Source organism: Monodelphis domestica, chromosome 2 (genome assembly GCF_027887165.1).
Source record: "Monodelphis domestica isolate mMonDom1 chromosome 2, mMonDom1.pri, whole genome shotgun sequence".
NCBI lineage: Eukaryota > Metazoa > Chordata > Mammalia > Didelphimorphia > Didelphidae > Monodelphis > Monodelphis domestica.
The window spans coordinates 346,759,859-346,904,037 of NC_077228.1; the positions used below are offsets into that span (position 1 = coordinate 346,759,859).

Here is a 144,179-nt window from a genome sequence, read left to right on the forward strand (position 1 = left end):
GCATGACTATAAATATAAATATTTTTGAACAAGTCTTTTTAGCTGGATCAAAGGGCAGGCAGTCTTTTAAAGCTTTTTGGGTACAGTTCCAAATTGCCATCCAGAATGGTTGGACCAATTCACAACTCTACCAGCAATGCATTAGTGCCCCAATTTTGCCACATCCCCTCCAACAGTTATCACTATCTTTTCCTGTCATAGTGGCCAATCTTCTAGGTGTGAGGTGGTACCTCAGAGTTGTTTTGATTCGCATTTCTCTAATTATGAGAGATTAAGAACACTTTTTCATGCATTTATTGATAGTTCTGATTTATCTGTAAACTGCCTATTCATGTCTCTTGCCCATTTATCAATTGGGGAATGGCTTGATTTTTTGTGCAATTAATTTAGCTCCTTATAGATTTGAGAAATTAGACCTTTGTCAGAAGTTTTTGTTATAAAGATTTTTTCCTAATTTGTTGCTTCCCTTCTAATTTTGATTACATTAGTTTTATTTGCATAAAATCTTTTTAATTTAATGTAATAAAAATTATGCATTTTATATTTTGTAATATTTTCTATCTATTGCTTAGTGTTAAATTCTTTCCTTTCTCATGTCCAACTCTTTAAGATCCTATTTGGGGTTTTCTAATTAGCTCTTGGAGTTATTGAGTCGGGGGGGGGGGGATGACATTGTGTTTTAGGAAAATCATTTTGTCAGTTGAATGGAAGATGGGCTTGAGTGGGGAGAGACTTGTGGCAGGCAGATCAATGAGTAGGCTATCATAATAGTCCATGCATGAGTAAATGAGGGTCTCCACTTAGGGTTGTGGCAGCATCTAAGCAGAGGTTTATGTGAGTGATGCTACAAAGATAGGATTGACTGGATTTGTTGATAAATTGGATTTGGGGTGGGGTGGAGTGAGAGTGAGGTGTTGAGGATGCCCCCTAAGTTGTGAGCCTGAGGAACTTGAAAGGGAGGAAGATTTGGAGAGAAAGAGAATACATTTATTTTTATACATGTTGAATTTAAGATGTCTATTGGAATTCAGCTAGACATATCTATCTAATAGGCAGTTGAAGATGTGAGATTGGTCAGCAGAGAGTTTCAGACTAGATAGGTAGATTTGAGAATTAACAGCATAGTTTGAATCCATGAGAGCTGATGAGGACCCTTAGTCATCACACACACACATATGTAAAAAGGAAAAGTGCCTAGGACAGAGCCCTGTGGAACATGGTTAGCTGGCAAGATGTGGATGAAGATCTAGAAAAGGAAACTGAGAAGGAGCTGTGAGAAAGGTAGGAGGAGAAGCAGGAGAGAGAACAGTGTCCTAAAAACCTAGAGAGAAGAGAGTCCCTCAGAATTGTCCTGGGTCATTGCATTGTTGCTAGTAGAGAAGTCCTTTACATTCGATTGTGCCATGGTGTATAATCTTTGTATAATGTTCTCCTGGTTCTGCTCCTTTCACTCTGCGTTAATTCCTGGAGGTCATTCTAGTTAGCATGGAATTCCTCCATAACCGATACTCCTGAAGGACTTATGGGAAAGAATCCTAACCCCATTTAAAAAAAACATGTTTTTTTTATTAATTAATTTAGAATATTTTTCCGTGGTTACATGATTCATGATCTTTTCCTCTCCTCTTCTTTCCCTCCTCCCTGAGCTGACAAGCAATTCCACTGGACTATACATGTAACATTGTTTGAAACCAATTTCCATATTATTAATATTTGCAATAAAGTGATCATTTAAAGTCAATATACCCAATCATATACCCATTGAACCATGTGATCAATTATGTTTTGCTTCTGTGTTTCTACTCCCACAGTTCTTCAGAATCACATTGAGAGAAAGAACTGTGGGAGTAGAAACACAAAAGCAAAACATATGATATTAGTTATCATGTGTATATATGGGTATGTGATTTGGGGTTTGGCTTTAAAAATTGCTCTATAGCAAATATGAATAATATGGAAATAGATATCAAATGATAACATTTGTACAACCCAGTAGAATTGCTTGTTGGTTCTGGGAGGGGGTAGGGAAAATGGGAGGGAAAGAAAATAAATTATGTAAACATGGAAAATATTTTTAAATAAAAATTTTAAAAAAATGATAAGCAAGATGATTTTAGAAAAAGGTGGAAATTTCAACAAGGACTGATGCAGAGTGAAATAAGCAGAACTGGGAGAAAACTGTACACAGTAACAGCAATATTGAACAATGATTATCTTTGAAACTATGCCTACTCTTAGCAATGCAATGATGTGGGACAATCCTGAAGGACTTATGATGGAGAATGCTGTAAACCTTAAATTCCTTAGACTTATAAATGTTGGAAATTTCACCATTGGGATATTCCTTGGGCACCCCCCTGAAGGGCACCTCTCTGAGGGTCATCAGTACCTCGAGTATTTTTTGGACGAGCTCCATTTCTCATATATTGTTGTTGTTCACTATCATTATAATTTTCTTTAATTGGAACATTGTCATTAAATTCCCAATTCCTATTTCTATAATTCTGGTTTCTAAAGTTCTTATTTCTATATTCATTATAGTTATTTCCATAGTCATTATTATAATTTCTAGAATTCTGGTTTTGATTCAAAGAAATTCCTGTTCTATGCTTAAGCATAGGTCAAAGTCCTTTCCATTGTTCAGCAAAAGGTTTCTGTCCTAAAGTAATCTTAAGAAGGGAAGAGAAGGAACCTCCCAAGCCAATGGGGTTCCCATTCCAATAGACTATCAGTAAGAAATTTTCCAAGTATGAAATATCCCAATGGTGAAATTTCCAACATTTATAAGTCTAAGGAATTTAAGGTTTACAATGCTATCCACCTCCAAAGAAAGAACTGTTGGGGACATCTTTCACATCAGTGTATTTTTGGTTTTATTTTGGAGTTTTGGTTATGTATGAGTTTGCTTTTACAACAATGGTCAATATGGAAGTGTGTTTTGCATGGCAATTAAAAAATGGAGGAAAGGGCAGCTGAGTAGCTCAGTGGATTGAGAGCCAGGCCTAGAGACAGGAGGTCCTAGGTTCAAATCTGGCCTCAGACACTTCCCAGCTGTGTGACTCTGGGCAAGTCACTCCAACCCTCCCATCCCCCATTGCCTAGCCCTTACCACTCTTCTACCTTGTAACCAATACACAGTATAGGGTTTTAAATTTAAAAAAATTAAAAATTAAAAAAAATTAAAAATGGAGGAAAAAAGACAAAAAAGATAACTGGTAACTTTGGAGAGAACAATTTGGTTTGAATGATGATGTGGGAAGCTAGATTACAGAGAAAAAGTAGATTGCTTTCCAAAGGTTTGTCACAAAAGGCAGGAGGTATATGGGACAATAGTTATTGGGAATGAATGGATCAAGTTTTTTTTGTGGGTGGGAGAGAAGTGGGCATATTTGTAGGCAGTAAATAAGCTTGTTGATTATGAATTGAAGGGTTCCAATATTTGTTTAGTCACAAAATTGAATTGAGAACAACACAAACCTGGGGCTCTGCCACCCTACATGATTGGAGATGTTCCTTACATTTGTTCATATGCAATCTCTTTGGGAAGCCACGTTTCCCACTTATGCTAATCACATTTGTTGGAGATTATACTTTAGGTTAATAAGGGGATACTATATTGCTCTAGTTCATACTATGCTATTTCAGGAAATGCCTTTTTCTTGGACTAATAGTACCATCTGGATGACTAATGTAAAGGTAAATTGATGGAAACTCATGACATAATTTTTGAAATACTGAACATGTGTGTGGTTGTGTGCGTGTGTAAGAGGGAGACAGAGAGAGACAGACAGAGAGAGAGAGAGAGACACACACACACACACACACACACACACACACACACACACACACAGAATATCTGAAAATCCCTGAGGACCCTCTGGTTCCCTTCTTATAATACTAACTAGCTGTCTATAGCCACTCTATTACCATATTCTCTTATAATAAAGTTTGTTCCTTCACAACTGATGGTCTGAGCTGTCAATCAATTCTTTGGGCAAGATCTTAATCAGCCTTGCCCACATCGGAAATAACACACCTCCATTTGAATTTTTTTTGGGGGGGGGTGCTCAGAAAGGTACTAGTAATAGGTTCCTTTTTTTTTTGTTGTTTTCAGTTCCCATCTTCTTTCAAAGGAGCTGAGTCAGCACATGTAAATTATACTGGGTGAATTTTTTTTTTAATTTTATAGTATTTTATTTGATCATTTCCATGCATTTTTCATTAAAGACAAAGATCATTTTCTTTTCCTCCCTCCCACCCCCTGTGGCCGACGCATGATTCCACTGGGTATCACATGTGTTCTTGTTTCGAACCCATGGCCATGTTGTTAGTATTTGCATTAGAGTGTTCGTTTAGAGTCTCTCCTCTGTCATGTCCCCTCAGCCATTGTAGTCAGGCAGTTGCTTTTCCTCGGTGTTTCTACTCCCTCCGTTTATCCTCTGCTTATGGATAGTGTTTTTTCTCCTTGATCCCTGCAGATTGTGCAGGGACATTACACCGCCACTAATGGAGAAGTCCATTACGTTCGATTATACCACAGTGTGTTTGTCTCTGTGTACAATGTTCTCCTGGTTCTGCTCCTCTTGCTCTGCATCACTTCCTGGAGGTCGTTCCAGTCTCCATGGAACTCCTCCACTTTATTATTCCTTTTTGCACAATATGAGTGAATTTTTTTAAAGCTTCTCTGGAGATCTTCTCTTGTGCTTCCAGAATACTGTGTCTGTGACTCAGAAGGGATGTGATACTACTATAACAAGCTGCTTTCTTTCAATTTAGGGATTCTGTGATTTTGTAACAGAAATAATTGATAGAATTAGCTCAGTTGGCAAGTGGGATAATGCTTTTGAGTGGAAGAAGGGCAGTCACCCTATAGAGGTAGTTTCCTATTGGTGATTAAATAAATCACATGTAATATTTTTCTTTTTCTTTTCTTTTCTTTCTTTTTTTTTGTCAAGGGCCTTACCATCTTTCCTATGGCTCAGGTTCACAATTTTATAATCATCCTCATTTCTTCACTTTCTCGGCTCATATTTTCAACTTGCTCAACATTCTCCTTTTCGTTTCTCAAACAGCTTCTCCTTTGTTCAGGCTTTCATTACCTTGGGCCTTACCTTACAGATAGCCTTTCACTTGGTTTTCCTGCCTCTCCTTTTCCCCAATTAATCCCCACATAGTTGCCAAAAATGTTTTTTCCCAAGCACCAGTTTAGCCATATCATTCCCCTGCTCACAGTAAACTCTAATAATTCCCTATTGCCTCTGGAAAAAAAAATGTTGGTTTTTGTCCTTTAAAGTCTTTGACCTGGCTCTATCTAACCTACCTTTCTGGCTCTATTATATATGTCTCCTTTTCAAAGCCAAACTGGCCTTTTTTTTGCTCCTCTATCTCTGTGCCTTTGTTTGGGGCTACTCCCCTCCCACCCGACTCCACCCTTGAATTCATTTCTTTCTTACCTTTGCTCTTAGAATACTGTTTTCTTTAAAATTCATTTCAAATGCTACCCTCAATATAAAAAACTTTTCCTCATTTCCCCAATTATTAATGCATCCCCTCACTTCTGCAAGATTATCCTGTATTTATTTACTATATATTTAACAAAAAAATGATATTGAGTATAAACATTAGATAAATATAACATAATCTAATTCCTTTGCCTTCCTCCCCCAGAAAAACTAGCAGGGAAAGGAGTATTTTATTTTCGTATTTGTATTCTTAGCACCCAGTTTAGCGCCTGGCAGATAGAAAACGCCGGTGGATTGATTGAGTAGCGTGAAGGTGTGAGAAATCTCCTGACTCAGACTTAGCCCCATGGAAAGATTGGATTTACTCAAGGGGGCCCCTCTAAAATTTCTTTCGTGGGCTCCAGATCCAGAAGAGCCACTGACCAGCTAGGGTGCAGGAGAACTCGTTCCCTTAGTTACTTTCACTTTCTGCTTTTCCCCGGGGAGATGCTTTCAAGCCCCGCCCCCTTTCTTTACAATATTGACATTTGCAGGCTCTCAGGTGATACTCAGCCCCGGAGTTTCGCGCCAACTGTGTTTTTTTCTCTTCCAGAGGCGGGAACTAGGTACGTGCCCCACGGACGTACCTTGCGTCTTCTACGATTGGCCCTGGGATCCGAATCCCGCCTCCATACCCTGTCTAGGTGCTAGGATTGGTGGAGAGACCAGCAAGACGGCGGCGTCGGGAGAAGCGCCTGGGCTGCTGACCGGGTACGGAGGATTGGGTGAGTCTCTTTGGCGCCCGGTGCTGCCCACCAGCCTGTTCGCCTAAGTAAGGGGGAAGGACTGCGAAGTGGAGAGGACAGTTGACGCGCCGGAGGCCCGAGGGAGTGTGGGAAGCGGCGGGATAAGGGGGCACTTGGGGCCTGCGGAGGGTTCGGCCACAATAGTCCAGACCTGGCTAGGGAGATGGGGGAGGGGCCGCTCCTGTCTGACTGACCCCCCGCCCCGAACCTGCAGGTAACCGCCCCCCCCCTTCTGCCTCCCAGCGTGGGATTTCTCAGCCCCCCAGGGCACGAGCTTTTGGCCCCATGGTTTAGCGGGCTGAGCGGCCGATTAACCCCCTGCTGGGGGCCCCTTCCGGGCGCCCTCTCTAACCACTACCCTATTTAGTGTTCTCCTGAGTTGTTCTGGTTCAAGGTGGAGCCTGGGACTGGGGGGGAAATCTGGAATTTTGGCTGCTTGCGGGGTTGGGAATGAGAAAGGGAAGCAAAAATAATTATAATTGCACGTGCCCTTCGTCTGGTACTTCAGTTTCCCCGAGGGAATTCCATTGTAGGAGCTAGTCTGGGGAAAAGGGTAAAGGATCCTTAGAATTTTTAAATCGAAAGGGACCCTGGAGAGGTAATCTATTGTAATCTCATTTTTCCATTAAGTTTGGTTAAATGCATTTATTCTGTTGAGCTTCCTATGGGCAATAGCACTGTACTGACCACTAGGTTTAAGAAAGTGTAGATTAATAGTTCTTGCCTTAATGGAGTTTTTAATAAAGTAGAGCGATCACGCCATACATGCAAATATAATAATAGCCTGATAAGGTTGTTGGTGTACTAGGCTCCAGGTTTGAGAAAGTGTAGCTAATGCAATCCTTGTTTTAATGGAATTTATATTATAGTAAGGCGATCATAATACATCCACATGCATATATATGCATGGTATATATAAACACATCTAAAATTATGTAGTAACACAACTAGGCAATAGCTGGAGCAAGATTTGACTTTATGAACTGACCCATGATTTCATTGGTGCAACTCTACTTTTGCACTTAATCACCTAGCCTTGCGGTTTGTAGCTTTACAGAGTTGCTGGGAGGCACTGGGAGATTAAGTAACTGGCCCTAGGTTCATACTACTTTCTGGGCAGAATTTGAACTCAATTGTCTCTATCCCTCCCATCATACTACTTCTCTAGATACAAATCCATACTGAGTAAATTAGGAGGAAAGGCCTTGGGGGTCTGAGAGGTAGGAGAGGTGGGACCTGGAGAGTGGGATAAATAGGGTTTAGAGAGAAAGATGGTATTTGATTTAGACATTAAAATGTATAGAGGAATACATTAGGGAAGAAAGACATTCTCTAAACCAAAGGGTGCTTCAGAATGCAGAGTTTTGACTGAAGCCTAATGAAGTGATAGTCTGAGATTATGTGAGATAAAGTTGAGGAAAGTAGGGAAGTGCTAGATTTTTGGATCAGATCATTATAACTAGCTACCAATGGCTACCACACCCCTCCCTCCTCAAATTAAGGTTTGTTAAATACATTTGTTTCCAGGGACAGTTTTTTTTTAAACTTTAATGATTTTATGATGTGGTTGCAAAATGGATGTTTTAGTAGTTTTGGAGTAGTTTCTGTGTTCCCATTGAAGATTATTTTCTATAAGAAATTACATGGTGGGGGCAGCTGGGTGACTCAGGGGATTGAGAGTCAGACCTAGAGACTGGAGGTCCTAGGTTCAAATTTGGTCTCAAATACTTCCCAGCTGTGTGACCCTGGGCAAGTCACTCCCCCCCCCCCCCCCATTGCCCAACCCTTACCATTCTTCTGCTTTGGAGCCAATACACAGTATTGATTCTAAGACAGATGGTAAGGGTTTAAAAAAAAGGGAAATTACATGCAAGTAGATTTAATATTAAAACTGCAGTTTTTGCCTTATAGTTTGTGTATTCAGTATAGTTATTTAGTTCCTGACTGTCTTTGTGGAAATTGATGAAACTTAGCTGTAAACTTAAGTACAATATTGTGGCTTTTTTTTTTTGTAAATTTTTTCTGCTATGCTTTTCCTTTATATTAACAACAATCATAGATAATTATATAGGGCTTTAAGGTTTGCAGGACTCTTTACATATTATCTCACTTGATCCTCATAGCATCCTTGTCAGGTAGGTACTATTATTAAAAAATTTGTTTTTATAGATGAGGACATTAAAGTTGATATTGGTTGTGACTTGTCCAGGGTCTCACAGATTTGACTGAGGCAAGTTTTGCATAGCACTTTTGATTTCAAGTCCAATCTCTATCCATTTTGTACCTGGCTGCTTTAAGGTAGGGCCTGTGGAAGCAGAAGAAAATAAATCTGGATGGCCTACATCTTACAACAGGCTCAGGGCTATGAGGGAATTTGAGAACTCAGTTTTGACGGTGATTTTTTTTGAAGGATGCTTTTCTGTCTATTTGGTATATAGTGAAAAGTATCTAAGTTATCCATAATGCAAGGAATTTTGGTAAATTGCCTGCTAGTAGGGGGAGAATAAGAAATGAATGCTGGGCCACTTGACTATGAAAGTAAACAGGCACAGTTGAGTTTTAAACTTTTTCAAGTCTGCAGTCCCTAAAAGCCAGAAAGTTTTACAAATACACATCTGTCCCATCTTTATGCTTCTTGGCAGGACTATAGTTAAGTCATCTAAAACAAATGTGTTGTCATTTTCTTGAAATTACTGAAAAAGGTAGGCTATATAACCTGCTTAATAAGATGAATGACAATTTATAATAATAATAAACTTTATGACAATTGCAGAAACTTTCTGTCTGAAATGTTTCCTCTTTTAAGCATGACTAGGAGCTATTGCTCATAGGGTATCATTGGCAAATCTGACTTTTTCTTCACAAAGTTTCTGGCAGTAGTAATAAAGTTGACATCGACTTAATGTTATATTACAAAAAACTAATTTCCATTTGATTCTATTCCTGCAAGGTAGATAGTATTATCTATAATTTGCAGATACAGAATCAAGATATATTTACTTGTTATTGATTGATATGTATACTCCTTATAGCAATTCAGGTAATGATGTCTTTGTGTATTAGTAAATAGTTTCATGAGTGAGATAGAATTTGAACCCAGAATTTCCTAACTTTAAGTCTAGCACACTCTTCATTATGCTATAACATCTACCTGCCTGCCAGTATGACTGGACCAATTCACAGCTCTACTAATACTATATTTGTGTCTATTTGTTTAGTTCCTCAACTACTATTAGTTTCCTTTTATTTCCTGTCTTTGCCAAACTGATAGCTATGAGGTGGTAATCCAGTTGTGTTAATGTGCCTTCAATTATTGTGATTTGGAGCACATTTTAATATGTGGCTATTGATATCTTGTAGATCTTTCTTTGAGAATGCCTTTCATATTCTTTGACCATTCATCATTATAAATCTAAACCAACAATTTGTCTTGGATATTAGATCATTATCAAATAAAATTTCTATAAAATTTACTGTTTACTTTCTAATTTTAGTTGCATTAGTTTTGTTTAAACAAATAATTTTATGTAATCAAAATTGTCCATCTTATTTTCTGTGCTTTAAAAAAAAAACAAATCTCTTAACCTTCCTTCTTAGAATTGATAACTAAGTATCTGTTCCAAGGCAGAAAAGTTGTAAGGGCTAGGCAGTAGGGTTAAGTTACTTGCCCAGGAGTCACATAGCCACATTTGAACCCAAGACTTTCTGTCTCTAGGCCTGGCTCTATCCACAGAGTTACTTAGTTGCCCCCATGCTCTTCTTTGTACTTGTTTTGTCACAAATTCTTCCCCATGTTTTAGGTACAAAAGGTATTTCCTTTGCTCCTAATTTAATATATTTGTGATATGACACTTTATAGCATAAATTCACTTGGAGCTTATCTTGGCATGGGGTTTCAATTATTATGGCAAAACTACTGTCAGACTTGTTTTCTCCATAGTCTTTATTAATGGTATTTCATCAATTATGTGTGACCTTTGATTGGCTTTGATTCAGTGTGCTAGGCATTGTGGGGAGCTCCAAAGATGAATAATATGTGATTCCTGCTGTAGATGTGCTTATATAGGAGTAGAGGAGATGGCATGTCATTCTAAATTATGTTACAGGATTTTTTGCATAAGTATCAGAAACATAAACAATGTTTCAGTTCTTCAGTGACAGGAGGCCAGGAACAATTTCATGAAAATGATCCTGTTTGAGCTGGGTTTTTCAGAATGATTTGACAGGCAGAGAGGTGGAGAGAGAAGAGCTACAGCTACAGTTAAATGCCCTACTAGTCTTTCTTCCCTCCCGACTTAGGGAATATTGTGAGCAATGACTGACAGGTATGCAGGGCATATTCAGTTAAATTGAAGTGTGTGGATGGGAAGGTAGTTAAAACCACATGGAGAATTGGATGTAAAACTAAGAAATTAAAACTTTATTTGCTTGGCAATGAGCCATTGAAGACTTTAAAAATTTTTATCATTGAACTTGCTTTATTTTTCCTCAATGGTGATAAATATTTAAGCACAGACAAGAAATATCATTAATGTTGAAGCCAGTATTATAAATATTATATATTTAAATAATTTTCCGGTTTAAAAAATAAGTGTAGTAGAAGGTAGCTTGTCAGCTTTCTGCCTTTAGCAGAGCTTTTTTCTACAGTTCACTTTTCTCCATTTTTCTGAGTCTTCAATGCCTCCCTCTTATTCCTCCCACTTGCTCCTTGAGAAATTAAAGAGCATAGGCTCTTCCTCCACCAATGATTCCTTGTTCCATTCCTAGGACTCTCTAGAAGCCATCTCTGACTCTCCCATGCCCACCTCTGAATATCTTGCCAAGATCACTGGGGGCCAAGATGCTATATCATTAAAGGCTTTTGAAAAGAGGAGTCGATCTCCAAAAAACATTTATTATAAACATTCTATGTGTGAGATACTGTGTTAAATGTTGGGAACACAAGACAAAAATGAAGTTGTCTCGATTTTTAAGGAGTTTACATTTTATAGAGGGATACATTTATACATAGAAGCATATATGAGATAATTTGGGGAGGAGGCACTAGCACCTGGAGGTATTGGAAAAGACTTCTGGTAGGGGATAACATTTGAGCTAAACTTTAAAGGAAACCAAGCATTAAAAAAAAACCAAAACTTTTTTGCCCTAGTAAATACTTTTAAGACAGAAGGGTAAGGGCTCCGCAAACGGGGTTAAGTGACTTGCCCAGGGTCACACAGTAAGTGTCTGAGACCAGATTTGACCTCAGGTCTTTCTGACTCAAGGCTTAGTGCTGTATTTAGTGTATTTAGCTGTCCCCAAGCTAGGTATTTTTAGTGGTAAGGGCTAGGCAATGGGAGGTCAAGTGACTTGCCCACAGGGTCACAGCTGGGAAGTGTCTGAGGTCAGATTTGAATCCAGGACCTCCCATCTCTAGACCTGGCTCTCAATCCACTGAGCTACTTAGCTGTTCCCCCCCCCCCCCCCCCCAAGCTAGGTATTTTAAGAGGCAGAAATGAGGAGAATGTTCCATGATTGGAGTTTATGAGAATCTATTAGAACTATACAGTTTTTTTCTCAGACTTTTTACTTGATATGGCTCAGGATATAGGGGCATTGTAGCTCCATTCCTACACATGTACTCCATAAAAGATCAAATAAAGGAGTGCTGGACTGAATCAAAACCAAGAAATAGGTTTTGTCCAGTCTATGTAGGCAAAGAGGGAGACCTAGAGATCTTCTGGTAACTAAGAAGGGGTTCTAACCAAGAAGCCCCAGGACATTCCGATATGACCTAGCCTGCAAAGAAACTAAAGTGTCATAGTCAAGAAGCAATAAATTGATCAAGCAAGACCAACTACCCACAAGGATTGGAAGATCAAAGTGTTCTAGCCAGATAAGCCCAGACAGTCAAGCATGACCAAATTCCCCAGAAGACTAGAATGCTTCATCTAGAAGGCTCTAATACCTTTATTTTATTTTATTTTATTTTTTTTTATAAAACCCTTACCTTCTGTCTTGGAATCAATACTGTGTATTGGTTCTAAGGCAGAAGAGCAGTAAGGGCTAGGCAGTGGGGGTTAAGTGACTTGCCCAGGGTCACACAGTTGGGAAGTGTCTGAAGCCAAATTTGAACCTAGGACCTCCCGTCTCTAGGCCTGACTCAATCCACTGAGCCACCCAGATGCCCCCTGCTACTACCTTTATTAAGAGAGCATTGATCAGTCTTTACCTTAGAGGCTCTAAAAGTTTGTAAAACTGACATCAGCCAATGCAGCTAAGCTTGTGATCTGTCAGAATTCTGCAGACATCAGCAAAAAGAGAAGTCCAATAGCAGGATGTCTGACAGTATGGACCAGAACAGGGATGCACTATCCTTTTGAAGTGAAAAGAACCAGTTGGAACCTCTAGCAATGACAAAAAACACCAATTGTAGAATTGTAGAAGTGAACTGGGAAATGTAAAATAAATTTAAGAATATACCAATGATAAATAAATTTTATGGATTCAGGGATGTCTAACAGTAATTCCAGACCTACACTAAGAGGAGTCTGAGATAAAGCTATGACTTATTTCCATAGTCTATTAAAATTCCTAATAGAGACAAAATGAAACATAAAAGGGTATTATAAATGAAATGTGAGCTATTGAGAAGATAATTGGAAGGAGAATGAACAGTTTAGTGCAGGATATTAAAATATTAACTCATGTAACAAACCTCCCCCCAAATTAGAATGGACTAAATATATCAATGTTATGAGATGAAAAGAAGTGAGAGAACAGAATCAAAAGTTTAAAAAAAAATAGAAAAAAATGTGAGGTGTCTTCTACCAAATAAAATTGAACTGTGACACAAATCATAGATAATCTGAGACTTATCAGTGTGCCTGAAAACCACCTTTTATCCCTAAAGAAGGCCTCTATACTGTTTTTTTTAAGGAAGTCTTGAATAAAAACTATCCAGTTCTTTTAGAGCCAGAGGACAGAATGAAGATAGGAATTACTGGTCATCTCCTGAAAGAAGACTCCAAATGAAAATTCCCAGGAGTATCATAGCCAGTATTGAGAATAGCCAGAGAGATTCAAAGAACCAAAGCACCATAGTTAGAATTACACAAGACTTTATAGTTATTACATTTAAGGACAGGAGAACTTGGAATATGATATTCCCAAGGCAAAAAATAAAGACTTAGAGACAAGAATAATTTATTTGGCAAAACAGTGTAATCCTAAAAATAATGAAATAGAGAATTTCCAAGAATTTCTGATGAAAAGATTTGAGGTGAATAGTATCTTTGATATGAAATGTAGGAATGAATCAAGAGAAACCTAGACAGGTAAATACATTAAAGTAGGTGGAACTTATTTTACATAATAGGGAGCATAAGTTGGGGAGAGAGAACATTATACAAACTTGGAAGAAGGGGTAGAGGAAGTAGACATCGCATGAAACTCATTTTTATTTGAACTGGTTAAAGAAAGATTAAACAAATGAGTTTGTTCTAGAAAAATATTAAATTCAACAGAGACTAGGGTAAACTGGGGAGGATTAAGAGGGAATGTAAAATAATGGAGGAATCAAGTAATATTCTGAATCAAAGGGAATGTACAATTTAGTAACATTTTAGCATAGTTCTAAGTTGCTTTTCAAAATGGTTATGTCAGTTTACAGCTTCACCAACTATATATCAATATTCCTGTTTTCCCACAGCCCCTCCTTTTTTTTCATTTTTCTTTTGTCATCTTTATCAATCTGTTGAGTATAAGATGGAACTTCAGAGCTGCTTTTATTTATATCTTTAATGATTAGTGATGTGGAACATTTTTTCATATGAAAAGTACCAATTCTTATTCTTTGCCTATTTATCAAAGGCTTTATTGAACAACATGCAAACAACTATGTACATACAAGATGAGATAATCTCAGAGGGAAGGTGATTAAGAGGCATTTGAGCTGAACATATTAATAATAATGGCTATAGAAATAAAAATCCTGTTTAACAGGATATTGAAATGGCTTTTGTTAAAACAGCACCCATTTCTCTTGAAAACACTTTAAAAAAGCAGACAAATAAGTGAATATTTCCCCCATGTGGTAAATATTATCTGCTTAAAATCAAGGACCAAACAATACGTATAATGGAGAGATGTCAGCATTATTTTCAAAGAACAGCGAAAAGCAAGAATGTTCATTATTATCACTATTATTTGATATAGTATAGAAATGCTAGCTTACAGCAATGAGACAAGAAAAAAATTGAAGAAATAAGCACAGAGGAGCTAAGTAAACAAAGTATCACTTTTTGTAGATGATAACGATAACTTTATTGCAAGAGCCTAAGAATTTAGAAAAATTAAACTTAATAACCTCAGGATTGTTGCAGAATACAAAATAAATGCACACAAATCATCAGTTTTTCTCTCTACACTACCATATTCAAAATAATTACAACATATATAAAAAATTTAGGCATGTACTTAAAAAGATACACAGAAACTTTCTGAATATAATTACAAATCACATTTTTCAGAAATAAAGACCCAATTAGAGAATAATATTCACTCAAAGTTTGATCTATATATTATAGTAAAAAAATGATAGTCTTAATTTCATTTAATTATTCCATGCTTAACTATTTAGCCTTTTAAAGGATTACTTTATGTATGGAGTCAGGGGGAAAAATAAAATATGTGTAGAGCAGAGATGTCAGACTGATGGAGTATAGTTGGAATTAAATTGTAATTGAGATTAAAATGTAATTGAGAAGGAGCAGCTAGTTGGCTCATTGGATGTAGTGCCAGGACTACCTGGGTTCAAATCTAGCATCAGACACTTCCTAGCTGTGGGATCCTTAATCTCAGTTGCCTAGCCGGACTGCTTTTCTAGAGCCTTTGAACTGATCGCAGTATTGATTACAAGACAGAAAGTAAGAGTTTTTAGAAAAGAATGTAATTGAGAAATATTTAACAAAATAAATAAAAATGCAATGTAGATAATGTTAATTTGTGGTTTTCGAAGTCATTGTGCAGGCGTGATACCATTAATACAGAAGAACAGAAAGGTCAGGAGTCTCAAGGGAAATGAATGAAATGGAAATGGTAGGAAGGGTGCCTAGAAGCACCATGTTTCAAATTATGCTGCAGAGTAATAATCATCAACAGTTTAAAAAGTCAAGTAGATTAGGTATGCAACAGCAAGCAAAGCATGGTAGCACAGTGTTAGATGAACACAAAGATCATAACTCTTTTGTCAGGATTTAATACCCCACAAAAAAACTTCTGGGGAAACTATGTACCACCTACAGATGTATATAGTACTTTGTAGTAAAGATGTATATAAATGTATACTATTATTACTTTTTTTCTAAATCTTAAGAATATCGACAAATTTAATGAGCCCATCTCCTAATTTTTGTTCCTTGTCTATAAAAAATGAGATGCTACTATAAAAGTATAATTTTATCTAAATAATATAATTGGTGATTTGGTGCAGGTTGGGTGGTAGTGTCAGATGGTCTAAGTGCCTCCTTAAACTAAATTTTTGAAGTTGCCTATTAACTGAATTGTGAAAAATTAATTTCATCAATTAAAATATGTTCTTAAATAATCGTAGATGGGGAACATCAAAGGTGATTAGGATCATGGCAGCGGATGATGAAAATGGTGATAGAACGGATTTATTTGATGTCCTTTTGGGTAAGAAAATTCAATAGTTAAGCTATTTTTCTGAAACTTTGTTTTCTTATTACAAAATTACTTAATGTTTTAATTTGAAAACTCATTTTTATTTTTTTGATGCATGCTTTCAAATGACCAATTTTTACTAAATAATGACTAATTTTATTTGTTAAAACCAAATATATGCATGTATATTTATTACTTTGAAAACTTAACATTTGTAGTGAAGAGCTCAGTGTGTAAAATTTTTTGTGACTAGCCATAATGAAAATTAATAATAATAATAATGTCTAATAGAGAAAAGTAACTTTATTACTAGCAGCATGAGCATAATTTTCAAATACTATCTATATAAACTTTCATGTTTTTGTTACATTGAAATTGTAATCAGAATTTGAAAACATTAAAACCCACTGTAAGTAAAATACTATTATAGCAAATATAAGGGAAAAAAAATTCTGTATGGGAATGTTACTTCAGTACTATAAAGAATAATTCTGTAAAATACCAATGTACTTTTTGGGCCAAAGTGCCATGTAAATAATGGGCACTTAGACTCTAAAACTATAGAGGTTTCTTTTTAGTAAATGATATAGCAGAACTTTTTGCAACTCTACTCTTTTGCCACCATGTAACATTAATTATATACCATTTCCCCTCTGACACCTCATGCCAAGGATTGGGCTTCCTGAACTTTACTGAGGAAGAAGATCATAAAGCTAAGCTTCTGGAAAGGATCTTCTACACTTGCCTTTTACTTTGTATTCCTAGTGACTAATATAGTGTCTAATATATAGTAAGCACTAAATAACACAGTTGAATATTGATCCTTATCTGAAAAATCTCTATATTCATCTAGCATCTTGAGAAGTAAGAATTATGGAAAGCATGTACAATATTTATACTTCATTTGCTAAGACTTTTTGCTTAATAATTTGCTACATAGATGGTAGGCATCAATTTTCATTCATTTGATGGATCCAATGATAGAGTGATTTTTATCACCATTTTGTTTACTTCATTAATGCTGATCGCAGTGTCTCTATACCTTCTCATATCTGTTCCTTTTCATCCACCCAGTGGATCTACTCAACTAGCTAGAAACCATCTTTTTGTTGTCATTTTTTTCTTTAAATTAAAGAAAAATTAATGTTTATTTTTATACCACCATCATTTCTCAACATCTCCATCTCTCTGATCCCCACTAAGCTATGCCTTATAACAGCAGATAAAAAAAAGAAAAAATAGCTCAGCAAATTGAGTTAACAGATCCACCATGTCTAGCAGCATATAGCATATACAAAAAAAGTATATAAAATATACTTATAACCATAGTCCCCCACCTTTGAAAAGAAGGGAGGAAAGTTCATTTTTCATAACTCTTTTCCAGGGCTAAGCTGGAGAATCATAGTTATAAACCATTCAGTTTCTGTTTTTGTTTACATTGTTGTGGTAATTCTTTATATTTTTTCCCTGGTTCTGCTTACTTTGCATATATGTCTTCCCACATTTCTCTAAATTCTTTTTTTTTAAGCTCTTAATTTCCCCCCCAATTACATGTAAAAATAGTTTCCAAAATTTTTCAAAGAATATGAAATCTCAAATTCTCTCTTCTCCCTCCCCCCAACTTCCCACCTCCCCTTGAGAACCATAAGCAATCTCATAGATTTTTACACATCAATCAAGTAAAACATTTTTCCACATTAATGCTTTTGTGGGATGAAAGCCAAATAGAAATGGAAGAAAGTGAAAAAAAGTTTATTTTGGTTTGGATTCAGACTCAGTTCCTTTTCTCTGGAAGTAGATGGCATTTTTTTATCATGAGTCCTTCAGGGTAGTTTTGGCTCATTGTAATGCTGAGAATAGCTGTTATTCATGGTTGTTCATTATGAAGTATTCCTATTAATGTGCAATCTTTTGCTAGTTCTACTTATTTCATTCTGCTTCAGTTCATGTAAGTCCAGGTTTTTCTGAGATCCTCGTGCTTGCCATTTATTACAGCACAATACTATTCTATTATACATATTATTTACTGAGCCATTCTCCCATTGATGGGAATCCTACCACTTTCCAATTCTTTGCCCCCTAAAAAGAGCTGCATTAAATATTTTGGTACATTTTGTAAGTCTTTCCCTTTTTTGTTAATCTCTTTGAGATACAAGCCTAGTAAATGGTATTGCTGGGTCAAAGAATATATACTGTTTTATAGCCCTTTGGTCATAGGTCCAAATTGTTCTCCTGAATGATTGAATCATTTCACAACTCCCTGAACAGTACATTCCTTGACCTGGGAGTTTTGGGATTTGAGTGTAATATTCCTGTTAGTTATGTTTTGGGGGTCCCTTTCAAAAAGTGATTGGTGGATTCTTTCCATTTCTGTTTTGTCCTCTGGTTCTAGAATATTAAGGCAGTTTTCCTTGATGATTTCTTAAGAGGTATAAACTTTTTTTTGCTTTCAGGTAGCCTAGTAATTCATAAACTATTAGCTTCCACTTGCCTAATTCTGATTTTTATGGCATGATTTTCTGGAGTGAATTTTTGTACTTTTTTTTTTTCATCAGGCCAGTTTTACTTTGGAAAATGTTCTTTTCCTTAGTGAATTTTTGTACCTCTTTTCTCAAAGGGCCACTTCTGTCTTTCAGGAATTTTTTCTCTTTAGGGCATTTTCATATATTTTTTCTGTTTGATCAATTCTGCTTTTCAAGGAATTTTCTTCTTTGGATTTTTGTACCTCCCTTCCCCCCCCCCAACCCCCTAACCCTTACCTTCTGTCTTAGAATCAGTATTATGTATTGACAGTAGAGTGGTAAGGGCTAGGCAATGGGGGTTAAGTGACTTGTCTAGGAAGTGTCTGAGGTCAAATTTAAATCCAGGACCTCCCATCTCTAGGCCTGACTCTCAATCCACTGAGTCACCTAGCTGTTCCCTTTTTGTGCCTCTTATCAGTTTGGCCTATTTTGTTTTTTTGTGCCTTCTTTACCAAGCTATTGACTTTTTAAAAAATGATTTTCCTGTATCACTTTCATTTTCCCCCCAGTTTTTTTCTACCTCTCATTTGATTTTTAAAATCCTTTTCTTGGAGGCTTTGGATGGAGTAGTATTGACTTTGTTGTCTTTTTTCTGAGTTTGTGTCTCCCTTGATACTAAATTGCTTTTTTTGTTGAGTTTCTTTTTTTGTTATTTTCTCATTTTTCAGCCTTTTCTTTTTTTCTTTTTAATCTGTAACTGTGGTGTAGGGAGCACTGTTCCAAGTTTCATATTCTTACCTTCAGAGCTGGCACTGGGGATCTATCTACTTTCAGTTCTTCCATGGTGTTATAATAGGAATTTGGTGGGTAATGAACAATGATTTATTGATTGGGAAGGGGAGGAAGGTAAAGGGGTTAGGAGAATTATTACAAGTTATCTTAAGCTCTAATTTCTATAAATCTATCTAAACCTATCTTATTCTAAGCTAAACAGTAAGTTTCCCCAATAACCAAATCTCACAAGTGGAGTCCAATCAAATGGGCTAGCATCTTCAGGTGATAACTGTCCAAACAGGTCCAGTGGAGAAGTGTGTTCTCAATCTTCTGTTCAAGCTGCCAGCAGTCAGTTCAAAAGATTCCTCTCTTCAGCTGGTATCAGGAGAAGCCAGAAACCTGTTTTTCAAACCTCTAACCTCAGGTCCTTCCAGGAGAGAAGTGCCCAGACAGTTGGAACTTTAGAAACTTTCACCAGATCTTGACCCTTTGGCTCCCATGTGACTCTCAGTCACATGCTCCTGTCAATCACTCTGATGTATACATTGCAGTTTGTTGCAAAATGTCCTTCCCCTATCACGTTTCCCCCTTTTGCACGAAACAAAAATCCTGTTGGAAACACTTTTTATATTTGTGCACAATCTAAACTAAGAAATCTACCAATATAACAAAAGACTTACACTGAACTCTTACTCTAATACTAACCTATTCTAGGGAATTTTAAGAGAGAAAGAGGGAAAGGAAAATAATGAACAAGTACATATGTCAAACAGAAGCAAAATCAGCACAGCAAATAACATCAAACAAAAGATGAGCATAACTTCCATGCAAACATCAAACTCAAATCTTTTCAGCCAATACAGAAAATTGTACTATTATTGCAATACCATAACATTATACTTAGAGAAAAATTTTTGAAAATTATAATAAATACATTGCCTAAGTTTTACACTGAAAGTCAAACCAAATATTAAATTCACTTATGCAAATACATGTAACAATAAATATAAGTGAGCTTTGTACATAATTTACACATATATATAGTATATACAATATATACATGTATGCTATACACATGCACATATATACACTTATGCACACTTCATATTTACACATATTTTACATATACACACTCGAATACAATTAATTTACAATCCTATTATATACCCTATTTACAGATATTTACATAGTTATCTACAATTTTGTTTGATATGTGATGTCATATGTTGTTTGTGTTGTGTAATGTATGATGCTGTGCAAGTCAGTATCTAATTTTCTTATCTGACGTAATCCTGCCTAACTAATCCCTATCTTCAAAATTCTTCTAACTAGATTTCTATACCTAAACTAAATCTAAGTATGTAACTACATTTTGTTAGTAAATAGCACATCTATAGCTAATCATAACACTGTTTTTACCCTAATTATACATTGTTTCACTCATTTAAGTGGTGATTCAATGTAACCTAACCATGTTTATGTTTTATGTGTATGTTTTGTTATGTTGTTACTTTTGATATGTCATGTTGTTTTGCTATTTTAATGTGGGTGTTACACTTATGTTGGCTTTATATTACTGTTGTATGAAACATACTTATCCCTACTTCAGATCTTTCTTGCTTTTCTCACCTCCTCTTGAATATTCTTCTGCAATTCCATAATAGTAAATATATTTGTTTGTATGTGAATAAATATTCTGTTATTTTGTACTACAATACATTACCCCCAAAGTATCAATTCATTAGTCCATTTATCCTGTAATCCTCTTCATTGCAAATTTCCCAAAGTCTTTTAAATTTATAAATTTTCAGTCTTTTATTAATGTCCGTTAATTCCTGAATTCTCTTCTTCATCTGCATTGTCCTCTTCTATCCTCTTCTGCAGGAATGATCCTCTCTTACTGGTCGTTTTGACTGCAGACTCAATTTGACTGATGATTCTAACTCTTTGTAATCTCTTCATTTTCTTCTTTGATGATTTGTACATTTTCATTATTTATACCATGTGCTAATTTTACATGTGAACAATGATACCATGATTCTCTACCCAAAACTTTTTACTGAAGATGGAGAAACTAACACAGTAGTGTAAGGAACTAACCAACTTTCTTGTGTTGTTGATGTTTTAGCAAAATTTTTTTACATATACCATATCTCCTGGTTTGTAATTATAAAGAGAATAATCCAAAGGACTAGTTTGAATTAATACTCCCATATCATGTAATTCTTTTAGTCTTTGTTGTAAAGCACTTAAGTTAGAAGCAAGTTGACAGTCTCCTCCTAAGAGAGACTGTCTTACAAGTTTTTGCTTGTAGTGGAGCATATCCAAAGAGCATTTCATAGGACGATATATGTAAATTTGTTCTTGGTCTCATACGTAGGTAAAACAAAGCTATGGGAAGAATCTTTGGCCATTTGAGATGAGTTTCAGCACAGAGCTTCCCCACCATAGTCTTTAGGTCCTTATTTATGTGCTCCACTTTCCCTGAATTCAGGGATAAGGAACATGACATTTTTGATAAGGAACATGATATTTTGGTTTTATTCCTAGATTTTTATAGACTCTTTTCAGGATGTCATGAGTAAAATGCGATCTTTTATCAGTCTATTGTTAGTGGTGTTCCAAATCTAGGTATAATTTCCTTAATCAACACTTTTATCACAAAGCTAACTGTATTTGTATTTGATGGAACAGCTTCAGGCCATTTGGTTAATCTATCAACAATTGCCAAGCAAAACTTGTATCTTCCAGCTTTTGGCATGCTGATATAATCAGTCTGCAGACTCTCAAATGGACAATATGCTAAAGTTCTACCACCTAAAGTTTTCTGTCTGAACATGCCTTGATTGAATTTTTGGCAAACAGAACAACTTGAGCAGATCTTATTTGCTATAGTACTTATTCTAGGAGCTACTCATTGTCTCTTTATGGAGTCAATTACAGCTTGAGTACCAAAAGGACCTTTTGTGTGAATGGCTTGACACAAATAGGTATATAGGTCTTTTGGTAGCAGTGACTTTCCAGTATCTGTTAACCATATACCATGTTGCTTTCTTGCTCCTAAGTTCTCCTTCCATTTTTGTATTTCTGAGTCTACATAAGCTTTTTCTAGATCATCAGATTCTATAGTTGATAAGTTCATGAAATACACTTTAGAATTTCTGGCAGCAAATTTGGCAGTTATATCAGCGCTGTGATTTCCTTTAGCAACTGAATCTCTTCTATTAGTATGACTTCTACAGTGGATTACCGCTAGCTGTTTAGGCTTCTGGATAGCATCCAACAATTCAGATATTATTTCTGCATGATCAATTGGTTTTCCTGATGCAGTAATAAAACCTCATTGTTTCCAGATCTTTCCTGTAGCATGACACACTGAAAAGCATAATTTGCACTTTTACCATCAGCCAGAAGACATGCTTGCTTTAGTGCGACCAACTCTGCCCCTGGAGCACTAAGGTTACTAGTGTTACAGACAAAAGAGTGGTTAAACTGTGACCGCGAAAATATGGTTTCAAGACTTTGAATTGCTAAAACTGTAAAGATAATTTTTTGTGTCTTGATTTTATATTAAAAGTAAAATGGTCATCATGGGAAAATTTCCTAAATATGCAATACTCAAGTCAGCTGGGTTTTTATGGAGATTTTAATTAATGCAAATAAGGAATTAAGGAAAGGGAGAGAAGAGAGTAAGAGGAAATAATGGGAAAAGGGGGTCTAGGCCTGAGCTTTCAAAGAGACCAGTCAGTCTTTAATCCACTCACCACAAGATTTTGTTCCAAGCAAGCTCTATTGTTCAGAGAGACCCTCCAGTTCAGCTCCTGAGCTCCACTTCAATTTCCAAGGCTGCATCTCCCTTCAGAGGCCTTCTGGCCTCCTTTTAAAGAGAATTTTCTCCTATGTCACCTCCCCTAAGTTTTCACATTTGCCAATCACAGTAGACATTTTCACAGGACTGACCATTCTTAATTCACACCTGAGTAGACTAAAACTTTTGAGTAATTCACACCTGAGTAGACTAAAACCTCACACCTCTTGCTAAGTTTGCTTGAACTTTTAGTGATTAATTTGACCTTCATAGGTACTTAGCACCTTTTTGTATTAGATCTAAAAATAGAACCAGCTTAAGGGTTTTAGCTTTACTTTAAGTATGGGTTAAGTAATTTTCATTGTTCAGTAAGGAGTTTTACAACTTTATCTTACCCTAAAATATGCCTAAGTATGGGTGGAGTAATGTTAGAGTTCCCACCTACATTCCTGACTAAAGTTCCTTCATTGAAAAATAAGAGGATAGCAGCCTGAACCAAAAATGTTGTAGAGTCTGAGAATTTTTAAGATTCACAAATCTGAGAAATTTAAAGATTCACACTAGGTAATGATCCATACCACAGTATCTCAAATTCTGTGACAACTGCAGCACTTGTACATCTAATTCCATTACACAAATATGAAGAACCATCTATGAATAAAACCAAATCTGGATTTTCGATTGGAGTGTCTTTTAAATCCATTCTTGACATATCCACTAGATCTACTACTTCTACACATTCATGTAATGGTTCATCATTCTTTGGCAAATAAGGAAGAAGTGTAGCTGGATTTAATACACGACACATTTTCAACTTGATGTTTTTACTACCTAGAAGTATAATATAATACTTAGATATTCGTTGGTCTGAATATGCTTGAGTACAAAATTTCCTCATTAGTGCTTCTATTTTATGTGAACAAAATGCCCTCAATAGACATTCCAAAACTAAGTCTGATGACTTCTGAACTAACACAGCTGCAACAGCTACACCCCTTAGACAAGGAACTGTACCTGTAGCAATTGGATCTAGCTGACAACTATAGTATCCAATTGGATGATAACTTTGTCCTAAAGTCTGTGTCACTACACCAAATGCAGTTCCTTTCATCTCAATCACAAATAATTGGAAAGGTTTAGTATAGTCTGGGATTCCAAGAGCTGGTGCACATAAAATCTCTTCCTTAAGCTTACTTAAGGCTTGCATATGTTCAGGTTGGAGTTTCAGAGGTGCTGGTTCTGTATTCCTGGTTACATCTGTTAAACATTTAGTAATTCCACTATACCTGGGTATCCATTGTCTACAGAAACCACTTGTTTCAAGAATAGCTCTGAGTTGCTTCTTCGCCTTAGGTGCACTCAGTTTCTGGATATCAGCTATTCTTTTCTTTTTTCTCCTTTATTTATTCATTTATTTGTTTATTTATTTATTTATTTCCATGTGAATAAGTTTATTTAGTCAATTTAGAACATTCCTTGGTTACAATAATCACATTATTTCCCTCCTTCCCTCCCCTCCACCCACTCTTTCTGCAGTCAACTTGCAATTTCATTGGATATTACTTGTGTCCTTGATCAGAACCTATTTCCATGTTGTTTACTCTAGGATGTTCATTTAGAGTCTATATCCCCAACCATATCCCTTTGACGCATGTATTCAAGCAGTTGTTTTCTTCGGTGTTTTTACTCTCACCGTGTTTCCTCTGGATGTGGTTAGTGGTTTTTCACGTAGGTTCCTCCAAGTTGTTCAAGGTCATTGCATTGCCACTAATGGAGAAGTCCATTACATTTGATTGTACTACAGTGTATCAGTCTCTGTGTTCAATGTTTTCCTGGTTCTGCTCCTCTCACTCTGCATCACTTGCTGGAGGCTGTTCCAGTCTCCATGGAATTCCTCCACTTTATTATTCCTTTGAACACAATAGTATTCCATCACCAACATATACCACAATTTGTTCAGCCATTCCCCAATTGAAGGGTATCCCCTCATTTTCCAATTTTTTGCCACCACAAAGAGCACGGCTATGAATATTCTTGTACAAGTCTTTTTTCTTGTTATCTCTTTGGGGTACAAACCCAGCAGTGCTATGGCCAGATGAAAGGGCAGACAGTCTTTTATCACCCTTTGGGCATAGTTCCAAATTGCCCTCCAGAATGATTGGATCAATTCACTATTCCACCAGCAATGAATTAATGTCCCTACTTTGCCACATCCCCTCCAGCATTCATTACTTTCCTTTGCTGTCATGTTAGCCAATCTGCTAGGTGTGAGGTGATACCTCAGTTGTTTTGATTTGCATTTCTCTGATTACAAGAGATTTAGAACACTTTTTCATGCGCTTATTAATAGTTTTGATTTCTTTAGCTGAAAATTGACTATTCATGCCCCATGCCCTTTTATCAATTGTGTGAATCTTGAAATTTCTCAGACTTGTGAATGTTAAAAAATTCCCCATTGGGACTTCCCTATTTTAAATAGTGATTTATGATATAAATATGATATAAATAATGATCTACTTAGATCTAAAATGTGAGAACTCTACTTAGATCAGAAATGTGAGACCTCTACTCCACCCATACTTAAGCCTGCTTTAGGGGAGAAAACTCCTTGCTGAACAATGAAAAGTACTTAAACCCATGTTTAAGCCATGCCTATTTTTATAAAGGGGTGCTAAGTACCTATAAAGGTCAGGCAACTTGTGAACTTACAAGGAGCAAAAAGGTGAAAACTTACTCAGAGATTCTAGTCTACTCTGGTGTAAATTACTCAAAAATCCACACCCTTTTAGGTGTGGACTAAGAATGATCTGTCCTTTGAAAAACATCTACTGTGATTGGTAGATGTAAGAATTTAGGGGAGGCAACAAAGGAAAATTTCCCTTTATAAGGAAAGGAAAAGCTGAAAAACAGGATCTCTCGGGAGTCTCTTGAGAGACAGTCTCTAAGGAGGTTGTTGAGAGAAGGACAATCTCTAAGGAGGTCTCTCAAGGGAGGCTGACTCTGGCTGGAACTCCCTCTGGGGAGACTCTGTCCCCCTCAATCCTTGCTTGAACAGATCTTATGGTGAGTGATAACTGACGACTGATCTTTTCTTTTAGGGTTTAGGCCTGGGTTGGCCAGGGCTGCCTGGGCCAGCCTATTCTTTTCTTATTTATTTCCTTTTTCTCTCTCTCTCTTTCTTTGATTCCTCATTGTATTATTAATTAAATTCTCTATAAAACCCAGTTGACTTGGGTATATTCATAATTGGGAATATTTCCCTGGCGACCACCTTATATTTGATTTAAAACAAAACACTATAGTGAAAACATATTTCCTGTGGTCACAAATTTACTCACCCACTCTTAAATCTACAACAATTTATATCTTCCACTATTTAATCACTACAGTTTATGACCTCAACCATTTTAATTATTACAGTTTATGGCTCCCACTCTTTTAAATGTCACAATTTGGAGGATGACTTGATTTTTTTGTACAACTGGTTTAGCTCTTTATAGATTTGAGTAATTAGACCTTTGTCAGAGGATTTTGTAATGAAGATTGTTTCCCAATTTGTTGCTTCTCTTCTAATTTTGGAAGCATTAGTTTTGTTTGTACAAAACCTCTTTGATGTAATCAAAATTATAGATTTTACATTTTGTGATTTTTTTTTTCCTAGCTCTTGCTTGGTTTTACAGTCTTTCCTTTCCCAAAGATCTGAAAAGTTTACTATTCTGTGGTCGCCTAATTTGCTTATAGTTTCCTTCTTTATATTCAGGTTATTCACCTATTCTGAGTTTATCTTGGTGTAGGGTGTGAGATGTTGATCCAAATCTAATCTCTCCCAGACTGTCTTCCAATTTTCCCAGCAGTTTTTATCAAATAGTGGGTTTTGCTCCCCAAAACTGGGATCTTTGGGTTTATCATAGACTGTCTTGCTGAGGTCATTTACCCCAAGTCTATTCCACTGATTCTCCTTTCTGTCCCTTAGCCAGTACCAAATTGTTTTGGTAACCACTGCTTTATAGTATAGTTTGAGATCTGGGACTGCAAGTCCTCCTTCCTTTGCATTTTTTTTTCATGATTTCCCTGCATATCCTTGATCTTTTGTTCCTCCAAATGAACTTTGTTATGTTTTTTTTCTAACTCAGTAATGTTTTTTGGTAGTTCAATGAGTATGGCACTAAATAAGTAAATTAATTTGGGTAGGATTGTCATTTTTATTATGTTAGCTCACCCCACCCATGAGCAATCAATGTTTTTCCAATTGTTTAGATCTAGTTTTAGTATGGAGAGTGTTTTGTAGTTGTGTTCATATAGTTCCTGTTTTTGTCTCGGCAGATAGATTCCTAAGTATTTTATATTGTCTAGGGTGATTTTAAATGGAATTTTCTCTTTCTAATTCTTGATGCTGAAATGGGTTGAAGATATATAGAAATGCTGATGACTTATGTGGGTTTATTTTGTATCCTGCAACTTTGCTAAAATTGTTGATTATTTCGACTAGTTTTTTGATTAATTCTCTAGGATTCTTTAAGTAAACCATCATATCATCCACTTGGTCTCCTCATTGCCAATTTTAATACCTTCAATTTCTTTTTCTTTAATTGCTACTGCTAGTGTTTCTAGTACAATGTTAAATAATAGAGGTGATAATGGGCATCCTTGTTTCACTCCTGAACTTATTGGGAAGGCTTCTAGTTTATCCCCATTGCAGATGATGTTTGCTGATGGTTTTAGATATATACTGTTTTATTATTTTTAGGAAAGGCCCTTCTATTCCTATACTTTCTAATGTTTTCAATAGAAATGGGTGTTGTATTTTATCAAAGGCTTTTTCTGCATCTATTTAGATAATGTGATTTTTGTCGGTTTGCTTGTTAATATGGTCAATTATGTGGATGGTTTTCCTAATATTGAAACATCCTTGCATTCCTGGTATGAATCCTACTTGGTCATAGTGAATAACCCTTGTGATGACTTGATGGAGTCTTCTTGCTAGTATCCTATTTAAGATTTTTGCATCTATATTTATTAAGGAGATTAGTCTATAGTTTTCTTTCTCTTTTTCAGCTATTCTTTTCTGAGTGATACTTCTGGAACCCTCTGACAACACAAATCCAAGATATTACACTCGTGGGAAAATCCACTGAAGTTTTGTCTTAGAGATTTTATGTCCATGTTTATATAATTTAATCAAAAGAATCTTGCTATCTTTTAAACACACTTTAGCAGATGGAGATGCTAGGAGGATATCATCTACAGAATGTACTATTTTGCTTTCCTTGAATGTTATTGTTTTATGGTCTTCAAAATTTGTGAGAATTGACTCAGACTATCACAGAATCCCTGTAGAAGACAAGTCCATGTCCTCTGGATACTCTCCTATGTGAACGCAACGATCTTTTGAGAATCCTTGTGAATTGTTATATAGAAAAACGCTGAACATAAATCTACCACAGTGAAATATCTTGCTTGACTTGGGATGGATGAGATTATAGCAGCCGGGCTTGGTACTATAGGATGTGTCTTTATTACTGATCATTTGCAGCTCTCAAATCCTGTATGATTTATGGACAATTCTGCCCTCTTGATCCAGCTTTTGCTTTTTTATTGGAAGTATGGGCATATTGTATTCTGAGAAGCACGGTATTATGATCCCTTGTTGAATTAGGGACTCAATAATAGGTCTTATACCATCTATAGCTTCTTTACTCGAAACGTATTGAACACAAGGAACTGGTCCTTCCTTGGTTCTCACTGTTACTGGAGTAGCTAATTTCAATAGATCTGCATCTGTGGAAGACTTTGAACATAAGTCTTCTGGTATATCCTCAGGAATAGGATAGATGGAATCCAACCCATTCTCTGCACTGACTGAATCTAAGAACAACAAAGGAAAGGCTTTCCGAGATTCTTCTGGGAGTTGTAATGATACATCCCCAGTGTCATTACATTGAATCGTTGCTCATAATTTACAAAACAAGTCCCTCCCAAGAAAGTTTATTGATCATTCAGGCATACAAAGAGATGCATGTTTCACAGATAGTGGACTTAGAGTAATCGTTTTAAGTTGTAACTTTGCTACTCTCTCTGGTTTTCCAGTAGCTCCAGTGACTTCCATAGTACCAACAGCTTTATAGTCTTTAGGAAGACTTCGCAAAACTGATTTACTGGCTCCAGTATCCACCAAAAGATCTGTAACCCTATAGTTACAGAAACATAGGATTCAGTGCTATTTGGATGTTGGAAGGTTTCAAGAATTGATGTGAGCAAAGTAACATCGGTACAAAGCTCAGTCATTTCCTGTCCATCCAAGTCTACATCTGCTTGAATTAAATGAGTTTCCCAGGATTTTGTGTCATCAGCTTATATATTATTCTCATTGGTCCTTAAATTGTCCATCTTAGTATCATTGTTCTAATTACAATTTCATTATTGTTATTTAGTTTACATTCGTCATTAATTTCTCTTATTCTATTTTCTATTAAATTTATATTACAAATTTCTCTGTACAATTATTTATACTAATTATATCCTCTTTTGATTCAATTAATTCATTTGTATCACCATCTACCTTACTTTCATTACTCTCAATTTCATTTATTCTCAATTCATTTTCATTTAAAACACACTCATTTCTTGATTCATTTTCATATGTCCCTAGGGGAAACCTTCATAAAGCACTTGTACCCTTACTCTAGTTACTTTTTAGTACTTAGCTGTATTTTGGTCTAGCTCCAGAATTTACCCATGACTGAATAGAATTGAAATCTGGGGGTTGTTGTCCCTTGCAACAGGCATTTTGGCATTGATTTGCATATCTATTTTGAGTATTATTATTAAATATTTTCCATCTGTTATTATAATTACAATTTTTTTTTTTGAGAGGAGGGTAAATTTTATTCAAGATGCCATTGGAAGGCACAAAAGTATCTTTCATGGGAGTGATATGGTCAAACCTGTATCAGAGAAAATGTAATTATTTAAGAATGTCTCTTCAGCAGATATGGAGGATGGATGGGAGAGAGGGACTGGGAGTGGAGAGAGGCGGGACCCGATTTGGACGCTATTGCACTAGTCCAGTTGAAAGAAGTGATGAGGATGTGAAGTAGGACTTACTGAATACTGAGCCATTCCAAGCTCACTAGATGACACAGTAGCCAATGGGACTCAAGTTCAAATCCAGTCTTAGACATTTACTAGCTGTGTGACAGGGCAAGGCACCTCACCTCTGACTGCCTCAGTTTCCTCATCTATAAAATGTGAATAATAATAGCACCTACCTCCCAGGGTTGTTGTGAGGATCAAATGAGATAATAATTATAAAGCCCTTCTCATAGTGCCTGGCACTTAGTAGGTGTTATAGAAATGTTCATTATGATTATTGTTGCTGTCATTCTCTTTGATGGTTGTTCTTTACATTTATATTGCTGTAGTCATTTTGTCTGTTGTTTTCTTGGTTCTTTATTTCACATTCTGTCACTTGATATGAGACTTTCCATGTTTCACTGAAGGCATCATGGTCGTCGTTTCTTACAGCACAGTAATCTTCCCTGTTTATTATTACAATATCCTGGTCCAGTGAATGGCAAAGGAGCTCAGTCAAGTCCTGACTCAGGCATTTACTGTGTGACCTTGAACAGGATAACTATTGGCTTTAATTTTTGGCTTGCCCATAAAATGAGGATCTCTAAGGGTCCCTTCCAGCTCTCAGTCTTTTATTCTACTGCTCTTATGCTGGAAGGAGAAAAGGAGACAAAATGGGAAATTCAAGTCAACTCACTGCAGGTGTGGATTCTTCAGTAAATCTTTTCTCTTTCTCCCAGCCCAGGCCAATGGGTTGTTTTGGCCATCTTCCTGCTTCATCCTTCTTTAGGGTCCTGCATTTTCTTCCTCTGGCCTTCTCTCTCGGCTGTCCCCTATGCCCCAGTGCTCTCCATCCTCCACTCTCCACTCTCCAGAGCTCCTTTAAATCTCAGCTCTATAATTATAATTATTACTCCAGTTTTGTCTATTAAAGCCATTATTCCTTTTTTGTTGTCTTCTGACTTGATTTCTGAATCTGTAGTCTCGGTACAGATGACTGACCTGATCACAAAGGAAACAGCACCTAGGACCTGATCTCCTCTCACTGGGCTTATAGTTATTATTATACTTTTACTGCATATTTCTCAAAGCAGCCACAGCCTTTATTTCCTTAATTTCACTTTCTTTAGCTTTCATTTTAGCTTCCTTTAATTTTCAAATCCTCAACAATGGAATCCCTATCATCAGCTTTTTCATCTCGATCGTTTGTCAAATAAGTAGTCTTTTTCCTTAATTCGTCTAGATTGAGTTCTTCCCAATCTGGGTAATTTGACTTAAAAAATTGGCTGACCCTTGGGATTGCATTCTTCACAAAGACCTGTTTGATGTGGGCAATGGTGCTTTCTTCAAGTACATCCATCCCTAATAGTTTCACCTGTCTCGGTTATCCTTTCCAGGAAAACCTCAGGAGCTTCAGAAACCTTTTGCTTTATGGCCTCAAACTTTGACCAAGCATTGGGCCTTTTAGTATATCTCCCCATAACATCTAGGATTGCATCTCTTGCTTCAATTAATATATCATAAACCCTATCATCTGCAGAATCCAGCTTTAAGTCCTGACCAAGATTGTAACAGAGGATCTGTTCTTGTCTCCTCTATAACTTATTCCTCTCTCTCTTAGTTAGAACCTCTTTCATTAATAGGGCAAAATCATTAAAATCATGATCATATAATTGCCCTACATATTTCCTTAATCACTTAATTTGGCTCATCACTAAAATTTGGGGTTCTCCTTTTGATGGATTCAAAGTCCTCCAGGGAAAATCTTTTGTGTGTTCTAAATTATGCACCTCATTCTGTGTAACCACTGGCATATCTTGTAGGGGACATAAATTTACTATTCCTGCTACTTCTTCCTGCTCCAGCCTATTTAGTCTTTTCCCATTATTGTTTATAATGTTATCATTTACGCATCCCAGATTCATATTAATGTTATTTATAAATTGCTCCAGTGTCATTTGTTGTTTCATAGGCACAACCATAATTTTAAAGTCAGAATCTGTTCTAAACCAAGCTACTAGGTCTTTTAGGCGATTTACACAAAGGCACACAGAGGCACGAGGCTTATACACAATACACCCACAGATAACAGCAAGGGGTACATAGGCCATTACATCACACAACTTCAAATCCATTACAGGTTTCATACAGTCCATTTTGAATATATAGTGACAATAATTAGGGAAAGATAAAAACAGAATAAGGAACACACATTACATATTCACACAGTAGCATTAGCATGGTACTAAACATGCCTGATGACATGTTAGCTTCCATAGTTAAAGTGGAATTCAAAATTTTATTGTCACAATGTACTTTGTACATACAACAAATAAGATGTTATAATTTTTTCAAATTAAAAAAAAACACCATTTTCCCAAGATGGCCGCTCCCCAATGGCTGCTGGGGGTCTGTGATGCAGTGAAAATAACCCCCCTGGTAAGGCAGGCCCTCAGAATTCTATTTGACTTTTCCCCTCAGCTTCTAGCAGCTAGAAGCTAGAAATGGATTAGAATGTTGGCTACTTAACTATACTTCAGAAATACTATACATACAATAAACATATAATAAATATAGCTGGCTCTGCCATAAACTGTTACAATAGGAATTTGGTGGGGAATGAACAAGAGGGAAACATCTAAAAAAAATCCAGATTTATTGGTTGGGAAGGGGAGGAAGGAAAAGCGATTAGGAGAATTTTTACAAGTTATCTTAAACTCTTAATTTCTATAAATCTATCTAAACCTATCTTCTAAGCTAAACAATAAGTTTCCCCAGTAACCAAATCTCACAAGTGGAGTCCAATCAAATGGGCCAGGATCTTCAGGTGATGACTGTCCAAACAGGTCCAGTGGAGAAGTGCATCCTCAGCTGCCAGCAACCAGTTCAAAAGATTCCTCTCTTCAGTTGGTATCAGGAGAAGCCAGAAACCTGTTTTTCAAACCTCTAACCTCAGGTCCTTCCAGGAGAGAAGTGTCCAGACAGTTGGGACTTTAGAATCTTTCCCCAGATCTTCACCCTTATCTTTTCCCTATCACAAAGGTAACATGATGTAAGGAGAGCTGTGTTTAATACTCTCTGGTTCTATGCTCTGGTCTGTGAGTAACCACAGCACTCATTTACCCCCTTGGAACTGTGACTAGGGCCCTCTGTGCAAGTGCTGATGTGTGTTGGTGCTCTTCCTTACCTTGGAACTGGGCCTCAGCACTGTGACCTGGTCTGTGTATGGTGTAAAAATGGAGGTTTGAACCCCAGACTTCAATTCCCAGGGGTCCTTGGTAGCTCCCAGAGTTCCCCATAATCTCAGGTGAGGTCATCACCTGGGCCGTGAGGAGAGAGGGGTTTTTAAAACGGATTCCACTTTCTTCTGGCTTTCTCTTCCTGCTTGCGTTTCCAAGCACATGTCTCTCTCTGGGCTTTCGCATCTGGACACATGCGGCTCTACCAGGCAGGATGTAGAGTGATTGTGAATGGGCTCTCTGGGTCTAGACACATGCTTTCTTATTTTTGTATTTTCTTTAATTCTTAATCTTTAATAAACCTCTAAAATTATAATACTTCTAGCAGAGAAACTAAATTTTAATGCTACAATGGGCAATGCGGTAAGAGGCTTATGCCCAGAGCCACCCCACCATCCCCTCCCACCCCCCAGTGCCATGGCAGCTGTTTTAGTTGCAGCCAAAGCCTATTGCCTTGGTGTGGTCTGCCCTGGCATACTGTGCTCTGCCTCCACCCTGGTGCATTAGATCCTTCATGCAGGCTTCTAAGTTGTTTTGGGATGAAAAATTACTTCACTTGTCTTTTGTAGGCTATGCTACTCCAGAATTTGTTTCAAGGCATTATATCACTGCTTTTTGGCAGGGTAGAAATCATATGGGCTCCTGTACCTTCAACCTCCTCTAAATTCTTTACTCTCTTCTTCTTTTGGTACAATAATATTCCATTACATTCATTTTATAAATAAGTTTTTTAGCCATTCCTCAGTTGATGGACATGTACATTGTTTCCAGTTCTTGGCTACCACAAAAGGTGCTAACAATGAATATTTTTGTTTCTGTCTTTGAGTTCTTCTAATCCTTTAAGATGATTTCTAGCACTTTTTATCTAATATTTTTCACTATATTATAAATATATATCTTGTAAAATGCCAGATTTTCTACTTATAAAGAATGTTTTTCCCTTTTCTCTTTTTAGGTCTAAGGAGGGAAACTTTTTTCAAATGTTAATGTGAAAATGAACAAATAACAAGAATTTAGGCCAGATTCCAGACATAACTTCATAATATTCATGATATTTTCAAAGATCAATAAATATTTTTCTTTTTGTCTATATATTATCTCTGCTTGTAAAGAAACCTAGTAATTTGGAGTCACCTATGTAGTTTAGTGAATTGAGAGCCAGTCCTAGAGGTGGGAAGTCCTGGGTTCAAATTTAGCCTCAGATACTTCAAGCTGTATGACCAAGTCACTCCCCCTGCTCATCCCTTATCACTTTTCTGCTGGAATCAATACATAGTATTAATTCTGAGATGAAAAGTAAGGGTTTTTATTTTTGTAAAAAGAACCCTATTAAATTGTTAGTAATACTATTAAAAGGTAATTTAATTATAAAACATGTCTTAAGGCAAAAGTAATTAAAATAATAAGGAAAAACCATTTAGATACTACATGTCATTTTGATTTCTGCTTTTTCTCAAAGTTGTCCTCAATTTATAAAGTATCTTGTCCTCATAGAATATTATATAAATATATATTCTATCAATATATAGCAAAACTAAGATGCCTTTATAGTCTGGATTCATTTGAAATGTAGCAAACTCTACTAAATCTAAAGAATATATGATATTCTTAATTATACTTTCTTCATTCCTTCCTCAAGTTATGTAGGTTCATATGGAAAGCCTTTTTTTGTTCCTATAATGGGGTTGAAGTTGTCTTCTCTTTTGACTGACAGATTTTTTTCCCCCTATATAACCTTTCTCGTAGTAGACAATTAGACTATCTTTGTGCTAAAGGATTATTGAAAAGTAAGGTTTTAGGGCAGATAGATGGAACAATGGATAAGAGCTTCAGGCCTAAGGGGCAGCTTGGTAGCTCAGTGGATTGAGAACCAGGCCTAGAGATGGTAGGTCCTAGGTTCAAATCTGGCCTCAGACACTTCCCAGCTGTGTGACCCTGGGCCAGTCACTTAACCCCCATTGCCTCACCCTTACCACTCTTCTGCCTTGGACCCAATATACAATATTGATTCCAAGATGGAAGGTAAGGGTTTAAAAAGGAAAAAAGAGCTTCAGGCCTAGAGTCAGGAGGACCTGGGTTTAAAGTGACTGGGCAAGTCGCTTATCTCCAACTACCTAGCCCTTGCAGCTCTTGATACTAAGACAGAAGGTAAAAAGATTTAAAAAAGTAAAATAAAATTTTGATTATAGGGGCAGCTGGGTGGGTCAGTGGATTGTGAGTCAGGCCTAGAGATGGGAGGTCCTAGGTTCAAATATGACCTCAGACACTTCCCAGCTTTGTGACCCTGGGCAAGTCACTTAACCCCCATTGCCTAGACCTTACCACTCTTCTGCCTTGGAACCAATACACAATATTGATTCCATGACGGAAGTTAAGGGTTTAAAAAAAATTTTTTTTTGATTATACATTGCTTTTCTTTCCTTTCAGCTTCTCCTCTTAAGAATAATGATGAAAGTTCATTGGACATTTATGCTGGGCTGGATAGTACTCTAACTGGTGAGTTTGAAGTATAAATTAAATTTTTGAATCATATTTTATATTAATCTGTAAGATTAATTAATGTGATTTCTAACTTTTTGAATGTCTTGCATTATGAATTGCTCTTCGATTATTTGTATTTTTTTAACAAATATGACAAATTATTATTATTCCATGAATTATGGTCTTGTAGAGAATAAATGGGGGGAAAGCAGCCAAATTAGACCAAATATATATAAAGGTTTTCTATGCTGGAGGAGAAATATTTGTGACGGAGCTGAAGAATGATATGCAAAGTATCTGAAGGAGAGGAAGTCATTAAATTGTGGAAATTATCTCGCATCTTACTAATATTTCCTAAAAGTCATGTAAGGAACACTTCAGATCTATTAACTATGGCTTACTATCTTACCTATGTAATACTTTAAAAAAATCCTTACCTTCCTTCTTAGAATTGATACCAAGTATTTATTCCAAGGCAGAAGAGTGGTAAGGGTTAGCTAATGGGGCTTAAGTGATATAGGCAGGGTCACACAAATCAGGGAAATGTCTCAGGTCAGATTTGAATTTAGGAACTCCCATCTCTAGGTCTGGCTTTCTATCCACTGAGCCATCTGGCTGCCCATTGATACAGTACTTTAAAAAACGTTCTTTTCATTTATGTTTACTTTTTTCATCATAATAGTTTTCCCCAATATCCTTCCCTGTTTCCCTCCTAGAAAGCCAACCCCTCTAACAGTGATGGTGAAGCTTTTAGAGGGGCAGATGATATGAGAAATGTCTTCAGGAGTATGTGGATCGGGGGAGGGGAGCAGCCCAGCCTGCTTCTTCCTGGCTTTCTAGTAACAAACTCTGGTGAACTCTGTGCCGGGGGAGACAGCACATGTACCCATAGAGAGGACTCTGAGTGCCCCCCTTCCTGGCATGTGTGCCATAGTGACTTAAAATCAAAATCAAAAATGAGTTGTTGCCATGGGAAATTCCCAAATATGAAAAATACCCAAGTCAGCTAGGATTTATGGAGATTTAAATTAATATAAATGAAGTAATTAAGGGAAGGAGAGAGAGAGAAAGAGAAAATAGTAGAAAGGACCTAGGCCAAATGGCCTCGGCCTTCGCTTAAGGGTGAGTGAGTTAGTCTTTATCACTCACCACAAGATTGTCTTCAAGCAAGCTCCAAACCTTCAAACTCCAACTCCAACTAACTTTCAATCCAAAAACTAAAATCAACTCAATAAGTCCCATCCTTTTAAAGAAATTTTCTCTTATGTTACCTCCCCTAAATTTTCACATCTACCAATCACAGTAGATTCTTTTTCCCAGGACTTCCCATTCTTAGTTTTCATCTTCTTTTGTTCTCACCTTCTCTGTTTAGATGAAATCTACCGAGTACTTCACACCTCTTTTGTTAAGCTTGCCTTTTGTAAGTTGCTTGACCTTTTAGTGATTAATTTAACCTTTATAGGTATTTAGCATCTTGTTGTATTAGATCTAAAAATAGACCACCTAGCTTAAGATTCTAGCTTTACTATAAGTATGAGTTAGGGACTTTTCATTGTTCAGTCAGGAGTTTTCAACTTTATCTTCCCCTAAGGCACCGTCTGAGCAGGGTGGAGTAATTTTAAAAGTTCTCAATACATTCCTGATCAGGTACCTCCATTGTTAAAAATGGAGAATAGCTTAATCAAATCTTCTGAAGTAGAGTCTGAGTAGTTTTAAGATTCACATCAATACATTGAAAAAAGCCCAAAAACACTTAAAAAAGGGTTCAACACCTTCATAAGGGCCCTCTTATACAGTTTATATGTGAATTACCTATGCATGGATTAAGGGCATTTTCATTAGGGAATTTATTTAATAGGGAATAACCAGCCAAGTAATATTTTATAATGCAGTACATCTTTACCATCTCTCAAGCAATTGAAAGATAGATTGTAAGATTTCATTGTGTTTATTGATTGTGGAAAAGCATTTGATTTGGTAGCAGTAAGAAGCCTTATCCATACATCAAAACATTTGATTCCATGAAAGACAAAAAAAAATAGATAATATACTCTTCAACATTCCTCTAATCATAAAGGTCAGATAATGTATTAAAGGAATGTGCTTTCCAAACACATTTGCCAAGTTGAAGATGGATTCCCTATGGATGATGAGTCTTTAGATTGTTCCTGTTTATGAATGACACAGTGATGTTTAGGTTAAGCCCTAGAACATTGCAGAACATTCTGGAAGATATCTTAAAATCAAAGGCTTTTTCACTTGACTAGCCATCCACACAAGAAAAGACCAAGTGAAAGAAGAATGTGTTGCTCAGATCATGAAACCCTTTTGGAGGGAGCCTATAGAGAGCCTATATAGAGCCTATAGAGAATGGCTATCAATTTGTATGTCTGGGATAAATAGTAGAGATAATGAGTTGAACCCATAAGTTAAACAAGAGGAGAAAGGGCTTTATTGTCTTTTGGAAAGTCAAAACTCCTTTAATAACTCATCATTGCAAAGTCTATCTTTTTTTTCCCAATTTTTCAATAATATTTTATTTTTTTCCCAGTTAATGTACAAACAGGTTTTGGCATTTATTTTTTAATGTTTTGAGTTCCAAATTTTCTCATCACTTCCATCCTCCCTCCCTGAGATAGTAAGCAATTTGATATTGGTTATACATGTGTTATCATATTAAATAAACATTTCCAGATTTGCCACATTGTAGAAGACGACACATAAAAATGTAAAGAAAATAAAATGAACATGATAAAATTAAAGTGAAAAATGGTTTGTTTTGATCTGCATTGAGTTCTTTCTTCAAAGGTGAAGCATTTTTCATTATGAGTCCTTTCAGATTATCTTGGATCATTGTATTGCTGAGAAGAGCTGAGTTATTCATAGTTGTATATTATATGGTATTGCTGTTACTTTGTACAATGTTCCCCTGACTCCACTCTGCATTATAGCCTAATAGAATTCCTTTATAATCATATACCACAATTTGTTCAGCCATTCCACAATTGAAGGGTATCCCCTCATTTTCCAGTTCATTGCTGCCAGAAGTACAAATAAATCCTTTTCCCTATTTTTTTTTTTATCTCTTTCAGATACAGAACTAATAGTGGTATGCTGGATCAAATTTTATAACCCTCATGACATATATCTGTTCTCCAGAATGGCTGGATCAATTCACAAATCCACCATTAGGGCCCAATTTTCTTAAATCCCTTCCAATATTTCTTTTCTTTTTTTGTTACATTGGCCAGTCTGCTAGGTAGGTGATACTTCAGAACTTTTTTAATTTGCATTTTCTAATCCGTAGTGATCTGGAGCATTTTTTCATATGACTATAGATACCTTTAATTTTTTTCATCTGAAAACTACCTATTCATGTCCTTTGACCATTTATCAATTGGAGAGTGATTTGTATTCTTATGAATTTGACTCAGTACTCCATTTATTTGAGAAATGAGACAAAGTTTATCTTTTTAACAACAATATCCTATTGGGGGAAAGCAAGGGTATAAAAATTTATGTAGTATCTGCTATGTGCTAGGCACTTTGCAAAGCACTTTCAAACATCTCATTTGAGCTTTACAATTGTCTTGTAAGGTAAAAGGTATTTTCCTCATTTTATAATTGACAAAACTGCCTCAAACAAGTTAAGTGACTTGCCCATTTTCATGTAGGTGGTAAGTGTCTGAGCCTGGATTTAAATACAAGACTTCTTGACTCCAAGCCCAGCACTTTGTCCACTGTGCCACCCGCCTATTGTTGCTCTATGGCAATTAGAGCAGATTACAACAGTCTCCAAAGAAAGAAAATTAAATATCAGGCAGAGGGTAATGGAGAGACTCCTGGTCGATATAAATAGGCAACAACATAATCAATGATATTTTTTAAAGGAGAGTGATTTTGGTGTATAGTCAGTGTTCTGCTGGTGCATGTGGGCTATTAGGAAAAAGCAGGGAAGGCCTATGGCTTTTTGGGGATCCCCTGTGGTATACTTTAGGGAAGACTTGCATGAGATGGGCTGGCAAGCATGGACTACAGTCCATGGAGGAAACTTGAGTATTGAGTTTAGGTATAGCCTTATGTAAATATTTCCTTGGTTAATTGATCACCTCATGGTAAAAGTTAACACAGACCCGTGATTACACTGAAAAAAAAAAAATAACCCTTGATATAGCCCGAACATCTTAACCTCTGGTCTTATTAGGCTATAATTTTGAAAAAAGTGACAGGTTTAGAAATCACTGAAGTTGGAAGGACTTGAACACAGATCTCTTGACTGTATTCAGTAATGTAGTCATTTTTCTATTATACTACAGGACCTTCTATTATAATTATTTATATTATATATATTTATTATAATTACATTTAATACCTCAGGTAGCAGAACATTTATAGTACACTGAATTCTATTCAGTCTGTCATGTAGCAATCATCAAGGAACCTGCTAGGGCAGAGGGAGGACCAGAAGTTTTTTTTTTATTTGAATAAGTTTATTTAGTCAATTTAGAACATTATTCCTTCATTATAATAATCACATTATTTCCCTCCTCCCCTCTACCCACTCTTCCTGCAGCCAAAGCGCAATTTCATTGGGTATTACTTGTGTCCTTGATCAGAACCTATTTCCATGTTGTTGTTTTCACTAAGATGTTCATTTAGAATCTACATCCCCAACCATATCTCTTCGACCCATGTATTCAAGCAGTTGTTTTTCTTCGGTGTTTTTACTCCCGCAGTGTTTCCTCTGGATGTGGATAGTGGTTTTTCTCACAGATCCCTCTGAGTTGTTCAGGATCACTGCATTGCCACTAATGGAGAAGTCCATTACATTTGATTGTACCACAGTGTATATCAGTCTCTGTGTATGATGTTTTCCTGGTTCTGCTCCTTTCTCTCTGCATCACTTCCTGGAGGTTGTTCCAGTCTCCATGGAATTCCTCCACTTTATTATTCCTTTGAGCACAATAGTATTCCATCACCAACATATACCACAATTTGTTCAGCCATTCTCCAATTGAAGGGCATCCCCTCATTTTCCAATTTTTGGCCACCACAAAGAGCGCAGCTATGAATATTCTTGTACAAGACTTTTTCCTTATTATCTCTTTGGGGTACAAACCTAGCATTGCTATGGTTGGATAAAAGGGCAGACAGTCTTTTATCGCCCTTTGGGCATAGTTCCAAATTGCCCTCCAAAATGGTTGGATTAATTCACAACTCCACCAGCAATGCTTTCAATGTTTTTATTGAGGTTTTTAATGATTTTTTTTCCTGAACATAAACACTCAAGAGCATTTCCCTGAACACAAAAACAGTTTTTTTGTGAAACAGAATCTCAGCTCTACATTGCTTCCTTTTTTAAAAGTTATATATAATACATTATACAAGTTACTTTCAAAATTGTCCTGCTTTTCTGTACTTCCTTCTGAAATTTTTTCCATTTTCTAGAGTGCAGTAAACATGTTCACTGATGCTCTTTTGGCATTGCTATTGGCTATTGCCATATGGCATTGCTATGGCTATTGCCTCCATTCCCTTCTCAATCCTTATTAACTGAAAGGAAGGAAAACTCTTGTAACAAATAATCACAATCTGGCCAGACAAGTCCACTCAGTCAATGGTCATGTCTAAATCTATTTGCCTCTCCTCTTGTCTCCATCACATCCCTGGCAGTGGATGGGGAACATGTTACATCTGGAAACCTGATTGCTCATTGCACTGATTAGAGTTCTTTTTCAGAGTTGTTGTTTTTTTGTAGGGCTGATGTTCTAATATATGCTATTCTTTTGGTTCTTCTCACTTCATTCAGTTCTTTCTGCAATTGCAATCTTTTCAAGATTTTTTGAAATCATCTGATCACTTAATCTCTTTAAGTTTCAGTTTCCTCATCTGGAAAATCAGGATGTTACAATTGATAACTTTTTTAAATTAAAAAATTTTTTAAGTTAAATTTATCTCATTTTTTCAATTACCAAGCCTTTCTTAAAACAAATCCTTACCCCTTCATCTTAGAATCTGTATTGTGTATTAGATCCAAGGTAGAAGAGAGGTAAAGGCTAGGCAATGGGGGTTAAGTTACTTGCCCAGAGTCACACAACTAGGAAGTGTCTGAGGCCAGATTTGACCTCCGGACCTCTTAGGCCTGGCTCTGAATCCACTAAGCTACCCTGCTGTCCTTGACAGATGAGTTTAAACAGGAAAAATTCATGCTGGTCATTTTATCTTTGTCAGGATATGAGTAGCATTTTTCTTCATCATTCCTCAAAATTATGATTGACTCATGTTGATCATCTCTTAAAGTGTTTCTAAATTGTTCATTTTTAGCGTACTGATGTTATATTTTAAATTGTTGGGTTCTTATATACTTCTCTCTGCACTATTTCATAAAATTCTAACCAGGTTTTCTTTGACACACTTTCATTATTTATAGGCCAATACTATTACTTTACATTTGATTATTATATTGTACTCAGCTGTTTTTTAATTGATGGAATAGCTTTTTAGTTTCCATTTCTTTCCTATAGCAAAGAGTTGCTATAAATAATTTTGTATGTATAGGACCTTTTTTCTTTTATCTTTTTTTGGAATATATGATTATTATGACGTGACTTTTGAGTTCTTCTCTAAGTCTTTGTTCCTTATGTTCTGTGAACTTAGTTTCCTCTAGACTTCAATAGCTTACAAAATAATTGTTATTTCTAGTTCTAGTTCTTTGTAAGGTAGGATAAAACCTCTTTATGCTGTAATACTGCAATTAATTGGTGACACCATCTACAAAGGTTTCAAAGGTTAGAACCAAGGAGTAAGCAAAAAAGAGTCTCTGAGTAGCCAGAATTTTATCTCCCTGAGTACATGGACTGAAACTCATGCTTTCACTTAGGGCCCATTAAAAAAAAAATTATATATAGTTTTGATAAGATTTGTTTCTGATGTACCAGATCAATTTTGTTGGTTGGGACATAGAGTGGATTGGCTAAATTTAAAAACATACACTGACAATAACAAGTAGTAACAGTTAACAGTAAAAGATATTGAAAAATTATAAAAAGTAGAGAACTTTACTATTTTTTTATAAAGCTATTTTATTTTTACCAATTACATGTAATAAGAAATTCCCACTTAAGTTTTCTGATGTTAAATTATCCAAATGGTCTCCCTCTCCCCTCCTAGTGCTGGCCCTGTTATTTAATCTGCATGATTATCATGCAAGACCTATTTCCATATTGTTCATTTTTGTAAGAGAATAATCATGTAAAACCAAAACCCCAAAACAAAAATCCAAATAAGCTTAAGCAAAAAAAAAAAATCACATGCTTTGATCTGCATTCCTACTCCCAACAGTTCTTTCCTTGGAGGTGGATAGCATTCTTTCTAAGTCTCTCAGAATTGTCCTGGATCATGGTATTGCTGATAATAACCAAGTCTATCACATTCAATCATGCCACAGTATTATTGTTACTGTGCATAGTGTTCTCTTGGTTTTGCTTATTTCACTCTGTATTAGTTCATGTAGGTATTTCCAGCTCTTTCTGACATCATCCTATTTGTCTTTTCTTCCAGCATAATAGTATTCCATCACCATCATATGCCACAATTTATTCAGCCATTTCCCCAATTGAGGGACAGCCTTTTAATTTCCAAATCTTTGCCACCACAAAAAGAACAGCTATACATACATATTTTTGTGCAAGAAGGTCTTCTCCCTCCCCCCTCCCCCTTTAAAAATCTCTGTGGGATACAGACCTACTAGTGGTATTACTGGATCAAAGGGTATGCATTGTCTTATAAACCTTTGGGCACAAATTCAAATTAGGCAAGAACTTTTGAAGTATAGTAATCTAAAGTTGTGTATTTGGGGAAACAGTTCGATGAATCTCTGTAACTTTTGAAGCTATCACTGTGTTATAAACAGTGTAACAAATCATTTAAGTTGATATTCATAATTACTTTTAGATCAGTACTATACCCCATCCTTGAATCTATCCCATTTTACTTTTTGCCATTTTTGTCATATGGAACTTCACTCCTGGGTTATCATTATTGTAACTTACTATTTTAACTTCCACCCCTACTTGCAAATACTGTTGAAGCAAATCGTGCAACTTAGGCCCACTCCAAGTTTATATATTTTAAACAATGTGTCTTAATTAGATATTAAAATGTCCACTGCAACTGTTATAAATCTCCCGTTTTTTTCTCAAGCCCCCAATTCTTTATATTCATTAAGTCTAAGGATATGACCATACCTCTTTCACTGTGAAGATTGAGGCCAATTAACTCCCACAGTTTACCTTATCTATTCTAAATTGCTATGTGTTTTTTAAATTCAGTTTTTCTTTTAAGAGAAAGGTAATCCTTTACCTTCATTCCCATCCTTTGTCTTTTCTTTGACTGTTTCATTAGCAGTTACCCTGTACATTTTCACCATCTTTACTTGCTCCTTACCTTACAGACATTCAGTTCTCCCCTATTTTTTTTTCAATTTTTTTTTCCTTTGCACAAATGACTCCTACTTTTGTAACTCTTATTAGGCCAAGATCCGGTCACATATTTTCTATTGCATGATGGATATCTCTCTGACTGTCTTGTTTTCCCCTGAAACGGAACTTTTTATCTTTTTCCTTAGTCCTGTTGATATCTTGTTGATAGGACTACACCTCTGCTAGTCACCTAGTTTTATTACTTCAGAATTATCTTTTATCTCTTTCCTCTTAGTCAGGACAGCCAAATCAAGTGCCAATTTCCATCAAATTTGCCATATCTGATATCTTCCCCTACAATAACAACAACAAAAAAGAAATCACATGAACAAGCAAAATTAAAAGTGATTCCAATTTATTTTCCTCTCTTTTCTACTTTGTTAAAATTATCAAGGATATAGTTCTTTATATGGTCTCTTTTACTAGTTTCTGCTTTCTCAGCTGTCCTTCATCTTGCTGCATAAGTGATCTTCCCTAATGCTCTGATCTAATTGTCTAACCAGTCTACTTAAAAAGCTTCACTGACTCCTTTACCTGTTAAACAAAGTATAAAACTCATTCCTGTGTATTCAAGGCTTTAGATACAATTCATCTGTCTTAGTTTTCCATTCTTATATTGTTCTGTATTCTAGCCAAATTATACTAGTCTTTCTCCAAAGATTTTGTCTTTTCTTCTTTTTGTCTTCATTCAGTCTCCTATGTCTTTGATAAACTTCCTTTTCCTCTTAGTTCAAGATTTATTTTAGATGCCACCTTTTCCATGAAGCCTTCCTTCATTCTTCAGACAAACATGTTTACTCTTAATTTTTTTTTTATAGCAAATAACCTAGACTAGAGATTCTTCCTAATCTTTTTAAATGTGATGAACCCCCTTGGTTACCTGTGACCTGTTAACAAAGAAAGGTGTTATATATATGTATTTGTGTTATATACTATATGTAGATACACACACACAAATATATTTGTTGTTGCTCAGTTATTTCAGTCATGTCCAACTTTTCATAAACCTATTAGGATTTTCTTGGCAAATATACTGAAGTGGTTTGCCATTTCTTCTCCAGCTCATTTTACAGATGAAGAACTGAGGCAAATGTGGTTAAGTGGCTTTCCCAGGGACACATACTAAGGATCTGAACACAGATTTGAACTCAGGAACTCATCTTCCTGACTCCGCTCTCTTTTTCCTTGTTTAAAAACTTGATTAACTCATTTTATTGTTTTGGAGGTTGGACTGAACAGTTAAGTCCCCTTCCCTTTCCTAAAATTCTGTGATTCTACGATATGTATTTCTAAGCATGATCAAGTGGGTTAAGCCAAATATTATTGATTTTTGTTTCAGATAATTCTTCTAAACTCTGCCCACCACCAAGGAATTGCTTAGATTTGTATGAGGAGATTTTGACTGAAGAAGGAACTGCAAAGGAAGCAACATATAATGATGTATGCATTACTATTTTTAAAAAATATTTCATAAAACTGATTTTTGTGACCCTTGAAATACAGAATCTATTTTAAAGCAAAGCAATCAAACTCTTTTCTGACTACATATTGTTTGAGATTGGATACAATATAGATGAATAAGATGCCTGATTTTCTGTTCTTTTTAATAAGAAATAATATCACTTTTCATAGTCATTTTTTTGACTGAACTTGTAATAGCATCAATTCATGGATTTCCCTGGTGAGGAACCACTGTTGATTAAGTTAGAGATTTATGTTATTTGGGGCATTGAGAGGTTAAATAATTTGCCCAGGATGACACTGTCAGAATGTTCCAGGTTCTACCTGCAAGGCCGATGTCTTCTATTCACTGTATGATGCTACCTTGCAGTGAATAGAATTTTTTAAAGTTATATTATTTATAACTTATTTATTCTTAGTAAATAAACTGACTGCAAATATTCTAGATTGTAACCAATGATGTTTTTTTCCATGATTTGTCAAGTAACAAACTTTTTAACATATATACTGAAATATGTACTGTACTATGGGAAATGACTGCTGGGAGCTAAATTAATGATTTCTTTCTATACTTGAATTTAGACATTTAGGATAAACATGATGCAGTCAACAAGATATTCTATCTGCTAGGCCCTCTTATTCTAAATTAATGATCTTTTCAAATGTTTCTTAATAAACAGAATCCTTCACTATGCCATTTTTCATATGTATTAGTTTATAAGAACACCAAAGAAAGTTTTAAAATTTGAATTCTTTTTTGTGTTTTATAGCTGCAGCTAGAGTTTGGAAAGTGTCAGAAACAAATTAAAGAGCTACTGAAGAAGTATAAAGAAATACAGACACAGGTACACTATATTTATCATATTTTTGAATTTTATTTGTATTTTATATAACTTCCAAGTGCTAGATTTGTCTTTAGAGCAATTTAAATGGATATTTTTGGTTTCTTCTCTCCCTCTCTCCATTCTTAGAGTCAATTCTCAGTAGTGAGTCCAAGGCAGAAGAGCAGTAAGAGCTAGGCATTTGGGGTTAAATGATTTGTCTAGGACCATACAGCTATATAGTTTTGATAATTTTCAAAAGACTTATAAAAAAATCTGATATCTGATGGCAAAACTCCCTTGTCCAAGAAGTTTTCAATGGTTTCCTCTTGTCTTTAGGATAAAATACTTACCCCTTTTGATTACTAAAGCCCTTCACAGTTTGACTCCATCCTTTGTTTTCAGACTTATTACATAGTACTTCTTTTCATGAACCATATCTCAACCTCATTGTTATACCTGCTGAACCTATACATGACCTCCCAGCTCTTGTCTCTCTGTCATGCCTGGAATCTATCCTTCTTCACCACCACTTCCTAGAATCCTGAGTTTCCTTTAAAATGCAGCTCTAGTGATGCTTCCTAAAGGAAGACTTGTCAACTCTCCTCCCATCTCCCAGTTGTTAAGTTTTCATCCAAGACTTTCTGTTTTGTATTTAATTTTTTATATATGTATCTAAAAAAACATACATACATACATACATATATACATATACATATATATTTCCTGCCCAAATCCATCTCCCCTTTCAGTGTAATGTGAGTTTCCTGAGAGTAGGAACTGTTTTATTTTTGATGTTTTATCCCCAATGTTGTGCTTGATGTTTGGTGCTCAGTAGACATTTAATATACTTGTTAAATGAGTAATTTTTTTTTAAGCCCTTACCTTCTATTACAGAATTGATTGGTTCCAAGGCAGAAGAGCAATGAAAGGCTAGGCAATTGAGGTTAAATGAGTTTCTCAGGGTCATACAGCTAGGAAGTATCTTAAGATCAGATATATACTTACAACTCTCATCACTAGGTCTGGTTCTCTATCCACTGATACCTGCCCTGAATAAGTAATGTTTTACAGTGTCCTTGAGGAGTTAGCTTTTCAGTTTGACTTTCCTTCATTTGATACCATTTTTAGCAGGCGTACTGAAACTTCACTTTGCTTAAATTCCTTAACAGAGTAACACTTAAGGATATGAAACTAATATCCCTATGACATTGTCCAAATTTTTATGGCACTCATTCTTTTTTTAAACATTCTTTTTATTTGGTCAATTTCAAACATTATTCATTGGATACAAAAATCATTTTCTTTTACTCCCTCCCCTCCTGTCAACCATAGGTGACACGCGATTCCACTGGGTATCACATGTGTCCTTGATCTGAACTCATTTCCATGTTGTTGGTATTTGCACTAGGATGTTCATTTAGAGTCTATATCCCCAATCATATCCCCTTAGCCCCTGTAGTCAAGCAGTTGCCTTTCCTCGATATTTTTACTCCCACAGTTTGTCCCCTGCTTATGGATAGTGTCTTTTCTCCTAGATCCCTGCAGATTGTTCAGGGACATTACACCGCCACTAATGGAGAAGTCCATTACGTTTGATTGTACCACAGTGTACACAGTCTCTGTGTACAATGTTTTCCTGGTTCTGCTCCTCTCCCTCTGCATCACTTGCTGGAGGTTATTCCAGTCTCCATGGAATTCCTCCACTTTATTATTCCTTTGAGCACAATAGTATTCCATCACCAACATATACCACAATTTGTTCAGCCATTCCCCAATTGAAGGGCATCCCCTCATTTTCCAATTTTTGGCCACCACAAAGAGCGCAGCTATGAATATTCTTGTACAAGTCTTTTTCCTTATTATCTCTTTGGGGTACAAACCCAACAGTGCTATGGCTGGGTCAAAAGGTAGTATGGCACTCATTCTTAACTAAAGTTGTCTTAAAATTCTTTAAATTTTTAAGTATTTTGGTTGCCATTGACTTCTGATGATTGGAATAGGATATAGGGATATGGATACTATTTTCCATTCTAGAAGTTAACATGTTCTCAGTGTTACAGTAAGAGATGTGAAATAGAATAAAATATTGGATATGAACTTTTATATTACCAATCAAATTACCTATTACATGCCAAGTAATGTGCTAAGTGTTATGGAATATAAAAACAAAGAAAGAATGAAATGATTCCTGTTCCAGATAAATACCTTAGAATAATCTTAACTCATGTAATTATTTAAGAGAAATCTAAATGATATTTCACTTATGTATCATTCCACTCATTTTCTAATAGAGTAACTTTTACATATATTTTTATTAATATTTTTTATAGAATTTCAGTCTTCAAAATGAAAACCAGTCTCTTAAGAAGAATATTTCAGCACTTATCAAAACTGCCAGGGTGGAAATAAACCGCAAGGATGAGGAAATTAATAGTCTTCACCAAAGGTACAGTTTAAGGAATTTAGTCTTGTAAATTACATGACTTTGGGTTGGTGAAAATATGGTGAAAATTTTGTGTATTTAATAGAAATGGATGAAATATGTTAATTTTTTCCCTAATACTCATATTTCAGGGTTTTTTTTTTGGTAATAACATTTTTGTTCACAGTTAATTATAAGAGTATTTTGACAAGAAAAACTTTTACATTGTCCTCCTAATTACACCTTTTTTCCCCCAATGCAATTAGAGCTTGATAATGTATTGTTTGTTTTAGTGTAGAGGATATGTGGTCTTATGGTGTACATAATGTTTTTAGTAAAAAGATAGCAACTTTTATGTAGTATTGTGTAACAAATTTTTATTCTAGAACCTTTTAAATTAATGATTTTAAAGTGATTTACAATCTTCAGCTTTTTTTATTACATTGACATTTATAGGATTTGGGATCTTAGAATGGGAGAAACTATAACATGTTAAGCTGATCCCCCCACCCCCCCTTAATGCTATTGGTTCAAATAAAAGAGAAACTGGCTGTGCTTGAGATTCATGCCTTTTAAAAGTTATGTTTTGTCTGATCCTTGCCATAAGAGATTATATTCATCAATAGGTGAAATAATATGCTAATAATTTAAATGTTTAAATTCTAAAATTATGGTATTATTTGACTTAATTAAAATTAAATACCATTTTCATAAGAAAAATATGTTGTCAGCATTTCTTTATCAGGTAACCTATGTAGGCAGTGTATTAGAATGTTCATGAAATCATTTCCTCCTGTAGTTATTAGATTTGAGAATTGTTCTGCAAAAACCCTTCTAGATTTGACTTGTTATATGAATATCATTTTAGTTAAGAAGAGGGGGTGGCAAGTAAACAGCTGATACTGGGCATATTAGGAACTTCAGGCTAATGATAATGAAGTTAAATTGTTGTTCAGAAAACTTTTTATCCACTGTCATTTGATTGTCCCAACTTTGGTAAAATGGGTTATAGACTTTTTGTAATCTCCATTTTTACATATTTGAAAACTGAATCACTTAAGAAGTCAAAATTATATGCTTAGGGGCATAAAGCCAGAAATTAGTAGTTAAAATTTTAACCAGAAAAACCCAACTCAGGGATATTTTAGTTTTAGCTCTATTACCTCTCTGTAAAAGCAGATGTAAAGCCTTCAGGGAACGAATGTCAGTTAAGAAACCTACAACCAGTGCTTCCTAATCTTTGATTAGGCTAACTTAAAAAACAAACTTTAATTCTGAACTTAAAAACTGAAAAGGAGCATTTCCACGTAGTGGAACACAAAAAGAAGATTGTCTATAAAATGTGAATCCCAGTTAAATATAATTTGCTGTCAAAATTTTTAATAAATTGCTTGTAATACTTTAAAAGTAGTCCTGCTTGTCTGTACTTCCTTCTGAACTTTGTTTTGTTCTCTTCTGTAGAGTTAAAAAGTGTTTCAGTGGCCCTCTTTTGGGGGTGGGACATGACTATAGGTAACATCCATCTTGTCCCCTCCCAATTTAGTGAGGAGAAAAAATGAGGGAAAATTGTATATATCATGAATATAATCAAGTAAAACAAATCCATTGTTTTCTGCACCTTGAATAATCATAGCTACTCTAGAGACATGGTTGGTCATTGCATTGATTAGAGTTCTTAAGCCTTTCAAATTTTTTTTTTTTAATTCTGGTTCTTACATAATTGTTCTCCCTTACACATTGGTTGTATTTTTTTTTTAACTCTTTAGCTAAGATAATTGATATTAAGTATCAGTTCCAAGACAGACGAGTAGCAGGGGCTAGGCACTGGGCTTAAGTGACTTGCCCAGGGTCATACAACTAGGGAGTGTTTGCTGCTGGACTTGAAACCAGGTCCAGATTCCAGGCTTAGTGCTATATCTGTTGTTAACATTTTCTTTTAAAAACCATTTGTTCCGCTTCTAATTCTGACCTCAAGGTCTTTTATTTCATTTGTTATCTTTCCTTTTCTTTCTTCTAGGTACTGATATGGTTCTTGTGCTTAATTCATTTTTACTTTGAGTTATGGCTTGCAGTTTTGGAGTTACTCTTATTTGTCAGGAAGGTGAGAGCTAAAATAAATTTTGATACTGTTGATATTATCTTTGTTTTACTCATATCCAGTTCTAATTCTTAGATTGAGACTTTATCCCAGGGCTAGTCTGTCTCTAGTCTACTTCTGGGCAGGCTGATTTGCTTAGCTTGGTCTTGCCCTTCAAAGTTGTTTGGATATGGACCTGGATCCCCTAGAACTTTGAGTGAGGTACAGAGTCCTGGGTCTTCAGGACCTTCTAGGGTATTGTAGGACAAAGTGTTAAGGCCTTTCGAACCCTTGGATACCTGGGATGTCCTGGTCTGAGCAGTTCTGTACTATATTCACTTTTCTCTTTCTTGGGCTTTTCAATGTCCACTTTCTTGTGTTTTCTGCCCTCCTTAGAACTCTCTCAGGTTATCTTCTACTCTTCTTGCCTCTAAACAGAATGCTCTGCAGGCTACATGGGTCTTTTGGGGAAGCTTTCTGCTTGTTTGCTTAAGCTGGTGCTGGCTTACCAGCTCTCCCTTTTCCTTTTACCTTAAGGCTTCTGGCTGACTTTTTATGCAGTTCAAGGGTTAAATAAGTTATCAACTGTCATTTTTTATTTAATTTTTTTGGCCACTACTTGATCTATTATGAATTTCAGGCTTTTGCTAGATATGTGATAACTGGATTGTCTTATTATGACAGTAGTCTGGACCATAAGTCCCAAAGATTGCTGCTTTTTTTTTTTTTAATTTACTTAAACCCTTATCCTCTGTCTTAGAATCAATCCTATGTATTGGTTACAAGGCAGAAGAGCAATAAGGGTAGGAAATGGGGGTTAAGTTACTTGCCTGGGGTCTCAGGGTCCAAGGCCAGATTGGACATTTTTAATGTCAGAGTTTCAATTGCCTTTTGCCTTCTCCTCTTGACACAATAATTGTTATAGTGTTAGTATTTATTGATTTAAGATAACATGTTATGGCAAGCAGCTCTGAATTAACTCATCCTTAAACTGATTTGGCTTTTATTCATCCTAGAAGTATACATTTGGAAAATAGCAATACATACTTTGAGACATATTAATTCTGCTTAAAAAAGATATTTCCTCATTTATTATTATTATAAATATTTTTTATTATTTAAAATGTTTTTAATTTTAATTTTTATTTTCATGCAAAACATACTTCCATATTGGTCATTGTTGTAAGAGCAAACTCATACATAACCAAAACTCTAAAGTAAAACCATAAATATACTGATATGAAAGATAGCCTTCCCCATCATGTCTTTTCGGATTGTCTCAGGTCTCATTTATTATTTTGATAAATCTTGACTTAAGGGTTAATTATTATAAACAGCAACCACAACAATCTTTGTTTTTTACTATTATATTTCCATTCCAATATCTAAATATTACATTTGGTATAATATTAATTTTTCAATATTACAAGAGGAAAAGAGGAGATACTAGATAAGTTATAGCAAATACTTGCACCAGAAGTTTTATAAACAAATAATCCAATATATTCTTCAACAGTAATAGAGGATCAGCCCTTTTTTTTATAGCTTTCTGGAGGAAATCTGCATTTAGCTAAGCACTTTATGAGCCTACATATCTACAACTAAAAGCTATAGGGAATGAATTTGATGTACATGAATATGCAGAATTATAGTCTCTAAAGTATGTTTTAAATAACATTTTAAATACTCTTTAAGAAAATTAACAAGCATTTATTTTCTTTCCCTTTCATTTCCCCCCTCCCCAATTATAAAAAAAAAAGAAAAACCAAGTTCTTAAAAAAAATTCCCACTTTAGATATTTCCAAAATTTTATCTTATTCTGCTTCTTGAGTACATGACCTTTCTGTCAGCAACCCTTTGGAATCTTGGTTAGTCATTTCATTCATCAGAGTTTTTTAGGCCTTTAAAATGTTGCTCCTGTTGTATAAATTGTTTCCCAGGTTCTGCTCACTTCATTCTGCATCAGTTAATATAAGTTTTCCCAGGTTTCCCTGATTCCATGCTTTTTCATTTCTTAAAGCACAAGAGTATTTTATGACATTTGTATATTATTTAATTTGCTCATCCATTTCCCAATTGATGGGTATCCCATCAATGAGTTTCCATATTTTTCTTTTAAAATTTAAGGGTTGTTTTTCTTTTCTTTTTTTACATTGTTAGGGTATATAGGCTTAGAAATGGTATTGCTGGGTCGGAGGGTATGTCCAGTCCATATTAGACTGGACATACCCTCCAAATTGCTTTTTGGAATTCCTGGACCAGTTCATTGTTGACAATACAGTCATATGCTTGTTTTCCTGCAGTCCTTCTAATATTTGTTTCCTTCCTTCCTCCCTCCCTCCCTCCTCTCCTTTTTGCCAGTTGTATAATTGAAAATCTATTACTCTAAAAAAAGAACTACATTTCCTGGGAGCCCACTGACTTCCTGTCATTATATACTTCCTGTAGACAGGGGATAAATATTGAGTGGGTGGTTCTGCTCTCTTTCTTGGGCTTGCAGCCAGCATGGTGGTTAGTGGGGATTTTAAATGGGCTAATCAGCCATGGGCACATGGTCTTTATTTTGTATCTTCTTTGTTCCTTGATTTCTAATGATCATTCCTAAATCCCATAAAATCAAATATTTTCATTATTGAGATTTAATTTTAATTTTTACAGGTTTTGGCAACCAGAAGGGATGAGAAAAACTCAATTTTTTTTTTTTAAGATAGCCTAGATAAATTTTAAGCAATGTTTCTCCTGCCAAGGCTTTTTACCCACACTATCCACCCATCCACCTACCCTCTCTTTGGAACTGCTGCCTTTTTCTTTCCCTACTTTTTCCCCCCAGTTGCCCTCCCTACTAGCTGGGCTATTTTTAGCCGGGGACTCTTGGCGAAGAAGAGAGAAGCCAATTCTCTTGCCTATCTGCTTGAGCCCAAGTCCCTCAGTTCCTCAAAGCTGCCTCTGGCATTGCTGTTGCTAATACTGCCTGTTCCTACTCCTGAATCCTCCTCCTGATCTCCAGCCCCATCCCCCAGTCCTGTTGGGTTGCTGGTAGCTGCAGCTGTGTCTTCAGTATCACAAACTGGCTGGCAAAAACCAGGGTGTATTTTCCTTAGGCAGCGATTAGCCTCCTAACTCCCTCTCTATGTGACTGGGTTCCCTAGCATTTTAAAACTCGGGGGGGGGGGGGGGGGGGAGGGAAGAAGGAATTTACACTTCCAGACAGGAAGTAAATTACAAGCATTGTGTACTCTTTGAAAGAGCAGTATCTTGCCTATTTCAAGAGCTACCATTCATGAGTGCACTGATCTTTTCACTTATCTTGCCTGAGATTCAGGGGAGAAATTCATCTCCCTACAACCCTTTGCCACTTGGGCCTGCCCAGTCTCTAAGATTCATCTAGTTTGAGATTCCCCAAATCCATGTTCTCCCTCACTATAGGAAATACCACAGTTCTGACAAAAGGAATTTGGATGGATAGAGAAAGGAACTTTAAAGAGAATGGAGGTGGAAATTTTAAGCCCATTAAGACTTTTTTTTTTAAATGAAAGTCTCTGTATTTTATTATATTTTGCTGATTGTCTGCTTTAAGATTTAATTTCATTGTTTTTAAGTTAATATATTAATGTATTCAGTACTATTCTGTTACACTGAATCAGTTTAATCTGTGTTTTAACTATTAGATATATTGTTACCTTTCCCCTATAACTATACGGAACAAATATTACTGAATAAGCCCATATAAAAACAGTTTTTTCTTCCATTTTGGCTTTGTAAAATGTCACACAAATGATGGCTAGACTCACCTGATTAACAACCTTTGATAAACTTTTAAAAAATTTTATTAGATGATTTAGAATAATTTTCCATAATACATAATAATGTAACCTCCCTAAGTAATCCCTGTGTTTTTCAACAACCTCTTCAGGGGGAATGTATTATTATTATTATTACTACTATTATTATTCCAAATTGCAAAGTTTAAATTCTTTTTGAGAGTAATTTTAGGATAAGAAACATGCTACCTCTCTGAATCTAGAAAGTGAACAGTTTGGATAAGGCACCATGAAGATGGCTTCACAGACCATACACTGCACCATAAGATCCAGAGTGAATTTTGGGATGTAGTGATTTAAACTGTGTGGGGTTGAATGCATTTGTTTTGTATGTATACTCTTATGCCAAAGGGGACTGCCCCCTAACTGGCTTTTTGTCAATGCACCTAAAAATCATTGGTTTTGTTCTTTTCTCTTTTATCCCCAAATTACTGTAATTTACAAGCTAATTATGTTAAATCATCAAATTGGGGAGACTAGCCCCCCCCAATCAATCATCAGGGAGGAATGTATAATTGAAAATCTGTCACCCTAAAAAAGAATTACATTTCCTGGGAGCCCACTGACTTACTGTCATTATGTACTTCTTGTAGACAGGGGATAAATATTGAGTGGGTGGTCCTCCTCTCTTTCTTGGGCTTGCAGCCAGCATGGTGGTGAGTGGGGATTTTAAATGGGCTCATCAGCCATGGGCATGTGGTCTTTATTTTATATCCTTTTTATTCCTTGATTTCTAATGATCATTACTAAACCCCCGAAAATAAATTATTTTTATTATTGCACATTAATTTGAAATTTTACACAGTCAAATGTGTGTTAAGTAAAACTAGTTTTATATATGTATATATATAAAGTTTTGCAGCATATACATATGCTGCAATACTTATTTCCTCAGTTATTTCCTTTTTAATCTTAGGTTTTTTGGTTTTTGTTTGTGCAAAGACTTAAATTTTCTGTAATCAGAATTGTCCATTATATGCTCTATAATTTGTTCATGAGGTGACCTTTTGTATCTCAGTCATATATATTGGTATATGAGGTGAAGTATTGGTCTAAAACTTATTTCTATCTGACTGTTTTTCAGTTTTCCCAGCATTTTTATTGAATAGTGAATCCTTGCCATAGAAGTTGGAGTCTTTGTGTTTACTGAAACTAGGCTACTATGTTTTTTTGTTTGTTTAAAAACCTTTACTTTCTGTCTTAGAATCAATACTGTGTATTGGTTTGAAGGCACAAGAGTGGTAAGGGCTGGGCAATGGGGGTTAAGTGACTTACCCAGGGTCACATAGCTAGTAAGTGTCTGAGGTCAGATTTGAATCTAGGACCTCCTGTTTCTAGACCTGAGTTTCAATCCACTGAGCCACCCAACTGCCCCCAAGGCTATTATATGTTCATTTGTTTTTATGTTTAGTTGCTAGGCTTTCTATTTTTGAAACCAGTTACATTGCTTGGATGATTACATCTTTGTGACATAGTTTGAAATAGAATATTACTTGATCTCTTTCATTATTTCCCTTAAGAATCTTGACTATTTTTCTAGATTAATTTAATTTTTTTTCCTAGATTTCTGAAGTTTTTTTGATTTTGATTTAGTTTGATTGCTGTGGCACTGAATATATAAATTAGTATTGGTAGTATTGTTATTATTTACCTATTGTACTTTATATTCAGAAAGACTCATTCCTCTCCCCTTCCATCCCTGTGAAATTTGCAGGTATCATAATATCACCTTCCCCTAATGTCATTCAAATATCCTACCTTCATGCTGTTTGTCTCATGTAATAGACTTGCACAAAATTCATCCATGGCTCTCTTAGTAGTTTTAACTGTACTTATTCATTAGTGCTCCAGTTATCTCAACTCTCTCCCTAGATTGCTGGTGCCTACTAGGCGTTGGCTCCCTTCTATTAATATTAATGCTTCAAGGGTCTTTCTTGTCTTTAACTTTAATAAGATAAAATGCTCACTACAAATAAGGCCACATATTCCTAAAGGTATTATTGAAGCTAGTAAAGTTACTATGGAAACCTGTCCTTAGACAAGATTGGTGATTCTTTGTTCTTGTTACTTATCTTAATAGAGACACTCAATGGCATGGATAGTTTAAAGCATTGAATAACTTAGTTATCATTTCTATTTGGTTTGGGAATCCTTTTCCCAGTACTATCAGCTAGACAGCAATAATACTTTCATGCTATTAGCAATAGCACAGACAACAGTAGTAGTTTCTTTACTGGTCTCTACTTAGGTTTCTCTGCCCCTCCATATAGCTTGTAGAACAGTTCCAGATACTCAGATTATATTTCTTTTTTTAAAAATTGTTTCATTTTTAACTTAACCATTAACTAAATTAATCAAATGAATTTACAAAATACCCTCATAATATATTATTCTATAACATTTGAATGTAGTAGAAATGGACTACAAATATATCAAAACTTTATGTTGGGGGCAGCTGGGTGACTCAGTGGATTGAGAGCCAGTCCCAGAGATGGGAGGTGGTCATGGGTTCAAATCTGCCCTCAGACCCTTCCTAGCTTTGTGACCTTGGGCAAGTCACTTAATTCCCATTGCCTAGCCCTTACCACTCTTCTGCCTTGGAACCAGTACCCAGTATTGATTCCAAGAATGAAGGTCAGGGTTTAAAAAAACAAACCACCTTTATGTTATCTTCCAAGATGACATTTCTGTTGCTTCTGTTATCTCTTTCCAGATCTGTCTTTGATTTTTTTTTTGGTTATAGGCATATATAGTTTGTTAATGGGATTATCTGGTTTTGCTATTTTCACCTGTTACTTTATTTTAGTCTTTTATCTTTTTATGGTGAAAGATTTCATTGCATTAATATGTCATGGATATCTTCAATTATTAGACATAAATATTATTTTTAACTTTTTGCTACAATTGAAGTAGCTGTGAATATTTGTTAGACACTCCTTTTCTTTTTTCATGACATCTTTAGGATAAAGTTTGAACAATGTAAATCTGTGAATTCCCTCAGGGCACAATTTAATTTTTCACTCAAAAACCCCACCTTATTGTTGTTGTTTGTTTTTTTTTTGTCATAGTCATTTCTGTAATTCTCACTCTACTTCAAATTGTATCTTCCCTTACTAAAAAGAAAAATGGGTAAGAAAAACACCACTAAGGTATCTGACAGTGCATGTAATATCCTGCCCTCATTGACCCCTGCCTTCCTAACATGAGAAGAGTGGCATATTTCATTATCTGTTCTCCAAGGCCATTAGTGGTTTTTAATTTACTAAGAGTTAGGCTTTCTTTTAGTCATCTTTTTATTATTCATGATATTGTGGTTATGTGTACTCTTTTGTCATTTCATCTAAATCTTACTGTGTTTCTCTGAAATCTTCATCATTTATTACTGTGAAATATATGCCACTTATTTTACATTCATTTTGCCATTGTTTAGCCATTCCCTTTTATTTTTAAGAGTACAGTATATTTTCTTAGGAATTCTTTTGTTTTTGTTCCTTAGTCTAAAGTCCTTCTAGGCTGGCATTTTAAATATTGAGCTAAGAAAAAATGCATAAATATATATTTTTCAAGGAACATTTTGGCACTTATATTCTTGTTTAAAAACAAATCTGAAAATTTTCTATTTTGTTATAGAGTACTGACAGTGTTTTGAGGCCTTAATGTGATAAGCCCAATGTCATAGACTGTAAAACAACTCAGAATATATAGTGTTCTTATTTTGTATAGTTGACTTAATTTTTTTTCTTTTGTTCTTTCTGAGAAGACAGTCTTTGGATTAGTGTCCCCACTGTCCTCTTCTGCCATTCTTTTTGAGTTGCAACATCATTTTATTTTGTAATTTTTTTAACATTATTTTATTTGGTCATTTTCATACATTATTCATTGGAAACAAAGATAATTTTCTTTTCCTCCCCCCCTCCCACCATTCCTCCGTAGCTGATGCGCGATTCCACTGGGTATCACATGTGTCCTTGATTCGAACCCATTTCCATGTTGTTGGTATTTGCATTAGGGTGTTCATTTAGTCTCTCCTCAGTCATGTCCCCTCAACCCCTGTAGTCAAGCAGTTGCTTTTCCTTGGCGTTTTTACTCCCACAATTTGTCCTCTGCTTGTGGATAGTGTTTTTTTTTCTAGATCTCTGCAGAATGTTCAGGGAGGTTGCATTGGAGAAGTCTATTACGTTTGATTGTACCTCAGTGTAGCAGTCTCTGTGTACAACGTTTTCCTGGTTCTGCTCCTCTCGCTCTGCATCACTTCCTGGAGGTTGTTCCAGTCTCCATGGAATTCTTCCACTTTATTATTCCTTTTAGCACAATAGTATTCCATCACCAACATATACCACAATTTGTTCAGCCATTCTCCAATTGATGGGCATCCCCTCATTTTCCAATTTTTGGCCACCACAAAGAGTGCAGCTATAAATATTCTTGTACAAGTCCTTTTCCTTATTATCTCTTTGGGGTACAAACCTAGCATTGCTATGGTTGGATAAAAGGGCAGACAGTCTTTTATTGCCCTTTGGGCATAGTTCCAAATTGCGCTCCAGAATGGATGGATCAATTCACAACTCCACCAGCAATGAATTAATGTCCCTACTTTGCCACATCCCCTCCAGCATTCATTACTTTCCTTTGCTGTCATGTTAGCCAATCTGCTAGGTGTGAGGTGATACCTCAGAGTTGTTTCGATTTGTATCTCTCTGATTACAAGAGATTTAGGACACTTTTTCATGTGCTTATTAATAGTTTTGATTTCTTTAGCTGAAAACTGCCTGTTCATGTCCCTTGCCTAATGGGCAACTTTAAACTATTCCAACTTGATTAACCCTTGATCCCATTTCCCTTGCCTTCTTTAAGATATTGTTTGGTTTAGCAGTCCTCTCTATATCCAGAATTTTTAATCTATCATCATCTCTTTTACCTATAGACACAGATTATATATTCCTAATCCCAAGAAACATCCTTTGACCTTTCTAATTTGTATAGTTACACTTACTTTTATTCTCTTCTTGTCCTAAATTTCTGGGAAGTTATTCACCCATTTCAACTTTGTTATCTTTTTTCTTAGCACCTTGTAATCTGGATTCCATCTACACATTTCTCTTAAAATTGCTCCTCACTGAGTTGTGAACTGATCCAACCATTCTGGAGGGCAATTTGGAACTATACCCAAAGGGCGACAAAAGAATGTCTACCCTTTGATCCAGCCATAGCACTGCTGGGTCTGTACCCCAAAGAGATAATGGAGCAAAAGACTTGTACACGAATATTCATAGCTGTGCTCTTTGTGCTGGCCAAAAATTGGAAAATGAGGGGATGCCCATCAATTGGGGAATGGCTGAACAAATTGTGGTATATGTTGGTGATGGAATACTATTGTGCAAAAAGGAATAACAAAGTGGAGGAATTCCATGAAGACTGGAACGACCTCCAGGAAGTGATGCAGAGCGAGAGGAGCAGAACCAGGAGAACATTGTACACAGAGACTAATACATTGTGGTATAATCGAACGTAATGGACGTCTCCATTAATGGCGGTGTAATGTCCCTGAACAATTTGCAGGGATCCAGGAGAAAAAAAACACTATTCATAAGCAAAGGATAAACTATGGGAGTGGAAACACCGAGGAAAAGCACCTGCCAGAATACAGCGGTTGAGGGGACATGACAGAGGAGAGACTCTAAATGAACACTCTAATGCAAATATTATCAACAAAGCAATGGGTTCAAATCAAGAAAACATGTAATGCCCAGTGGATTTATGCGTCGGCTATGGGGGGTTGGGGGGGAGGAAAAGAAAATGATCTATGTCTTTAACGAATAATGCTTGGAAATGATCAAATAAAATATATTTTAAAAAAATTGCTCCTCACTGGATTGCTAGTAGCCTTCTAATTTGGGTACTCATTGATTGACCTTTTCTAATATTAGTCATTTTTGACATCTCTGTAGCCCTCAATACTCTTTACTACAACCTATTTAATTTTTTTCCTTGTTTTCCATGCTAACTTATTTTTAATTGCTCTGCCTCTTTTTTCTTTGTTTCACTTGTATCTCTTCTACACTTTTTCCTTTTGCACTTTCTTCTGCTCCTTTCATTTCTAGATGAACAACTTGCAGTTTTACTCCTGACTTTCTTGAGCTCCACTCTTAGAACTCTGAATGTCTCTTGGATATCTCCATTATTTCCTGGCAGCAACTCACATTCAACATGTTTAAATAGATAACTCTTTCAAATTCTAATTTTTTCAGTGGTATTTGTTTCTACTTAGGATCATAGAATTATAGGATCATAAGGGACTTCAGAGGCTATCTAGTCTATCTACCTTATTTTATTGGTGATTGAATTAAAACTCATGGGGTGGGGGGTACTGACTTGCCAGAAGTCACATGAGTAATTGTCATCTGAAGTGGGATTTGCACTCACGTCCTCTGATTTGTAAAAATGGAGACTTGAATCCAAGACTTCAATCCCCAGAAGTCCTTGCTCCACTTCCCCAGAATTCTTTGTAATATCACTGAATTCTCACCTGGGCTGAGATGGAGATGGGTTATTTAACCTCATTGGAAAGGTTCTGGACCTCTCTTCTCTTCCTGTCTCCGCTGGCAAGCAGACGTGTCTCATGATGTGAGTGAAATTGAATTGGGCCTCTCGGCCCACCTGACATGTGCCTTTCTTACTTGTATTTTACTTAAATTCTCAACCTTTAATAAACCTCTAAAAATATCATACTCCTTGCAGAAAGAAACTAATTTCTATCCTACCTCAGTTTCCCCAAATTTTAATTCTTACAGATTCCAGAGTCATTGTTCCTTTCATTGTTCCATTCTCCCTTCTTATCTACTTGCAACAGTCCACCTTGATGTTTATTGTGCTGATATATGACAGTTTCAAGGTATAATGAGTTCTTTATCTAATGCTGGAAGTCATGAGACAGTATCTCTGCTTGTCTAGGATATTGTAGATGGAACTCATTATTTGGGTGGGGATTGGACTAGATGGCTTCCAAGTCCTTTGTAGCTCTTTGTGAATCTTGAACTTTCTCAGACTTGTGAATGTTAAAAGATTCTCAGACTCTACCTTAGAACATTTGGTTAAGACCATTCCCCACTTTAAACAATGAAGGAACTTAGATCAAGAATGTGAGAACTCTACTTCACCTACTTAAGTCTGCCCTAGGGGAAGATAAAGTTGTAAACTCTTTTCTGAACAATGAAAGTACTTAAACCCATACTTATAATAAGGCAAAAAGTTCTTAAGCTAAGTACCTATAAAGGTCAAGCAACTTGTGAATTTACTAGGAACAAAGAGGTGAGAAACTTACTCAGAGCTTTCCTGGTGTGCATTACTCAAAAAATCCACACCTTCTTAGGTGTGGACTAAGAATGGTCTGTCCTTTGAAAAACATCTACTGTGATTGGTAGATGTAAGAATTTAGGGGAGGTGACAAAGGAAAAAAATTCCCTATATAAGGAAAAGAAAAACAGTCTGTTGGAGAAGTCTTGCTGGAGCGCCTCTGAGTGGACTCTGTCCCTCTGGAGGCTCTTGAGAGAGGCCCTTTGAGGAGGACTCTGGCTGGAACTCCCTCTGAGGAGACTCTGTCCCTCTGAATTCTTGCTTGGACAAATCTTGTGGTGAGTGATAAAGGACTGACTGATTCTTTCTCTTAAGGGCTTAGGCCTGGGTTGGCCAGGGCTGCCCTGGGCTGGCCTATCCTTTTCTCATTATTTCCCTTTTTCTCTCTTTCTCTCCTTTTCTTTAATTCCTCATTGTATTATTAATTAAATTCTCTATAAAACCCAGTTGACTTGGGTATATTCATAATTGGGAATATTTCCCTGGTGACCACCTTAAATAATTGATTTAAAACAAGACACTGTAGTGAAAACATATTTTCTGCAGTCACAATTTACTCACCCACTCTTATATCCACTACAATTTATATCTTCCACTATTTTACTCACTACAGTTTACAACCTCAACCATTTTAATTATTACAGTTTATGGCTCCCACTCTTTTAAATGCCACACTTTTAAACCTATAGCCATTGAATCTTTTCTCTCCTCTCACGCCTAGTCATTTACTATGTCATATTGCTTTCCCTCCATGATATTTCTTATAACCAGTCTTTTCTTTTCTCTGCTATCATCCTCTCTATCATTTGTCTGGACTATTACAGTTAACCTTCTATGAGGTGTACTTCTTTTTCTCTTTGATTCATCTTTCATATGATAGCCTAATTTATTTTTCATTTCATTTAAATCCAGCAGATATTTACTAAGTACCTAGTGTTTTGGAAAGCACTGGGTTAGGTGCTGAGGAAGGTACAAAATTTAGATCCCTGTTTGCATGGAATGGAATCTACAATCTAGTAAGAAAGTGACCTCAAAACAGGAAACTACAATACATAAAATGCTTTAAAATGGTATAGTATAAAGTATATTGTGAAGTCTGAATGAGAAGATTCTTTTTGGCAAGGGAAATCAAGTAAACTTTTTGAAGGGGTTGCATTTGAATTGAGGATGGCTAAGAATTCAGACAAAAAAGGGATCTGATAACTTTACTCCTTACCATTTGATTCTAAAGCTGTCTTTCAGAGCCCTCATCAATCTTCTTTTCTGTACTTAGGTTATACTACTATTCACAAGTTCTGAGTTCAAGATAAATTGAACTATATTCACTATTACTCACACATGTCTAGTGCTTTTCTGCCTTATAATACTCTTAACTTTATATATGTAGTTCCCTGCATCTGGAATCCCCTTATAATGCTATTTCACTTTTGGAAATCTTTCATTTCAAAGTTTAGACCAAGTTTTATCTTCTTCAGCAACCATTCTCTGTTGTGTCCCCTCTCCTGCCCATCATTAATGACATTTTCTGCTTTTCTCTTGTTTTCACTCTTTTTTAAATGTGTTCAGAGACAGTGTGGCATAATGAATAGAGAGCTGACCTCAGACCCAGAAAGACCTGGGCCCACATCCCTTCTAATATATGCTTTCTTTTTGAAGCCAGACAAGTAACTTTGCCTCTTAGTGCTCTGAGGAATTGCAGAGTTAATAAGTTTCATTGATGTAGGGAGTTTCTTTATCTCAGACTTCTCCATATCTGTGAAACTACAAGTTCAATTCCCAATTTAAATGTTTTGTTGATATTCTTTTATTCTGTGTTACTCTCATTTTCCAGTAATCTACTTCATACTCTCCCTAATACCCTCTAACACTAACCCCCAGGTTCAGTAGAATTTCTCCAAATCACTTACTGGCCATGCTTCAAAAATATGCTTCATTCTGCACCTGTACTACCACTCTGCTGAGACCTGGAAGACCTGTTTCATTGTCAGGTCCTTGGTAATCAGCTGGTCACTGAAGTAGTCTTAAATCCTTTTCAGTGTTGTTTTCACTTACATTATTTTGGTTGTCTTATAAGTAGTTACCTTTGTGGTACTTAGCTCTATATCTGTTATTACAGTATAATGATCTTTTCTTCCTCTGACTTCATGTAGCGCTCATAATGTTATTGTATTTTGTTTGGTTGCATAATTTAAGTTTACTGCATATTTTCATTTGTATGATAATCACCTTGCTAGATTGTGAGCTCCATTAGGGTAGTGACCCTATCTTAATTATATCCCAGGTCCCAGTATTGTTTTTGAATATAATATGTTCTTAACACATGGTTTTTGAATGAATGTTACTAATAATCAACAGAGTTCCACAATTTTTGTTCTTTTACTTGGAGCTGGGAGCAGAGGTGAATATTGGTGCAAGAAAAAAGCACTTAATTCATGCTGCAGAAGTTAAACTAAAGTTTTTATGTGCACAATGGAAGGATAGAAGAGTTTGAAAACATAGTAATTCTGGAGAGGAGGAAGAGAACTATGTATTATTGGGGAAAGATTGAGACCAAGAATTTTTATAGAAAATTGGAAGGAAAGAAGGAAGGAAGGAAAGTTGAGGGGAAAGATTGAGCTGCATGGTTTGAAAACTGGTATATATAGTTAACTGTTGTAGTACATTGTTCTCTTAACCAAAGGAAAATAGTTTCACAATTCAGGGACCAGAAAGTTAGCTCTAAGAGCCCAAAATCCATTGTTCAGTAACTGCTAGTAATTTCTATGGAATAGAATGTTACTGTATATTACAAGTAATTTTTCTCTTCTCCTATGTTTTCTAAACAGACTTTCAGAATTTCCACATTTTCGAAATAATCACTCGAGAATCAACTCTTCAGGATCAACAAATTCAAGATCCTCAGATACATCTAAAACAAAAGATCTCAAGTTTAGATCTCCACGGTTAGATGATAGTCCTAAGACAGATCATAGAGTGAAAAATGACTCTTCCAAAGATGTACATCATAGCACTTTATCACCAAACCAAGAAAAGGAAGTGAAATCACACTGTGAAAAAAGAAGCACTTCACATTTGCCTTCATCTGTTGAAAAACGTTACAATGGTGCCATTTGGTCAAATCAGCATAATCAGGTCACAGAGGATAATTCAGATGATGACGGTAGAAGAGGAAGAAAAGAAGTAAAAAACTGTGAACAATATAATAGGGGAACTGATAGAATAAGAAAAGGCTTATTTCACAGTAGCAGTGGAAATGGAGAAAAAAGAAATGCAGATGTTGATCGAAGGTCACAAGGTCCTCGTGATAAATGTGGTAAAGCTGAGCCAAAGCCAGAAAATAAGAATTCAAAGTTGAAAAGCAGCCCAGATTCTGATTATAGAAATGACTGGATTAATTCTTCCTGGGAAAAAGAGTCCCCTAAAAGAAGATCACACACTCGAGTAGAGTCTCAGAGTGATGAAAGACTAGAAAGACAAAGTGAAAGGTCACAAAATATAAATAGAAAAGAACCTAGGTCATATGATAAAGATGATCGAAAAGTTGATCCAAAATCCAAATTGATAGTAAAGGATCATGAACAGTGGAGAAGATTTGAAAGAGTACCCCCTCCCCATTCATGGAATGAAACGGCAAGAAGTTTTCATAAATCAGTTAAACCCCATATAGAGGATAGAAGAGGAAGGGAACCAGATTTTAAAAGAGACAGAAATACAAATGATTATGGATTTCAAGATCGAAGGTCTCCATCTTCTGTTTCAAGCAGTAGGGGACACAAATACTTTGACTCCAAGGAAGATGATACTAAATACCATACATATTCAAAAACAGAAAGACACAGAACTGAAGATAAAAGGAAAAGAGAGAAAGAAAGCCATGAAAGCAGATATACCCGATGTGAAAAAAGAATGCCCACAGAGCATTTACAGAAGCCTGAAAAAGAAATTAAGAAAACTGTTGTTGATTCTAAAAGAAGAAATGAACAAAATGATAAAAACGAAGTCCCAAAGGTTGAAGAAATTTCTGAAGGAAAAGATAGGAAAGAACTTAAGAAAGTTGAAAATGGCCAGAGTGAAACAAAAAGTAATCTAAAGTTAAGTTTTATGGAAAAATTAAATTTAACTCTTTCTCCTGCTAAAAAACAATTTCTGTGTCAGGAAGATCAGATTAAAAAAAATAATACCCCTAAATCTAGTGACACACATGCTTCTGAAACTTCATTACAGGCAAAACCAGTGAAACCAGTGTCTGTGAATACTGATCATAAAGAGGAAACTAAGTCATGGTTACAAAATGACATTATAACGGCAGGTTCCAAATCCAAAGTCATTTCTGAAAAGAAAATGAAGAACGCAAATGATTCTTTAGTAAAAACTGTTGGAGACAATGTGCCTTGTGACTTGCCTGTTTCTAGTAAAGAATCCCTACTTCAATCACAAATAGAAATGCTAAAAACAATTAATGGCAATTCAGCTCCTGTTTTAATGGATGTAGCTGTTCCTTGTAACTTTGGCTTGGAATTGGAGAATGTTAGCAATGATGAATTAGACTCCTCTGGTGTTCCTGAAAATATTAATAGTATTACATCAGATCCTTCAGTGAAGGTGACCGATGCTAGTGAGGGCGGTCTAAAACTTCCTCCTGGAAAACATCCCATTGTGCCAACAGTCTTATCAAAGAATGGTGACTCCAAATCTGAATCACCTGTTGAAGCCATACCTCTTGTTGGGAATAATGCTGGTAGTGTGGAGCCCTGCTTACCCAAGCCAAACTTAGAACCTTATCTTCAAATGGATATAATGGACAGTAGAATAGAAGTTGGAGAAACAAATTCAGAGTACCATGATGATGAAAATTCTGTTATGAGCATTGATCTCAATCACATGAGACCTATTCCAAAAGTCATCAGTCCACTGAATAGTCCAATTCGTCCTGCAGCTAAAATTCTAAGGATGGAAAGCCCTGTAAAAGTTCCAATGTTAAAAAACAACCATAAGGGTAATTGTTCATTCGGTTTTACTGTATTTTTAAAAATATAAACTGTATAAGCATTAGGAATTGATATTTTATAGCATGGCCAAGTAGGAAGAGAGCTGACCTCAGAGCCAGGAGGAACTGAATTAAAGTGCTGCCTGTGAGACATACTGGCTTATGTGTCTCCTGTGCAAGTCACTTAACTTCTATGATCCTCAGTTTCCTTCGCTCTAAAGTGATAGGATTGGATTAGAAAGCTTCTAAGATCTCTTCCAACTCTAAATCTATAATCGTTTTATCCTAGTTGTACTGCTTACTGTCACATAGCTTGTGACAAAGGTGGTAGGATTTGAGTCACAAATCTGAACAAAATAGATAGTCCTGCTTTTCTCCTTCTCGTTGCTTTCCTGCCCTCATTTTTTTACATTCATCTCACCTAACCCTTTTTCTCCTCTTTTTTGGTTGTTTGACTATTTGTGTAATAATTGAGTGTATTAATTTTACAAAATCTTTCTTAGTACATGAGCTGTGAGAGGGAACTTCTTATTTCTTTTCTTTTAAGTTCCCATTTAGGAAAAAAAGACCACGAGTAAGGATAGCAGCAGGGGAGTTAAGTGGGTATAAAGTATAAAAGATAATGTCACCAAGGAATTAAAGGCAATATATACTAGAGGCATACTAGCACCTAGAGCAAATGAATAGCATATTTTTATGCTCCTGAAGACCAGTGAAATGTTCTAAAATAGATAAATCTTGATTTAAAAAAAACTTTTGGGAAATAAATGAATATTTCTTAATTTTTAAAACTGCATTTAGGCTACTGATATTAAAGCGTTTTGCAAACTTTTTTTTTATAGATTTGGTACCAGCAAACATGGTTGACACTCCCTCTAAAAATGTATCAAATGAACTCAACAAAGAAAATCAGAAGCCAGTTTGCAAACCTGATAAATGTTCAGAAGTCAACCCCCATACAGATTTATCTTCAGATGAACTTGAAGAAGGAGAAATTGTAAGTGACAGTGAAAGAGCTAAACCACAAAGAAATTTTGAAAATAATAAAAATGCCAAATCAAGAACTTCTGCTGAAGTCCAGAGCACAAATAATAGTCCCCAAATCAGAAAAACTAGCACTGCACATTTGGATGAAGGCACTGCAAATAAAGTTTCTGTCAAGGTTCATCAAATCAAGAACAAAAAGGATAAAATAGCAAATGATTCTACTAAGTTTTCAAAGACAGAAAAAGCAAAAACAGTGAGTACTTCTTGCCTGGAAAAGATAGTTCAGATTATTGTTGAACCTTCTTCTGTTCAAGAAGTTATGCAAATGCTAAAAGTTATAAGAAAACATGTTAGGAAAAATTATATGAAGTTCAAGATAAAGTTTTCACTACAGCAGTTTCAACGGATCATTGAATCTGCAATTTTGAATTTTACATCACTGATCAAGTACTTGAATTTGTCTAAAATCTCTAAGTCAGTGGATACTTTACAACAGAGTCTCTGTGATATTATAGAATCTAAGCTTAGGCAGGTTAAAAAGAATGGCATTGTTAATCGTTTATTTGAACAGCAGTTGCCAGATATGAAAAAGAAGTTGTGGAAGTTTGTAGAAGAACAACTTGACTATTTGTTTTCAAAACTGAAGAAGATTTTAGTAAAGTTCTGTGATTCCATAAGTTTGGGAAGTGACAGTGATGAAGGAAAGCTTGACATAGTAAATAAAGATAAATCCAAATGCTCAATTAATCAGAGAGAGAATGTAGACCATTCTAATCAAGGATCTTTAAAAGTCAAATCCCAAAAGACAGAGCCAGTCAACCATAGAGCAATGTTGGGATGTCAGAAGGCTGAAAAAAAACATTACCAAGATCAAAAAATCCCCAAACCTAATCCAGTGAAGCCAAGTCCTGAAAAATGTTTAAATACCTTGATAGACAATACAAAGGATTCTTTATCCAAAGTATCACCTATAGAACAAAATGAATTTCAGAATACCCTAATTTCCCCAAATGTTCCTGAAAATACAATAGAAGGTACAGAGACAGCCAAAAATTTACATAAGAAATTAGAACACAGTTTTGAAATTCTTACAGAGCAGCAGGCTTCTAGTCTGACTTTTAATTTAGTGAGTGATGCCCAAATGGGTGAAATATTCAAAAGTTTATTGCAAGGTTCTGATCTTTTGGATCAGAGTGTTACCGGTATTGAAAAATGTCAATGGGAATTGAAGACACCAGAAAAACATCCTTCAGAGAGTCAGAAGAATGAACTTATCCCAACTTGTCATATTGAAGAAGTTTCAGGAGTATCTTCTCCAAGTCTTAAAACAATTGTTGATCTTAATTGGTCATCCTCATCATTTGAAAAGACTCCATCTCTTTCATCCAGACTTCAGTTGCCAGTTCATCCTGATGTGCTAGATGAAAGTTGTATGTTTGAGGTTTCTACTTGTGTAGCTTTGAGTAAAGAGAATGCGTGCAATTCTGAAAAGAGCAAGTCCTGCATTTCTTCGATTCTTCTTGAAGATTTAGCTGTTTCTCTAACTGTCCCTTCACCTCTGAAGTCAGATGGTCATCTTAGTTTTCTAAAGCCTGACAGTTCATCTAGTTCAACTCCTGAAGAAGTTATTAGTGCTCATTTTAGTGAAGATGCACTACTTGAAGAAGAAGATGCCACAGAACAAGATATCCATTTAGCTTTGGAGTCTGATAATTCAAGCAGTAGATCAAGCTGTTCATCATCATGGACAAGCAGGCCTGTTGCTCCTGGCTTTCAGTATCATCCTAACTTACCAATGCAAGCTGTTATAATGGAGAAATCCAATGATCATTTCATTGTTAAAATTCGGCATGCAGTGCCATCTTCTTCAAGTCCTGACCAAAGTAAAACAAATGAACAGTCTGGAGTGTCTTGCTTTGAAGGGGAAAAAGAAACTAATGGAACTGTAGAAGAAGGTGTCTCTTGTCAAAATTCCATAATTCCATCTGTGGAAGAATCAGAAAATTCCAAGAGAAATATAAATGCTGGTAGTTTGACTAATGAGGAACAGGTTTCTATTGTAGAATCACAAGCTCCTGACATATATGAGTTACTTAAAGACCCATCAGATAAAATAGATCATAAAAGTGAAATTATAGGTGAATGTTTAGAATTGAATCAAATGTGGGAACCAAAAGTTCCTGAAAATATCAAAGAGTTTCCTACAATTGTGGAAGTTCCACAGCATGAAGAATGTAAACTTGAGTGCACATACATAGACTTAACAAAATCTTCTTCCATTGAAATTGAAAACTTTGAGAAATTTGAGGCAGACTCTGTTTTAAATACTGATCAGTTGGAATGTCCAGCAGACAAATTGGGTCACAATAGAATTACAAATGAGCCTCTACAGCATGTTTCAAAAGATATATTCATTGATTTGACAGAAGAGACTTCAAATGATAGTAAAGTAAATGAGAGTGAGTCTTCTTTGCCTGTGACAAGTTTAGAAGAACATAATGTTAACAATGAGAGGGAACATCTAAACAATGAGCCTTTGGTATGTGTGGTTGAGAGCACATGTATTGATATGACAGTAGATCCTCCCAGGGAGAGTATAGTAAGTAAAGATATCATTAGGTTAGAATCTACATTCAATTGTGATCGTTTAGACTGTAACGGAGTTTCAATGAACTTGCAGAAAAAACGAAAGAACATTTCTGATCTAAATTCTATTAAAAAAAAACAAAGGATTGAAACGGAATCATCCAATGGAGAAAGGAAGAATACTGAAAGTTCTGAAGAGAGCGAGTCACCTCACCAGAAGACATTAAATAAAAAAAAAGCAACTTCAGAAAATCAAGATGCCTCATCATCAACCTTTCCTTCTCCTACAAGCCTTTCAGCAAAGAATGTTGTTAAAAAAAAGGGAGAAGTTGTGATTTCATGGACAAGGTAAGGTACTCTATGATATTGTAACATGTATTTTTGTATTTTTTTAAAGGTTATCTTTATTTTATTTCAATAAGAAATTTATACATGTTTTCCAGTTATATGGTTCATGTCTCCTTCCCTTCTTCTCTCCCCCTCTCTGGAGTTCATAAGCAATTCCACTGTGTTATACATGTATTTATCACACAAAACATTTCCATATTATTCATTTTTGTAAGTGAATAATCTTATAAAACCAAAACCCCAAATTATATACCCAAATAAACAAGTGATAAATCATGTTTTCTTTTGCATTTCTACTCTAACAGTTCTTTCTCTGGAAGTGGATAGCATTCTTTTTCATGAGTCCTCAGAATTGTCTTGGATCATTGTATTGCTGTTAGCAAAGTCTGTCACACTTGATTTCTCACAATATTTCAATTACTGTGTATGACATGTAACAAGTATTTTTTAAAAAATATTTCAGGGACTGGGAATTTTTTATTGTATAACATAGTTGGGTAGGGGAAACCATGCTATTATATTTTCCTCTCCATACAGGTGAGAAATAGACTTTCAAAGAAGTTAGTACTATACCTAAAGGCAGAGTAATAGTAAGTTTATACCACTATCCATTATTGTCAGGTCATTTATTTTAGGAGACAAAACTGCCAGAAAGTTAGCTAGATAGCACAGTAGAAAGAGTTGCCTAATTTGGAATCAGGAAGATGTAAACTCAAGTCCACCCTCAGACACTTACTAGCTGTGTGACCCTGGGCAAGTCACTTAACTGTTTGCCTCAGTTCCCCATCTGTAAAGATGGAGAAGGAAATGGCAAAGTACTCCAGTATCTTGGCCAAAAAACCCCAAATGGGGTCACAATTGAATAACAAAAAAAAAAAACCTGCTAGAATTTTTCACTGAGAATTATTCAAATGTAGGTGCAATTTCAATTGTTTTTGCTAATGTTGAGTCTCCAAGTACTACTCATTTGTAAACTCTCATATTTGTTTCAACTATGAAATTTAAAAAGAAGACAATTTTTTTATTTAGTACAGGTTCACAGAGTGCTTTCTATATTGATTCTCACAATAATTCCATAAGGTAGATGCTATCTTCATTTTACAGATGGGGAAAATGAAGGTGACAGGTTAAATTATTTGACAGGTTAAATTATTTGCCCATAGTCATAGAGCTAGCTAAATCACTTCTGCAAGAGTATGAATTCCTTTGTGTGGTTGTACATACTTTAGTCTTTCATTATTTGGGGAAATTAGAACATCTGTAGAATGAACACTAAGATATTCCTAGAACCTAGATTGGTAGGTTTGCTCTTATCTGGTGTATAAGCTAAATAACCTTTTTTTTTTCTCAGAGATAATGATAGGGAAATTCTGTTGGAGTGTCAAAAAAGAGGACCATCAGCAAAAACTTTTACTTTCTTAGCTACCAAGTTGAATAAAAGCCCAAATCAGGTATCTCAAACTTTGTTCTTACTGTATGTTATTAATTTTGTGGCTATAAATGCACCAGTTCACATTTATTAATTATAAGACTTAGATGTGACTATCATTTGACTGTATTACTACTAATTCTTCCACCACCTTCTGTTGTTTCACAAAATACAAAATATATATATATATATATAATAAAATATATATATAAGATCTTCTCTGATCTTCAAAATACTCTGGAAATAATGGAGCACATAGTTTTATTTTCATTTTGCAAATGAGGAAATTTATGCTTACATATCAAATGTCAAATTATGACATTCAGTGAAGCTTTAATAAAAATTGTAATTGTTAATGAAATCTTTGGCATTAAAATGCTTTTTAAAAACTTTTTCAGGTTTCAGAAAGATTCCAGCAATTAATGAAGCTCTTTGAAAAGTCAAAATGCAGGTAGTTCATGTTTCTTGATATAATCTTCAGATTGAGTTCTTCAGCATCTTCTCTGGTCAGAGTGACTGGTTTGCTAAATAAATTCCAAATAGTAGCTTAAAAACTGCTTCCAGGGGGTAGCTCAGTGGGTTGAGAGCCAGGCCTTAGACCCATGGCATTAATTCTAAGACTGTAGGTAAGGATTTAAAAAAAATACTTCCAAAAGTATTTAGAAGAGGTGTCAAACACACAGTCTATAGCATTCCTGAGTAGTGACTGAAATATATTAGAACATAATTGGGAGGGGACAGCTGGGTGGTTCAGTGGATTGAGAGCTAGGCCTAGAGACGGGAGATCTTGGGTTCAAATCTGGCTATGTGGCCCTGGGCAAGTCACTTAACCTGCATTGCCTAGTGCTTACCGTTCTTCTGCCTTAGAACCAATATGTGGCATTAATTCTACAATGGAAGATAAAGGTTTAAAAAGAGTAAAAAAAAAATGTAATTGGGAAATATTTAACAAAATAAATAAAAATAAAAATATGAGACATAGATTATAAAGAATTTTAAAACTAAGTCACTATGCAGACTGCAAGGATCCTTATATTATGGATTAGTAACCCCTATTTCTATTTTAGTTTGATATTCCTGGTCTTGAAAATAAAGGTTTGTCAAAGGTTAGACAGAACAACTAACATAGTTGAGAAATATAACGTTGAATACAGATGCTTTAATACCAAATTTGGAGCATTTAAAAAAAAAACTATTAAAAATTCTGTTGTGGTTGTATTTGGCCCAAAGTTGTCAAGATTTCTGCAGATTTATACTGATGTATTTTCAGGAGTAACCTGCAGTAGTGCATCAAGAGAGCCAGGAAGATATGGATCCAAGTGCTGCCTCTTATAAATACTAGCTATGTGTCTAGACAATTTCCTAAATTCACAATATCCCAGAAAATTTCAAAGACCATAAATAGCAGACGAGATGGAGAGTTGCATTAGGACAGGGTTTTCTCTGAGGACCGCCAGTAAAATTACCAGAAATTTATTTTAAAAAATTATTTTAAAAATCTTTTTTGACCTTTGTGTTTTCATCATTAGTTAGTTGCTATCTTGAAGGTACACATTCCATTCAGTTGTAAATAGATAATGTTTGTTAAACTATTTTATTCTAGAATTGACGTCCATTGTATAGAAATTCTAGTATATATTATATATATGTTATATATATAATATTATATATTAGACTTAATTTGACTATCATTGTACCGTTATTTTGGGACTAATATTTGTACTTATAGTTATTATTGTGTTTGGGCTGCTTTATCTTTTTGCATGATTACAAGTTAAGACTAGCCTATATTATTTTCTGAAATGCCATTAATATAGTCTCTGGATGACCATAGTAAAAAAAAAGTTATAAAATTGTCCCTTTTAGACAAGCCCTATATTTAATGCCATTATCTGTTTAAACAGGGCTTTTTCGAAAGAGAAATTAGAGTCTAAGAAATTTGAGTATCAGAAAGATGGAGTGATAATATTTTGCTATTTCCTTACTTTGCAGATAATTTGCTGAATTCCTTGGAGTCACAATTGACATTTTATACCACATGGAAGTTCAAAATCCTCACATTTTAAATAAATCTACTGATAAGTCTTTAAACTTTTGAAAAATGTAGGCTTTAATTCCTCTGGGGCATTTTCTACAATTTTTTTCACTCATTGACTGATTCAGTTTGATTTTTTTTTAAAGTTACTTCATTGGCTAATAAACCTGATGTAAATTAGTCTGTTTTTTTTTTTCCCATGGTTGTAGCAGAACAATTTACCAGTTTTTGTGGCATAGTTATTTTCTAACATGTTAAGATGCCTATGTCTTTCTGTATAAAAATGTAAGCAGCATCACTTTGTATAAAAAACTTGCCTTTGATTTTTCAAAATAACAATACACACGAAACTATAGCCTATCACCCCGTTTCATGGGGTTTGGTTTTTAAATTAATGTGTTTATAGTTTTCATATAATTTTTTTCCTGCTTCTACTTATGTCGCCTCTTACTTTGGTAAATTGTAAAAACACTTTAAAATTTGTTTGTAAATATGTATAAATACATGTATGAATGTATAAAAATCCTTGTTTTGTGAGTGTGTGTGAGTGCATGTGTGTGTGCTTGTGTTTGTGTATATATATATAAATATATATATATACATATATACATATATGGCTTTGCTTAGCCAAAGATTTTTAACTGTACAAATTTTTTTTTGTATAATTTAAGTTTGATTACTGTAACAGTAATGTGACAAAATAAAAACTTGGAAAGTTGTTTCAGTTTTTATTATTAATTTTTTAGAATGGGCTTAATTATACATAGTTTCTCTATGAATTTTGATAGCATTTACACAAAATGTTCTGATAACATAACATTCCATCATATTTTTGTGCCATAATTTTTAACCATTCCCAATAGGAGGATACTCCATTAGTTTCTGATTTGGGGCTACTACAAAAAAGAAGTTTTATAAATATTTTTGTACATATAGAAAATACATTTTCCTCTTTGATTTCTTTGGAAAATAGGCCTTTCAGTACTATACTTGGGTCAGGATATAGTTCCAAATTGCTTTTGAGAATAACTGGACAAATTTATAGCTCTGCAAATAGTTCACTAATAGCCCCCTCCCCTTATCACTTCTTATAACATAATAGTATTCCATCATAATCATTAAGTAGTCCTCAATTGTTTAAAAGATTCCTTATGGAGAGGCTAGGTGGCTCAGTGGGTGGAGAGGTGGAATGTCCTGAGTTCAAATCTTAGCCCTCATGGCTCTTTTTTTTTTTAAACCCATACCTTCTATCTTAGAACCAAATACTGTGTAATGGTTCTAGAGCAGAAGAGTGATAAAGGCTAGGCAATGGGGGTTAAGAGACTTTCCCAGGGTCATATAGCTAGGAAGTGTCTGAGGTCATATTTGAACCCAGGACATCTCGTCTCTAGGCCTGGCTCTCAATCCACTGAGTCACCTAGCTGCACCCTTTTACCACTTTTCTGCCTTAGAACCAATACACAATACTGATTCTAAAATGCAAGGTAAGGGTTTAAAAAATTATAAAATTCCTTAAAGACTACTGAGTGTAATTTTTATTATGACTAGTAAATGATATATTTTTAATATTTGTTTTTCTACATTTTTTGCTTTAGTCTTCATGCCCCAATAATTTTTTAAGAGTCTATATACAACTTTGAAGTATGCAAATCCCTTTTGTTCCTGTTCAGTAATCACCAGAAACTTACTTTAAATATTTAAAGATTGTTATCATGTACATATTCACAGGGTGTTCCAAAATATCTTAGTACAGTTTTAGGCTGTAACAGACATTCGAGACACTATATTAAGTATTGATATTGATTTATCTGCTTCCTTTTAGCATGGTGTTTCATCCGTGCATGTCTATCTTTATCTTTTCTAAATTTAGCATAGCATTATCTGAAATCATGTCTTCTTCCTTTTTTAATTTTTTATTAAAGCTCCTTTTGTAGATTTTCCTTCTGCCTCTTATTTTAACTGTATGAATCATATTTCAAGGGTATTTCTTTTAAACTGCGTATTGTTAGGGGGCAGCAGGATGGGTCAGGGGGTTGAAAGCCAGGCCCAGAGACAGGAAATCCTGGCTTCAAACCTGGTCTCTGATGCTTCCTAGCCGTGTGACCTCAGGCAAGTCATTTAACCCCCATTGCCTGCTCTTCTGCCTTGTAACCAATACCCAGTATTGATTCTAAGATGGAAGGTAAGGATTTAAAAAATAAACTACATATTGCTAGATTCTGTTTTCTAAGCAGTTCTACCATTCTTTTCCATTTTATGGGTTCATTCATTCAGTTCTTATTGTTAATTTTGTATTTCCGTCTTGCCCTCTTCTAAGTTTTCTTCTTTTTCTTTTGACCTTTATAAATAAGGAGGTAGAAAAGAGGGAATTTGACTTAATATGTAGGATCTCATAAATTGAAGTCTGTTTCTTCTCTGTTAAATAGTTATTCTCTTTCCTTTATCTCACACTGGTCTTGAGTATTTACTATTTCTTCCTTTCATGTTTCTCCAGCATTTGATTGTGATTATAATTTGATTACATTTTAAATATTCTTCCCCCTTGTCCCTGGCTCCTTACCTGTATTTCCCCTTTCAGTTAACATATTTGTGTGTGCGCATATAGTTGTATTCAGTATTACTTTATCTAATTCAGAGGAATGTGAGGTTCATGAGATGCCCTTTTCCCTTACTCCCCTCCATGGCTTTAAACTCCAACTTATGTATCTGTCATGCAATACCATTTTCCTTCCTTTTCCTCTTGTATTACTCCCCAACATGGTTTCTTCCTATTTTTGTAATTTTTAAGACTATCAAAATGAAACTACCCAGACTACCATTTTTGACTTTTCTCTTTCACCCTTAAAAATAATAGGATTTTTACAAAACTTTAGTTTATCTCCCTATTAACATGTAAACATTTCATATGCACACATTCCCTTTCAGTTATATATATATAGTTACAATATATATATTGTTTCTCTTAGTACCCATATTTCCATTTCCATATATATACTTAGTCCTAGTTTTTTTCATCAGGAATTTTTGGCAATCTTTTATTCCAGTAAAGCCCAATTTTCTCCCTTTAGGATTATACTTTGTTTTACCAGATAAATTACCTTTCTTTGTAAATCTTTGCTTGCTTGACTTTTAGAATACCATATTCCAATCTCCTTTCTAGAGGCAGCTACTAAGTTTCTAAAAATCTTTATTGTAGTTCCATGGCATTCAAACTTCATCACTGATTGTTTTGGAGTATTTTTTTCTTGTATCTGCAGGCTTTGGATTTTGGCCAAGTTTTCATTTTGGGGTTTCATTTTGGAGGTGACTGGAGGATTTTTGTCTTTCACGGTGGTTCTAAAAGTTTTGGGTAGTTTTCATTTATAATGTCCTGAAATATGGAATGCAGAATTTTTTCTTATCAATTTTTGTAATAACCAATAAGGTTATTTCTCCACCTATTTTCTAGTCAGCTAGCATTATTTCCTTACAAGTTTTTCCATTCTAAATCTCCTATTTCATTTCCTCTAGATATTCTTGCATTCCCTTAGGCAAGGGCATTTTCTTCTCTCAGGCTTTACCTGGACTTGGGGTCACTATCCTCTTTGATTCTCGCTGCATCTCTCTCAGATTATGATATTTTCTCATGGTGGTTAGAGTGTTTTCTTAAGGACGGTCTTGGGCTTGAGTCAGAGTCTGAAATTGAATGGTGAGGGCAGTGTCTGCCAGACAGACTAGATCCCTCCTTTAAGGGACATGGGGGCTCTGCCATACCACTTGTCACAGGTTCTTCTAGGACTCATTTTTCTCATGAAAAGTTTTATTTCCCTCTAAGTTTTTAACTTGGCACTTAGAAGACATTTTAAGATCTACAAACTGCTTTAGGTATCTTATTTGATTGATGTGTATAGTATTTTGAAATTTGTAAAACACTTCAGATGATCTAACAGAATCATAGATTTAGCACTGGAACAGATCTCTAGTCCAAACCCTTCACAGATGAGGAAATGGGTTCAGAGAAATTTCCCTTGGCCACATAGGTAGTAAGCTAACTATTAGAAATGCCAGTTATTATGTTTATCAGAGGCAGAATTTGAATCCAGGCCTTTAGGACTCATTCATTATTCTAGCTCCACAATAACCCTGAATGGTAAGCCAAACAGGTATAATTATCTCCATTTTATAGTTGAGGAAATGGTGTCAGACGGGTTAAGAGATATTTCCATGCTCATAGAGCTAGGAAGTATCAGAAGAATTTAAATAGTGTGTCTTCCTGATTCCAATCCACTATGCTGTTCTTTCTCTCCAGCTCCATTTACTGGCTAGGAGGGTGATGATGAAGAGAATTGTAAATGCATTTGATTGACTATCCTGTTACAGATAAATTTAGTTTTTAATCCCACCTGTTTCACTAGCTAGCTGTGAGACCTTAGTCTTTACTAGGCTTCAATTTCCAAATCTATAAAATGGTGGTAAGAGTTGCACTGCCTTTTAAGTAGGATTAATGGTTTCAGAGAACTAGACCATTAAAAGGATAAGTGATGTGCCAAGGGCCATATGGCAAGTATGTGTCAGAGGCAGGAATTGAACTCGGGACTCCTTGGGTCTGAGATGCCTCTCCACTAATCACTAAAGTTTCCCAATCTACTTGAAATTACAGACTGTCCTTTTCAGTTTTTGACCTCCATCTGCATATAAGTCAGGAATCTATGCTGAGGAATTGGCAGAATCTATGAACTTTTGGTCATTTCTTAGTCATTGTCCATTCATTTACCTTGGCAAACGAGAGGCTAAGGGTTTAAAAATGGGAAAACTGACCCAGGTAAAGAGCCAAGAATAGCTTTTGACAAAGAATTAAGCTCTTAAGGAAGTTATGAGCTGTTGAAGACTTTCTTTTGAGTCTCCCAGAGTACAGGAGTACAGGAGTTTGGGGTTTGGGGAGGAGATTTCTCTCCCTCCACACTTGACAGGGGTGTCTTGCAATAAAAGTACATGACTAAAGGAATTATGCACTTCTATGTAACCCGAAAGGGGTATTCAAGGAAAGAGTTGGGAAGGAAGGAAGGAATTTTGAATTCTTCAGAGTGCATTATTTCAGAACTTAGCCTTCTAGCAGAGAAGGGAAATTTCTGGGACAGCACTTCCGTTTGAGAGTTGTCCAAGTTCAAGAGTTCCTGAGTTCTTGAATTCCAGGCACTAGGTTTTTGACTGAAAGAAGATTCTCTTCATGCATTTCCCCCATGCATAGCATCCTATTTAGAGGGCACAGCCTCCAAGGATTTCATAAAATCATAGAATCACAGGTGTAGAGCTGGAAGGGACCTCAGGTCATCTAGTCCAACCTCCTCATTTTACAGATGAGGAAACTGAGCCCCAGGGAGATAAAAGTACTTGCTCAACATCTCACATGTTAGTAAGCAACTAGAGTTTGGAATTGAATCTTAGTCATAGGATCAAAAATTTAGAGGTGGAAGAGAGCTTGTCACCTAATTCAATATTTTCCTTATTTTATATGGCCTCTAGAGGTTAAGTTAATTGACTGCCATTACCTACATAGTAAGGGGCAGAGCCAGAATTTGAACATCTGTCCAAGGAGCTATAATCAATCATTTCCCATTTTGTCCTACAGCTTCTGGTTTCTACTCCAAAGTCTGCTCTTTCCCCTGAACCATTTCAACTAAATTACAAGTGACTGGGGAAACAGCAGCAGCTGTTAGATACTTTTTAAAAAAAACCCTTCCCCTTATTAATCTTGGAATCAATATTGTGTATTGGTTCCAAGGCAGAAGAGTGGTAAGAGGTAGGCAATGGGGGTTAAGTGATTTACCCAGGTGTAAAGATTAAAATTTAGGAATATGGGGAGACTGAGGCAGGTAGAAATTAGTTTCTGTGAGGAGTATTATATTTTTTAGGTTTATTAAGAATTAAGGATTAAAGAATATACAAGTAAGAAACATGTGTCTAGGCCAGAGGCCTAGACAAAATAACCACATCATGGAAGAGACGCCTCTGCACCAAAATGGAAGTCCAAAAAGACCCAAAAAACTTCGCTACCAGCTTAAATCCTTCCTCGATCTCGGCCCACCTCAGAATTCCCGTGAGATTACAAAGCATTTTGGGGAAGTGGAGCAAAGGCTTGTGGGGATTGTAGTCCTGTATTCTAGTCTATTTTTTACATTCCCCATTTGATCCTCTGGGAAGAAGTCCTTCCCCAAAGGATCATAAAAACATAATCAATTTAAAGATTACAATAATTTGAGGATAAGAAAAAAAAGAACAAAACCAATAATTACTGGACGCATTGACAGAAAGCCAGTTGGGGGCAGTCCCTTTTGGCATAAAAGTTTACATACAGATAAATGTTCAATCAACCATACCCAAAGTTCATTTTTGTGCAGCTTGTGGTCTGGAGGCTTCTTCATGATGGCTTCTTCAACAGTTCAGTTCTGGATTCAGAGAGGTAGCACCTTCTTTACCTAAAATTCTTCTCAAAAGGAATTTAAACTTTGCAATTTAAATAATGATATTTTTTACACTCCCCCCTCCCCCCTTAAGAGGGTGATTGACAAATACAGGATCACTTAGGGATGCATGGCTGAGGTATGAGGTATATGAATCAATTGGCAAGAGATATTAAAAGACATCAGAAAAATTGAAATAAAAAAAGAAAAATTTCTGGATGAAAATATAGACTATCAAAGTCTTATGTGTAAAAATTCCAAGTAAAAGAAAAATAAATCTATAACTGGTCCTTCAATCAGGGCCCAATCAAAATGATCTAAGCAATGATGCATTTACCCAGTCAGTAGCCAGGACTACAGAAAGGTACCACACTATGGAAGGCAGAAAAGGGGACCAGATTATAGAAGCCAAGTAGGAGCCAAGGTTTGGGGATACTCGTCTGTGAGTATCTTCAGGGTGAGTGTGGACACAAGGAAAGCCTATGTCTAGCAATGATAAACACAGTAACCTCGACTCTTCACACTAGGTTCAAGACCTTTGTATTGGCCTAGAAGTGCATCAATCCATCCTAGATTGGCCTTTCTTTGGCCCTATGAAATGGCTCTTGTGTGTATCTCTTGTCCTGGAATCAGACAAAATCATTAAGCAAAGTCCCATAATTTATTAAATAATTAGTGGCATCATTTTTATAGTCACAAGCCTTTTTGGGCATGCATTAGCAAATGTATCTTACTGAAAAATCAAAAGGTTAAAGAAAATCTTAATGCTGGTGACATGTGCTTCAAATATAAACAGGAGAGAAAAAAAACAAATAGTATATTGCACATGCAAGGAAAATATAATAAAAAGAGCTTTAAAAATTCAAAAATATAGCTTATACTCATTGACACTCTGTGTCAGCTAAGAAAATATAGAATACAAGGCTTTCTTACCAAAAATGAGATCCATTTCCTCTTTGTATCTGGCCATGCTCACTGTGAGTAGAAGGCAAATGAATTGAACAAGGTAACAACTTTTTCATTTTTAAAAATACAGTAGTACAAATATGTAGGTATCAATATCCCCAAAATTCTCAATAGCCCAATTAATTACAATAGTAAACAAACACACTTTCATATTTCACATAAGTTGCTGTATGACATTTTTAAAACCTATGAATTGATGGACATTTGTCACAATTTTAACAAACATAGCAATCTTTCAACCTTGGTATTTAAACATATTTTTTAAACAAAGTAAAACTCATCTTGGGTTAAGAACATAATCAAGAAATCTATATATCATTCTGGTGCAAGTAAAATAGTGATCTGAAGAGTATAAGTAAAGGGATGCTCCTTTTTTTTGGAGGCTTATAGGGATACAAATGCCCTGTGATTAACTGCCCAACTTCCATTCACATGTGGGAAGGTTGGGGTTTATAAAATACATTTCACTTCAGCTACTAGAATGGGCCTTACCTCGTGGTAGGGGCAGGCAAAAATAACCAGAGATTGTTAAAAAAAAAAATTCCAAAAATAATATTTAAAAATCCCTTACAATCAAATCATTTGAGGTATTTAGCACATTAAATTTTTCCAAGGTTGTTATACAATTATAACCAGTCCTGAAGTCCATCTATGTGATAATTTACAAAGTCAAAATAGAAAGGCTGTTTTTTTTTTCATATGGGCTTAATTATAATAATATTTGTTCAGCACAGTTATAGGGGAAAAACAACAGAATTTCAAAACTCAGTACAGTCAAAATAAATTCAATCAACCTTCAGTGTAAAAGAATATTGAATCCAGTAATATATGAACTTAAAATCACAAAGTTAAACCATAACAAAAAATGCAATAGAAATACAGAGTTTTTATAAACCATTGGAGTCTGAAATGCCTTAGAATATAGCCGTTAGTCTCTTCAAAGTTCCTTGGGGGTTTATCCATTTAAATGTCTATTTTCAGAAGGCAGAGTGGTAAGGGCTAAGCAATGGGGTCTAAGGGGTCTGCTCAGGGCCCCACAGCTGGGAAGTATCTGAGGCCAGATTTTAACCCAGGACCGCATGTCCTCAGATCTGGCTCCCAGATCGTTGAGCCACCCATTTGCCCCTTCAAAGTTAAAGTTGAATCTTTAGGCTGAATCTGCTCCCTGACAGGCAGGTAAAATCAATCAAATTACCAGAAGAGTCAAAAGGTATCCTTTTAAACAGCCCATTGCTTTTTAAGTTTCTGTTTGAAAAAATCTGTTTCTTCTCCTCTCCCTTTTCTCTCTCCCCTGCTCTGATACCTCCTCCTGCCCCAGTCCACGTGGATCCCAGGACGCCCACGTGGAGCCAATACCCCATTTTGTTACCAGCTGATAGAAATGAGTCCTGAGCGATCTGCTCCAAGGAACTGGGTTTGTTGGGCAGGCAGGTCACTAGGTGATTGCAATCTTGGTTGAATCAGGTGGGCCAGGTGAGGGAGAGAAAGACTGTGGGGTGGGCAGGGCCGGGAGCCGGAGTGCAGACAAACAGGGCCGGGAGCTCGGGCACCAGGTGAGAGGCCAGGAGCAGAAGCAGGAGAAGCAGGCAGGCAGAACTTAGCAGCCAGGGGCCAGGTGGGTGGCAAACGCAACAGGTCTGGATCGGGGACTGCAGCTTTGTGAGTGTAAAAAAAAAAAAACCTTGGCCAGAGAGATGTGGCTCAAAAAAAAAATTTCTAGGTACTAGCTATTAAAGATTAACTAAAGATCAGAAAAGAAATCAGAAGATTGAGGTTTTTTTTTTCCCCATTAGGTCGCCAAACTGTAAAGATTAAAATTTAGGAATATGGGGAGACTGAGGCAGGTAGAAATTAGTTTCTCTCTGCAAGGAGTATTATATTTTTTAGAGGTTTATTAAGGATTAAGGATTAAAGAATATACAAGTAAGAAACATGTGCCTGGGCCTAGACAAAATAACCTCACATCATCGAAGCCTCATGGAGCCTCTGCTCCAAAACAGAAGTCCAAAAAGACCCAAAAACCTTTGCTACCAGCTTAAATCCTTCCTCGATCTCGGCCCACCTCAGAATTCCCGTGAGATTACAAAGCATTTTGGGGAAGTGGAGCAAAGGCTTGTGGGGATTGTAGTCCTGTATTCAAGTCTATTTTTTACACAGGGTCAAAGAGTCTGAGGTCAGGTTTGAACACAGAACCTTCTGTCTTCAGGCCTGGCTCTCAATATACTGAGCCACCTAGCTGTCTCCTCTGTTGGATACTCCTAAGAGGAAGACCAGCCAGAGGAGTGCAAGAACATTACTGGCTTATAGATTTGTAAGTGTGAATTGTCCTTTCTCCTACCTGTTCCTGTATGACCTACACTTGTTCTTTTAGTGGAAGCCTCTGTATTTAATGACTTCCAGGCATGTCGGTTCTTCCTAATGATGTTGGGCATATTTATGGGCAAGTGGGTCCTATAGGGAAGATGTTTTATAACTACTTGTTTTGTACTATGCTATTTTGGCTTTTACTTTGAGTTAATTCATTGATTTAATTAATAAGCATTAAATGTCTACTATGTGCCAGGTATCATGGAAAGTGCTATGTCCTAATCGTGTCCTCTGGGTGATGCTGGAAAATAAACTGATTACTAAGGCCTTATGATTTGCAGTTTTTGGTATAGGGACTCACAGAGTACCTTGACTTTGGAAGTCAAGGGGAGGCACTAGGGCAGAGATGGTGAACCTTTTAGAGACCAAGTGACCAAACTGCACCTTCATGCTGCCTATGAAATCCCTACCTTACACCAGACAGGGGAGGGAAGAAGAGGTCCCATTGGGCTGCTGGGCAGAGAGACAGGTGATGGGAGAAATGTCCTCAGGCTTGTGTGGAGAGGAGGAAGGGAGCAGCCCCCCACGGCACACGTGCCATAGGGTCACCAACACAGCACTAGGATATTAGACTTAAAATACTATATAATAATTATTTCTATGATGATTCCATTGAAGAAAGAAAATCTTCAGTATTTCTACTAGTAGTTTTTCTTAATTGTATTTCTTGCAAACAAAGATGGTACTGCAGAAGATTATCTATGGAACTGTCTAGTTGCCATCACATTGATTTCTTTCTCATCAATGTACATCTTATTTCAAAAGCCAAGAAATGATGATGGAAAACCCTTCAGGTGAGTGTTACTCAAGTTCATTTTGTCCCAGTTTTATAGCTATTGGCTCATCCTCAGCAAGTCTCAACTGAACAGATGTACAATTAGTACAATGCAGCTGCCTATGAAATCGGACATGACCCATTGATCTCTGTGCATTGATTTCTGTGGAAACTAATGGACCATAAGAAAAGCCACAGAACCTAAATCAGCATCCCCATCACACCAATAGATAGAGAAGTTCCTTATTTGTTTCAGTAAATATAATTGTCCAATTGGGATTGGCCAGCAATGGCCTCGGCCCTTTGTCCATAAAGAAACAACATAAAGAAACAGGACAGTTAAAGTCAACAAAGGACATGCAAAGCCTTAGGGGGTGGCTGGGTTAGACTTCAATTGGCAAAATAAATGTGACTTCTGGCTGGGGGCCCTATGACCATCTGGTCAGACTGCTTTTGTGCTGGCACTGGGTAGGCAATATTCCTGCTAGCCAGGTTCTTAGACTCATTCCTGGTTCCTTTATTGTCTCGATGGCTTTGTTCTTCCAAACTCAAGGCTACTCATTCTAGAGAGGACTTATGAGGCCAAACATTGACCTGCAGCACACATAATCAAACTGTGATGTCTTAAGAGTCTGAAAGGTGCTTCTTGTCCCAAAAGGTAAGTAGCTGGCAAGTAGACTACTTCACTTAGGAGGAAATGGGGACAAGCCTTGTACCTTGGAAAGATTAAATGTTATTTAAAATGCCCAGAAAGTAGAGTGAAATGATGAAAAATGCCACCTGCCCTTTGAGAAAGAACTGACAGAGTCTGAATGCAGACTGAAACATACTATATTTCACTTTCCATTTCCTCATTTTTTTTCTATTTGAGATTTCTCCCACAAAATGACTACTAATATGGAGAAATATTTTACATGATTGCTTATGTAAAATCTATATCAGATTACTTACTGTCTCAGAGTGGGGAGGGGGGAAAGAAAAGGAGGATAAAGAAAGGGGAAGGAGGAATAAAATTTAGAACTCAAAACTTAAAAAAAAGATTGTTAAAATTGTTTATACATGTACTTGGTGGAAATATTAAAAGAGAAAGAATGAAAGAATATGTGTAGGGATTCTTTGGGAGAGTGGAGATAAGGAATAGAAATGAGCACAATTTTGGAACAAGTGACACATGATCAAAATCAATGCTTAATTGATTAAATAATATCAAACTATTGATTAAATACTTATTAAAATTATATTTGTTTTAAGAATATGGAGATATTTTTTAAAAAGCAGTTTGGTATAGGATTTATTTCAACTAGTCCATTTAAAAAAAAATGAATGGCTTTATGTTTTTTATATTTCCATTATTTTTCTACATATCCTTCTACCCTAATCCCCAGAATATTCACTTGTAACAAAGAAGTCATACTATAGGGACCAATATAGCTGCTGATGCATTTAATATTCATGGTCATCTGAGTTCTGGATTCAATATTGGTCCTTGCATTTTTTTCAGAGTTCAGTTGCTTTCTCAAGTTGTTTTTATTTAGATTTTATAGTTAGGTACAAGGTGTTCTCTTGGCTATACTTTTTTTCATTCTGGGTGGGTTCATGCAAATCTCCCCCTATTTCCTTGAATTCTCCATTTTTATTGTTTATTAGGGTTGGGTAATACTCATATGCTACAATATGTTAAAACCTTCCTCACATACCAAGGTCTCATTTCATTTGCTGCTTTAAAAAAGATTTTACTAATGGATCTTTTGTATATCACTCTTATTCCTAATGACTGCTGCCTCTTCACTCTCATTCCTACCCTAAAACCCTTCCTTCCCTCTTTCCTTTCTTCCTTCATTTCGGAGAAAAGCATGTTTCACTGTCAACACTTTGAAATCCAGAGTTTGTCATTCCATGTTTTCCCCACTTTATTATTGTCATTGTGTTCTTAATTCTTCTTACTTTGCATTGCATCAGATCATATGTCCTACCCAGCCTCCCTGAATTTTTTAGGTATCATTTTATATGGTGTAAAAATATCCCATTACATTTCTGTACCATAATTCCTGATTGAAGGGTGCCATCTTTGTTTCTAGTTTTGTTTTTTTTCCTGACACAAAAGTACTATTATTTATATTTTGGTGTATATAGGACTTTTGTTTTTGACATCCTTGGGATAAAAAGCCCAGCAGCACAATTCTTTTGTTAAAGGATATGAATTTTAGTACCTTTTCCCTCATGATTGCTAGCTGCTTTCCCAGAATGCTTGGGATTAGTCAAAATTTCAATTTAGAACTATAATCAGAAAATATTTTAAATGATATTTTTGACCAAGAGAATACATAGCAACAGAAATATTGTTTGAAGAATAACAGTGTATGTCTACCTCCAGAGAAAGAACTGATAAATAGAAATATGCAAGATATATATATGTACACACACACATATATGTTAATAGTGTTGCACCTGCTCTAGGCCACTTTCCTAATTTGGAATTCACAGATTGAGTCCAAGCAGGGGTAACTACTCAGGCTCAAGGAACTGTGGAACTGAACTCCTATGCTAGTTCACAAGACCCTATTGCTATTTTTACTTTTAATAATCAGTTAGAAGATACAATTAGCTTAAAGAAAAGATATGTACTAAGGTTACATAATAAGAATAGCAGCTACAAAAGATTCCTTCAATAAATCTGGAATAAACTCTCCCACAAATCTATCACTGGTGGAAGGAGTGGGTGCATACCTGGAGTACACTGGTAGTAAGGCATATGTGTAGGGAACGCAGATTCCCTACACATACACAGGCCAAAGTAACTCACTTCTCTGGCATTGAAGGGTTTCAATGCCATTTCTTTTTTTTCATGATGTCCTCATGTTACTTCCCATTGGATGTAATGTCTCAGATGGGCAGGTTATATATGTTCCCTGGGCTATTTCTCTCTGCAACTTGATTCCTGAATGCCAGGGCTAATTCTTTCTTGAATTCACAGCTAGTTCTTCTCTGCTGCCATGTCTCAAAGCTTTTTTCATTGATTTTCTCCTTGATTCTCTGGTCCTCCTCCTTGTTAGGTCCAATATCTGCCAGTAGATTAATAGATCCACTAAAAGAGACCATAGCTGGTGCAGCTAAGTGGCTCAGTGGACTGACAGCCAGTCCTAGAGATGTGAAGTCTTGAGTTTAAATCTGGCCTTAGACACTTCCTAGCTATGTGACCCTAAATAAGTCATTTTATCCAAACTGTCTAGCCCTTACTTCTCTTCTGCCTTAGGACAATTTTACTTCCAAAGTGGAAGGTGAGGATTTAAAAAAAATAAAAATAGACCATTATCAATGGGGGATGCGGAAAGGAAGAGAGAAATACTTCATTCTGTCTTTTGGTTGAGAGAAATATAAGGAAAAAGAAAAAGATCAACTCCCTTTCAAGAGCTGGGTTCTTCTGCTCTATAAAGCTCTTTTCTTTGAGCCAGGTCTGGAAGTTTTCCTGCCTTCTTTTTCCACAGCTAGCAGGCTGGCTCTTTAGAGTCCATCAGGGATATGACTAATCTTTGATTAGCCAATGGCAAAATGTGCTTTAACTCCACCTGGGAAAATTTCACATTTCATGAAGGTTTGAGGAAATAGGAGGGATACACAAGGTGTATTCACCTTTGTTTAACACATTAGCTAATATCTTGTGTCTCTGTTACTTGCCCCTTTTGTGATTTCATAACAGAGTTGGGAAGTAAGGTTTATCCTGAACAACCCCCCTCTAGTTCAGTAGCAAAAAGAATCGCACATTCCTTGATTGCCATGCTAATCTTAAATTAATCTACTTCTTTTCTCCTCTTAATAGGGAGGTGAATACTATGGATGTGGAATTTGGTTTATGCTATCAGATGAGGTCTCTTGGTAGACATTGCTTAAATATTTTCCTTTGTTGCAAGGAAAGAAAAGCTAAGGAGAAATGACCATCTTGTTGAAAAATAAAAAAGCAATAGAGGCAGCTAGGTGGCTAAATGGTTAGAGAGCCAGGCCTGAGACTGAAGGTCCTGAGTTCAAATATGATCTCTGGGAAAGTTGCTTAACCCAATTGCCTAGCCCTTCCTGCTCTTCTGCCTTAGAACTTAATATTGATTCTGAGACAGAAGGTAAGGGTTAATTTTTTAAAGCAATAATAAAAATTTTAAAGAGTTAAAAAAAACAGATACACAATCACTACAATAATGTAAATAAAATTGCCATACAGCAGCAGCAAATTTCTAGTCTATTACACTCATCAATGGTAGTATCAAAGTGTCAAAGGTAAAAGATATATCCTTCCTTTCTCTTAACATCCAATAAACTATCTTTTTGAGGACTGTATTTTGTAGTTTGAGTATTTGCTGGTAAGTGTTTCTTGTGTCAAAATCTACCAATCAACTAAAACAAAAATTAATAAATGAATGTGTCCTGTCATTTTGAAGATCGTTTGATAAATAAAAGAGTGAACTTTAAAAAAAATCACCTAATTTTCCTACAAGGTATAAAGGACCAGGGCTTTCTAAGTTAATATGTCTTCCAGGAATATTTGGGAGGCACAGCAAATTTACTAGGATAGCTGGAGTTCCTGGCACATGAAGGAGAATAGTTGTCTGAAAAGGTAGATTGAACTAGATGTCAGAGGGCTTTGAATGCCAGGTGATTTGTAGAAATAAATTTGTGAATACTTCTTTTATTTGAAGAGTTCTATAATGTCACATAACAACATCTGGTAAATAGCTTGTTTCATTAATCAGAAATCACAAAATATTAGAGCTAAAACAGACCTTAGCATTTTATCTTTTCTATATTTGGTTCTAGCTATTCTAGATTTGAAACCATGAAGATCTTTATCTGCAATTATCCTTTATACTATAGTATACTGCCTCTCTGTGAATACTGTAACTGTGAATTTGTGTGTGTTACAGGCACAAGTATATGAAAATGGGAGACTGGAATTTGCTGGGCAGCATTCTAGAGGAAGTCCACTTCCATTCAACCTTGGTGGGGAAGATCTGGCTGACCATGCTATTCATATTCCGTATGCTGGTGCTTGGAGTGGCAGCAGAGGATGTTTGGGATGATGAACAGTCAGCATTTATCTGTAACACCCAACAGCCTGGCTGCAGCAACATTTGTTATGATGATGCTTTCCCCATTTCTTTGATCAGGTACTGGGTTTTACAGATTATCTTTGTATCTTCTCCCTCTCTTGTATACATGGGCCATGCACTTTATAGACTCAGGGCCTTTGAAAAGGAGAGGCAGAGGAAGAAAGTACAACTTCGTGCCCTGCTGGAAGAACCTGAGCATGACCAAGAGGAGCACCAAAGAATTGAGAAGGAACTGAGGAGATTAGAGGAACAGAGGAAGGTACACAAGGCACCCCTGAAAGGATGCTTGCTACGTACTTATATATTGCATATCTTGACCAGATCTGTATTGGAAGTAGGGTTTATGACAGGGCAGTATATTCTCTATGGGTTTCAAATGCACCCCCTTTACAAATGCAGTCGATTTCCTTGCCCCAATTCAGTGGACTGCTTTGTGTCCAGGCCCACAGAGAAGACCATTTTCATGTTGTTCATGCACACCATAGCAGCTATCTCCTTGTTCTTAAACATTTTGGAAATATCTCACTTGGGAATCAGGAAAATCACCAAGGCATTATATGGTGGGTCTAGTAGTGAGAGTGAAAGGGAACTGTATCACTCAAAGAAAAATTCAGTGACCCAGCCCTGTGTAACTCACTCTTTATTACATGAGAGCATCCCTTTGTCCCAGCCTCCTAACCACTTTTGGCTAGAGAAACAAGTAATTGGAACTGGTAATACAGAGTATAAAACAGCGTGGCAACCCAACCATCACAACCAGACTGAGGGAGCACCTCCACCTGGCAAGAAGAACTGGTCCAAGAGGGATCGGCATCATAGAGTGTTTCAATTTAGCTCTCATTGTCCTCAGGATCTTGATTATGGTGTCCAGCACTTACAACACTGCAAACATCAGAACCATGGACAGCACCCACGTTCTTCCTTCAGTAAAAGGGGCATTCTTTCCAAATCGCATCAGGCCAATCTTACAAATTGCTCTTCTTGCACACTAAGTCCAGGGGAACAGCCCTACAGTCTTTGGAGCCCAAGCAGGTCCTCAATAGACTTGACTGCTCACTGCAAGACAAGTGATAACATCAAGTCAGAGTGTTTTGACTCGGCAGAGAAAGGGTCTCACCCAGGTAGCCGTAAAGCCAGTTTCCTATCTAGGCTTTTGTTTGAGAAGGGCCAGTTATCCAAAGCTTCAGAAAGCTCTGATTCCCAGCATAGCTCTATCTTGGACTTCCAGCACTGGGGTGAAGATGACCATGCCTCCAGCTCTCCGCCTCCAGGCACTGGGCGCAGAATGTCAATGGCAAGTAAAGAGCAACAGGCCCCTGCTCTTGTGAGGTATAGTCTAATCGTGTAGCTGGCACCACATCTGGGTGCTCTGATGGTATCCCAAACTCATATTTTCTCCATTGTCTTCTTTAGGGCTACCCTTTCACACCTTCTGTCTCATTAGACATTGTGAGGGGAAGGAGAGGAGGAGATAGATGTGAGTGATTAACATGTGTTTTTTTGTGGAATCATTTATCCAAATCACTTTAGTTTATAGAAAAAGGAGTGCTGCTTATGTATCTAAGCAAGAAGCCACACCATTTGAATATCACTGCTTTTTTAAATGATCTTCTACAAATATGTCACAATAAAGGTTTAGTAAGTTTCAAAAAAAAAAGTAATGAATTTCCTTTATTGTAAAGCAGAAGAGAGAAAAGGAAAATTTTTGCTACTGACATGAATATCAGACAAATTCTGCCCTTTTAAAAAGCCAGTTAGGTAAGGAAGCTCTATTATTGTGGTGTTCCCCAAACACAAATCATTGGATTATAGATATAGATATAGAATTAAGAGAGGTCTGACCTAGTAATCATCTTGTCCAATTCCCTCACTTCCTGAGGCAGGAAGTATCTGGAAGTGCTACAGGATCCTTTCCATCAATCTTTATATTATGATTTAAAAGACATCATTTGATAGGAACTGAATTTCCCAAAGTAAAATCATAAATTAAACACTGTGTTTAAAGTACTTTGTACTTGTTAAGTACTACATAAATTTGAGCTATTAAAATTATTCTACCCTATCTTTTGTGCCATAATGACTTCATCTTTACACCAACTTTCATATCTCTTGCTGGTTTATGATAGTTCACATAAGTGTTTTGTGGTTACAACATGCTTTCACATATATTTCCTTTAATCATTCCAGTGTGGTAGGTAGCTATTATTCCAATTATGATAAAAACAGAGACTCAGGGAGATTATGATTATGCCAAACTCATAAAGCTAATAAGTGGCAAGGTCAGGTCTCAAAGCTTGAACTCAGTTTTCTCTGTCTTGGTAGAAAACCTTTCTAAACTTAATCAGAAAGGGAGTACTGTAAAGTCATCTTAAGTAAGCTATGAGGATGAACTATTTCCTGTGTCTGGAGTATCTTCAGCTACCTCTTCATTCCCTGATTTCCCCAGGAGGAAGGCAGGCATGACAACAATTATGTCTGGTTTTCTGATTCCAAATCCAGAATTCTTTCCACCATAGGATTGATTTCAAGATCATATTGCCACTGAAATACAGTCATCTCATATTCTTTCATTTATTTTCAGCCTTGAGAAACTCTTTCCTGAGACCCTTCCTCCAGCTAAGAATAACTAATTTCTTATCGGCTCTATCCAGTTGCTCTGAATTTTACAAGTAGAGCAAGTGCCTTGGAGCGAATGTCTGTCTCAATCACTGGCTGATTTCTGCCACCTAGAGACCATTGATAGTAATCCCAGCTGAACATAGTGTACTGTGAATGGCCAGTTCATTTCTACTTGTACATTCAGCAAGACAATTTTCATTGTTCTTTTCCTTTCCTAGGATAATAGTTCACAGAGCAGACTTCTTTCTTTCTTCCTTCCTTCCTTAGACACACACACACACACACACACACACACACACACACACACACACACACACACACAGAGTTCAGTGAAACTAATCAAAACATAAGCCAAGTCTCATGCTCTATGCAATATCTCACACTCGTAAGTTTTCCTATCCCTGCAGCAAAGGAACATCTTTTTTTTTTCTTTCTGGGAAGTCATCTCTTTCATGATTAGCACTATTCATGAACAGCAATAAGATAGGGCTGAAAATACAACAAACTTGAGGCTTGGGATACATTTTTCAGGTAGACTTTTGTTTCAGGCATGACCTTGGGAAAGTAGAGCATGTTTCTCTTCGTCTTCTTTGGCTTTTAGATGGCAAATGCCTTCGACTTTATGTAGAATTTTAAAATTAGATTAAAAAAAAAACAGAGTTTCTATTTTATTTTCTTTTAAAGCCAGGGGGCATTTTGGCAGTTCATTTCTACTTTTGGAACCATTAAACTTTTCAGCCAGAGGTACAAAGTGACCACATATACATAAATGGGTAAAAGCATGGTAGGAACTCGTTAAACCACCTCAGCTACACACAAAGAAAGCAACCACAGTTTAATATGGCAATAATATATCAAAATCATTCCTCAAAATGTTTAGACAAAAAAATTTATTTTTAATATTTTATTTCCCTAATTATATGTAATAATAATTTTCAATGTATATTTTCTAAAATTACAAGAATTCCCTGTTGTTAGATAATTTTAGTGTTGTGACTTGAAATCTAGATTTAAATGGTTGACAAACAAAATTCCCAAGTCAGTCTGGAAATTATGGAGATTTTAATTAATATAGAGAGAAGGAATTAAAGAAAGGAGAGAGAGAGAGAGAGAGAGAGAGAGAGAGAGAGAGAGAGAGAGAGAGAGAGAGAGAGAGAGAGAGAGAGAGAGAGAAAGAGAATTAATTTAAACTGCTCTCAGGCTGAGCCAGGCAGTAGTTAAAGGCTTTGGGCAAAGTGGCCTCCCTGAGCCTAAAGGTAAGGGAGTCATTCTTATCACTTACCATGAGACTGTCTCCAAGCTGGGTTCCAGTCTTCCACTGAACTCAATCTCCTGAACTCAGTTCAGAATCTCCACTCTGAACTGAATTTTTCCAACTGACTTTTTACCCTTTCCTTTTAAAGAAATTTTCTCTTATGTCACCTCCCCTAAATTTTCACGTCTACCAATCACAGTAGAGGCTTTTTTCCAGGACTGCCCATTCTTAGTTCTCACCACTCTTTAGTTCTCACCTTCTCTGGTTAGATTATATCTTCTGAATACTTCACACTTCTTTGTTAAGCTTTGCCTTTTGTGAGTCACTTGACCTTTTGGGGATTAATTTCACCTTTACAGGCACTTAACACCTTTTTGTATTAGATCTAAAAAAAGACTTAGCTTAAGGTTCTAGCTTTACTATAAGGTATGAGTTAAGTACCTTCATTGTTCAAACAGGAGTTTACAACTTTTATCATCCCCTAAAGTATGTCTAATTAGGGTGGAATAATTTTAAAAGTTCCCAATATATTCCTGATTCTTGTTAGACCAAGTATCTCCATTGTTACAATAAGGGAATAGCTAAATCAAATCTTCTAAAGTACAGTCTGAGTAGTTTTTAAGATTCACACTGTTGGGGGCAGCTGGGTAGCTCAGTGGATTGAGAGTCAGGCCTAGAGACGGGAGGTCCTAGGTTCAATTCTGGCCTCAGACACTTCCCAGCTGTGTGACCCTGGGCAAGTCACTTGACCCCCATTGCCTAGCCCTTACCACTCTTCTGCCTTGAAGCCAATATATAGTATTGACTCCAAAACGGAAGGTAGGGGTTTAAAAATAAAAAGATTCACACTGTTTCCCTTCCCTCCCCTCTTCTAGAGTTGGCAAGCAATTTGATCTGGTCTATACATGTATTATCATATAAAATATACTTCCATATTTGTCATTGCTATAAGAAAATTCTCATATAAACCAAAACCCCCAAATAAAAACATGAATAAAAAAAGTGAAAAAGAGTATGTCTTGATAGCTGCATTCTGACCTCAACAGGTCTTTTTCTGGAAGGCAAATAGCATTCTTTGTCATAAGTCCTTCCGAATTATCTTGGATCATTATATTGTTGAGAGTAGTCAAGACTTCTGTAGTTGATCCTCATGCAATATTGTTGTTTGTGTACAATATTCTTCTGGTTTTTCTTATTTCACTCTGCAGCAGTTCATTTAGGTCCTTCTAGCTTTTTCTGAAACCATCCTGTTCATAATTTCTTATAGTACAATAGTGTTCCATCACCATCATATACCACAGTTTGTTTAGCCATTCCCCAATTGAAGAGCATCCCCTCAATTTCCAATCCTTTGCTACCACAAAAATTGTTGCTATAAATATTTTTGTACGAGTAGATCCTTTCTCCTTTTTAAAAATTTCTTTGAGATACAAATCTAGTAGTGATATTTCAGGAACAAAAGATATATGCAGTTTTATAACCTTTTAGGCATAGTACCAAATTGCCCTTCAGAATGGTTGGATCAGTTCTTGACTCCATCAGTAAGGCATTTGTGTCCCAATACTGCCACATCCCCTTCAAGATTTGCCATTTTCCTTTACTGTCACATAGGCCAGTCTGATACATGTAGGGAGGTATCTCAGAATTATTTTAATTAGCATTTTTCTAATCAAGAGTTATTTAGATAATTTTTCATATGATTATTGATGGATTTGACTTCATCTGAAAACTGCTTGTTCTTATCTTTTGACCATTTTTTCAGTTGGGGAATAACTTGTGTTTTTATAAATTTGAGTTGGTTCTCTATAAATTTGAGAAATGAGACCTTTATCAGAGAACTATGCTACAAACATTTTTACTTCAGTTTCCTGTTTCCCCTCTAGTCTTGGTTACATTTGTTTTGTTGATAAAAAAAGCTTTAAAAAGAACTGTTAAATATTATACATTTGTACACATATGCATTATTCTGCCACAAATAGTTTAGCTTAATAGCTCCTTCAATGCTTTTTAGTATTCTTTCTCCTCTATAGATTCCCTCCCAGAAGTCCCTTTTTCTTTTTCTACCTCTTCCCAAGCTGGCATTGATCCATCTCAAATTAATTTCAAGACATTTTAACAGAAGCCAGGGACACTGGTTCTATCCTTTGGCTTGTTACTCAACTGAAGAGGCCCATGAGTGATTTTTTTAAAGGGAGATTGATTTTTTTTAAAGTTCTATCTCTGTTAAAAGAGAATGGATCTGATGGAAGGAAGGCTCAGAGGGAATGATAGGGCCATTGTCAGTAGTAGGATCTCTGGGAGCACTGAAACAAAGATGGTAGCTCTTTTTTTGTTTTCACCATTCATTTATTTTCTTTAAAAGTTCAAACTTCATTTAATTCTAATTTTTCTCAATTATATGTAAAAAAAAATTTTAGCATTCATTTAAAGATTTTGAATTCATATTTTCTCTCCTTTCTTCTCCCCCTTCTTGAGAAGGCAAGCAATTTGATGCAGATCATATATGTGTAATCATGCTAGGCATTCTCATATTAGCCATTGTTGAAAAAGAAAACACAAACCAAAAAACCCCCTCAAAAATAATAAAGTCGGGGGCAGCTGGGTAGCTTAGTGGATTGAGAGCCAGGCCTGGAGATGGGAGTTCCTAGGTTCAAATCTGGCCTCAGACACTTCCCAGCTGTGTGACCCTGGGTAAGTCACTTTAACTATCGCCTAACCCTTGCCACTCTTCTGCCTTGGAACCAATACATAGTATTGATTCTAAGGTGGAAGGTAAGGATTTAAAAAAAAAAAGAAGAAAAGAATAATAAAGTAAAAAATTATGCTTCAATCTGCATTCAGACTGTTCTTTCTCTGAAAGTGGATAGTATTTTTCATCATAAGTCCTTTGGAATGGTCTTAGATCATTGTAACAATGATAATAGTTGATGATCAGATAATATTGCTTTTACTGACTACATTGATTTCCTGGTTTTTCTCACACCACTTTGCATCAGTTCATATAAGTCTTTCTGTTTTTTTCTGAAACTCATCATCTGTTATAGCACAATAGTATTCCCTCACAATCATATGCCATAACTTGTTCAGTCATTCCTCATTTGGTGGACAATCCTCAATTTAAAGATGACACCTCTTAGGGAAAATGAAAAATACTCTGCAATACACATCAGAGAAGGCAACCAAGGAACTGATTTTTTCTACTCTTCCCCCCTTTTTCCACTTAAATTCTACAAAGGTAGAGTGTTTAAAATTCCATATTCCACCACAGCTAATTTATGCTGCAACTGTGGCATTATAAGATTTTAGCTTAATAGGACATATACAATCTCTCCTTGATGTTAATAGTTACTAACAGAGATATTTGGTCCTTCTTTGAATGACAATTACAGTGACTTAACAAAACTAAACTACTAAACAGTAGAGTTTATCATCATTATCATCATTTTTGACAAATATTAACTGGTACCTGACCTGGGTGCTAGATGATGAATGAATGTGCTATTCATGAGAAGATATAAAATCAGGATGAGAGCAAAATTCCTTCAAATCAAACTTGTCATCTCAAAGGATAATTAAACAAAGTTTACGGTGGTGATTTCATGCTTTTACAAAACCTAGGATATAGTAAATGCTTAATAATTTCTTATTGACTGATAACAAAGATTATCTTTTTTATTGATACATGTTGTTTTGACACAACAAACAATTCCCAGCGAACACCCCAATATCCCTCCATTCCTACAAAGTACATTCCTTGAAAACACCTATAACTTTAGAAAAGAATTTTAAATTTCTATATTCAACCAGGAATTTTTGGACAAACTTCCAAGTAACAGCTACTTGGGCAGCTCTTATCAGTGAGGCATAAAGGATAGAGCACTGTACTTCAAGTTAGGAAAACAGGTTCAAATCTCACTTCAGATATTAATTACTTATGTGATCAAGGGTAAAGTACTTAATTTCTTTGGACCTCAGTCACTTTATCTCTACAATGAAGGGGTAAGGGGCACTTATGTAGCATGGTGAATAGAGTGCTAGACCGGCGGTATTTCTTTATCTTTATTTTTATTTTTTGTTGTTTTGTTTTTTAATTTTTGTTTTTTAAAAATATTTTTCCATGTTTCCATGATTCATTTTCTTTCCTTCCCCACTTCCAGAGCCAACAAGCAATTCCACTGGGTTATACAAATATTATCACTTGACACCTATTTCTACATTATTCATTTTTGCAATAGAGCAATCTTTTAAAACCAAAACCCCAAATCACATACCCATATAAACAAGTGATAAATCATATGCTTTTCTTCTGCGTTTTTACTTCCACAGTTTTTTCTCTCCATGTAAATAGCATTCTTTCTTATTTCTTATTTCTCAGGAGTGTCCTGGCTTGTTGCATTGCTACTAGCAGTAAAGTCCATTACATTGGATTATTCCACAATGTTTCACTTTCTGTGTACAATGTTCTCTTGGTTCTTCTCCTTTCACTCTGCATCAGTTCATGGAGGTTCTTTCAGTTCATAGAGAAATCCTCCAGTTTATCATTCTTTACAGCTCAATAGTATTCTATCATCATCATATGCCACAATTTATTCAGCCATTCTCCAGTCGAGGGACAGCCCTTCATTTTCCAATTTTTTTTTGCCACTGTGGTGTTTGTTTGTTTGTTTGAAAAAGGCAATTGAGGCAATTAAGTGGCTTAGTGGATAGAGAGCCAGGCCTGGAGACAGGAGGACTTGAAGTTCAAATCTGGCCCCAGACACATCCTAGATGAGTGACTCTTGACCACCCTGGGCAAGTCACTTAATCCCTTTACCTACCCATTACCACTCTTCTGTCTTGAAACCAATACTTGGTAAGACTGAAGAAAAAGTTTTTTGTTTGTTCTTTTAAAGAATGGGGCTGGATTTGATGACTTCTAAGGTTCCTTCTTAGCTTTAAATCTATGATCTTATAACTCTCTGATAACCTCCTGACGATTATAAAATTTCCCTTGAGAAGTACAAAAACTCAACTTGCATTCATATAACATCAAACTAAATTTTAGATGGAAAAAATTGTAAATTGATATTTGACATCATAGAGATCTCTCTCTTCCAGGTATATATTTTTAAAATCCATAATTTTTTAGTCAAACTGGTTAGCACCGGTTCAGACAACTTCCACCACACTGGTTAGGCTATTTTTGAAGGGTCCTCATTGATAAATTGGGCACTAAAAACAAAGAAACAAATGACTTGCCTTGTCCTAGAGGCCCAATTAAATACTGAGGGATACTTGTTCCCTGATAGGATTTGGCAAATGAACCCTGAAAAGTGAAAATGGATACAAGCTTCACCTTCCAGTCCAGGGTCTACAACTTTCTAGTTGTGTTAGTTTGGTAAAGTCACTTCCTCTCCTTCAGCTTCAAGTTTTTTAATTACTAATTATAACAATGGTAATAATATTTCATCAGTTACCTCAAAGTATCTTTGCCAGAAGTGGCGGCACATTCCTCTAATCCCTGCTACTGGGGAGAGACTGGGATTGCTGCATCTTTTGATCTTGGGAGTTCCTAGTTGCAATTGGGCTATAGCAAACCCCTATGAGAGGCCATAAGGCTGCCTAAGTAGGAGAGAACCACTCCTAAAGTAAAGTTTTTGTAGCCAATCACCATCTACATGGGCCAACAAGTGGCCATCATGCTTCCAGTCTGGGCAAGATAGGGAGATCTAGTCTTCAGGAAAAAAAAAAGTCACTGTGAGGAAAGTTTGTAAATGATAAAATGCTATATAGATGTGAGCTATTATTATTATGAGATCTCACAAATGAATTATATAACAAGGACCAAAAAAAAAAACCCTACCAAAAAGCAGAGAGAGAATTTTTGTTAGTGACTTCCATTTAGGCAGTACCTCTATGGGAAAAAGCAAGCAGGAAGTATTCTATTTCATTCATAGTCTCTTTGTAAATCACGATATTTGGAAATAAAGCTTCTGAAAGTTCATATTCTTTAATCCTAATAGGCAACTAAGATCATTAACCACACAGTCCAGAAAATTCAGTCTGAGATGACTATACTAGTTCGAATCTGACCTGTGGGCTTTGGTGGGTGAAGATTGCAGACGATGTAAATTGGATTTCAAGCCTAGATTGCAAAGTAGTCAACAGAACTGGATGTTAATTAATCACTAGGGCTTTAATCATGTTTTCTAAAAATGCCTGGAAGCTTTGTAAGATGAATGTCAATCTGCCATTAATAATAGCTCACAAGTGCTTTACATCTACTTAGAACATTAGCTTGGCATTTTCCATTATTTGGAATGAACTAGTAGTACCCTTGAGAAATATGCTGTGGAATTGATGGCATCATATAATGACACAGGGACACTATGCAAAATGTGGGCAAACACAAGCATAAGTTCTGAGAAATGCCTTAAGGGCCTCTATATGAGAAAATAGCAAGTTGTATTGTAGGTATCTTCATAAAGACATTTTTAACTGAGTGTCAAAGAGGCAGCTCATGACTGAGAAATGCTTTTCTTGGCATCCCATAAAACCCCAGCAGTAGGTGAGTGAGTCCATCTAATTATAAGGCAGGTAGGCAACCCAGAAATAATTTTAGTCCATTTTCCAGTGTCTGACACAAGTGTGGACCTCTCATTATAGTTAGGTGAGTATCTGTTGACATTTTTAACCTCTTCAGAGAAAGAACAAATAAATCTTCCCTGGAAACCTAATTCCATCTGCAACGATTTCAAGTTTCTGGGAGATCCTCCTTATCTCAGAACTGTTCAAATTTAACTAAGTTCTTTGCTACAAAAAATTAGGAGTCAGGGGCAGCTAGGAAGCTCTGAGGATTGAGGGCCAGGTGGAAGGTGCTGGGTTCAAATCTGTCCTCAAAGACTTACTAGCTGTGTGACCCTATCAAGTTACTTATTCCCATTGCCTGGTCTTTGCTACTCTTCTGCCTTGGAACCAATTTAATATTGATTGTAAGATGAAAAGTAAGGATTTTTTTTTAAATAGGAGGCAAAATCATTATTAACTGCTAATGAAAGACAGTGTAGAATAATATCTAGAGAGACACCCTTAGAATCAAAAAGATTTGAGTTCAAATTCTATCTCTGACATCCAATGTCTGTTATTCTGAGCAAGTCATTTAACTTATTGGTTCCCCTAGATTACCGTCTAAGACCAAAAATTATAGATGATCTGCAGCAGTGGAGAGAATTTGCACACTGAGAGATCCTTGTGCCAATAAAATCACAGGTCCAGACTTTTCCCACTCCCAAAAATGATTGATATAGTTACACAGATATTCTGTTTACAATAACATAATGCCAAAGAAAAATAAGGATAAATGTATAATAAATACTAGAGGGAAATTCCAAATCAGAGTTCCTTTAAAAAATCAGCTTTTAATTTGACTTAATTATTTTAAGTGGCATATCATATTCTGCATGTGTAAGACTTTAAATCCTTTATGTACATTATCTCACATAATCCATGCAATAGTATTGTGAAGTAAGAATAGCACTGGTAATATTCCCATTGTTCAGCAGAGGAAATTGAGGCACAGAGGAGGAATTATTAGCTCAAAGCAGCACAGCTGGCAAGTGTCAGAGGCAGAATTTGGATCAAGCTACCTGTAATGCCAAGTCTAGTACTCTTTTCATTATCCTATTCTATTTCACCTGTACAGAGATCATGGGACCACAGATTTAGAGATGGAAGTAACTTTAATGACCAGTAACTTTAATTCCAGTCCTCTCATTTTACAGATGAGATAATTGAAGCCCAGAAAACTTAAGAGACTTGTTAAAGGTCATGCAGGTAGTGTAGCAGGTCAGGAATTCAAAAGATGCCTCCTTATTCCAAATCTCTTTCAACTGCTTCCTTGATTTAAACTCTCTGCTAAAGTAATTTAACTTCCTGGATTCCAGAAAGCCTTAAACTTCCCCATCTTCTTTCTGAGGGCCATAACTCAAGGTGGGGGAGATGTTCTGTCATCTTAAACCTTACTCAAAGTCAAGTTATGAGAGCCTGATGCATAAAGATTATATTAACTATGATCTCTTCCCAGATACTGAAATGGACTTCTTTAAAGGTTTGAGCTAAGTTTTGGAAAGGAATGTTCAGGTCCCAAAATGCTAGAGAAGAGAAGGAGGCTTATTAATCCTTTTCCCTTTAAAAAATCTTCTTCATTGCTCCTATGTTCTTCAAGTACTCTGGTCTTCCCTCACTCATCCTGCTTATCATTATTTACTGGGACAGCTAGGTGACAGTGGAGAGAGTGATGGGTCTCAAATCAGGAAGACCTGAATTCAAACCCAGTCTTAGATATTTACTAGCCTGTATGACCTTTGGGAACAAAAATTTCTGTTGGCCTCAGTTTCCTCATCCATAAAACGGGGATAATAAAAGTACCTACCGCCTAGGGTTTTCATGAAGATCAAATGAAATAATAATTGTAAAGCATTTTGTGCAGTTCCTGGCATATAATAAGCATTATATAAATATCAATACTACTTATGACCTCTACCAACAATACCACCACTACCACCAGGAATAATAAATAGAAACACTAAATACTAGTGCCCTTTCTTTCCTGTTTTTTTTTTTAACCCTTACTTTCTCTCTTAGAACCAATACTGTCTAAGACAGAAGAATAGGAAGGGCTAGGCAATGAGGGTCAAGTGACTTGCCCAGAGTCACACAGCTAGGAACTGTTTGAGGATATATTTGAACCCAGGACCCCCAGGGTCTGAGCCTGACTCTCAATCCACTGGGTCACCCAGTTGCCTCTACTCTTGTCCTTTCACAAAAAGAACTTTCCAAATAACTCCTCTCCCTTTCTTACTCCTCTCCCTTTCTTAAGTGTAGTATCACACAGTATAATACTGATTTTGCCACAGACCCAAATAAGTGAAATAACAGCCAAATTCATTTAGTGACCAGAGAACTGCTATCTCTCCCTTTCTATACTCTATACTCTTTTTTTTCTTTCTATTATACTCTATACTCTTTCTATTATAATGATGGGTTAACTGCTGCCCCTTAAGCCAGAAAGAGAGGAGGCAGTGGCGATGATTGGATTAGGTCTTTTATTTTTGCTTTAAGTAATCAGCTCATTCATATAGCTGGAGTTAGAAGAAGCCTTAGAAGTCACTTAGAACAGTCTCTTTATTTGATAAACTTCCTTTTTCCTTTTTGCTTTTTTAAAACCATTACTTCTGTCTTTTGTGTAGTGGTTTCAAGGCAGAAGAGCTGGAAGGGGTAGGCAATTGTGATTAAGTAACCCACAGCTAGAAAAAGTCTGAGGCTTATTTTGAACCCAAGACCTGCTGTCTCTAGGGCTGACTCAATTTACTGAACCACCCAGCTGCCACCTAGATTTCTAACGTGATAATGGAATGATCCTTGACATTCAAATTTTTTAATTAGTTTTCTTTTCAACTCCAATTTTTCTCCCTCCATCCTCTCCAGCTTCCACTCATTGAAAAGGCAGGAAGAACTAACTCATTCCAAAATACGTATAGCTATGTAAAACAATTTCCCAAATTTGTCGTATTAAAAGAAAGAAACAAGATGCTTCAGTCTGTATTCTGATGTTTGAGTTGACATTAATTTTTCATTGGTATATCAAAAAGGTTTTAAGTAGGCCTTTTGGCTTTGACTCTTTGGTCCCAATGTTTGGTGGAAGACAGGCAATTTTCATTTTACACTGTGAAACAGAAGGCTTTAGTATCTTCTACTAGCTCTTGTTGCAAAACAGAGTAACATCAACGGGCTAAAATTCAACAACTGGCCCAAGCTGCAGCTCTCTGGAGTCCCAGTGACACTCCGAGGAAGATGAGGGTTAAAGTAACTGGGCTGCGGGGGACCGGGCGGGGGTCGAGGAAGGTGTCTTTAAAAAGTCATAAGTTAAGTTCTGTCTACCTTTCCTCCCCCCCCCCCCCCCCCCATTCTTCTACAGAATATGCTCTTAGAACTTTCATCTATCATGAAAAAATAATGTCTGTCTGGGGACCGAAAGCTGGACAGGCACCAGAGCCGCAGATCGTCCGGAAACGCAAAACAAAGTTTTGACAGAATTCCTGGAAACAAAGCAAGCCGAGGCTACGGAGCCACCTTGTATTCAGCAGTGGGGGGTGGGGGAGTGTAACTTGGGAGAGATTGTGATACCTGCCCCGCCCACACCGGCCCGCTGTACACCTGGAAGACTGGGAATTGGGAGGAAGAGAGGCTGGTCTTTGCTCATACTTATTCCTCTCCACCTTCATCAGGTTTGTGTCTTTTATTCAAATGAATCGAACTCCTCCCAATTTAGCAGCCTCGAAAAAGAGAAGAAAGGCCCTGGAGGCAGATGTCCAAGCCGACATTCATTTGCCGGACACGCCGGACTTTGAATTTTAGGAGCTGGACTTGGTATCCCCGACCAGGTTTCTCCCGTTCCGGTCCCTAGAAGCTGGAAGGCTAATTCCTGCAGACTAATCAGTCAATTAGTCGCTCAATTAACATTTATTTTCCGTGGATACAAAGACAATGAAACAGTCTTTCAGCCCTCAAGGAGTTTACTTTCTGAGGGTTAGGCAAGTACACATATAAATATATACAGAAAAATAAATATAAAGACAAGAACTACAAAAAAACACAAAGTAGCAGTAGGATGGGTGTGTGGGAGGGAGAGTAAGGAAAGACTCTCTACAATGAGGACATTTTTTTTTTTAAACTCTTACCTTCCAGTCTTGGAATCAACTGGTTCCAAGGAAAAGATGGGTAAGGGCTAGGCAATGGGGATTAAGTGACTTGCCCTGGGTCACACAGCTAGGAAGTGTTTGAGGTCACATTTGAACCCAGGACTTCCTGTCTCTATGTCTGGCTCTCAACCCACTGAACCACATAGCTGCCCCTTTGAAGATATCTTCAAGAGATTCTATCTAAGGTGAAGGGGGAATTAAGTTAAGGGGTCCGGCCAGTGAAAAAGGCAGAGATGGGAGATGGAAAGCATTGTGTGAAAAACAGAGCGAGATGATACATGTATCATCTAGTGCAAATATCCCCATCGACCTCTGTGATTAAGCAATTGTTTTTCTTCTGTGTCTCTACTTCCACAGTTCTTCCTCTGAATGTAAATAGCGTTCTTTCTCATAAGTCCCTCCGAATTGTTCTGGATCATTGCATTGCTACTAATGGAGAAGTCCATAGCATTTGATTGTACCACAGTGTATCAGTCTCTGTGTACAATGTTCTCCTGGTTCTGCTCCTTTCACTCTGCATCAATTCCTGGTGGTCATTCCAGTTCACATGGAATTCTTCCAGTTCATTATTCCTTTGAGCATAATAGTATTCCATCACCAACATATACCACAATTTGTTCAGCCATTCCCCAATTGAAGGGTATCCCCTCATTTTCCACTTTTTTTTTTGCCACCACAAAGAGCTCATCTATGAATATTGTTGAACAGGTCTTTTTCTTTGGGCTATAAACTCAGCAGTGCTATGGTTGGATAAAAGGGCAGGGAGACTTTTAGTACCCTTTGGGCATAGTTCCAAATTGCCCTCCATAATGGCTGGATCAATTCACAACTCCACCAGCAATGCATTAATTTGCTACATCCCCTCCAACATTCATTACTTTCCCTTGCAGTCATGTTAGCCAATCTGCTGGGTGTGAGGTGATTCCTCAGTTGTTTTGATTCTCATTTCTCTGATTATAATTTAGAACACTTTTTCATGTGCTTATTATAGTTTTGATTTCTTTATCTAAAAATTGCCTATTCATGTCCCTTGCCCATTTATCAATTGGGGAATGGCTTGATTTTTTTATACAATTGATTTAACTCCTTATAAATTTGAGTAATTAGACCTTTCTCAGAGGTTTTTGTTGTGAAGATTTTTCTCCAATTTGTTGCTTCCCTTCTAATTTTGGTTGCATCGGTTTTGTTTATACAAAATCCTTTTAATTTAATGCAATCAAAATTATTTTACATTTTGTAATTTTTTCCTAGCTCTTGCTTGGTCTTAAAATCTTTCCTTTCTCAAAGATCTGACTAGTATGCTATTCTGTGTTCACATGATTTACTTATAATTTCCTTATTTATATTCAAGTCATTCACCCATTCTGAGTTTATCTTGGTGTAGAGTGTGTGATGTTGATCCAAACCCAATTTCTCCCATACTGTCTACCAATTTCCCCAGGAGTTTTTATCAAATAGTGGATTTTTGTCCCAAAAGCTGGGATCTTTGGGCTTATCATATACTGTCTTGCTGAGGTCGCTTGCCCCAAGTCTATTCCACTGATCCTCTTTTCTGTCTCTTAACCAGTACCATATTGTTTTGATGACTACTGCTTTATATTATAGTTTGAGATCCAGTACTGCTAGGCCACCTTCCTTCACTTTTTTCCCCATTATTTCCCTGGATATCCTTGATCTTTTGTTCTTCCGAATGTACTTTGTTATGGTTTTTTCTAATTCAGTAAGAAAGTTTTTTTGGTAGTTTGATGGGTATGGCACTAAATAAGTAACTTAGTTTGAGTAGGATTATCATTTTTATTATGTTAGCTCATCTTACCTATGAGCAATCAGTGTTTTCCCAATTGTTTGGATCTAGGTTTAATTGTGTGAAGAGTGTTTTGTGGTTGTGTTCATATAGTTCCTGTGTTTGTTTTGGCAGATAGATTCTTAAGTATTTTATATTGTCTAGGGTGATTTTTAAATGAAATTTCTCTTTCTAATTCTTGATGCTGTGATATATTGGAAATATATAGAAATGCTAATAACTTATGTTGGTTTATTTTGTATCCTGTAACTTTGCTAAAGTTGTTGATTATTTCCACTAGCTTTTTATTAGAGGGTTGGTTAGGGTGTAATAGAGGAAAGGAAGATGATCCCAGAAAGTAGAAGGAGGGTGAGATGGATTCCCCCAGTCAGTCTTCTTCAAATATGTCTTTCCACGAGCCCTGCCTTTACTCCCCTCTAATAACTGATTTAATGGGTGAACCGTTACCCTTAGGGAAAGAGAGAGAAATCAGCTCGCTCCTCCTTCAATATGACAAGGAAGTCAATTTAAGATAACTGACAACTTTATTCTAACAAATGGTGGTTAGGGGTAAGATAAGCAAGATGTCTGCAGGTTGGATTTTATAGGAAAGAGGGTAAGGAAAGTCCCTGCCTGTCTTAAAATATCTTTCTCCTTTCCCCCAAAGTTGAGAGAGGCTTGTCAGCCTGGTCTCTCAGAGGCTCAGGGTTTGATGACCCTGGTCCTTATCACAGCAGAGCATTCAATGTCCAGACCCAAGGTGTCACAGGAGCTGTGTGAGATCTTCTGATGTTCTTATTCTTCTCAGTTTCTGCCACAATTCTTGGCGTCTTTGGGGGTGGGGGGGATGGTGGTTAGGATCAATGAGGGATTCTGTATGGCTCAGGAGAGAAATCTCTGATCAGCCTGTCACCTTGGCTTTCTCAAGATATATATAGAGGGAAACTGTCTCCCACCTGGAATCTCTCTTCTCCCAGGATTCCAAGCCACATTCACCATCCCCCTCTGTGAATGCAAACCTTTGCATGTCTTCCAGGCTTTGCCCTTCAAAGTCTCTGGATCATTCCTCTATTACACTTTTTAGTTGATTCTCTAGGACTCTTTAAGTAGACTATCATATTATCCACAAAGAGTGCTAGCTAGGTCTCCTCCTTGCCTATTTTAATACCTTCAATTTCTTTTTCTTCTCTAATTGCTACTGCTAGTGTTTCTAGTACAATGTTAAATAACAGAAGTGAAAATGGGTATCCATGTTTCACTCCTGAACTTATTGGGAATGCTTCTAATTTATTCCCATTGCAGATGATGTTTGCTGATGGTTTTAGATCCATACTGTTTATTATTTTTAAGAATGTACTTCTATTCCTCTCCTTTCTAGTGTTTTTAGTAGGAATGGGTGTTGTATTTTGTCAAAGGCTTTTTCTGCATCTTTTGAGATAATCATGTGATTTTTGTTGGTTTGCTTGTTGATATGGTCAATTATGTGGATGGTTTTCCTAATATTGAACCATCCTTGCATTCCTGGTATAAATCTCACCTGATCATAATGAATAATCCTCATGATCACTTGCTGGAGTCTTTTTGCTAGTATTCTATTTAAGATTTTTGCATATATGTTCATTAGGGAGATTGGTCTATAGTTTTCTTTCTCTGTTTTTGACCTGCTTGGTTTTGGAATCAGTACCATATTTGTGTCATAAAAGGAATTTGGTAGAAGTCCTTCTTTGCTTATTCTGTCAAATAGTTTGTATAATATTGGGATTAGTTGTTCTTTGAATGTTTGATAGAATTCACTTGTGAATCCATCAGGCCCTGGGGATTTTTTCTTAGGGAGTTCTTTGATGGCTTGTTTGATTTCTTTTTCTGATATGGGATTATTTAAGTATTATAGTTTTAATATTTCCTCCACTAGTTTTTCCTTTAGAAATTTGGATGGTATGTCATTTGGTGCATACATGTTGAGTACTTTTATTTGCTCATTGTCTATACTCCTTTTATCAGGATGTAATTACCTTTCCTGTCTCTTTTAATCAGATCTATTTTTACTTTGGCTTTGCCAGATATCATGATTGCAACTCCTGCCTTCATTTTCTCAGTTGAGGCCCATTCATTTTGCTTCAACCTTTAATTCTAACCCTGTGAGTGTCTACCTGCCTCATGTGTGTTTCTTGTAGACAACATATGGTAGGATTTTGGTTTCTAATCCACTCTGTTATTTGCTTTCATTTTATGGGTGAGTTAATCCCATTCACATTCAAAGTTATGATTGCCACTTGTGTATTCCCCAACATTTTGATATCCTCTCCTAGTTTTGCTCTTTCTTCTTTCACTATGTCCTTTTAAATCAGTGGTTTGCTTTTAATCAGTCCCCCTAAGCACCACCCTCATTATGCTTCCCTTTCTGCCCCCTCCCTTTTTGTTCCCTTTTTTATTTTTCATAGGGTCTGTTAAGTTTCCTCCCCCCTCTTTCCCTCCCTTTTTGTACTCCCTGTTGCACTCTCCCCTTTTGTTTTCCCTTCTCACTTTCCCTGTAGAGTAAGATAGAATTCAATACTCCAATGGATCTAGATGCTCTTCCCTCTCAGAATTTATTTCTCTGAGAGTAAGGTTTAAGTGTTACCTATTAGCACTCTCTTCCTCTCCTTCTTATAATAATATTCTTCCCCTCCCCTTCCCATGTTCCTCTTTGGGTGATATAGATTATCCTATTCATCTTATTCCTTCAAGTTTATCTTGGTGCCATTTTCTATTCCCCCTCCCTTTTTCTTTTTAATGCATATCATCTTATAACACTTATTACCTCAATCTCTACCTGTGAATGATTCTTCTAATTACTATAATAGTGAATATAATTTTTGAGAATTACAAATAACATTATTCCATATATTAATATAAACAAATTGATATTGAAACCCATAAAGAAGAAAATCAAAATAAAAACATTTTTCTCTTTACTCTCTCTTTCTTATTTATATTTTCATGTTTCTTTTGATTTTTGTGTTTGGATATCAAATTTTCCACTTAGTTTTGGTCTTTTCTTTACAAATACTTGGAAATCTTCTATTTTGTTGAATTCCCATACTTTCCCCTGCTAGTATATAATTAGTTTTGATGGATAGGTGATCCTTGGTTGAAGACCTAATTTTCTTGCCTTTCTGAATATCATATTCCAAGACTTGTGGTCCTTTAGTGTGGAAGCTGTGTTAAATTTATGGTTGGACAGATCATTTAATTGGTCACCAGGAATTTAATTTCTAAATCCCAAAAATAAATTACTAAAGTCAAAATGGAATTTATGGTAGTTTATTTTATAATAGTGGGAAAATATTAAGGAAGAGAGGAAGAGAAGAACAGGGGGGAAGAGAGAGAGAGAGAGAGAGAGAGAGAGAGAGAGAGAGAGAGAGAGAGAGAGAGAGAGAGAGAGAGAGAGAGAGAGAGAGAGAGAGAGAGAGAGAGAGAGATTCCTCTGACCTGGGTAGGAATTCTAAAGCCCCAGCTAGGGGAAAAGAGGCCAAAGACAATGGGCCTTTTTCAGAGGCCAAGGAAAGGAAGTCAACCTTTACACTCACCACATGTCAGTTCAATCAGTATGTTCTTTTATTAGCCTCAGCAGTCTCCACTAGAAGTGTGTCTCTTTCAAACTCCCAGAAGAATGACCAAACAACCAACCTCCAGAAGACCAACCCTGTTCAAGTCCTTGTCTCTTTCTTTTAAAGACCTTTTTTCTTGCATTACTTCCCCTAGTTCCACATCTACCAATCACAACTGATGCTTTGCTCTAGGACTGCCCAGAAGGCAGTTAGTCGATTCTAATTCATTACCCACTATTGCATATGTGGGTCGCAGATCTCCTACTTCATGCTTAAGTGGGGTATTTATGCCCTTGGTGATCAGATCTAACATGGGCAGATCTTCCCACTCAACTTCAAGTACTGTGCTTACATTTCTGGGGATTAAATCAACAAATAGGGGATTAAAATTCAATCTTCACAATCAAGGAAGAGCTAAGTACCTTCATTGTTAAAATCAGAAGAGAGTCAAATTCCCCCTGATGATCACTGGGAGACTAGTCTCTCCATTGATCATTTAACATAATCATCTTGTAGCTCTAAAAACTTCTAACTACAGATCTTGTATAATTCTCATTGGTGCTCCTTGATATCTGAATTGTCTCTTTTTGACTTCTTGTAAAATTTTCTCTTTAACTTGGAAGCTCTTGAATTTGGCAATTACTTTCCAGGGAGTTGTCTTTTGAGGATTTAGTGTAGAGGGTGTTTTATGAACTCTTTCAATATCTATTTTGTCCCTTTGTTCAAGAACATCAGGGCAGTTTTCTTGGATAATTTCTTGTAGTATGATGTCAAGATTTCTGTTCATTTCTGGGTTTTCAGGTAGCCCAATGATTCTCAAATTATCTCTTCAAGACCAGTTTTCCTGATTTATCAACTTCTCAGTGAGATGTTTTATGTTTTTTTTTATCATCTCAGTGAGATATTTTATGTTTTCTTCTATTTTGTCAGTCTTTTGACTTTGCTAATTCTTGCTGTTTTGAAAGGTCATTGGCTTCCAATTGCCTAATTCTGGTCTTTAAGGACTGTTTTTTTTTGCTATAATCTTTTGATTTCCCTTTTTTGATTTGGGTTATACTGTTTTTCATGGCTTCCAGCTATTTCTTCAATTGGGAGTTCCTGTCCTTTAAACTGTTATTCTCTTTTTGAACTATTTCCCACTTTTCTTGCCAAAATCCTTCCATCCTTCCAAAATCCTTCAAAAAGAAAGCTCCAATTTAGATTCTTCAAAAGTTTGTGGCCAATTTCCATTTTGGGGGGAAGGTTGGGATGCATTTATTTGTGGGTCCTCTTCTGCTATTTCCTATGTAGTCTGGATTTTTCCTCTATAAAAATTATCCACGGTCAATGCCTTCTTCTAGTTGATTTTATGGGGCAGTATTTGCCATCGCTATGGTGGTTTTTCTTTCCCTTTCCAGTCAGAAGTCTGCATGAGGAGGGCAGACTCTCTGTATGGAGCTAAGGAGCACAGTGTATGCCCGAGGCCACCTCCCCAGTTTCTGCAGCTTCCACTGTTCACTGCCTTTCTCTGTTATCTCACCATGGTCTTCAGTCTTCAGTCTGCTGGGGTCTCAGGTATAGCTGTTCTCAGGGATAGGTCTTTGGTGGTCTTAGTCAGCTGCCAAGAACCTAGAGGTGCCTCTCTCTTGCTCTAGAGGTGCCCCTTGCTCACTCTGATTCTAGGGTGCTGGCTCTGACTCTGTAGGTGGAGTGGGGAAGAGTTGATCAGCTTGTGTTTTGGTGGAAACTATTTTATCCCTTTATAGTGTGGAAATGCCCAAGTCCCATGTACATTCAATGCTTCTCCCTACTATAGAGTCCCTTTGTTCATATGAATTTTTTTTTGGCCTTTTGAGGTAGTTTATATTGGTGGGTGAAGAGAAGAAGAAGAGTCCTGTGTCTAGACTGCAGCCATGTTAACATGGAAGGTTTTTTTTATTTTTTATTTTTTTGTATTTTGATCAGAAGGGATGATACAGTAAAGTGAGATGCAAATGACAAAATGTTATTTATGTTAGTTATTACTTTTGTTATTTTATATGTTCTTATATGTATATTGTTGTTTGGTTGTTTCAGTCATACTCAACTCTTGGTGACTCCATTTTGGGGATTATTTTTGGAAAAGATACTGGAGTAGTTTGCCATTTCCCTCTCTAGTTCATTTTACAGATGAGGAAACTGAGGAAAACAGAGTTAAGTGACTTGCCCAGGGCCACAAAGCTTGTAAATTTCTGAGACTGAATTTGAACTCAGAAAGATTCCAAGCCCAATGTTCTTTTCATTGTGCCACTTAGCTGCCATTATATATTTGTCTTCCTTAATACAATGTAAGTTCCCTGAAGAGGGGGACTTATGTACTTGTCTAACTGCCACCTAGCATAGTGCCAAAATACTTGGCACATAGTCAGTACTTAATAAAGTCATATTGATTGCTAGATGATTTTTTTTGAACGTTTACCTTCTATCTTAGGATTGATACTAGGTCATGGATCCAAGGTAGAAGAATGGTAAGGGCTAGGCAATGGGGGTTAAGTGATTTGTCCAGAGTCACACAGCTAGGAAGTGTCTGAGGCCAGATGTGGACCCACATCCTCCTGACTCCAGGCCTGGATCTCTACCCATTGTGCTACCTGCTTGTCCTCAAGTTGAAGGTTCTTAATATTTGTTGGATTTACCCCACATTATGGCTATCTTCCTGTCAAGGCTTAACAGGTTTCTGATGGCTTTTTTCTGATGTTTATAATTTCCCTGGGACAATGGGACTAGTATGATAAAGCAATGATGCATGCCTTAGAAGTGACTCTGCAATACTCCTGTTCAAGAATATGTCAGAGTGCTTCCCTCTCTCTTATCAGAGTTGCATCCTGATGAATCTTCTAAGCTGCTGCTGAACATTTCTCTCCTGCTGCCCAATCTCAGAAGACCCCCTTCTCCCTCTTTCTCAAAACACTATAAAAGCTGTCGCCTCTTCCTTCTCATGGTCTGGGATCTATCTAAGTCCCCCCCCCTCCATGTTTGAATTGTCTCTTTAAAAGAAATAAACACTGAGTATAGTGGCTGATCACACTAACTCTTGGTTTTCAGGGTCCTCTTTGGTTTTTAAGGGTTCATATGCCCTTTTAAGGGTTTGTAATGAATGCTTTCATAGTATGAATGTAAATGACTTTCATGTATAGATTGGAGGGAGTCAATGAGTACAGTAGAAAGATCATTGGGATGAATGAGGCTGGAGTTCAGCTTAGTGTAGGATCATAGACCTAGATCTGGAAGGGATCCCAGAAGCTGTCCAGTCCAACCCTCCTCATTCTTCAAAAGAACAAACTTCCTGACTATGTCACTTGATTATAAGTTTGACTTGGGATAACTCACTCTATCCACACCACCTTCTTCCTCACAGTTCTGTTTCTTCATTTAGAAAAGGGAATGGACTAGATGACCTCTGAGCTTCAGCAGAGGCAGCTAAGTGGATATACTGCTGAGCTCCAGAGTTCAGAAGACCTGAGTTCAAATTCTCAGACATTTTAGCTGTTTGACCCCAGGCAAATCATTTAACTTTAGCCTGGCTCAGTTTTCTTATTTATAAAAATGCGGATAGATATACTTCTGGTCAAGATGGCGGCTTAGAAGCAGCAAAAGTTCAGACCTGTGAAAACCCTTCCTTACCGATCACAAACTGAATGCTCCTAGGGGACTGAAATTCAAACTTAACAACAGGACAGAGCTGGGGAACCCTCCTTCTGGACTCAAATCAAAAGGTATGCCCCCCCAAAAGCCAGAATCCTAGATCACTTGGGTCTAAGGGGAAGACAGAAGGAAGTTCCCAGGACCTATCCCCCGTAACCCAGAGCGCTGAGCCTGCAGCAGCAGCAGCAGTGGGAACCTCAGGGCCTGAAAAGGTGCTGGTTTGAAGGGCATACCTTGAAAGCAACCTGGGCCAGTCTTGGGGTGTCCAATACAGACGGCAGGGAAGCAGCTTGAGAGACACGGGGGGAGCGTGCAGCCCCCTGGCTGAGTCCTACCATCGGAGTCTCACTGGAGGTTTTTGCTTCGGGGCACATCCAGACCAACCCAGCTGAACCTAATCCCATCAGGAGCCCTCAGAGCTCAAAGAGGCCAAGACCCCTCCCCACTTAGAGTGCAGGGCCCTCTGAAAGGACAGGAACCTCAGGGCCAGCAAAGGCACTGAGGTACCTTATGGACAGTCCTGTGCCAGGCTCGGGGAGTGGAAGTAAGGCAGCAGAGAAGCTACTGGAGGGTACTGAGAGCAGTAACACCCGAAATGCCGGCAGGCAGGGGAGGGTAGACCCTGGGCTTCGCCAGGAAGACAGCGCAGCTGAGGAGAACGGATGATTTGCCTGGGGCTAAAGCCTTGGACCATCAGACAGACACACTAAGAGCCAGTCCCCCTCACTCAGATTTCTGACTGGAAAGGGGAAGAAAAACCATGGAGATGGCAAACAGTACAGAAGTGCAAAAGCCTCCAAACACCAAGAAAAGCAAGAAGAAGGGGGTGACTTTGGATACATTTTATGGAGCAAAAATACAAAATACAGAGGAGATAGAAGAAGAAACACAAACAAATGCTCCAAAACCTTCCAAATGAAATGGAAATTCTCCACAAACTCTTAAAGAATTCAAATTGGAAATTATCAAAAAGATGGAAGCCTTCTGGCAGGGAAAATGGGAAACAATGCAAAAGCAACTCAGCAATCTGAGAGACCAAAATATGCAAATGCAGAAACAGCTCGATCTAGCATCCCAAGCATATTCACATCTATGAAATATAAATGACTGTATGGCTACTGTGTCTCCAAGCATAAGGTTATACCAATGAGGTTTGTGAATGTAACCTTGAACTGGCCATGCGGCCCTTAGCTAAGACAAACTCATTAACATGCTGGGACTCAATTCCCCGGGAAAGTGAGGTTTGCAATCTACACGCCCAAAGGTGTTCCCTCTACCTTGCCACCCAATCTTAAGTGTCTATACTTTGTGATGTGGTTACTACGTCCTTGGGAGTACCGCCCAAGCAGGACAGGAATAAATTCAGAGGCAATCCCATGGACTTCCTCTTGCCTCTTGGCCTTTCTCCCCTTCCATGGAGCTCCACTGGGCTCCTCAATGACTATGTATCTCTCTCCTCTTGACCTTCTCCTTCCCCGAGGCTGTAACTATCTTGGCCTGCATTTCCTATCTTAATCTCCTCCTCTACCTCGTGTTCCTTTGTACTCATACTCTCCTATCTTCCCTATCCCTTTTGATCAGGTCTATTTGTACTTTGGCTTTGTCAGATATCATGATTGCAACTCCTGCCTTCTTTCTATCGGTTGAGGCCCAAAAGGTCTTACTCCAACCTTTAATTCTAACCTTGTGAGTGTCAACCCGTCTCATATGTGTTTCTTGAAGACAACATATGGTAGGGTTTTGGGTTCTAATCCAATCTGCTATTTGTCTACGTTTTATGGGTGAGTTTATCCCATTCACATTCAAAGTTATGATTGTTATTTGTGGATTCGCTGGCATTTTCATATCTTCCCCTAGTTCTGACCTTTCTTCTTTAGCTTTCTCCTTTTGAACCAGTGATTTACTTTAGGTCAGTCCCCCTAGTCCCCTCCCTTGAGATGCTTCCCTTTCTATCCCCTCCCTTTTTATGCTCCCTTCCCCTCCCCCCTCTCCTTCCCTCCCTTTTTGTACTCCCTTCCCCCTCCCCCTCCTTGATTTTCCTTTCTTTCTTGCCCTAATGGATAAGATAGAATTCAGGATCCCACTGGATCTAGATGTTCTTCCCTCTCAGATTTGATTTCACTGAGAGTAAGGTTTAAGTAATTCCACTTCACGCTCTCTTCCTCTCCTTCTCATATGAGAGTTCTTCCCCTCCCCTTCCCATGTGTATCTTTATATGGGAAAGATTATTCTATTGATTCCCCCCCTATTTCTTGAAGTTAATCTTAGTATTATCGCGGTTCCCCCCTCCCTTTTCCTTTCTTTGCCCCAACTTTCCCCAAATCTTCTTAATGCCCCAATCTTTCCCTATGCATGTTTCTTCTAACTACTCTTATGATGATACAATTTATGAGAGTTACACAAAACATTTTCCCCACATATTAATATATATAATTTGATGTAAATGTAGTCCTTATAGAAGAGAGTTTGACTTAAAGAAAAAGATAAGATTTATCTCCTTTTCCCTTTCTTTCATATTTACCTTTTCATGTTTCTCTTGGTTTCTGTGCTTGGATATTGAACTTTCCACAGAGCTCTGGTCTTTTCTTAGCAAATGCTTGGAAATCTTCTATTTTGTTGAATGCCCATACTTTCCCCTGGAAGTATATAGTCAGTTTTGCTGGGTAGTTGATTCTTGGTTGGAGACCCAGCTCTCTTGCCTTTCTAAATATCGTGTTCCATGCTTTGCGGTCTCTTAGTGTGTTAGCCGCTAAGTCGTGTGTGATCCTTATGGGAGCCCCCTTATATCTGAAGCTCTTCTTCTTGGCTTCTTGTAGGATTTTCTCCTTTAGTTGGAAGCTCTTGAATTTGGCAATTACATTCCTAGGCGTTGTCTTTTGGGGATTTAGTATAGAAGGTGTTCTATGAATCCTTTCTATTTCTATTTTGCCCCCTTGCTCCAGAACGTGGGGGCAATTTTCTTTTATAATCTCCTGTAGAATAATATCCAATTTGTTGTTTACCTCTGGTTTTTCTGGGAGACCGATAATACGGAGATTTTCTCGTCTTCCTCTGTTCTCCAGGTCTGTGACCTTCTCAGTGAGATATTTTATGTTTTCTTCCAATTCATTAATTATTTGGGTTTGCTTTATTGATTCTTGCTGTTTTATCATCTCACTTTCTTCAAGGTGCTTAATTCTGGTCATTAGGGACTGGTTTTGCTTTTCAGCCTTGTCTGCCCTTCTATTGGATGCTTCGAGTTCTTTTTCCAATTGAGCATTCTTATCTGTCAGACAGCTGATCTCTTTCTCCCATTTTTCTTTCCAGGTTTCCATCTTTTGGATAAGTTCCAGTTTGAGATCTTCCAGAGCTTGTTGATAGTTTCCATTTTGGGAGGCATGTTCTGATTTTTTTTGGATTTCCTCCTCATTCTCCTCTTTTCCTTGGGTACTTCCACCATAAAAGTTTTCAATAGTCACTTTTTTCCCTTTCTTCCTGGAGGCTTGATTTTGGGCCATGTGAGCCATGGTGATTTTATTCCCCTTTCCTTTTTGGTCTGGGGTCTGGGTTATATGAGTGGTTTTTCTGTGAATTTAGGTTGCTTCAGACTAGTTCTTCCCAGCCTCCGAGCCCAGGTATTCAGCTCCGCCCAGATGATCAGCGCGCGGTGTTCAGCGCAGCCCGCCCCAAGTACAGTTCCGCTGGGTTCTCCAGTGAAAGCGCCCTGAGACGTTTTTTCCTGGCAGTCCCCAGATCCCAAGGACCCTGGAGTGCCCCCTCAGACAGAGACGCTCCCCGCTCACTCGCTGTCCCGGTGAGCGCTCAGGTAGCTCACTCTGGTTTAGTGGGGGAGGTGGGGTGGGGGAAGGGCGGCTCAGTTCACTTTTATGTGCAAGCTTTTCCTTCTTATTTTAGTGTGGAAATGTTCAAGCCCCACGTACCTTTGCCTCTGTGGGGTACTGGGGAGTCCTTCTGTTCCTCCAAAGGTGATTTTATGCTCCTTTGATGTAGTCTATTTCGTTCGGTGCCGGGGAGAGGAAGCGTGTGGCGTCTAGATTGCAGCCATGATTACCCGGAAGTCCTCCATACTCTCCTATCAAGGGAGTATCAAAGGGATTGCCTGCCCTATCCAACCACTGACTTGTCCGTGTCTTTCATTTCCACCCTGGTTCTCGGTTCCTACCTCTCCTCGGGTCCCATCACAAAGGTGAGCCCCTTTCCTTGTGGGACCCTGCTGGTCAGGGAAGTCCATTAAGGAAAACCCCACACTCGAAGCCTCAAAAAACAGGTCAGACCAAACTGAAAAGGAAAACCGGTCTTTAAAGGTCAGAATCCGGCAACTGGAAGACAATGATCTTGCAAAAGAGTAAGAATTAATAAAGCAAAGTCAAAAGACTAAAGAATTAGAAGATAACATAAAATATCTCACTGACAAGGTGACAGACCTGGAAAACAGAGGAAGGAGAGACAATCTGAGAATCATTGGTCTACCAGAGAAGCCAGAAATAACAAGTAATCTTGATATCATAATACATGATATCACCAAAGAAAACTGCCTAGAGATTCTAGAACAAGGGGACAAAATAATCATTGAAGGAATTCACAGAATACCCTCTACACTAAATCCCCAAAAGACAAGTCCCAGGAATGTAATTGCCAATTTCCAAAGCTTCCAAGCAAAAGAAAGAAAAAATCTTACAAGAAGCCAGAAAAAGACAATTTAGATATAAAGGAACACCAATCTGGGTCACACAGGACCTAGCAATTTCCACTCTAGATATTAAGAAAAGCAAGAGTGCTGGGTCTTCAACCAAGAATCAGCTATCCATCAAAATTGACTATATACTTCCAGGGGAAAGTATGGGCATTCAACAAAATACAAGATTTCCAAGTGTTTGTAAAGAAAAGAACAGAGCTCTGTGGAAAGTTTGATATCCAAACACAAAGACCAAGAGAAACATGAAAAGGCAAATATGAAGGAAAGGGAAAAGGAGAAAAATGTTATCTTTTCCTTTTATTCAAACTCTCTTCTATAAGGACTACACTTATATCAAATTATATATATTAATATGTGCAGAAAATGTAATGTGTAACTCTCAAAAATTGTATGCATCATTAGAGTAGTAAGAAGAATCATGCATAGGGAAAGTTTGGGGCATCAAGATGATATGGAGAAAGGGGGGGAAAGAAAGAAAAAGGGAGGGGGGGAATCATTGATGGTACTAAGATATACTCCAAGAAATAAAAAAAAACTAAATAGAATAATCTTTCTCACACAAAGATACACATGGGAAGGGGAGGGGAAGAATTCTCCTATAAGAAGGAGAGGAAGAGAGTTTTTACTTAAACCTTACACTCAGTGGAATCAAATCTGAGAGGGAAGAACATCCAGATCTATTGGGATCTTGAATTTTATCTTATCCAACAGGGTAAGGGAGAAGGGAAAACCAAGGGGGGGAGTGGGATAGGGAACACAAAAAGGGAGGAAAGGAGAAGGGGAGGGGAAGGGAACAAAAAGGGAGGTGTTAGAAAGGGAAACATATCAAGGGAGGGGACTAGGGGGACTGATTTAAAGTAAATCACTGGCTTAAAAGGTTATAGCTAAAGAAGAAAGGTCAGAATTAGGGGAGGATATCAAAATGCCAGGGAGTCCACAAGTGACAATCATAACTTTGAACGTGAATGGGATGAACTCACTCATAAAACATAGACGAATAGCAGAATGGATTAGAATCCAAAACCCTACCATATGTTGTCTTCAAGAAACACACATGAGGCAGGTAGACACTCACAAGGTCAGAATTAAAGGATGGAGTAAGACCTTCTGGGTCTCAACTGATAGAAAGAAGGCAGGAGTTGCAATCATGATATCTGACAAAGCCAAAGCAAGAATAGACCTGATTAAAAGGGATAGGGAAGGTAAATATATTTTGTTAAAAGGGACTAAATAGTATAGCACCCAAATTTCTAATGAAGAAACTAGGATAAGTGAAGGAGGAAATAGACAGTAAAACCATATTAGTGGGAGATTTGAACCAACCACTATCAAATTTAGATAAATCAAATCAAAGAATAAATAAGAGGTAAAAGAAGTGAACGAAATCTTAGAAAAATTAGAGTTAATAGACATATGAAGAAAAATAAATAGTGACAAAAAGGAATACACCTTCTTCTCAGCACCACATGGCACATTCACAAAGATTGACCATACACTAGGTCACAGAAACATGGCATACAAATGCATAAAAGCAGAAATAATAAATGCAGCCTTTTCAGATCATAAGGCAATAAAAATAATGATCAGTAAGGGTACATGGAGAATGAAATAAAAAATTAATTGGTAATTAAATAATATGATACTCCAAAATCATTTAGAGAACAAATCATAGAAACAATTAATAATTTCATCAAGGAAAATGACAATGGTGAGACATCCTTTCAAACCTTATGGGATGCAGCCAAAGCAGTAATCAGAGGAAAATTCATATCCCTGAGTGCATATATTAACAAACTAGGGAGGGCAGAGATCAATGAATTGGAAATGCAAATAAAAAAACTTGAAAGCGAACAAATTAAAACCCCCCAGAAGAAAATCAAACTAGAGATCCTAAAAATTAAGGGAGAAATTAATAAAATAGAAAGTGATAGAATTTTTGAACTAATAAATAAGACTAGAAGCTGGTACTTTGAAAAAACAAACAAAATAGACAAAGTATTGGTTAATCTAATTAAAAAAAGGAAAGAAGAAAAGCAAATTAATAGCATCAAAGATGAAAAGGGGGACCTCACCTCCAATGAAGAGGAAATTAAGGCAAACATTAAAAACTACTTTGCCCAATTATATGGCAATAAATATACCAATCTAGGCGATATGGATGAATATTTACAAAAATATAAACTGCCTAGACTAACAGAAGAAGAAATAGAATTCTTAAATAATCCCACGTCAGAAAAAGAAATCGAACAAGCCATCAAAGAACTCCCTAAGAAAAAATCCCCAGGGCCTGATGGATTCACAAGTGAATTCTATCAAACATTCAAAGAACAGCTATTCCCAATACTATACATACTATTTGACATAATAAGCAAAGAGGGAGTTCTACCAAATTCCTTTTATGACACAAACATGGTACTGATTCTAAAGCTAGGCAGGTCAAAAACAGAGAAAGAAAGTTATAGACCAATCTCCCTAATGAATATAGATGCAAAAATCTTACATAAGATACTAGAAAAAAGACTCCAGCAAGTGATCAGAAGGGTCATTCACCATGACTAAGTAGGATTTATACCAGGGATGCAGGGCTGGTTCAATATTAGGAAAACCACCCACATAATTGACCATATCAACAAGCAAACCAACAAAAATCACATGATTATTTCAATGCAGAAAAACCTTTGAAAAAATACAATACCCATTCCTATTGCAAACACTAGAAAGAATAGGAATAGAAGGGTTGTTCCTAAAAATAATAAAAAGTATATATCTAAAACCATCAACTAATATCATCTGCAATGGGGATAAACTAGATGCATTCCCAATAAGATCAGGAGTGAAACAAGGATGCCCATTATCACCTCTATTATTTGACATTGTATTAGAAACACTAGCAGTAGCAATTAGAGAAGAAAAAGAAATTGAAGGCATTAAAATAGGCAAGGAGGAGACCAAGTTATCACTCTTTGTGGATGACATGATGGTCTACTTAAAGAATCCTAGAGATTCAACCAAAAAGCTAGTCAAAATAATCAACAACTTTAGCAAAGTTGCAGGATACAAAATAAACCCACATAAGTCATCAGCTTTTCTATATATCTCCAACACAGCTCAGCAGCAAGAACTAGAAAGAGAAATCCCATTCAAAATCACCTTAGACAAAATAAAATACTTAGGAATCTATCTGCCGAGACAAACACAGGAACTATATGAACACAACTACAAAACACTTTCCACACAACTAAAACTAGACTTGAGCAATTGGAAAAATATTAACTGCTCATGGGTAGGACAAGCCAATATAATAAAAATGAACATCTTACCCAAAGTTATTCATCTATTTAGTGCCATACCCATTGAACTTCCAAAAAATTTCTTTACTGATTTAGAAAAAACATAACAAAGTTCATTTGGAAGAACAAAGGATCAAGGATATCCAGGGAAATAATGAAAAAAAAATACAAAGGAAGGGGGCCATGCAGTCCCAGATCTCAAACTATATTACAAAGCAGTGGTCATCAAAACAATTTGGTACTGGGTAAGAGACAGAAAGGAGGATCAGTGGAATAGACTTGGGGCAAGTGACCTCAGTAAGTATATAACAAACCCAAAGATCCCAGCTTTTGGGACAAAAATCCACTATTTGATAAAAACTGCTGGGAAAATTGGAAGACAGTGTGGGAGAGATTAGGTATAGATCAACACCTCACACCCTGCACAAGATAAATTCAAAATTGGTGAATGACTTGAACATAAAGAAGGAAACTATAAGAAAATTAGGCGAACACAGAATAGTATCACATGTCAGACCTTTGGGAAGGGAAAGATTTTAAAACCAAGCAAGACTTAGAAAGAGACACAAAATGTAAAATAAATAATTTTGACTACATCAAATTAAAAAGTTTTTGTACAAACAAAACCAATGTAACCAAAATCAGAAGGAAAGCAACAAATTGGGAAACAATCTTCATAAAAACCTCTGACAAAGGTTTAATTACTCAAATTTACTCAAAAATTTACTCAAAATTACTCAAAGAGCTAAATTAATTGTACAAAAAATCAAGCCATTCTCCAATTGATAAATGGGCAAGGGACATGAATAGGCAGTTTTCTGATAAAAAAATCAAAACTATTAATAGGCACATGAAAAAGTGCTCTAAATCTCTTATAATCAGAAAGATGCAAATCAAAACAACTCTGAGGTATCACCTCACACCTCGCAGATTGGCTCACATGACAGCAAAGGAAAATAATGAATGCTGGAGGGGATGTGGCAAAGTAGGGACACTAATTCATTGCTGATGGAGTTGTGAATTGATATCCATTCTGGAGGGCAATTTGGAACTATGCCCAAAGGGCAATAAAAGACTGTCTGCCCTTTAATCCAGCTATAGCACTGCTGGGTTTGTACCCCAAAGAGATAATAAGGAAAAGGACTTGTACAAGAATATTCATAGCTGCACTCTTTGTGGTGACCAAAAATTGGAAAATGAGGGGATGCCCTTCAATTGGAGAATGGCTGAACAAATTGTGGTATATGTTGGTGATGGAATACTATTGTGCTAAAAGGAATAATAAAGTAGAGGAATTCCATGGAGACTGGAACGACCTCTAGGAATTGATGCAGAGTGAAAGGAGCAGAACCAGGAGAACATTATACACAGAGACTGATACCCTGTGATACAATTGAAGGTAATGGACTTCTCCATTAGTGTCAATGCAATGTTTCTGAATAATCTGCAGGGATCTAAAAAATACTATCCACAAGCAGAGGATAAACTGTGGGTGTAAAAACACTGAGGAAAAGCAACTGCTTGACTACAGGGGTGGAGGGGATATGACTGAGGAGAGACTCTAAATGAACACTCTAATGCAAATACCCACAACATGGAAATGGGTTCGAACCAAGAACACTTGTGATACCCAGTGGAATCACGCTTCGGCTATGGGATTGGGGGGGGGGGGGAGGGAAGAAAAGAAAATGATCTTTGTCTCCAATGAATAATGTTTGGAAATGACCAAATAAAATAATGTTTAAAAAAAATAGGGATAACAAGAGCACCTTCTTCCTAGGGTTGTTGTGAGGTTCAAATGAGATACTCTTCATAAAGCACTTAGCACATAGTATGTACTTAATAAATGACTTTGTCTTTCTTCCCTTGGGGCATCAAGATGACTCAGTGGATAGAGAGCCAGACCTGGAGACTGAAATACCTGGGATCAAATCTGACATCAGACATTTTCTAGCTGTGTGCCACTGGGCAAGTCACTTGCCCCAATTGCCTAGCCCTTGGAACTGATACCTAGTATTCATTCTAAGATAGAAGTAAAAAAAATCAGATCTCTTCCTTCCCTTGTTCACCTTCTCTTTAAACATTCTGTGTTTAAACATTTCACATTTAATCTATTTAGTAAATGCTTTTGGTCATTCATATTGCAAACATAATAGTGTATATTTCTAATCTGAATGATTATAAAGTTAGCATACAACAAATTAACTAAAATTTCGCATAAAATGCATTTGAGATTTGTTTTAGTTGTTTATAAGTCAACATTCTTTCTGGAATGACTTAATGGAAGTATTGACCACGAGTCAGTAGAATGGATTTCTCTCCTGAGGTCTCTTTTATTCTACAATTTGATGCGTCTGGCACATCACAGGCTCTGTAGCAATTTTTAATGAATAAATGAATGTATAAATTTGAAGATGACCCTGAATGGATAAATATAGCAAAATTGTACTCTGGCTGGGGGCCTGTGTAGACCTACAAGGTGCCACTCCTTCCTTCAGTTTTCACATATTTCAACTAGGATGATGTCTGGGTTAGTCTAGCCATGAATTTCTAACATACCAATTATGACTGTGCAGAGGAAGCTTTGAGAAACAGACCTTTTTCATATCACACACAAGGCTCATTTTAATTCTTCACTAAAATCTCTGCCCAAATCTCTTTTTCTGGTTCCTTCCAACTGGGCATTGTTATCCTCCTCTACAAATGTATATCCAAGCTGTGTCGCATGCATGGAACACCAACTTGTCTTCTCACCTCCTGTGCTCAATCTTCTATGCCCTATTTGCCAGCTTAAGGCACAGTTTCTTTAAGAAAGTCTTCCAGGTTATTTTCACAGATTCTCTCCCAATATCAAGCCCAGTCTCCTGGGGAAAATTAGTATTATGCTATATTGCTTGATAATTAATATTATTCTGTAATCCTTCCTCCATTTTGTTAAAACCCCATCTCTTAGGCTAATCAAAAGGAGACGTCTCCCAGTTTAAACTAAAGCATGGTTGAGGAATATGATCAGTCTTAGCCTCTGGGGCATCTACTCAGAACCAGCCTGGGCTAGGCTCTTCCCAAGGGATGACTCCTTTGTTCTTGCTTTTTCCTTTTCAAAGTTGGGCTGACTTTGACTCCAAAGGAAAGGCCAAAGTGGTAGCTGAGATGGTTTTTATTTTTCTAAGCAAGATTGTTAGAGGCAGCTGGGTCCCATAAAGCAACTAGCAGAAGGCAGCTAGGTGACTCAGAGGTTTGAGAGCTAGGTTCAAATCTGGTCTCAAGACACTTCCTAGCTGTGTGACCCTGGGCAAGTCAACTTAGACCCTATTGTCTAGCCCAGTGTTGGCAAAGTATGGGCACTCGTGCTGAGTGGCACGCGGTGGGGGAAGCTGCTCCATTTACCCTCTTCCCAGTACCTGAGGACATTTTTTTGCATGCTCCCTCCCCTCCATCCAGCCACCCAAAGTGAACACTTTCTCCCTCCATTCTCTGGGGTAATGCAGCGGAACTCCCAGGCAGCTTGAAGTTGCAGTTTGGGCATTAGAACTTGAAAACTTTTGCCAATGCCAGTCTATCCCTTACTGCTCTTCCTAGAACCATGGTGTTGGTTCTAAGATGGAAGGTAAGGGTTAAAAAAAAGGCAACTAGCAATACATAAAAGTGTCAGAGAGGGGCATAATCAACTGCATCTGAAGGCTAGTCCACTTTTCCAGATGCAGGCTAATTCTATCACTTGAGTAGCAGTCTGTCCCTCTCATTGATGAAATAGTAGAGGAGCTAAGAACTCTTAATCCACCTCCTCATTAAAATATCTACCAATTAGAATTGCCTTTGCCAGATGATCAAAAGGGAAGACACATCTGGGTTTAAAAGGCTCTGTTGGCCTTTTCTTCAGATCTTTGGTCATCAAGAAAGGACACTGATTCAGTTTATGGTTCTTGCTAGTCTAATACATCGATCATACTCAGGTCCCTGGCTTACTGCTGAGATGTCAGTACCCCTCATTTTACTAACAGCATACTTGTCATTGTTATTAGTGATATGATCATTGATATGAATCAAAATTAATATCTTGCTTGGGAAATAACTCTGCCTCATTTTTCCTTGCTGCACTCAACTCATAATTCCTTTGTGTATATGCACGTGTGTGTGTGCATGTTGATCATACATGTCTTATTTACCTCATCAAGTTTCTTGAGGCCAGGAGTTTTTGGAATTGAGAGACCTGGTGAGAATTTAGAATTTTATGTTGTAGAATATCTCGCCAGATTACACGTGAGACAGGCAGAGATTCAAACCAGAGCAGGATAAATGCTCTTAGGGAAAAAGTAAATGTGAACTTGGGCAGCTAGGTGGCTCAGTGCATAGAGTGCTGGGGCTGCAGTCAAAAGATCCAAGTTTAAATATGACCTCAGACACTGGCTGAATGATCCTGGGTAAGTCACTTAACTCCTCCTTGCATAAAACTAGAGAAGAAAATTGCAAAGCACTCCAGCATCTTGCCAAGAAAGTCCCAGGGACAGTCGGTCCAGGGATTCAAGAAGACAAGACTGAACAATAACAAATGTGATCTTAGCTTCACTAATAAATTGTTATTACTCTATTAGATTATGATGCATTCTAGGTCACTAGTATATACCAATACACTCAAGTGTAAGAAATTTCAGAGGCAGAAAAGTCAATTTACAATACATAATGATATGTCTTTATTTCTTCAACAGAAATGGTGTCTAGACAAAATTCAGTTAACACTAGCAATTCAAATTAATGAAAAGGGTTGGGCTGTTTTTTTTTTTTTTGCACAATACTGTATTTACAACGAGTAAATGAAGTTTTAATTCATTAGTTCATAGCAACGCGTTTTTTTTTCCAAAAAGGTAAAAATTCTTAGTAACAGAGAATAAGCATTAACAACCATCTCATTTTTACAATAAAAATCACAAGAAACCACGGTCACCTACAAAAAAAAATAGACAAGCTTAAGAACTAGTACAATTAAATGATGCATTGAATTAAGTTACATTAATCGCATAGAATCTGTGTAAAAAGTATGTAGAAAAACACCTGATGTAACCTGTTACAGTCATTGACCAGTTATGAGAGGTACAGAGGATTATACAGGTAGATATGTGTGAAAACTGTCCATACTGTTTGACCTGGGGAGGAAGAGAAGAGGGGCTGCAGCCCCTTGCATACGCTGATAAAACCCTGTTCTGAATATGGCCTCTGAAGTTTGTAAGGCATTTATTAGAGGTGCAGTTGTATTGGACTGGTTCTGGAACAAATTCTACAGGTATTTATTTACTCCTGGCCTCAAAATCCAAAGCGATGCTTGAAAGGAATGGTGCCAATATGAGGACAAGCACCCAACAATCCCTGCTGTGTTCGCTCTTGCTCTCGCTTGTTCTCGGGGTGCTCCCGAGTCAGGGTCCTCCAAAGCAGCAATAGAACACAGACATGCCAAATACACTCTGATCGAATGTGAGCCAGGTGGGTGGGAAACACGCACACACACACACACACACTCACACACACACTCACTCACACACACGCATACACACACACGCACACCCTTGTCTCCAGAGATAGTAGAGGTCTGAGAATCACCCTGCTGAGAGAAAACGCTTTGACCAACTCCAGTTGCTTCCACTTTTTTTTCTTCAGGGGCACAGATCTTTTGCTATGTGCTCCTAGCAATCCCCCCATTCCCCCCCATTCCCCGGGCTGGAGGGAGCATTTTTGGCACTACGCGTGAGTCTGAGGGAAATGTCTGGTCTTGGTGCACTTCTGCTCATCGAGAGGGCCATTCTTTGATTTGAGGTCAATAGTACTGGAATGAAAGTGAAATTCACAGAACTGTTTATTTCATCAGCTGTCGGATTTGGCTAGTTACCACGTTACAACATTAAATAAAAACTACTCAAGTTGACCCCCCTCACCAAAGTGGTTTTCTTCACAAAATGGCAATGTCTTATGTTTACAGTTAAAAACATGTCACTGATATTACTTTAGTATAAATATCATCTACCATGGTGGAGTGTAGGAAAATACTGTACATTTACTTTTTTGTTGCAAGCTGTGTTGTTGCACTGTCAGATCAATAATTTATCCCCAATCCGCCATAATAGGTCTTTTCTATATACATATATTCTTTGCACACACATACGTATGTTCACGTAGATTGGATTCGACAGCATCGGCGATGATGCCTGGGTCATAAAATAATTCAGGTTGTATTATAAATACACATACATATACATATTATACACAAAGCACACATACGTACATACACACGCACACACGCACATACTTCCTACATGGATGCTAAATCCACATAGACTGAATCACACTAAAGATTGCTTTGCCAGAAACATAACCTAAAATAAAAACCATAATATCTGAAGAAAATACTAGCTCACAACAGAATATCTACATTTTCTCTCCTAAAAAATGTCCTGTAGCTACTGTTATCTTCAGCAGGAGCTCTAACATTACATGGGGTGTGCAGCTGCCATGAGCACTCCCTGCTTCTGCAAGAAATTCACCTCCATTGGGAAAACTTCAAAGGCAATTACTACACATGCATTCCCAGTGAGTCGAGAATAGAACCACGGCCACCCCAAACTGTGCTAATGGTGTTTGGCTGGTTTGAAAAGACTGACCAAGCAATTCTTAGCTTAAATTGGGGTGGGGTGAAGAGCATACAATTGGCAAAACTATGTAGGACAAAGATAGGGGGTGAGAACCTAGCGAAAGCTTGAGAAGTACATCTTGGGAGGATTCTGGCTTTTCTCCAACCCAACCTTTCTCTTTTTAGTTTTAACACAATCAGGGACCTGTAGTTCATCGGATTCTAACAGCAGAGCATTGTGGCATAGACTTTCTGGTTTTTTTTAAAGGAACTGTCTTCTGATAGGGCTATAATAGTAAAATTTCTGTGTGTGTGTGTGTGTGTGTGTGTGTGTGTGTGTGTGTGTGTGTGTGTGTGTGTGTAAAACTGGCAATTATAAAGTATTTAAAATATCTAGAAAATTTGCATTGGACCTTTCCACAGCAGTGATGAATTTAACATGAGCAACACTTCCCCTACACTCGGTTAATCTAATGCCATTACTATAACTAATCCCCACTCTCCTTTTAAAAAGAAAGGTAGTAGTTGGTTTACTAATCACTAAGGTTTTTAGCCTTTGTAATACAATGTTTTTACTTCCTTGGGAAAACAATAATATAAGGATTAAATCCGAAAATATAGTGCATCTTAAAAGCAGCATACCCTTGGAAAGTCATTTAATAAATTACTCGTACGCTATACAAAATAATAGTCTTCTACTGCAGCATCAACCCTTGATGCCTGAGTCATCATCCATTAGGAAGTCCAAGATATAAATATTAGGATGTCCTAGTAACTTGACTGAGAGTTTTTCTTTTTCCTTCCCAACCAATTTGTTCCAGAATCAGCATGCAATGGAGTTCTGTCTTATCCAAGGCACCCCCAGAGAATGTACAGAAACAAATACACACTGCAAAGCTTTTGAGTGACAATAGCACAATAAGCTTAAATGAAATCAGGTTCTTTTGGCGATACAGGGAACCTGGAGAAGGCAGATGACTAAGAGAACACTAAACTGGGGTGAGATATGCCTACTTATTGCTGTTGCCCCAATGATTGGTAGCCCCAGTGGTTGGAAGCCACTTGGAATTTGATGTAGACACTACCAGAACTTTGGCCATGGATAGGTATTTGGAAGGAAGGGATTTCAAAAGCACAATATAAGACTTTAATTTTGTGTAAATTTTTTTTTTGCTGGTACTTTTACTTTGTTAAAAATTTTTTTTTAAATTAAGAGTAAGGAGAAGGAAAGGAAGAAAGAGGAAAGTATCTAATAATTTTTTAAAAAATTCTTTACCGCATGGGAACCAGTTCAGATTCTGTCTTGTATCTAGTCCTCCCAAGTGTCTCCCTCTAAAGTCTTTCCAAATGAATCAGTAACAAATTTAGTAAGCACATGGTTCAGACCACATCCACAGCATCTAAGCAATTTCATGGAATCAGTCAACTCATTGGGTAAATAAATATAATTTAAAAAATAAATCCCCTAAAGTTTGAAAAAGTTTTTTTTTCCCTGTAAGCAATGGTTTTCATTAATAGTTCCCATGGCAAAGGTTGGGGTAGTAGACAGAGTCAGGAGAGGGAAAAACAAACAGATTCACCGTCAGCGAGAGCCAGGCTAGAACAATTAGCTGCATCACAAGGTCTGTGGGTGTTTAACAAGAACAAGAATATGCACAAAGGATGGAATGAGGTCAAGACTACCAGTTGCACATGAGTTGTGAATTGGGTAAAATCATGTCAAGAAGCTGGTGCAGACTTGGTTTTTTATATACTCATAGGACAGTTAAAAAAAAGGAGGAGGTCGTTAAAAAAGGCAACAACAAAAATAGTTTAAAAAATACTGTCAGTTGACCTCCTCCCCATAACAAAAACCTATGAAGTGATCATGTGATTCACATTTAGTTAAAAAATTCTTGCTGTCACCATTGTCTCCCACAAATGAAAACCTCATGGTGAAGTAAAGAATTACTTTACAAGGTCAAGAAATTCCAACAACAACAAATAAGAAAAAAAATAATTCCATAGAGGGCCTTATAAAAAACGGTTTCAGGCACACACACACACATACACACACACACATACACATCAAAACAAAAACCTAGAGGCAGGTCTTCAAAAAGAAAGCATTTGAAAAGAAAAGGCTTTTTTCCCCCCCCTATGGTGTGAATCGACAATTTCTGGCATCCATACATATTTAAACATTTAGAGCTAGTATTTTGTACAGAAAAAGTTAATACTAAAACATGTTATTATGGTTTCACTTTTCGCCTATGTTTTATACTAACTCCCCCCTTTTACATGCTTCTTTAATATTTGTCCAAACAGTGGCACAAAGAAAGAACCAAAAATCAGCCACCTAGCCCCCGATGGACTCTCCCACCCTAGCCCCATATCAAACCATACACAATTCTCCTCCAGAGCCAGACTGTAGTAGCCACGGGGTCAAGGGGTGATAAGCAAGACCAGGGCATTCATGAGTGTCCATATTCATGATGTCATAAAAGTATCACTGGAGTGAGGGAGCTGATTCCTCCTCCTAAAGGAAAGATGCTGAGCTACTGAGTGCCTGAAGAGAAACATTGATGCACACCTCATGTAAACGTTTGCACCAGAGGAGAAAGAACACCAGCCCTCTGTGCTGAGGAAAAGCTGCTCTCTTTACGTAGATGTGCACAACCAACCAATTTTGCAGCAAGAGAGGAAAAATGCCATTAGGAAGAGTTCTGGTATTGTCTTTTCTAAAGCCTCAGTATGAACTATAGATGCACTTGGGCAGCAGGACAGTGAAGTAACCTCAAAATACAACTCAATGCACTTGGAGGAGGAAGGGAGGGAAAAAAAAAAACCTCTTCTGCCAATGCCAGGAGACTTTGGGTTTGCAACTGCACTGCTGTCTCTCCTACTTGGGGCATGCTTGTTTCTCTGGCCTTCTGGACCATTCAGTGAATCTACAGCTCCACCAATTGCTTCAGTCATCTCCAGGGAGACTGACCTTCTCAAAGGTAGTTGGGTTGATGGCCATGACTTCAAAAGAGAAGATCCTACCACAGAACTCCTCAGAGAGTAAGAAGTGATCAGACCACAGCTTACTTCCTTGGGGAAGAAAACAGAACTAACTTGTTTTCTATACACCAACACCTAAAGAATCCTGGCGTAAAGTCACAGATGGATGTTCTGTTACTGATGCATTTTTCAAGTGGGATGCCCAAACTCTTTCCCCACCCAGGAATCCGGACATCAAGCATCCACCACCAACTAGATACATTTCAAATTGGCTTGGGGAAAGGGAAGGGAGGGGGCTAAGGAGTTCAAATACAAAAATATTCAAGCAGATTATCATCTACAAATTGGAGGGTGAATTCATTATTTGGCAAGATTGTTTCTCCTACATAATTATCACCTGAGTGCTTTTTTTAATTACCTAAAATGGTTTAATTTTTTTAAACTATAAAGCAAATAATATACAGTATACTCGAGTTATACTGAAGTTACAACTTCATTTATGAAAATAGGTTTGACCCCAAACTCAGTGCAAGTGGCAAAGTTGACCATTACTGTACAGTATCTGCAAGAAAAAAAATCCACAATGTTCAGATGGCACCATTTGGCTGTGCCCAAAATTAAGCAAAACAAAACAAAAGGTCTGCAATCAACTCTCAAATAAGCTTTCCATGTTGAATTTTTTCCATAAATAAGTACAAACTGAGTAATATTGATGAACTATGAACCAAGAAAAAAAATTACCACCATAACAAGTTACCAAACTACTTCTAGCATCAAAGGCAAAGGAAAAAAAAGAAAAAAAAAGGAATGTTGGAACCTGTTTATACATTAGAAATGAAAGTTTCCAGTTTTAGGATGAGAAAATTGAGGCATGCAGGGACTTTTGCATATGGAGATATATTTTTATATATTATATATATATTATATGTACAGTTTAGTTATAAAACTTTGATGTGTATAGAAGCTGTCTTCAATGAAAAAAAATTGAACATTCAGAGGAAATTCCTGAGATAGGGTTTTGTGACATGGGCCACTGAGAAAATAATCTGTGGTTGGGTCCTCAGAGGTGTTATGTCCATCCCTGTTAAGATTGAAATTAACATATAAAAACAGACAGTGTTGCCACTGTTTGAGTTCCCTGCCTGGGCAAGGGATAGCACCATTGTGAAGATAACTAGGTAACTCCAGCTTGGAGGGAGGAGGAAATACTTAAAAACAGTATTGCTGCTAAGACCACTGTAGTGTGCACCAAATTCGTTCTTCTAGACAACAAATGAACTGGCCACAGGCTGACTGACGAACATTTGTCTGGGTGGGGATGTCGGGGCCCAAGTTCACTAGGTATAATCTTTCCTGGGCTGTTCGTCTGTTGTACATTTATCAGTCATTTCCTGGCAGAAGTCCACGGTCACCGTTTGGCTTCTTGGTTCTAGAGAGGGCCCTCTCTCTGAATAGGTACCTTGGTCAGCTCCATCCAATCTCCTCCCAGCTGTACAATTCTCTGAGACATTGTTGGGCAGCCAGGGAGCCCCAAGGGGCACAGTGCCCTGATCCAAGCAGCACTGCATGCTTTCCCCTACACACTGGGATGCTGCCAGATTTTGCTCCATGCCAGTGGTCGAAGGGTTAATACTGGTGGCTGTGGGGAGATCCATTGGCCTGAGGACAGGACAATACCGGTGCAAGGCTTGGATCTGCTCAGGACTCTGGATATCTCGGCAGACTTCTTGGGAAAGGCAGGAGAAGTTATCTAAAAGTTCCCCCATGCACGCTTTCAGCTGGTTTCTTTCTGATAACAGTTTCTCTTTCTCACATACCTGGGGAAAACAGAACCAAATTGAAGGGTTAACATTTCCAGTGAACTTGTGTCCTGCTGGCCTTTGATTGAGATATCCTGCTTGTTAATATAGCCCCAGTACATCTACCCAGACTACTGGGACCACATTCTGGAGATCTCATATTACTCTGGACAGAGAGCCAATATTTGATTAGCCAGACTCCTCAGGGAATTGTTGAATTTTCTGGTTCTTAGGCAATAAATCAGCAAATTCTCTTTGTTAGAACCTGATGATTAGAAACCTTTCTATAATGAATCAGCAGAATTTCCTGCCTTAGTAGGTAGAGTACACTGAACATGATTATTGATTTTTTTGGGGGGGAAGGGGGAAGGATAATTTACTTTTTTAGTTGAAGATTGTGCAGTGCCTGCTTTATTCTCATTTTCTAGTTCTAGAAATATTTGTATATTTATATACATGGAAAGAGCACTGGATCTGATCCCAAAGAACCTGGTTTCAAATCTCAAACCTGCCATTCTCTATTATGATCTGGGGCAAGCAACTTAATCCCTCTGGGCTTCACTTTTCTTATCCATAGAATGAGGAGTTTGGACTCTAAGATCCTTTCCAACTTTAAATCTGTGATGCTTCAATCTTGTGTGGGGAACTGGTCAGAAAAACCATGGAAATATGGAGAGGAAAAAAATTCCATAAAACCAGCATATTGGGGAAAGGAAAACTGAATCAAGCTTTGGGCCTTTCTGGCACTCAGGTGGAACAGATAGCAGTTGGAATGTTGGAGTGAAGATATTGACAATGTTGGTGGGGAAGGGGAGAATTGGAGAGTGATAGTGGCTCTCAAGTGACACTCATTCCTGGCCCTCAGACTGGAAGGGGCGATCTCTCCCTACCTCTGAATAGAAGTACCTCTATTCCTAGACTTTTCCCAACTGTGTACTCTACTTGGATTCCTGTGATTGTGTCATCAAACAAAAGGATTTTAGGGGAGCAGCTTGAATTGTAAGGCTGATCTTTAGGGGCATCAGCCCAAAGAGACAGGCCCAACCAGCTCTGAAGGTCAGGACCTTTTCTTCCTCTTGCTGCTTACTGCTAAAGACTTTGAACTTAAGAAAGCTAGCAGAGATTAGCATAGACAGGACTAAAAGAAACCCTCCAACAGCCTGTGAGAAAATCTCAGCTCAAAAGCTGAGAGAGACTCAAACCCATTCTGGGGCAAAGTATAGGGCAATCCCTCTTCCCTCTATCCTGATGCCTTCCTGAACCAAACTTGTTATTAAAATTCATCTTGAGTTAAATAACCCACAGTCAGATAAGAGGACTATCATTTCAGGGGAACATAGAGGGAGCAGACCCTAAGGACAGTCATTCAACCATAAACAGTCTTTATCAGACCCCTGCCAGGGGGGAGGCTTGTCCCTCAGGAGGGTCTGTGCTTACCTGCCCTGGGGTATCTTCAACATCAATTAATAGAGAAGACATCCCCTCAGACTATCATAGTTGGCCCATTTCTTGGACACCCCATTTATTCAAAATATAGCCTCTCAGCAGGGGGTATCTCTCTCCTTTTCCCTCACTAGTATCCATATTCTCTCTATCCCTTCAACTCCTCCATTCCCTGTTACAAAGCCTTCCTTATTTTCTGTACCTTTTCAATCCCCTACAATTCCTTTAACTATTATAATATATTCTTAGAGAAGCAGCTAAGGCTTAGTGAAAAGAGGACTTGACCTGAAGATAGAAGCCCTCAGTTTGATTCAAGGTCCTACCATCTGATACCTGTGTCACCAGGAGGGCAAGTCACTTAACTTTTGAAAGCCTCAGTTTAAAATGAGGGTACTATTATTTGGCCTGTCCAGTTTACACCACAGCCATGAGGCTCAAACACAACGATATATTATAAAGCCTCGTACCCACCATGTGGTGCTAGAGACGTTAGCTATTCTTACTGCCCCTTGACTTTATCATTAATAAACATTCAAAACAAAATAGTCCTATTAATAAAAATCTAGCTGAAAAATGTATAGAAGAAAAGGCCTAGAGAAGTTTCAGCATATAAACAGAATTCCAAAGTACGGTGAGACCAGGGAGCTAACTGGGTAGGAGGCAGGAGTGGGTGTGCATATGTTTGTGATACATGAAGTTTTATTTCAATGCTCAATTCTAGGATCTGGAATGTCACCAGTGTGGATATTCACCTTAATGTGGTGTATAAATGGAGATTCTGAACCTTTGACTTCATTCCCCAGAAGTCTTTAGTATTTCCCAAAATTCCTTATAATCTCTCCTGTGTCTCCACATTGGCAGAATTATGTTATTGGTATTTAACTGGCGGTAACTCCTCCTATGGGCTCTTTCTTTGGGATGATGCAGCAAGTATGGTGGTAAGCTAAGCAAGGGGATTTTAAATGGGCTAATCAGCCATGGGCATATGGTTTTTATTTTGTATCCTCTGTATTCCTTCATTTCTAATGATCCTTAATAAACCTCATAAAATATAATATTTTTATTATTTGAGATATAATTTTAGACTTTACAATAGGCCACAACTGATTATTCAGTGGATGGCTTTTTGAGAGATGTTGTGGTTGAAAAAATGCATTCCCTTGTAGCCGACTTGGTAAAAATTACCCTTTCCAAACTGATACAGGACATAGATGGATACACTGGGATATAGGTGGACCTGCCAAAACTTGAGAATCCAGGGTCACCTCAACGCTGCAATGATGAGAAGGAATATGAGAAGGAAGACTTTTGCAGAGGGAATTCCTTTTCCAGTCTAAAAGGCATGCAGACATAAGGTCCCAGCGTCGCTTTGAATTCTGTGTATACATTGTATTAATTCCATTTGTATGTTGAAAGCTCTCTAGCCCTCTTCCTCTCCCATGTATTTAAGAGTGCAATTTTGTTTAATGGGACTTTCTGTTTTGTATACTTAATCTACTTTTATGATAAAGAGACATGGGGCAATAATGATGTTGTCACCAACACAAAACCAATATTTGTAGATGGGGTGACACACTTCCTTGTTCTAGGCTGCCTCAGTTTCCTCTTTTGTAAAATGAGAGGGATTGGTTAAGATGATCCGTAAGATCCCCTCCAGCACTAACGGTCTAAGATTTATGATAGCGCAGCGACAGCCACTATTAATTAAGGGGGCTCAAAGACTATGGCTACACTCACGGTCTTGTTAATTTTGTGAATGTGACATGGTCGCTTCATTTGCGGGCTTCTGAAGAACGGCAGGATCAGCCTTTACAGGTACAGTCCTGGCTTTGTCTGTCATGATATGCTAGAGGTTTTGATACGAGCCACACGACAACTACTAATAGGCTTACAAATGAAAGCTCTGCTCCCCAGTTTTAGATTCCAGAATACCCTTCTGTCCTAACTCAGCCCCGCCTGGCTCCCTCGCCAGGGAAATGGCTTTAGAAAAGTCCTCTCCTTTTTGATGCACGCTGAGGAGCCCTTCCTTTGGTGGCGTGCCAATCACTGTTTTCTCTGGGCAGCTACCAAGTGCAGCTGGATTCATCCCTCTGGCACTGGCAATGTCTCGTTTTCTCAGCTGGTGCCAGGCTCGACAGTGGCAAGAAAGCTGTGGTGACTGACATGGCAATCTGTGTGTGGGAAGCACCGCACAAGGATGGCTTACCTACTATTTGGAGAGTGAGCTTTTATGCTCTGCTAGTTGTCTCCTGGCTGGGATCGCTTCAGAGATGGGCAACAGAAAGGAGAAGGAGGAAAAGCCAAAGGTTGTAGGAAGCGAGCAGACCCGGTCATTAGTTGTTGAACAACTGAACGTTATTTATTTCTATTGATACAGGCAAATGCTGCTTAGCCTGCCATGCTTAATCAATGTTTATTGATTGATTGATCTGATTACTCTAGTGGCTGCTGGTCATCATACCCTAGGTGGGCAGGGATGCTTTTGGCCTCCTCTTTGGTCCCCTTGGAAATAGTGAATTAGTGTGTGTGTGTGTGTGTGTGTGTGTGTGTGTGTGTGTGTGTGTGTGTAAGGGAAAGATAAAAGGGAGGGAGAAGACAGAAATAGTAAGGAAAAGAGGAGAGGCAAGGGGGAAAAGAGGGAGAGATGAGGAGATGAGGAGAGAAAAGATGAAATATCAAGCAAGCAGAAACCCAAGAAAGAAAATGAGTCCTTCTGTGGTGAATGTGAGAGAAAGGAAATGCAATCTGGCAGGCAGGGTGGCCATGTGTGTCTGAGAGATTTACACAGGGAAAGGGCACCTGCTAAAATATTTATAAATTTACCAAGAAAACATGTTTTAAAAATGAAAAATAAACAGATGTAGAAGTGTAACTTGAGAGAAATACATTAGGCAAGTTTGCAAAAGCTGTGTGGCGCGTGCTGGAGACAAAGAATTCTGAGTGGGTGGATAGATGAATGTAGAAGGGGATCGGAAGGACCCAAAAGAAGTTTGGAAAAGTTGGAGTCTTCTGGTTCCCGCACCAAGTCTGTAAGAGAGCAGCGGAATGAAACTCCTGGGCTGGGGAGAGAGGTTAGCAAAATTCGCTGGCCTTCGCTGGCCTTCGGTGGGGGCTTCCTCGGGGAACTGTCACCCACCAGTTAGGGATCGGATGATCATTAAGTGATAGCCTGACCAGGGCTACGCCAGTACACTGCTGATTAAATGGATATTGTGGAGATAAGCAATGTATGTGGTGAGAGCTTCAAGGGTTTATATGCTACTTTCCCAATGGGGACACTGAAGCCAAGTGTGTTTTTCCATAGGCTAGGAAGCATTTAAGAGCTCCTCCTGCTTTTTTTAAGTGGCTTCACTTTTCTGTTTTATTTTTTTTCAAGCTAGTAACTTAAAACAAGGCAAAAGGCAATATAAAGCATAGTAACAACAGGGAGATATCATGGCAATTGTGTATGTCTATGTTAATCCATTTCTCACTTCTCAGGTTAATGCAGGCATGGCCTCACTATTTAATTGTTTAGAAATGCGAGGATAAATGCAGAATTTTGCCTAACTGAGGCTTCAAGGTAGGTATTCCCCAACTCCTGGTCTAAGGCTTAGTTATCTTGGAAGGAAAGGAATTTAGCACTGGGAGTGGCAGTGAATATTGAACTCTTATCTATCACAGAACAAATAAGATGCTCTTGAGCATGGGGAATGGGGCATCTTTTTTGAAAGACACAATCATAAGTAAGGGAGTTGGAAAAGACCTTATGAGATCATCTTATCCAGGCTTCTGCCCCCAAATCAGGCAAGTTATTTAGAGTCCCATTTTATAAATCAAATTGAAAAAGAATTATCTTTATATAAATAATGAAGGCCTTGGGACATTATTGACATTTTGTACATACAAAAACACTTGAAGCTATAAGTTGCTTTTGGTGCATTATAGTTAATTGTCTCTTGATATTGGTCTTTTTTTTCCCTTTTACAATTTCCTTTATTTTTGCCTTCACTACCCCATTTTCTCAACAACCTTGGAGATTTCCACTTGTGGAGCAAGAGGCTTGAAGGACCCAACTCACCAATTTCCGTATTTCACATTCTAAATTCTGAATGCAGTCCAGCTTCCTTTTGCGGCAGCGCTGAGCTGCAATTCGATTCTTGCTGCGTCGGCGAACGTCATGAATGAACTCTAACTGTTCTGAGGTTAACTTGTGCATCTTTATCATCATCTGGAAGTCATTCCTTGGAAGATCTGTGATTTGATCGACAGGAAAGGGAAGTTTGACCTGAAACCAAGAAGGAAGATCACTCGTTAGGGAAAGTGTGAGGTTAGAAAATTAATGAAAATTCATTTGAAAATCCATTTCTTGCTGGTTCCGAGGATGAAGTGGGGATCATCAGCTTTACATTTTTTTAAATATAAGGGAATTCCAAGATTTAGGTTAAACACAAATGTAGCTAAAGGACAATACAAAGCAAGCTCAAATATATGCTATGTTTATCAGTGGAGGCTATCAAAGAAAATGATGCAGAATACTCTGGAAAGAGATTTTTCAAATGGCACAGTCCTTTTATTCTAATTGAATCCAACAAGTATTTAATTAAGTTCCCTTTATGTATAAGGCAGTAAGAAAGAAGGCAGGTTCTGTAATCAAGATGGCCCCAAGTTCAAGTCATATCTCTGACATCACATGGAAGTGACCTTTGGTAAGTCCTTTTCCTTTGTCTAGGTCTCAGTTTCTTCATCTATAAAACAAATGGTCTGGACTAGATGGTCCCTTACAGCTTTAGCCCTAGGATGATCCTTCCCTCAAGGAGTTTATATGGACGTGATCAGGAAAGGCTTTATCTGAGTCTTGCATAAAACTAGGGAGTTCTAAGAGGGGGAAGGGAAGGAAAAGATGCAATTTAGGCAAAGGACATAGCCTGGCTAACAGCAAGGAGGCAGAAGAATGAATGTTGAGTTCAGAAATCAGCAAGAAATCCTGTTATGACCAGAAAGCAGAGAAGGAGAATAATGCAAGATAAACCTCATGTGGTAAATACTAATCTAAATGTGTTACTATTGTAATCCTTGTGAAGAAACTAAACCCATGCAAGGACCAACTAAGGTAATGCCCACACACCAGAGAGCTGAATAAATGGGTACCCAAAGATATGCCGCAGTTAGCTAATACCAATTTAAGATCTGAGTGTTAAATTTTCAGTGTGAGCATTTACACCTCAGATGCCAACAGTACAAATCAGGGCTTGATTTATTGTTGTTGATTGTCCAGACTTAAAGTGATGGAAAAAATGGTAATTTGCAGAATAAGTACATTCTCCTTATCTCCTCCCCGCCAAGCTGATTTTATCAGAATACTCAGGAAGAATTTAATAGTTGAGAGAAATTGGAAGGCTCGACTTCCTAGTTCTTCCCTCTGAGGCCAAGCAGAAGAAATCATTCATCTTCTAAATGTCAATTCTTCAAATACATTGGAAGACAACTAACATTCAATACTCTTCCTCCTCTTCCAAGTCTTCTTTTCTCCAGGATAAATACCACTAGGTTCCTTCAACTGATCTCATCATAGCTTGGTTTCCAGTCCCTTCACCATCCTGGTTACTCTCTTCTGAGTATAATGAAATTCACTAATATTCTTTGATTGATTGATTTATCATAACCTTTACTATCTGACTTAGTATCAATCCTAAGACAGAAGAGTGAGTGGCAAGGGCTAGGCAATCGGAGTTAAGCTACTTGACCAGGGTCACACATTTGAACCCAGGTCCTCCCAACTCTGGGTTGATGCTGTATTCACTGTGCTACCTAGCTGGCCCCTCAGTAATGCTCTTTTTAAAAAAATGTGGCCTGTGGGATTATCCCTAATACTCCACTTGTGATATGATCAGGGTAAAGTAAATGATCAGCTCCCTCGTTCTGGATACCAAGCCTCTAATGACACAATCTGCCTTCAACATTTTGTAAAGCTGAAGTGGCTATAGAAATTGGAGCTGTTTTTCTTAACTGAATTGGGACTATCATTTCAGCCTGTCAAGGTTTTCTTGAACCTGATTCTGTTGTCTAAATTGACAGCTATCATTTCCCTGGAAGATAATCTTAACATCTTACATTTAGATAGCATTATGTAAATGCTCGATTAGTTCCCAGACCCCTTGTGTATTAGCTCAGTAGGTTCTCACAAGAATTCTGGTGGGTAGGAGCTACCACTCACATCGCCCTCAGTTTGTGGAAGGTGAATGGAGGTGTGAAGAGGCTAAAAGACTTACAGGATCAAAGGACTTACAGCTCCAAGGGACCTGAGAGACTATCCTGTCCAACTCCCTCATTTGTAAGGAAGGATGGTGAGGCTCAGGAGTGATGTCAGAGACCCAGAGCCATAAAGCCAAAAATGGTGGGGCTGGAGCTAGCACCCTGGCCTTCTGCCTCCAAGTCCAGAGAGCTCTCCATTCCCATCTGCTCTGTGCAGGCTCACACATGCACACACATGAGATATCCTGGGGTTTGAATTCTACTGAATGCATGGGTAGATTTCTTATTTCTTTGTAAGCCAGGGTAATTCAGTTTTTTCCCCTTACAGTTGGAATATATCCTCCTAGAGGACAGGAATAGTTTTTTTCATACTCTGCATCATATCTACTGTCTGGAGGGATGCTGATTGATGAAGAAGGGGATAAGGATGGGAGTGGATAGATTGATGGACTTAAAAGAGTTTGGAACTCATCTTAGTCCTCAGACACTTACTAGCTGTGTGACCCTGAGCAAATCATTTAACCAAGTTTGCCCTGGTTTCATCCATAAAATGAACTGGAGAGGGAAAAGGCAAATCATTCCACTATCTGCCAAGAAAACCCCCAAAGAGGTTTCAAAGAGTTGGAAGTGACTGATTAAGAAGGAAGGAAACCCCTGGTGAGGAATTCCTTCTACCAATGTAGGATGTTTATCTGAAAGGTTGCCTAGAGTATTGAGGAAAAGTGATTTGCTCAGGGTCACCCATCAGGTAGGTCAGAGTTGGGAGAGGTAACGCCATTCAGTGGCTAGATGAAAGAATGGACCCTGTAGTGAGGACACCCTCACTAAAGCCCTTCCCTGACACCTTGTCAAGTTATAGAATCCTCACAGGCAGGAGAATGTCATCTCTGCTGGGTGGAAAGATTCTGCCCACTGGGGACCAGCCTGCACATTATGAGGAGACTGGTTTCTCTGGCCATCATCTGCTGGCCACAGCAATTTCTCAGGACCCTCTACTAAGGCCAGGAGAGCTGCAATTTGGGTTAATAGGTGTATTCCCACTCATGAAACAATGGCTTTTCATTAGTCAAAGTATCAAAGAATTCTGATAAAAGTGAGAGTAACAAATGGTACACAACAAAAGTTCATAATTTTGTACATAGACTTTTCTGGTTTCTAATATATCGAAATATTTAGGTTTGTTCAAGATCTTTAAGTTCATCACAAAAAAAAGTTCATAAAAATGAAAATAAATAAAAATTAGTTCACACAAACCCAGGCTTGGCAAAAACCTAAGAGAGAGCAGATTCTCTTGCATGCTTTTACTGGGGAAGAATTTGAGAATGTAAAGCTGATTGTGGCTAATTAATATTTACTAAATACCCATAATAAGAGGCAATGTGGATAGAAGTGGATAGAAGGCTGGTCACAGAAATCACAAAGATAATGGCTGCAGACCTTGGGCAAGTCGTTTAACTTTTAAATGCCCAGGCAGCTCTTTTAAGAATTGAGTGAATGAAGGAAGAAGCATTTATTAAAGGAAAAAACCCATCCTTTTTTCAAGGATCTTACTTTTAAATGGGAAGACAACACCTAAAACAAAGCTCATCACTGAGGCAGATGGAGAGATCAGTAGTTCTAAGGGTTCAGCCACTGGACAAGATGCTTTCAGTGACATAAATAGGTTGGGTGACAGTGCCAGGGTACTGAAGGACATAGAACAGCTGGACCCGGAATAAAGGAGACCTGAGTACAAATGTGGCCTCAGACACTATCAAGACACTCAAATTGCTCAGTGGATTGAGAACCAGGCCTAGAGACAGGAGGTCCTAGGTTCAAATCTGGCCTCAGACACTTCCCAGCTGTGTGACCCTGGGCAAGTCACTGACCCCCATTGCCTAGCCCTTATCACTCTTTTGCCTTAGAACCAATACACAGCAATGATTCCAAGACAGAAGGTAAGGGTTAAAAAAAAAAAGACACTCAACTTGTCTGCCTCTGTTTTCTCAACTGTAAAATAGGGATAATAATGGCACTCAACTCCCAGGGTTGTCATGAGAATCAAATGAAATAATATTTGTAAAAAGTGCTCAGCACAGGATGGACCACATGGAAATTCCTTTCCTTTCCCAGATAGTTCCATGTCACTGGAATTACCTATTGATCTGCATCAGTAACAAGGGAATTTCCATACCATGAATTCCCTACCTTGGTGAAATCACAGGTGGGGAATCTTCTCCCTCAAACCTCCCCTTAACCCCAACCCCTGTTCACATATTATGCTCTAGATGCCATTCACCACAGATTCCATCCTCTTAGAGTTCATGCTATTTACACTTTTTAGACTATTTTCTGACTCTGCTTTTTCTTTGCCAAAGGGGGCTGATGATTTATTTCTTGTTCCTTGGGGAAAGGAAAGCCCCTACATTCACAGGCCAAGAAGGAAACTTGGTTACAGGCTGGAATTTTAATTTCAAGAATCTGTTAGGCTTGAATTACCCAGCAGATGGCACTAAACACCCAAACTTCCCTTGGGGTTCAAGAATCCTTTCAGAACAAATGGGCTAAAGCTCCTATTGGCTGCTATAGAGAATGGATTTATCTTGATTTCCCAAACCAAAGACTTCTGAGAAACTCATTTCTTGGTATTCAGACGCTTAATGATTACATCTGGAAGTCTGTTTAAGCAGTTGATGATGAAGCTATTAATTCTAAAACAAGACCCGTTTTCTTTGTTCCTTTCCAGATCCACACAGACATTCGAAATCATTAATCTTTGGGCCCAAAGTGATCTCTTGATTTTCAGTCCCCGCGTGACATTTCTTTGTTAATTTACATCATAGCTAGGTTCTGAGGGTCTTTACGGGTTCCCAAAGCATCTGTTGATATATCTATCACATGGCAAACTCTGTCCCCTGGCCACCTGTGACATTCCGGCATGATCATAACGAGACGGGTCACACCTCGGAGCCGCTCCATGCAGCTCTTGTGGCCACCTAAGGGCTGGCAGAACAAAAGGCTCCTCGCTACAAATACCCAGGCTGACCTTATCCCTGGGTGCCCTGTTTGCATAGGGATAACTAAAGATATCAAAGGATGTTTGATTTCCCCTCCAGACCCTTTGGACCACAAACAGATGGCACCCTCAGTTCAGATGGTGCCTGAAGTCCAGAGTTCTGCGAGAGGCACTCGTGTTTCAATACGAAGCTTGGAGAGGGCCTTCTGCAACGGGAGTGCCAGCCGTTAGCCCCTTTAAAAAAAGGAACAGTAAAACAATTTTTGGCTCTGT

At 37.2% G+C, this 144,179-nt stretch overlaps 3 protein-coding genes across 9 annotated transcripts in view; 2 read left to right on the plus strand and 1 right to left on the minus strand.

Annotated features, from left to right (window-relative positions):
• The first annotated feature begins 6,118 nt into the window (after positions 1–6,118).
• Positions 6,119–75,274, plus strand: CASP8AP2 (caspase 8 associated protein 2). 3 transcript variants are annotated; one of them, XM_007484320.2, is made up of 11 exons: positions 6,119–6,226; positions 15,840–15,922; positions 35,692–35,760; positions 45,565–45,665; positions 46,457–46,531; positions 48,841–48,956; positions 65,009–67,179; positions 68,013–71,091; positions 72,443–72,542; positions 72,919–72,971; positions 74,513–75,274. In XM_007484320.2, the coding sequence occupies exons 2-11, from the start codon at positions 15,868–15,870 to the stop codon at positions 74,514–74,516; spliced, it is 5,823 nt and encodes a 1,940-aa protein (XP_007484382.1). In that variant the 5' UTR covers positions 6,119–6,226; positions 15,840–15,867; the 3' UTR covers positions 74,517–75,274. The 3 variants fall into 3 exon arrangements, with proteins under 3 accessions (XP_007484382.1, XP_007484384.1, XP_007484383.1); XM_007484321.2 differs by lacking the exon at positions 6,119–6,226 and adding an exon at positions 6,246–6,461; XM_007484322.2 differs by lacking the exon at positions 74,513–75,274 and having other exon boundaries at positions 72,919–72,975.
• A 14,643-nt stretch (positions 75,275–89,917) lies between these two features.
• Positions 89,918–92,028, plus strand: GJA10 (gap junction protein alpha 10). The gene has a single exon (XM_007484323.3). The coding sequence runs from the start codon at positions 90,024–90,026 to the stop codon at positions 91,545–91,547; it is 1,524 nt and encodes a 507-aa protein (XP_007484385.1). The 5' UTR covers positions 89,918–90,023; the 3' UTR covers positions 91,548–92,028.
• Positions 92,029–126,497: 34,469 nt separating this feature from the next.
• Positions 126,498–144,179, minus strand: part of BACH2 (BTB domain and CNC homolog 2) — a 413,528-nt gene continuing 395,846 nt past the window's right edge. For all 5 annotated transcript variants that reach the window (XM_007484325.3, XM_056818596.1, XM_056818597.1 and 2 more), the window contains 2 exons: positions 138,738–138,944; positions 126,498–133,252 (listed from right to left, as the gene is read on the minus strand). In XM_007484325.3, the coding sequence (XP_007484387.1) occupies positions 132,773–133,252; positions 138,738–138,944 (687 nt within the window). In that variant the 3' untranslated portion in view covers positions 126,498–132,772. The remainder of the gene's footprint in view (positions 133,253–138,737; positions 138,945–144,179) is intronic.

Bases quoted from the DNA above. Each gene is read 5' to 3' on its own strand.
- CASP8AP2 (XM_007484320.2), top strand. From the start codon at position 15,868: ATGGCAGCGGATGATGAAAATGGTGATAGAACGGATTTATTTGATGTC. The intron at 48,957-65,008 runs GTACAGTTTAAG...TTTTCTAAACAG, and splicing joins ATTAATAGTCTTCACCAAAG to ACTTTCAGAATTTCCACATT. The intron at 67,180-68,012 runs GTAATTGTTCAT...TTTTTTTTATAG, and splicing joins GTTAAAAAACAACCATAAGG to ATTTGGTACCAGCAAACATG.
- GJA10 (XM_007484323.3), top strand. From the start codon at position 90,024: ATGAAAATGGGAGACTGGAATTTGCTGGGCAGCATTCTAGAGGAAGTC.